The sequence below is a fragment of the Cyrtonyx montezumae genome, unplaced genomic scaffold (assembly GCF_038088225.1).
Source record: "Cyrtonyx montezumae isolate F1298 unplaced genomic scaffold, pur_monq_1.0 scaffold_8, whole genome shotgun sequence".
Lineage (NCBI taxonomy): Eukaryota > Metazoa > Chordata > Aves > Galliformes > Odontophoridae > Cyrtonyx > Cyrtonyx montezumae.
In genome coordinates, this window is record NW_027072089.1 from 40,526,603 (window position 1) to 40,670,781 (window position 144,179).

At 41.6% G+C, this 144,179-nt stretch overlaps 2 protein-coding genes across 4 annotated transcripts; one reads left to right on the top strand and one right to left on the bottom strand.

Annotated features, from left to right (window-relative positions):
* The first annotated feature begins 3,022 nt into the window (after positions 1-3,022).
* Positions 3,023-91,387, top strand: GAREM1 (GRB2 associated regulator of MAPK1 subtype 1). 3 transcript variants are annotated; one of them, XM_065753440.1, is made up of 6 exons: positions 3,023-3,163; positions 22,859-22,999; positions 70,371-70,501; positions 79,501-80,679; positions 86,145-86,311; positions 89,208-91,387. In XM_065753440.1, the coding sequence occupies exons 1-6, from the start codon at positions 3,043-3,045 to the stop codon at positions 90,118-90,120; spliced, it is 2,652 nt and encodes an 883-aa protein (XP_065609512.1). In that variant the 5' UTR covers positions 3,023-3,042; the 3' UTR covers positions 90,121-91,387. The 3 variants fall into 3 exon arrangements, with proteins under 3 accessions (XP_065609512.1, XP_065609513.1, XP_065609514.1); XM_065753441.1 differs by having other exon boundaries at positions 89,211-91,387; XM_065753442.1 differs by lacking the exons at positions 3,023-3,163; positions 70,371-70,501 and having other exon boundaries at positions 22,925-22,999.
* An 18,556-nt stretch (positions 91,388-109,943) lies between these two features.
* MEP1B (meprin A subunit beta) lies at positions 109,944-136,275 on the bottom strand. Its single transcript, XM_065753458.1, has 16 exons — positions 136,208-136,275; position 135,478; positions 132,652-132,669; positions 132,421-132,471; positions 132,273-132,316; positions 131,178-131,256; positions 129,719-129,836; positions 126,647-126,825; positions 125,016-125,234; positions 121,484-121,636; positions 120,212-120,427; positions 117,320-117,787; positions 114,326-114,508; positions 113,444-113,837; positions 111,025-111,229; positions 109,944-110,116 (listed from the first exon to the last, which is right to left on the bottom strand). The coding sequence occupies exons 1-16, from the start codon at positions 136,265-136,267 to the stop codon at positions 110,099-110,101; spliced, it is 2,406 nt and encodes an 801-aa protein (XP_065609530.1). The 5' UTR covers positions 136,268-136,275; the 3' UTR covers positions 109,944-110,098.
* Between the last annotated feature and the right edge of the window lie 7,904 nt (positions 136,276-144,179).

The window sequence follows — 144,179 nt, forward strand, 5'->3', positions numbered from 1 at the left end:
GATTCTGAAATGACCACTGTATCTCCTATTGTTTTCCACTATACTTGTGAATTCTGCTAATCATGCCTTTGATAAAGGGGCAAGTCATGTAGGAAGAAGGAATGCCACTTCATGGGTGGGTAAATAAATGCTGACAAAAATGGCTTCACACGAAGCTTACAGTATGAGGCCTGGAGTAACATTTAGTGTATGCTTTCTATAGTATAAAGCAAGTTAGCAAACGCAGACTAAAATTACTGTTTCATACAGTTCCATTTCCATAGCTGGCATAGATATGAACTGATGATCACCCTGAGTGCTTTAAAAATCATTTTATTGGCAATTGAATAAATATAGGGTTGGTTTTTTTGTTTGTTTGTTTGTTTGTTTTCTGCCTTCCACGTAAATATGCTGAGAAATCAACATGAGACACAGTCAATTCAAAATGCACTGAAGAATAGGTTTTGGAGTTATTGAGTCCCCCTACCATTCCGTGTGGCATTATGGCTACAATTTTCTGAACATACATAGGAAAAAATGTCTCTGATTGCTGCTTGAAGGGCACATGAACAAAAACTGTGGTACAGCACAACTGAGGCCCCGGTCCTGGAGCAGATCTGCTGACATTCGTTTCTCTAAAGATTTGGTGGCTTTGTTAGTATTTGCTGCAGCAGCAGGAGACTTGGGTAAGAGATCACTGTATGACTGAAGCATTGCTAAACATCAGAGAAATGATTATATCTGATGTGTTAATTATGCATAAGGTACAGTTAAACAAGAAAGAGTTGTGAGATTCTTATGTTCTGGTGATTTGAATACTTTGCATGCAGTAGTAAAATGTACTTCAAGAAGGTTCAGCTGCAATACAGGTAGGACACATTACAAAGTCAATTTAAGAGCTCCAGTAAGACATTTAAATAATAATAGGCTTTATGATTTCTTTTTGCCTGGAAATAACTAAATGAAATTTAATTGGTATCTCTAAGTTGCATTTAAAAATATGCATCTTGTTCCAATGGAATGGGTAAGAAGGGGTCAAGTTTCTACTGGTGAGAGGTAACACGGGCATGGCTATATTTGAAGAGAGGCTTAATAGATGTATGACTCCCAAAAACTGAAGGAGAAAGTAATGTTTAAAGAAAAATAAGCAGTAACTGAGGGGCAATCTATTGTAGGAAACCTGTTTTAGCGGGAGATTGGACTTGATGATCACCAGAGGTCCCATACAACCCATACAACTCTGTGGGAGAAATGCTTCTGCCCAGGCAGAGCTGTGTGATACTTGAGAGAAGTCTGTGAGGTGAGGCTGCATCTGTCCTGAAATTAACGCAGGTTGGGATTGCTTTTAAAGCCACTTCTTGACAGACCCGTGCTCCTAGTCCTAGTGAATCCCAGTCTGACCTGATCTGCTTCACCTTACACACAAAAACCTTGGCAAACCTAAACAAGTTAAAACCATACTTTGGCTTTCCGTATTTCAACAGCAATGCTTTAAGCTATTATATCACTTTGCACTTCAATAGCTCAATTCACTGAAGTAGTTCAAAGCATTCTGCAAACTTCATAAAAAGGAAGCGACTTTGAAAAAAAAAAATAATCCAGTGTCTCATATTTGCGAAGCTGGCAATTCCAGTAAGTGGAATTTAACAGCACCAAGGACCGAGTTCAGAGAATGAAGGACTTTCATAGGGGTGGGAAATCCCTACCCAGACCCCTTTAAAGCAAGTTAACTTGGGTTTGTGTCACCCTCTATGGCTTCCATAGCTGTTGTTTCATCTTTGAGCATGGACAGAGGTTGTCTGCGGCCAAGCAGAACAAGAACAGATCTGTCTCAGCTCTCCTTGTTCTCATGGTTGTGGTTGGCAGCAGCCACATAGCACACAGCTACAGCTGGGCCTGATACAGGACAGGAGGAGCAAGTGGCAGAGGGCTGCCGGAAGATAAGGAGCTGTGGGGGGCACAAAAACATCTTGTTTTAAAAATATCCAGAATTGGAAGATATACACATGGATCACCAGGTTCAACTCTTGGTTCCACACAGGTCCACCCGAGTCCAAACTCTTTTCCTGAGTGGTGTTGTCCAACATTGCTTGAACTCTTGCATCTTGGTGCCATGACCCTGGGGAACCTGTCCCAGGGCCTGACTACTCTCTGCTGAAGAACTCAGCCTGCCCTCATGGAGATAAGACTTCACAGAATAACAGAATCATTAAGGTTGTAAAAGACCACTAACATCATCTACTCCAGCCTTCAGCTCATCCCCACCATGCCCACTAACCACATCCCTGTGTCAATCTGTACTGTTTGTGAACACCTCCAGGGACTGTGACTCCACCACCTCCCTGGGCAGCCTGTGCTGGTGCTTCAGCACTCTTCTGAAGAGGAAATTTTTCCAATATCCAACTTGAATCTCCACTTGTGTGATTTAAAGCCATCACCTCTCGTCCTATCACTGTTAACCTGGGAGAAGAACCTCACTACGCTAAACATGCAGACTGCTAACTCTGAGCATAAACGCACACAAAGACTCTCAGCGCGGTGTCAGCTCCGTGCCTGCAGCGAGCCTCGAACCCGGGTCCTCAGCGCCGCACGGCTCCGGGCGGCAGCTCCAGGTGCGGGGTCGCGCAGCGCCCGCTCCCACCTGCATCCCTCCGCCCCGCCCCTGCACGTCGGGCGAGCGGTCGGAGGGTGGAGTGAGAGGGCCGGGCCGGGCCGGGCGGGCAGCCCGGCACTTTCCTTTTCGGAGCGGGGAGGAGCGGCAGCTGCGCAGGCGTTGCTCGCACCCTGTTGATTAGTCAGTGCCGGGATGGCGCTTCCTGGGCCAGGCGCGGCGGCGGGCGGCCCCAGCCGGTGCCGGGGGGCGGCGGGAGCGGCGTTGTCCGCCCGACGGGCCTCCCCCTCCGCCTAGCCCGGCATGTCCCGCGGCGGCAGCCGGCGCTGAGCTGCCTTCCCCGCTTCCCTCCCTTCCGCCGCCGTCCCGCCGGGTGGGAGCCGCTCCGCCGGCGCTGCCCGCCCGGCTCCTCTCCCCTCCGCGCCGCTGCCCTGCCCGGGCCGGGCGGGAAGATGGACCCCGGCCCCTCGCTGGGTTTCAGCCTGAAGGACGTGAAGTGGAGCGCAGTGGCCGTCCCCCTGGACCTGCTCGTCAGCACCTACCGCCTGCCGCAGATCGCCCGGCTGGACAGCGGTGCGTGAGGCGGGCGGCGGGGCCGCGCGGGGCTCGGGCCGCTCTCACCCCACCCGCTCCGGGGTCTGCCGCGGGGCTCCGGTAGCGGCCAGCGAAACGCGACGGGCTGCGGGGGCTGCTCGGCCCCGGTTACAGCGGTGCGGCAGCGCGATGCTGCAGCAGGGCCGAGGGAGGGGGAGTATGGCACGGCAGTGCCGGGCACGTCGCGTGTCACCCTGTCACCGCTCGCTGGGAAAGCTGCGGGGCTGTGACAGCGACGGGAGACGCGAAGGAGGCGGCGCGGACCCCGGGTAACTTTTTGCGGCTGTTCCCTTGCGCGCCCACCTGCGCGGGTCGCGGGGTGCGTGTGCCTCCGAGCGGGGCAAGCAGAGCCGGCCCGGCGGGCGGCGGTGCCCGCAGCAGCATCAGCACGGCCGCTTCTGCGGAGCGCACGCTGATGCTCCGCGACAGCGTTGCACCGTGGCTGTCTGAAGCGGTCTTGCTTTCCCATCCCTGAAGGAGCGGGATAACTCCGAATTCGGAGAAGACGTCTGGGCTCCGCACTTCGTTAGAAGCGGCCCCGCGGTCGCTCGGTGGAACGGATCGGAGCTCTCTGAAAGTTTTCTGTTCGTTTGAAAAGCGGGCAGCGTGTGCCGGGCAGGACTCGGGGCTGGGTTATTGCTTAACTGCAGTTCCCAGAACCCGACGGCAATCCCAGCCACGGCTTTTTGACTTTGTCCCTTGGTTGTGCGGCACGCTTCCCCAGCCTTTGCCCGGAGCTGCCGTGCAGGAGCCGGCTACGGAAAGCTGCTCTGCCATTTTAGCTGCAGCTGGCTGTTCTTCGTGCTGCCAGACCTACGTTGTCCTGCGATAGTGGCAAAGCTGCTGCGTGGAGGAGATCCTCCTGTGGTAGTAGCTCCTGTCCCTGAAGCAGCCAAGATGGCCTCCACTCACTGCACTTCAGGCTATCAATTCACTTGCGATTCCTGGCAGCGGTTCAGGCTCTAACAGGGCACATGTATTGATGACTTACTGATTTCCCTCTCTCGTCTGTCAGGCTGCTTCTCAGCCTCTCTGCTCCCTCTTGAATCGCTCCCTCTGGAGGGAGCTGGGAGTGCTCTTTGGATGCTCTGAGGTGAGCAGTCTTTTCCCCTCCACCTCCTTTCTGGATGTGTCTCTGGAGGGTGTCATGTGACAGACCTTGTGAGAAGAATGTCCCGTAAGTGTTGCAGAGGCAGAGATGTTGCTGGTTTTGTGCAAGGGCTGCTTGTCCCCTGTGCACACCCGAAGCACAGGTACTATGTAGGTGGGTGCAGGCAGTCCTGGGCTCGGTGACCATGTCCTGGGATGCCCAGACAGAGGCGGCTGCTGCAGGGAACCGGCAAAGGCTTTCAGGCCTGCTTTCCCTCCTTGCACAGATGCACCTTGTAGCTTAAGGGACTGCAGATGGCAGACAGATCAATATTTTATAAAGATCTCAGACGCCGTGGTCTCAGTGGTACGAAGACTACGCTTTCCCTATTTTCAAGGGAAGATGTCTTGCAACAAGAGGAAGTAGGCATGAATCAGCACGTGGAGTCCTGAGGAGATGAGCTGGGAATGTTCAGTGTGTTGGCAGGTGACCGGAGCAGCTCCTGTCCTGGGTGCCTGCCCTGTGTACCTGTCTTTGTCCTGCAAAACTTCCAAGTAGATCTCTGTCAGACTTTCTTGATGTGATACCGAAGGAAGTGCAAAATCTGTTTCAAATATGTGTAATCCTATGCCTCAGGCAGGTTAGGGTACAGCTCTCATCTCCACACTGCTGAAGGTACAGCTTGCAGGTAGTCACAAGCACATCAGAGCTGTACTGGTGTGGAGGTGGCCTGGTCTGTTCCTGAAGTGCTGAGATCCTGTTGAGGTTGGTGTTAGCACCATCACGTGTGGTGATGTCTGTCTTCAGGCACAGTCAGACTTTAAAAGGACAAGGGGAGACAGCTTTAAACTAAAAGAAGGACAGTTATGCTAGATGTTAGGGGGAAATTCTTTACTCAAAGGGTAGTTAGGTACTGACACAGGCTGCCCAGAGAAACTGTGGGTGCCCCATCCCTGGAGGTGTTAAGGCTGGACTGAATGGAGCCCTGGGCAGCTTCATCTGGTGGGAGGCAGCCCTGCCCAGTGTGGGTGTTGGGACGGTATTATCTTTGAGGTCCCTGCCAAATGAAGGTGTTCAGTGATTGTGTCTTCATGGCTGGCTGCTCTGTCCTAGCAGCTGATTGTTTTTCAGCCTGGTTGTCTGATCATTGTGAGGTGCTGGGATGGAGTTCATTTCTTGCATAGGACCAGAAAGTAGAGGGGAGCCAAGAAGCTGGAGGTGTATTTTCATCACAAGTGACATGCTTGCTGCATTGTTTCTGTATTTTTTAATGGAGTTTAGTGCTCCGTGGATAATGCTTTTAGATGATAAACACACAAGATCTCCAATTTTTCCACTGGTGCCTTACCTTCAGGCCTTGCAGTTGGAAGGGGGGAGAAGAGCTATGATGAATGTGGTTTCATGCTTGGAGTTAAGATGTGCATCTCCTGGAAGAGTGCCCTTAAGTAGTTCAGTTTGATTTCTTGACAGGATGAAGTTATGAAATATTGATGTGCACTAAATTTGGTCCTCTGTAAGAAGGGAGAATTTTTCTGGATGGTGTGGGATAAAGGAGGAGTGGAAGGAAGTGATCTCTTGCTGCATCAAGGTGCAGGTGGGAGCAGTTAGGCAGAGCTGCCTACCCTATCTATCCTGAAATGGTAAATTTGTCAGTGTCTGGTTCTCAGGTGGGGTTCTAGGACTCTTTAGTTGGGTTCCAATTAACCTTTCAGGCACAATGTTAAGTTTTTGAGATGACCTTTTTGAAGAGGGTCAATGCCTGTGTGTTTGAGTCAGCTTTGTGTCTTAATGTTTTTTCTGGTGAATGTGTTAACACCAACTGAACGAGTAGAGCAAATGGTGTCGCCCCTGAGAGGAATGTTTTTCCAACATATATAACAGCTTAAATGTTTCCAGAGGGCAACTCAAATACAGAGCTTCTAAACGAGTACTTAGCACCATCCCGAAGAAAATGAAAGAGCTGTATATGCTGCTGTAGTGTGGAGTGGGCTGTTTCAGAAGAAGCAAGAGCCAGAGAGCTGTCAGCGAGCACACTTTGTGCTGTGCGTTTCCTGCCCCTCTCCTCCCTGTGCTCAGGGTTGTGTTGTCATAGCACGTCCCAGCTCAGTGACACTAAGACCTTTGTGTGGGGTCAGCTGGGGAAGATGACCCCTGGGAACATGCAGCAGACAGGGCTCATGTCTGGGCCTGGCTCTGTCGTTATGGCTGGAGGTGTGTGTGTAGCTGGTCTGAGAACAAGCAGGTGGATGCACGGGGTGGCTTGGGATGGCTGTTTTTGATAATAAATAGCAAAGGCAAAAAGTGAAAACATGACTGTTTTCTGCTAATTTGTAATGCTGAAGTGAAGGTGAGTGTGATTATTTCTACACACTACATTTTTTGGTGATTATTTTTCTAGGGTAACTTTGGAGGGTAAAGGAGAAGTGCTATCAAGGTTAAGATCTGGAAAATGTTGTTTTGCATAGAGCTGACCTTCAGGCCGAGTGTTTCCCTGTAAGCTCACTGCTTGCTCTTGTGCTTGGTGGGACTCCCTTTCACTCTGCCACTGCTGCTGTGTAGCCAAAAACCAGACTGCCAGCAGAGAGCTGTGACCCATGGATCAGCTGCTAAGAAATCGGGGGTCTCATGTATGAAGTTTCTCAGATTAAGAGGGCATGTGTTCCTCTGATGCAACTTCATTTTTTTTTCCACAAGGAATGAAATTATTTGTACGTGCTCTAATAATGTGTTAGGGAAACACACTGGAGAGATCAGATGTGGTGACACTTGGCTGGGCTGGGGAAGCCCTCAGCTGGTGAAGTGATTCCCTGCTGTGTGCTATGAAAAAAACAGCAGTGAGTTTTTCTGGAGGATCACTACAAGCCATTAGGACTAGAAGGAAATTATTTTCCATAAATATGTGGTTACTTTAAGGTGAAATGACAGAAATAGTGGCCATAAAGAAGGAAAAATCTATGTAATAGGCAGCAACCTTTTTATAAAAGTGATTCTGTAGTCCTGACAGAACTCCTGTGAAGAGCAGAGCTGGGGTGAATAGTGAGCTTGTGCTGCTCCTGCTCCTGGGGATAAAGAGATTTTATTTATTGTAAGCATTCAGGTTCCCTTTTTCTCTCGCCTTTTTACAACCTTTCCCTGTGATGTCCTTGTGTTCCAGCACTCTCAGTGTTCTGTTGTTTCCTGTTGCACATTATTGTGGGGTTTATTCCAGTTCTAAATACATTGAAACTGATCACCCTCACAGCTTATCAAAGAAGGTCGTGGTGAAGAGAGCATTGTGGCTGTGTACATAATGAAAATTTTATAATGTCAGTCCACAAATGCGGGTTATCTGTGCAGCCAATGCTTGGAAACTACAAAGAATCTTATTCTTTTTATTCTGGGTGCTGCTGCCCCTGCTTTGATTATCCTGAATGACCTCCTCCTCTCAAGAAGCCCCTGCAGTGCACCTCAGTAGCATGCTGTTGCTGCGAGTTATGTGGGGGTAGGACGTGGCTTTCAAATAGAGCAAAAGAGGGACTTCAAATGTGCCAGATGCTGTGATCTGACCTCCTGCTCATGGTGTGTCTCACTGCTGTGTGCTGTGTTGGTAGGTGTGCACATAGACTAAATTTTGATTTTATGTAACTTACCCATCCTGAAATATGTTATAGCCACATGGCTTGATTTCTTCTTGAGGTGCTGAGCAGCTTGGAAATTCCAGTTGCCTGTAGTATGTGTTCTGCCACTGTAGTAAAATCTCAGAACCATCTCCTTGCTTCCTCCTTATGGTCTGCTGTATTTCCACCAAGACAATCAAATGATTTTTTTCTTTGTCGTTGCTTTCTTTTTCTTTTCCCCTGTTGCTGGAGATATGTTCCAGGAACATTTTAGTGAAAAAGCTTTTAATTCATTTAAAATCTGCAGCTACCGAATGATGTCTGTGAAGATTATAGTGCCCTGCTGGAGAATGGAGTCCAGTAGCTTGGCAACACCTGCTCCCAGGAGTACCACTGGCTTCAAATGAGGCAAATAATTGTTCAGCAGCTTACCTTCTTTACACCTGAAATCTATTTTTTTTTTTTTTTGGAGCTACTTTCGTATTTGGCAGTGGCTTCAATGACATATAGCTTTTAGATATGGCACAAGATGTAGAGAAAAGAGTTAAGGTGTCCTAAACAGTTGGTAGAACCCTCAGTCTTAGAACAGATGAGGTGCAATGAATCATATGCTGTTGCAAAATGTGGTAGTGAGGAATGGTACATGTGTAGGAAAGAAGGGCTTTGTTTCTTAAGCTTTGTCTGTAAGTGCTGTTCTGGGACTAGGTGTTCCTGCTACAGTGACTGTACGGGTTGGTGCTCCCTGAAGCAGCACTACAAAGACAACCCAAGGAAGCATGCCAGGAAGCAGCACAGGAGGAGTTGGACAACATGGTGCGTGGTGCCCCAGGATCCTGTGCACGTTGTGAGCTGCGTGTTCCCATTGTTCCTGCAGTGGTTTGTCAGCAGCACGGGGCATGGGTGTTGCTGTGTTTCCTCTTGGCATTAGGAGTAACAAGTCGTCTGGATTAGGGAAGCTTAAGTTCCTCCCCTATAGGAAAATATGCATCATCTTAGTGTGCGTTGTGTATGACTCAATGAACAACCTGCTGAAAACTCAGCCAATGAGTCTGAAATTTGTGCTCTGAGTTGTGTTCTCCTTCGCAATTAATTTCATGTAGCGTTTGTTGTCTGCTTTCTTCATGCCAGTTGCAGTATGAGAAGCTTGTGGAGCCAACTTCACTGTGGCTTCTCATCTGTGAGGTACATCTACTAATTTGAGCAACTGACACCATAATTTAAAGGCATGGCTCAATTCTATATTTCTCTTCTGTGTGAGCACGTTGAAGGGTCGTCTCTGCTGAGCACAGGGCCGTGTCTACCTTGGGGTTGTTGTGTTGGTGTGCACATCAGCATAAAAATCCTAACACTGTGGCTTTGCCAGTATGCCAGCATACCTGGCTGAGGCCTAGCACCAGCCAGCAGAGCTGCTCTGCGCTAGTAAGTGCCTCTGGCATGGCCCCATTGGGACTGGGGCAGGCAGAGTGTGGAGTCCTGCCACCTCCTGTGCTCTGCCTTGGTTTTCAGTTTGTGTTAAGGAGGAATGAGAAGCCTGACATCTGGTTCCCAGACCAGGTCCCTCATGTGGAGAGTGATGAGTCTGAGCCTTGCGTGAGCAGCAGTGGCCCAAGTGTGGTGCTGTGCAGGGGCACGTTGTGTGAGGCTGTGGCTCCATGCTGTGTCCTAGGGCATCTAGGGCAGTTGGAGGAGGATGTAACTAATTGGACAGCCTAGGGAGCACCAGCCCTAAGCTGTTTATTCACAAGATGTTTTCTGCACTGCTGGTAAAGGGAAAAAAATGAATACATGATTTCTCCTGCTGGATAGTGTAGAGAATTGTTGTGAGGCCTTGAGAATCCCAAGAAGATAAAATAATGTTCTCTCATGGTTGATTTTGTTTCTTTTCTTGGGTTTTAGGTTGCTGTTTGAGCTGCACACAATAGGTGCCTCTCAGGGATAGGATGTTTCAAGGGTTATCAGACAGACTCAGCAGGTGAGGAAGCTGCTTGTGATCTTTTGGCAAGTGCTGTTAACCACAAGGAGTGACCCATAACTGCATAATAGTTCTCATCCTTAAGGGCAGTTCAAGAACATATTCTCAACTCTGTAGCAGGTAGATCTACTGAATTATAAATTCAGGGCTCCATGGTGCAACAAAGACAAGGATCTCCTCAGAAGAGTCCAGCAGAGGGCTACAAAGATGATAAAGGCCGTGGAACACCTCCCTTATGAGGGAAGGCTGAGAGACCTGGGTATGTCCAGCCTTGAAAAAAGACTCAGAGGGGATCTGATCCATATCTATAAATATCTAAGGAGCAGGAGGCAAAGGGACGAGGCTGGACTCAGCAGTGTGTGGTGATAAGATGAGGGGAAATGGCCACAAACTGAAGCAAAAGAAGCTCCACACAAATGTGTGTGGAAACCTCTTCCCAGTGCAGTGACGGAGCAGTGGCACAGCTGCACAGAGAAGTGGTGGAGTCTCCTTCTCTGGAGTCATTCAAGACCCGCCTGGACGCCTACCTGTGCAACCTGGGCTAGGGAGCTGCTTTGGCAGGGGGGCTGGACTTGATTTCTAGAGGTCCCTTCCAGCCCCTACAATTCTGTGATACTGTGACAGTAAATTAAACTACTAATGTTGTGGGTTATTGTGGTCTTGGGTCAGGTGTTTGTGGTGATGCTGTAGAGTTGCATGTTACTGGCCTCTTTACAGGAAGATTTCTTCAGAGCTCCCTAGGAAAAGATAGAAGTGATCAGCCTCTGAGACTTAGAAAATCTTGCAGTACGAATTTGCCTTTTAAAAATGTTTGCTTTAAAACTTAATTGTCCCCTTTCCTGAAAAAAAAAAAAAAAGAGGGACTCCATGTCCAAGATTGACCTGAGAGTACAAGTGGAGAAAGGTAGCTGTGTGTATCTTAGGCAGTCATTTCCAAGCTGTTCCTCCTGGCCTTGTTGAGTCTGTGCCTTTTGTTTGGCTGCTGAGCCTCGTACTGTTTTGTTGGACCTGAACAGTTATCCAGTGATATTTCCAGGGGTGCTCTAAAGTAAAACACTCAGTACTGCGTAGAAATAACACATAGAGTGCTGCATGAACCTCCTCCACGTTTTCTTTTATCCTCTCTTGCTTTGAGATAGTACAGTCCTCCCTTTCACCTCTTCCAGTGTTCCTGGTATACTGTTGGCTTGTAGTAATCCTTGCCCACTTGTTATGGGATGTGACTAGCTGGGAGGAGAATTCAATGTGTGTAAACCAGTTTCTCTCTTTGCTGAGGGATTAGTTACTAGAACATTAAATTGTTCTCCTTTTATCTTAACAGCCCTGTTCAGGCTTCTATTTAAGAGGTCAAAATGCCCCTTTTCTTCTCTGAAGGAAGCTATAAAAATGTGTATTGGCTAATTTATGTGATCATATCTGAGGTGTTTGTCATTCTGTTATGGCCAGGCTTTTTTTTCTGCTCTTATCTCCAGAAGTGAAATCTACATTATACTTACAGTTAAAAAATATTGAAAGCATCGGTGTGCATGTGAATCAGGGAAATATTGGGATTGTATATGAATGTACAAAATGTGACTTGTTCCATCTGTGTGTTATTGCCATCGCTGAACCCAGGATGTGGCTGGAGACAAGTAGCAAAGCTGCCATACCATTGCAACTGAATGTAGGGCAGTCCAGAGATTAGATCATCCCTGTTGTGCGTTTTATGGGTTGTATTGTCAAATATCGTTTGTGTTCCTGTCAATATAGGACAAAATATCTTGAGACTGAATAGCCTGCGGGCAAGGATAAATTATTCCTCAAGGGGAAAGTGGGGCATGATGGGTTCTCATTCACTGTTATTTCTGTATGCAGCTCAGCGAAAGTAGCTTTTCCTCTTCACAGGAGGTACTTTCTTCTTTTTGTGCATTCATAAGATGATTAAAGCTATTATCAAAGCAACATTACTCTCTTATCCCATATGTTTTACTAAAAACAAAGCTTTTGTTATGTACCTTCCCATTTGTGCAGATTTTTCTGAAACAATGAGAATTAATTACACTCGGCATTGGGACTGTTCTTGGTCACGAAAGAACAGGGTGCAGCCCTGCTTGCATCTGTAATGCTGGTATTCCCATTCTGCTCAGATACTCTTACTGTACAGAACGTAACCGGAATGAGCACGTGCCTAATTACTGTTGAACACCTGCAATTTCTATGCATGTATGTGGTCAGCCTGTCGTGGAGGAGGCATCACCCTGTCGTTAGTGGCGCTTGAATTTTACAAGCTGAAGCAGGAGGGGTTGCGCTGCTGGAGCTGCCATACAGAGAGCAGCCCCCCAGCACCAATTAGTGCGCATCAATTAGCGCCTGCGCTGTATCTGACAGCATGGGGACCGGGGCCAGGCAGCTCGGAGAGCAGCCAGCGGGCATCCCGGCTGCAGAGCGGAGCTGAACTTCTGCTTGCTCCCAGCTGTTTTTATTACATCCCTACCCTGCTGCAGAAATCGCAGGCAAATTAAAGTGCAATGATGAGCTCTTGCAGAGCCAAAGAAAACTATCCTTGAGGAGCTCCTGCATTTTTGGCTACTTTATTTTTAATTGGGAGTTTGTCCAAGATGCCCTAAGTTCAAACAGGGATCACTGCCATGCAGCACAAAGGAGCATAGTGTCTCTTTAGGACTTCGGCTGTATAATGAGAGGGCTGAGCATGCTTGCTTGGCTACTGTTTAAAAAAGATCATCTAATTATAAATCATTGACAATAGGCAGTTCCCCAGCTCTCATGCTGTGCCCAGGAAAAGTCTGAATGAATAGGCAGCTTTTCTGTCTGCCAGGGCGATCTAGAATCACGTTCTGGATCTCACAGCCATGGTGTTGGCAGGGTCAGTGGTTGTTTTTTTTTTTTTTTTTTTGCGGGCATCCTGAACAGGGAGCACCAGCCAGACCTCCCTGAGTGGACTCCAACCATCTCATCTGGGAAGAGGGGCTCCTTGGAGCAGCTAAAATTTGGCGTGTCAATAAGAGCAACCATTTTGTTGCTGTGCTTGGAAATAAACAGGAGGCCAGTAGAAGCACACAGTGCAATACTAACTGCTGACCTCCCACCTTTTAAGTATTAAGTTTGTCCAGCTAGGCAGCTGATGTTAAACAGGCTCTTGGAAGTGCATCCTCTGGTGGCCTTCACAGTATTTATGGATGCTTCTTAGAAGGAGCTTTCTAGCATAAGGAATGCTTGCCTCTGGTAAGGGAAAACTTCAGCTCTCTTAATGAGGTATTTAAAGGAGCTGGTTTGGATGGCAGCACGCTGCTCAGAAATCCCATTAGTGCTATGGTTTTCTTTTGGTCAGGTAGTTTTGTCATTCCCTTTATTGCTAATGATCAGTTACTGGTCTTAATTTCTGGACTTGGTGCTCTGACTGGACAAATAAATGCTTTAATTCTCTTTTCCTCGAGTTTTGCAATGAGAATTCAAAATGGAAAATAAACTGAATCTATACATAAATTCCTGTCTCACTTTCTCTACAGTAGCACTAAAGTAGGCTGGAACCTGTGTTGCATGCAGTGAAAAGTTATTAAGCTTTCTTGTTCACAATGCTTCTGATCTGTAATTGTTCTATGCATCTTTAACATGACTATACATCTTTAACGTGAGATTCCTTGCTCTTAGAGCTTCAGATTTGTGTTCTTAGGTAACTCCAGAATGGATTTATTTTCCATGAGAATCTCAGGGTTTTGGTTTTTTTTTTAATTAATTGGGTGATTCACTGATCAAATATCTTCGTTTTTTCCCTTCAAGTCTGAGATACCATGAGAAATGATAGGCCCTGTTTTACATGCTGTGGGGTACTGGGGTAGTTGAAAGAATTGTTGGGCCTTTCTGCAGTGGTTTGTAAGTAACTGGGGTGATGGATTGATTTGTTGGACCAATCTTACAACCAAATCTATAACGTGGATAAATCTGTAGTTACATCTGATAACGTTCAGCATTAATAAGAGTAATTACAACAGTGACAGAAAATCACTGTGTTTTGGAATGCAAATGTACTGCTGTTTTTTTTCCCCAGTGTGGGAGTGGAGAGCAGGCTGTGTTGAAAGATGTGCTTTGACTTGCTTGGCTTGAGTTCATAAAAAGTAAGGTTTCTCATTCTGGGTTGTTTGTTCTGAAAGCCTGAAATGAATGCAAACAAAACTCAGTGAAGTCTGAGTTGTTAGCCTTATTCTTTTTTTCCCTACTAACTTTCACACGAACATGTGTCACGGTGCCAAGGTTGCTGAAGTCAGTAGAGCATTCCTCACTGGAGGCATTGGCACCAATGTTCCACTCGGCATTGGTATTAGGTATTTGTGCTCCTCCTCCCTGCAGTGGGTTGAACAGGTTTTTTGGGACTTGCTGAGATGATGTCTGTGTATTGGCAGCTAGAGTAAAGCTTGTATTGGAACAAACCGGATTTTTCAGTGGATTAATCTGTCCCATAGCTTTATAACAAGATTATGGTTTATGCTGATTTGTTGCAACAGTACTGGTATATCCAGTTGTTCCAATAGCAAAATGTTAATCCTGAAGAAATAAGCCTGACTTCTCGCTGTCAAGCAGGGAAAGAACAGGGGGATGGGAGGCTGTTTCTCTCTTGCTGGGTATTAGTGGATGGTAGCTTGAATTCAGCATCAGTTGTATTGAAGCTGTTTGATTCTATCTGGCTCTTGCAGAAGGATTGGAGATTGTGGAAGTGGAGTCTTGTCTGCTTTCACTTGATTGTGAAATATTTAATGGTCACCCAAAGCGGTGTTTGATCACAGTGCTGTGAGGCTGAGGGATTGCAGAGATGCACAGACATACACAGAGCGCAGCGAGGAGCGATTCCAGTCTGTGGGTTAGGCTGTCATTGCCTCTTGTTTGCAGATGTGGTCAGTGAAACAAAACGGAAGTCCTGCTGCTCAGTCACCACTGAATACTGTCACGGTGTGGTCAGCTGCAGCCAGCAACAGTTGTTTCGTCATGAGAAAACTTTCTGGGGTGGCTCATAAGGTGGAAGGGCCCAATGTCGTGGGCTGGGCTGATCCCATTGCCCATGGCCTCTGGAGACCAACAGGCTGAATCATAGCTTGACCAATGGCACATGTTTTTCTACTAATTTCACATGATTAACCCTACTTCAGTTGCTATTTTTACCTTAATTTTGCAAAGAAATATGTTTGTTTTAAAATAAAAAGTTTTATACTGTCAGGAAACCTTTCATCTACTGAAAAATGTGAGTCTGTTCAGTTAGTGGCACTTCAAATCAATATTACATTGTATTTCTTTAAAAAAAAGAAAAGAAAGGTTATTTGGGAATTTCAGTCATGCCAAATACTGGCTGACCCAGGTAATAGGAACCAACACAAACGAATGTGCTGCTGGAATGAAACAGTTAGACAGAAACATATTTAAAACTGCTCAGCAGATGGAGAAGTAAAGCTAAAAAGTGAGATGGATTATCAGTACCCTCAGATGTAACTGTAATTTTTATTCCCCAATCTTTGTGTCACTATTCATAAGGTTATGGAGCTGAGGACAGAGTCTTCTACTGTCATCCTCTATGCTCATACACAGATGAGACCACTGTCAGGCTTTCTGAATGAATTGGCTCACTTTAAATTAAAAATTTAGTATACTATTCTGTATAGCCTAGAGATGATTAAATGTTAATGCTTTTTTTTTTTTTTTTCCCCCACATTGATGCTAGAGATTACAATGTTTACCCTTCTAAGTCGCTGGCTGCCTGAATTTAGGTTTTGTGTGATCCACCTCCATGCAAGTTTTGCTTTTCTTTAACCAAAGAAATGTATCTGATCAGCTAAATAATTTTTGTTGTTTTTTTTTTTTTTTTTGGGGTGCCCAGGTGGAATAACAGGGCTGATAATGTGGAAGGGCTTTCAAGGAAGGGTTTTTGTTTGCTTTCCTGGCAGTAGCAGTATTTTCTACAATTCAGTGCTCTCTTTACTTCTCTTCCATTGCACATTTTATGCAACAGTAACTCTTCAAGTATCTGTTCAGTCCTAGTGAGGGGAAAAAAAAAACAATTTTCAACCCTTATAGATCCGTAGTGTTGCTGTCAGTGGGATACTTCACGTACTAAATTTCTTGTGAGATTTTTTTTTCATTTGTTACAGTGGTCTGATTTTTTTCATACGAAATCATACTGCAGCTTCAAAATGGAAAATTTGGATGTTGTTCTCATCCTATTGAACTTCTTTTTGACCTACGTTTAGACCAGTGCAAGTTTTACTTTTGTTGAAGCAATAGCACTAGCAGGCTGAAGAGCTCACTGAGATTTGACTCAGTAACCAAGCACACCACCAAAGGTTAAGTAAGCAGATGACCCTAGCAACACTTACTCTTTGACATTTGCTGAGATATATCTCTATAGGTGTATACCCAGCAGATATTCTGGAGTGTAATGCAGCGTGCATGGTAAAAGAAAAACAAAACAAGTTGTTTCTTCTCTCACCTTCCTTCACGGTTTGGGTGGAAGTTACTTGCCATGAGGAGGAGTACTTTGGTGAGCAGGCTGTATGATCTGATAATTAAAAATAAAGTTCATATTCAGAGTTAACAAGAAGCTTGTGTTTTATTTCCTGAAATATGAATTCCACACTCAGTGTTATAAGAGAAGAAAGCTTTAAGTATGGGAGGAGAGGCAACTGTTCTGCTAGGGTAACACAACTGTGAGCTGGAGATGAAAGACTAGATGCTGCTAGTGTTGGGGTAGATTGTGGGTCAGGTGGATCTGTCCTGTATGCTGGTGCAGCTTCAGTCTGTCTGAAACAAAATGACCATGAGGTTATTTCAGGGAAGCTGACACTTCTAAAGGAAAAAGGACATTTGCTCATCTGTTCCTTTCCTGGCCTCAATGACAGCTGTCTTTGGATGGTCATGTGTAACGGTGCTGCAGGTATCTGATTAACTAATAGAATGCAGTGAGCTCGTTTTTAAGTTGTTATGGTCTCACTTCCTTTGCTTCTCCTCCATTGCATGTTTTAAAGCCAGGGAAGAATGTTTAGGAGTGAAGGCTTGTGTCCTGTGTGAAATAATTCACACTACTCTTAATTTAAACTCTTATTTTAAATAGGTGCTAAGCCTCAAAGGTACTAGAAAATGGGCTGCCTGGAGTTTCAGTAGCTCACTGTCATCTCAAAGGCCAAAGGATGCTGTAGTACTTACCTTGGCCCTAAGCCCTGCTGATGCCTTGGAGGCTGCCTTTGGAAGGCTGCAGTTACCTGTGGAGCTCACAGATCCTCTTTTTGCCAAGCAAGGTGAAGGCTGTGTGCGTAGTGCCAAAGTTAATGGGAGTACTGGGGTCTGTTGGATGTTCCTGTCCTGCCCTTGTCTCTTCAGGTGTGCTGTCTCATCCGAGCTGAGCCCTCTCCTTCCCACCTTTATAAGGGAAACTCTGTGCTTGTGTTATGAGAGGAGCTTCAGCTTATAGCTGCTGTGAATCTTCCAGCAAGCGAAAAAGGAAGTTTACCCTAGGATGCTACCCCTGTAGGAACTGTGTGGCTAGCAAATGTTTGTAGAGACACAAGTTGGCCTTTTCAAAAACAAGACAACTCTTACTAGTTGACTGGTGTACAGTGTTGTAGATTCTTTCTTTTAACATGGCAAAGCATTGTTGGCATTTATTTGTGTTATCAGTATGAACTCCCTCTGACCTGAAACATCTCTCTGCACAGAGCCAGGAAGGTCATAATACTGTCTTTTTTTTTTTTTGTGAACAGTGGATTATAATTTCATTTCATCCTGGCTGGAGCTGTGCTTACCATAGAATGATATTGAGGTGTATCTTAATGCATGGCTTGTTTGGCCCTCAGCCAGGAAATGAGTCTCTGCTGCTTGACCAGTGCAGCAGATACTGCATTAGTGAGGAAGGCTCCTCAGTGCTATGATATCATGTTAAATAAATAAGAACCTCACTTCTCTCTTTCCCAGTTTTTCTCATTACTTTGTTTTCTGTTAGTTTCTGGTCATTGCAAAGCAAACCTTGTTTGTTAGTTTTCCATTGTAACACCAGCCACATGCTGACAGATCTTCCTGCTCCTTCCACAGAGCTCACCTGCCTGGGCAGCTGCCTCTCCTGCTCCTTGAATTAACCCTTCAGTCTCAGCAAGTGTTAGTTACAAGCTTGAGTGGGAGAAAAGTTGGAGTTACTCATTTGTGTGGAGCTTTTGTAGTTACCTGTCTGAGTGCCTACTGAAAGGATTTCTAATGTTCCTGAGGTTTTCCTCTATAATGATTTGTTATGTGACTGCAGAACATTAGGTGGGATAATTAAAGCCCGCCACCTACTTAACTCATCAAGGAAGCTTGGGTGATGCACTTAATTGTACAGCAGCTGTTACCTGGCTGCAGACAGAGTTCAGACTTGACAAAAACACATGGTACAAAGTCTTGATGAATTGTCTCTGGGGTTTAGCACTTATCTTCTTCACTAGCTATTTCACAGCAACAATCTTATTTTTGTCATGAGTTCTTAGTTATTTTTTGTATTTTCTTTTTGTTCCAGGAAGAGCAAATTCTGCTTGCTTGAACTAAAGTGCAAAGGAAAGTGTTTAGCTCTATTTACAATCCTCCCTGATGAATGAGATGAGAGGAATGTCTTCCTAACCATCTTCCTGGCAGGAGAAGATGGTATCCAGTTCATGTACAAACGGTATCTGTTAACATTGCTGGTACCTTGTGTGGACTTCCTCTTTCTATTCTAATGTCCCTAGACGCGATGCTTATGCTTTAAGGGACTGATACAAACTCTTAGCCAGGATGACAAAGTGTGTGGCATTTTAAAATGTTTATATTCTTGTAGGTGGACACTTATTTTTAGCAGTGTAGTTTCTGTGAGTGAATGAGTCATGTTGGTCTACATGTTTTGCAGTAACTTGAACGTCAGCTTCTCAAAACTAGAGTGAGAATCCTGGAAGTTTTTCTTGTTTGTTTTTTCCCCATTTGTTTCATTATTTTTCTTTAGTGGTTGATGTTGAAAAGTCACTGCTATCTTTGGTATATGAGAATACGTGGAACCATCGCAAATTCTCTTGTACGGAAATGAATGGGCCAAGTATTAATTGTTGATCCAGGAGGTGAATAGGAGACAGGAGAGCTCAGGCCCTTCAGAACTGGAAGGTCTGCTGTTCTAATGGAGTTTTACCTTAAATGTTTGGAAATTGAGAAAGTCCAGATGAACGACAAGTACACATTCTCAGAAAGTGGTGGTGACAGCTCATGGGAAGGTCAGTGCTTGCTTTAAAAAATGTATGCCATTTTTTAATGCTTGTATGCCATGGCTTTGCCATGGATAAACTCAGGCCCGGCACATAGCCAGCCACTGTTTTCTCATCTGGTTCTGTAAAGTGGCAGGTGGAGCAGAATCTCATCTCTGAACTTGTGGATTGAGGTATCCTGCTCCTGGCCTTGCTGCCATTTTTAACTGTTCATCTGAAGTTGGAGTGTGTATGATGACTGAGCCAAGATTCAGCAAACACTGGATTATACAGTTCTAGTACTGGAAAGAATTGTGAAAGGAGTATTGGCATTTAATGTAGGTGGTATTTAATAAGCATAAGAGTCTTGATTAAGTGATTATCTTTTTTTCTTGTTAGTTAACTGTACCAATGTTTGAAGAATTTTCCTTTCGAGGTCAGCATTCCCTCTCCAGTTGCTCTTTAACAACGGCAGGCTTTTATTTGCAGTTCTTAGGAGCTGCATGGATATGAAGTCTTGCTAGTCATGCAGCTAAAGAGCAGTGGTGTCTGATGTGAAAGAATACACAAGTAGCTGTATGTAGATGTAGCACTGCATCAGCGGTGGGTGGTGAAGTAGCTTGCAACTTGTTCCTGGTCACAGTGCTCACAGGATGACAGCTTGCTTAGGAACACATTGACTGACTTCTCAGTTCAGAGGTGTGAGGCTTTTATTGTAAGGATGGGTGTCAGTGCTTTATTAGGTTTTACATGCTGTTAGCAAATCATGGGCTTCTTAGTCTTGGGCATTATTATGAATAAAGTTGACTCATGCTTTGGAAAGGTAGTGACCTTGGGGAGGTGTGGGGAAACGTGATAATTCCTTGCTTCTGACTTTTATTTAGGGGAAAGAACGAACTCAAGTATTTGCCTGTAGATTCTTTGTAGTGGTATAATTACACTGCAGGCATTTGGGGTGGGGAGGAGAGGGCGAGATACAGCTAATCCATATTTGATCATAAGAGACAAAACTGTTGGTGAAGATGAGTGACCTGTATTCTGATTTCTCATGGAGTCTGATTTTATGTAAGCAGCAGTGTAGGAGTATGTTGAATAGGTGAGAGACGAGTTGCATAGTTTGTGGATGTAAGGACTGCTGACTTCTCTCCCGTGTGTTAAAATGTGATTAATGAAAGGCTTGCATAACCTGTGTTACTAAGATGGGGGAAAATCAGATTGGATGCATGTGACTGTGTTGCAAGGTATGGTTTGCTGGGAAAAGTATGAAGGGCTACACCTGGGTGTGCTTGGGCCAGAACCTGAGAAGTGTAGCCTGGTATGGAGGTGCCGCCAGCCTGAAGAGAGGAAGCTGGTCTAAAGTCACTGGCAAGTAGTAGAAGGAATTAGAAAGAAGAACATGCATCACCATGTTCTGTTCTCACTCATATTTGATGCTTCCTTGTATTTCCCCATAGTGTGGAGGCCATCATTAGCCAGATATTTTGGCTAATCCATTAATCCCTACAAGGAGCAACTTCCTCCAAAGCAACCCCAGCAACTCGGCTCACCCTTGGCTACAGAATCACAAGGCATGCTGGTGCCAGGCCTGCCTGCTGTGCACGTCCACCTTTCTGCTCTGTTCCAGCTTCCACGGTGAAATACAGAATTTGTTTCCAATTTAATCTCTTCAAGTGAATGGTTGTTCTAACAAGAGTTGTGGTTTCCAAGATTCTGCTTAAAAAATACTACTTCCATCTGCGGAGTTAATTAAGTAGTCACTCTTGGGCCTGCCTTCAAAATACCTTTTTATACTCACCTGTCCCACCCAGTTTTAGGAATAACCACTTAAACAGATTGTGGCTTGTGAGCCGTGTCTGGAAGCTCCTTTTTGTAATGCGTGTATATGTTATTTATTTATTTTTACTGAAAACACCTTTCTCAGACTCCTCAAGGACAACCTATACTGTAATTATTTCCCTGCAAATCCTGGATGTAGAAATCGGGCTTTCTCTAGGTAATGGTCTGAAATTATAACTACAAATTGTAAGGCACAGTAAAGTGTACCAGAGGAGCTTTGTCTTTTCTTCAAAATCTGATTACTATTGTCAATGAAACCAGTAAAATACTAGTTCTTCCCTTAGGTGTCATTGTTTTTATTTTTGTTGTGGGATGGAATAATTGCTTGTTACCATGGGTTATAGAAAACGTGAGTTTAAGACTCTGAATTGAAACTGAGTTTCAAATAGACCATATATTATCATCATGTTTCCCCCCAGAATTATAACTGTTTGCTGGAGTAAGCTGAGGAGTATTTTTGTGCCTATTGTGAGTTGCCTTGTGAGCAGAGAACAGAAGATGCTCAAAGTCAGTGAGCAGGAGCTGGCACTCAGCAGATGGCCTGCCAGGCTGCACTGCCTTGGGACTTGGAAACCAATTCCTGAAATGATATGCCTACTTGCAGTCCAAGTACTTTTTTTTTTAATAGAATTTAACAGCCCGTGGAACAGTGGACTCCGTGAGGTCCATCTCTTGGGCTCATCACACTGGGTTGGAGTGGACCACTGGAGATCCAGTCCAACCTCCCGTTAAAGCAGGTTCCCTGCTGTAGGTGTCATAGGAAAGTGTCCAGGTAGGTTTTGAATATCTGCAGAGGAGGCTCCACAGCCACCCTGGGTAACCTGCTCCTGTGTTCCATTGCTCTCACAATAAAAAAGTTCTTACTCGTGTTCAGATGGGTGCAGACTGCAACTCAGGAAGTGTCGTTGCCCCTGGAGCGTGCAGTAATCATTGCACATGTTGGAAAAGCTTGCCTAGTGTGGGCAAGAAAAACCTCAAATTTCTCTCATTTGCAGGGCCTGAATAGGGAGTTGTCTCCTGCTTGAGACCAAGTCTTATTTTTCCTCTGAGTTAAGAACGTGGGATGGCAGTGCAGGAATGCTGTTATGAGCTGTAGTATGTAAAGGAAATGGGTTTTCTCCATACTTGATTCCACGGGTGAACTACTAGCTTGAAATTTGACTGCAACAGCAGAGAGTAGGTGGGAGAGGGCAAAAGGCAAATGTAAGGCTTGGTTATTTTTTGACTTGTTTTGTGTCTGCTCGGTGTTCCTTAAAATTCATTTGACTGCTTTCAAGACACTTTGAGGAAAGCTGTTTTCTCTGTGTCTGCAAACAGGACTGTATGAGTGAAAGAGCAATCTTCACTGAGGGATGATTGTTGTGTGTCTTAACTTTTTTTCTTCCTCTCAAGCAATGGGGTTAAATTTACACATAGAGGAATAGCTAGTGGCTTGCAAAGGGGTAGAAGGACAGAGCTGCAAGTGAGGTACCCAGGTGCTTAAATAGTGATGAAGAGAGTTTGGTTTCTGGTGGCTATTGGTTAGGGTAGTGCTGATCTTTTAGCCTATGGAAATGTGCTTTTCTCCTCCAAAATCTAGTAACGGATAGGTTTTTGTGTGAATTTCCTTAATTTAAAGATTGAATTCTCACATATATGTTACTAAGTGAGATAGGCAGACATAAACAGGAATATGAAAAATCTGTTTAAGCAGAAAGCTGACAAAGTAGTCTGAGAGCCATTGCTGAGTAATCAAGAGTACATCTCTGTGGTACTTTGTATTCAGGCACAGGGTTGTTCTATATTTATTTTCTTTAAGATAAAGTGCTTACCTTGCAAAATGAATACCGTTTAGAATTGCAACTTAGTTAACTGGATTTCTTTAATGTCTGAAAAATAAATAGTAACGCGAATACAATGCCTGTTTTGAAGTCTTCCTTATTCTATAGGCAATAGGTGTAATTTTAAAATCATATATCTGTTTTTCAGGAGAAACTGTAGAAGGCCTTCGTGAGAGTGATTACCTCCTGATTCATTCGTGTCGGCAGTGGACAACGATTACAGCTCACAGTCTGGAGGAGGGCCACTACGTCATAGGGCCAAAGATAGAAATCCCTGTACATTATGCAGGTAAAGCTGTTGTTAACCTGGAATACAAATTCTTCAGAAATATAGTTTCCAGAAAGTTCTCTGACATTAAACTCCTCGCTTTTGTGAACTTGCCTGCATTTTTTGTCTCATATTGATGTGTAGTGAAGGTACTTAGTAACTACATGGTGGACTCTGATGCTGCCAAAGGAATGTCACAGAACTGAAGAGTGCTAACTCTTCAACAAGAAGTACTTCAAACTAGTGCTTGAATGCTAACATCTGAATGCATTTAGAAAGATCTTTTGTATATAAAAACAAATTTATTCTGACATGGCATATGGTACAGCTGTGTAAGGTGGTGTTGAGTGAGCACTCAGTGCTGCATTGTGCAGTGCCTCATGGCATGCTTTTGGAATCCAGAACCACATGTGAAAGTGACAGTCTTCAGTATTAGGCTTGTGCTCCCAAATGCAGTTACACTTCCAGCTCAGGAACTATCTTGGGCATCTGCTCTACTGTAAGCAGTTAAAAGTCTCTGTGATGGGAGCACTCCAGAATCATTAGCTTCTCAGAGGAGGATGTGCTGCTTCCAAAAGGTAGGACGTTCAGCTGGCCAGGGCCCTAGGAACTTGCTGGCACAGCTCTCCGTTTGCATCCAAGAACTTTCCATCTTTGTAGAAAACACAAATAGAACAATTGACATACATACTGTGTTTATGGATTTCAGCTGTAAGTATTTAGTTCTAGAGGTGGGATTTTATGTCCGCAGACAGCAGTGCAGTTAACAAATATTTACTGCCAAGTTTTGGATTCTATCACTGCTGCTTTTTTTCCAGGCTGCAGCTTCAAACTTCTGTCAAGACGTTATTGTGAACATGCAATTGGCATTGCTTCTTGTACTGTCAACCAGAAACGTCCTTAGACTTCGAACATAACTGTTAAAAATGATCTTTTCAGCTTTAATGAAATAAATTTTCCTTTCCCCACAGTGAAATCTTAAAGTAGCAAATTGCAGTGTGATTTTGGTCGTTCTTGTTGAGTCAAAAGGGAATTGGAAACTGATTTCATTCTCCTGAGGTTTTGAGTTTACATACTGCAAAGTCATCACTCACATATATAAATACTAGTATAGCATAAATCCGATTTTGCTACTTGATAAAATCAGATTTTGGTACACTTATTAAACCTAAATACAATAAAGCCTAGTTAAAGAAGGAAAAGGCTGCATTTTACATTTATGTGAAATCTCATTACTGCAACCTCTGTTCCACAGTACTGCTAGCAGTTGTTTCTGTACAGTGGGAAGTCTGACGTGGTTAATTTTTGCTGTTCCTGTAAAACAGCAGTCATATATGACAGCTGTTACTTTAAGCATTCCCTCTTGAATACTCTTTCCAGTCTGCTTGTCTTTAGCTAAAGTTAATGTAGCATTGTGTTCAGTTTTCATGTAATTAAAAACAAATGGCTAACGTATTTCTGATTCCTACAACAGAAAAGGTCTTCATGTATTTAGAATGAAGAATAGATCAAAATTATTGTCCTGATAGTGTCCTGTCTTAGTGTAAGAGAGCAGATGCCTCCCAGGTAAACCATTGCTGCTTACAGGTTTGGGTGTCCTTTCCTTTTGTCAAGACCTGTCATTCACATTTGGTACTTCTAACGAGTCCTTACCTGCTCTCTGTTTTGTTATGTCTCTGGTACTATGTTCCTAATGTTAAATTTCTGTTCTAGAAAAGAGTGGGTACTGAAGGCCATTGCTAGTGTTGGTGAGCAGATGCAGTGAAAGAAAAAATGCTTTGGGATGAGTTGGCGGCATTGAAGTTACTTTGCCCCAGATATTTGCTCCCATTTTTCATCACATTGTAACAGGACCTTATTATTGCACTTTATCTCTGTTTTGCGACTTGTGGTTCATTTCCACTCAAGTCTGTTAGAGGCTTCTTCCCTCCTGAGAGCAAAGCTGTTCCCTCTAGGTGATTTTTATTAGTGTTGTTGCTTGCTAGGATTGTCTGAATAAAGTTGACACGCTATCTACCATTATTTTTTTTTTTCTAATCAGCTTTGTCGAGGGTTTGGAGAGAAACAGCTCTTGCATCAGTGCTGCTGTCGGTGTGTCCATGTGAGGCAACCAATAAAGAAAATACTTCTATTAAGACACTAGAAAGTAACACCCTACTGCAGAGTGTACCCTGTTGTAACACATCCGGGGTGTTGGAAATACTCTTCCCGTGACCTCATGCCTCCCAGCCACAAAGTGAAGGTGTTTGATTACTAATACAATGCAATCACTTGTGCCCTGTCTGGTTGCTTACCTAAGTATACCGATAGCTTTCTTAATGCCTTTGAAATGAAGAAATACAACACCTTGTCATGTGAGCCTTCCCCAGGTGGGGCAGCTGGTGAGAATGAGTCAGACATCTCTTCTCTGCTTTTAGAACCAGTGTAAATGAACATCCTACCGAAACCTGTTTCTACTAGTTGGATTTGTTAATCACAGAGCACTGCCTGATAGGCCTGTTCCTCACTGCATCCTGTTAACGAGGAGGAAGACACTCTGCAGATCTTCTCAAGAGTGAACTTGCCTTTGCAGCTGAGGAGCAGGAGACATTAACATTCAGCAGCAGCAGCAGTTTCCATCTCCTGTCTCTAACACAACTGTGCAGTACTGCCTATCCCACTGTTGCCTGCTCTGGGGTACTCACAAGTTGGATACAGGGAAAAGAGTGTTCTGAAGTGTGGTGCCAGTATGTCATCTCCCATCTGTCTTTAGATGTTGGCAACAGCTGCTTGTTGATCACCCTTGGATCTCTTCTATCTGAGATGTGGAGGAGTGCGGCGATGCAGAACACTGTTAGATGTTTAGCAGCATGTTAGTGCTTCTCAGAGTATGCTTACCGTGTGGCCTTGGAGAGAGGAGCAGACGTTATGTGGGCAAACAAATGCTCACTGCTCAGTGACTTTATGGTAGCTGTTGCCAACTTGTATTACTTTGGCAACGGGGTGTTTTACTGTCTTCCACTGAGTTTAGTATTTTCTGTAAGGATAGTTCAGTACTGTCTGCTGGTTAGGGAAGGCAGAGGTAGATGAAGAGCCCTTTTGCTTGGCTTTGTCACACTACAAATAGAATATGGTTTTGGGAAGAGCTGAGTTTGATCTTTTGTGTGTGTGTGGAGGAACACAGCTCTGATGGAGTAACTTTTAAGTTCAAAGAGGTGGGTGAGATCTGAAGCAGGGAGGGACAGTGCTTTGGAGCAGAGAACTTATTTAGGTGAGTCCTCTCGAGCAAACAGGTACACCACTCCCTGATATGAAATATGTTTTGCATTTTAATTTGTGTTTTGCTTTGAACTTAACCTGGCACCCAACTATCACATAGTTCTCCTGGGGCTTTTATGACTGCACAAAACAGGGCCTGAATTCAGTGTTTCTGGAAGAGGCAGACTGTCATGTGTACGGGCTGGTAAATGATTAATGAGTGTATGTCCTCAGAAGAAACCCAAGACAGAAAACAACCCCCATATTTAGCCCCAGGTACTCTAATTTTGTTTTTGTTTCGCTTTCTTTAAGAAGTTTTTTTTTTGTAATGTTAAAAGCAGTCAGATGTGTGAAAGCTTTACTTCACGTGTACTGCTAATAAAAGTGCTGCCACCAGCATATGACCTTCATGGTTTTAATACAGAACTACAGCATTTATAGCACTAAACATTTGATTCTGCCGAGTTTCCTAAGAATTGCAAGCCTTTTCTCCCTGTAAAAGAATAGAAGAATATATCTTCAGTATTCGTTTAAAAGTGTTGTTGTATGCCTGGGTGTTGCAGTTTGCCTCTGTTCAGAAGTCTGAGAACAGTAATCTCTGAATCAATTTAAATTGTCCATGGAGTATCATTCCATGCTTTTTCTACTGGGGACATGACTGTGTCTTAATCCTTATTTGACTATTTCCTGGACTGCATGGAAAGGGAAGAGGCCAGCAGGGCAGAAGAAGGGTAGAAAGCTGTTGGAGTGCCTCCACAGGAGGACCACGAAGATGATCAAAGGGCTGGAGCACCTCTTCTATAAAGAAAGATTGAGGGAGCTAGGCTTGTTCAGTATGAAGAGAAGACTCTGGGGCAACCTCGTTGCAGCCTTCTAGTACTTTAAGGGAGCTAATAAGTGGGACAGAAACTGATTTTTACATGGTATAACAACAGTAGAACAAGGGGGAATGGTTTTAAGATAAAAAAGGGGAGACTTAAATTAGATGTTAGGAAGAAATTCTTTTCTCAGAGGGCAGTGAGGCATTGAAACAAGTTCCCCAGAGAAGTTGCTGATGTCTCATGCTTTGTGGCATTCAAGGCCAGGTCGGCTTGGGGCCCTGGGCAGCTCATCTGGTGCTTTGCAACCCTGCTTATGGCAGGGGTGTTGGAACTGGGTGTGCTTTAAGGTCTCATCTAACCCAAACTGTTTAATGGTACTTTTTTTTTTTTTTTCCCCTCTGCTAGCTCTAACTGTTTTTCTGTTCTCAGGAATCAAGGATTTGTAGTCTGGCAACTATCTTCATATTTTTGGATTTTAAAACCTGCTAACTAGCGGATGAATGATTCTTCCATACGTGGACAAATCTCTATATTCTTAACTTGTGTGGTGTTTTTGTCTTGCATAAACTTACCAAAGTTTAGCTGATGTCAGACTTCCCATGGTTCCCCATGGCCCTATCTGTTATTCCAATTTCCGTGTCTGTTTAAACTTTGGCAGATGCATCTCTGCTGGCCTACAGCGCAATATCAAATCATAAGATAAAAATGCAGGCACTGAAAAAGCTGGCAAAAATTGCTTATTCCTTTTGCACCTTGGGATCATATTCTTCCTGTTCCTTCATCTTCTCATCTTCCCCTGCCCACCATGGTGTAGCAGCATTTTACGTAAGTTTTAATTAAATATTCCCCTTCTGTCTTTTCATCTTTATTGGAGATTCTCTTCTGCTATTTTTTTAACTTATTAAGGAGTATATGCATGTGTTCCAATTATTGTTGCTTGCTGACCAGAATTTGTTTTAGCTCCAGTAGTATGTCCTGAGCCCCAGAAGTTTGTTCTGAGCATGTGCTTACTTCCTAGGATTGTCTGCTGGCAGCTTCCTAGGATGCAGGCTGTGGATCAGAAATACCTTTCTGTGTGGAGAGATGGCTGAAGTCTAGCTAGATTCTAGTGGAAAACAAATGTGCAATTCTTATCAGGATGAGCCACTGGGAGTCTTCTCAAGTATTAACAACTTCATAGCTCTCAGGTTGGCCAGATTTTTTGCAGTATACGGTTTCCTTAAAGTTACCATCCTCATGAAGTAAAATCAGCAAACTGAGACAGACTGCTTCTCTCTTTGTATGTTTTACAGTCTTAAGTTTGTGAGAGTCTTCTGGAGTCTCCTGTCTACAGAATTTATTGATTTCGTTTGAGAGTGTCCAAATTTTGTATCAGTGTTCTGGTGATACCCTATTCAACCATTTAAGCTCCCCTCCACATTCAGTCGTGCTGCCTGATATGTTTCAGTGCTGTCTCAGTTATGTACTTGGCAGAAAAGTGTATGATTTTAGACAGAGTCACTTTTCTCTGCTTTGACTTCCATGTCAGTGCAACCATACCCGTGTTAAAAAGGCTGAGATTTTCTTCAGCACACAACTTTGTTTTAGTGGTGAGGAAGGATAGCAAATGGGAGGAGAGAGGAAAATTAGCAGTTTTACAACTTCTGATTTGAAGTATCATATGTTCTCAGACTTCCACGGTTCTTGGCTGTTACTCCAAGTCTGCAAACGTGCAGCCTGCTGAAATTCAGCTGTGACCTTATATGCATTCACTATAATGTTTTTTTGTTGTTGTTGGTTTTTTGTTTGCAAAGAAGCTGATAGCATTTGCATCAATTAAGATAGTGCTCTAGAGGCTTGTACAAAATAAATTAACTGGGAAGGAAGACTTTTTAAAAGATTGCAATTGAGGGAAGTTTGAATAGCAGCCAGAAAACTCTTTCCCAGAAGAGGTGGGCTAAATCATGAAGGATTTGCTCAGTATGGCTTGAATTATTTTGCGTTAGCTCTTGGCTGGTATGATGGAGCACTGGGCTCATTTGCATGATAGTGGAAGCGGGGAAGTGCTTGGTAGGAGGCTCTTGAAAGCTGCCTAATGTAACTGCTAGGAAGCTCAAGGGATAAGTCCAATCCATGCTGGGAGCTGCACGTGTATTTAGGGCTACATTCAAGGCTCTGGTCTGCTCCCACATTTCCAACCACTTGAGACTGTCCTAACTACTAACTACGAGGAAGTGGGGAATATGGCTTCTGAGTTCCCAAGAGGACACTATTATCTTTTTTCATGAGATGTAACCTAAGACCTTAAAAGAGATGATGTACATGAGTGCTTTGCCGTTGAAAACTCCTGCCAGTGAAGCTGGGGCAGGAATGAGCATTTCTGTACTTGCATGAGTTTCTAGATAGAACAACCGGAGATGGAGACACACCTGCAAAGCAGGACCCTAAGTTGAAGCTTGAAGAGGATCTATTAGCCTGTAGTCTGTAATTGCAAGTCTGGAACTTCATATCTGTTTTCATAAGGACATGTGTGCATAAACACACCTAATTCTGACAGGTCTGATATCACCCATCAGGCCTCAGAGTTGACCCTTGATGGGAGAAGAGAATGAAGAGAAGTCAGTTGTAAAGGCATACTCGTTGTTGAATCAGCAAAACGTGCACCCCTTCTCTTCTGTACCAAACTTAAATTTTTATAGTTGACTGTTCCAGCTGAAAACTGGTATGTTTCAAATTCATAGTTCACAATGGTAATGGTTTTCTTGAACTCCAATGTGTGAAGTAGGGTCTTGTGTTTTTGTATAACAGAGTATTAGGTGTAGAATGAATAAAGAGAACACAAGTGACTACTATAAAACCCTCAAGAATGATGCAGTCCCCACTTTGACTATCTCATGACTTTTAATTAATGGTACCTGGATTGTAGCAGATGAAAATTCTCGAGAAGAGTTCTTAGTATTTAGGGGATTTTGATATGGCTTACTGCATACCCTTAAAAAAAAAAACAACAACCTTTTTTTGACTGTCTCTAAATCTGCATGGGAATTTGGGAGGGGAAGAAATTGCCATGAGGCTTTTTGATTAGTCTAGGAAATCTTTTAAGCTGAGTGTCCCTTTCACTTCCCAAAGTTGGAGAGGGCACTTGTAACTAAGCAAAGTGGCAGACAAGCAAGGCAGAAATCACCAGTGTCTTTCACTTCCCTGAATACGCAGCCCAGCTGACAGGAGTCTGCAGCAGGGTTCCATATAGGTTGTGTTTCTCTGTGGGGATAGCTGCAGAGAAGTGTGCTGCATGGGTTGCTGTCATCTTGTGAATGTTTGGATGCCTGAGCAGACTTTTTTTTTTAATTTTTTTTCCCCTGGAGCTGGTATTTGGTGACCAAAACAACCGATGGGAAGTGTGGTAGGAATTCTTCAGGCTGCATCCTCCCCATGGAAACCAGCGTACTTCACGTCTGGGAACGAAAGCTGGTCACGTCAGTGCTGCCTATTAAAGCGACTGACATCACAGACATCTTAAGCTTCAGCTGAGCTACCGAACCCATTGGTGCCAACAGGAAAATAAAACCATGCTATTTAAGCCATGCATAAGTCTGTTTAAATGGAGAATGTAATTTGTGTGTTTAATTTAGCCTGTGATCCAATAAGATAATTTTGCTGTGTCAGGCTGGGGATGGTACTTCTGTGGGCTTTGGAACTTTGAGGAGCAGGAAAAATGGCTTTTTTGTGTGTCCAGAATGATTGTGCGGAGACTTTCTGTTCTCAGGTGGAAGGGATCAACTTGTTTCTGTGTGTGTGTGTGTGGAGGGGGCAGAAGCTATTTAATAGTAATGTGGCCATTTTTACCTGTCTGGGGGAAACATGGGTATTTTGCTTTAGGTCCTTCAAAATTAGAAGTAATAGATGGAAACAGAAGCCTGTGCCTTATTTGCATGAGTTGCGGCCATGAAGCTCTGTTTCTTTTACCTGTGTGGATGAGACCCAGCATTCCCTGTGAAGCAGAGTGCCTGGGTTGATCCTGAAGTCAGGCAAAGCTGGGACAGAGAGACATACAGTGTCCCCAGATGAGGAATGGCTGGCTGGTGAGCTTCCATACCATATGTAGATCAAGACCTTTTAAGTCTAGCTGCCAGGAAGATTGTTTTTCAGAGGAGTTACCTTCATGGCACTCTCTTTAAGTATTTGTCACTGATTTAACCTTTTCTGGTTCATCTCACATGAATTCCATGTTGTGGCAGACTGGGAATAGCTAGCTGGAGCTGGCTTTGTTTGGGTGTCTTTGGTGCTCACCTGATCCCTCTCCCAGTGTGCCTGAGGACCCAGCTCCTCATGTGCAAGGTCCTGTTTTTGTCACAGTGACTGCACATGTCCAGGGGAAAGGAAGAAGAGAAGAGCAATTACGATGCATGATCACACCTGAAGGTTTCTGAAGGTCTTTATCAAAATGGTGGGAGCCACATTTGTCATCTTCTGCCAGAGGGAAAATAATAGTTGGTGGTTTTGTTTGTTTGTTGTTTGTGGTGGGTCTTTTTTTTTTTTTTACATTATTAGATTTCTAAACATAAATGTGAGATGTGTATCTGTAGAGAAGAAAGGGAGTGCAGGAGGAAGTAGCAACTGGGAAAGGCCGTCTGATAAAATACATCATGGCCCTCTGCTGTGTAAATAAGGGCTGTGTAGGGCAAGGGGGACTTCTTTGAAGCTGATTGGAAAAAGGGCGAGATGGTGCAAAGGATGGCTTGCGTAATCCAGTTCTTCAGCAGCTGTAGCCCTGTTGATGACTGGGGCTTAAAGGGGAGACGTCGTGACACTTGCTATACACGTGGCACTGGCCACAGTAATATAGTGCTGTGTTTGACCAGAGTGTCTGAGTTGAGAAATTCTCATGAGGATGTCTTGGAAACCCAGAACCGACTGCTGTGAGGGATGTGTTTCTCACAAAGCTGAGGGCAAGGACTGCAGCCTCTCTGTTGTGCTGTAAGTTAGATCTGCAATGGGATAGTAAATCAGCTCCCATCCCCCCCAAACACTACTGATACGTTAGGTGGGTGAGAGGGCCGTTCCTTGTGACTGGTGGTGGTATCGAGTTTTTCTGTGAAACACTTTCACATCTCCAGGAGGACCGTTGCTATAGAAACAACATAAATTGAGACAAACTTGCTAACTAAGAACTGATGGAGAGCCTGAATTTGACTTCAGACTGGCAATGTCTTAAAACAGGATGTAAATAGAAGGGACTGACATTTATAATAAGATCTTGTGTGCATATGTTCCTATCTGAAAAACTACTTCATTCTAAAAAAGAGGCTTAGAACTGCACTTGAAATCCTAGGATGCATTTTTTCATGGTGGTGGTGTGGTCACGCTTTTGTTTTTTTCCTTTTTGGTAACTGACCATTGTGGCATTACAGGAGCACTACATCTGCCTGTGTTACCTGTGTTCCTGTACTGGTGTGGTGCCCACACTGCTGAAGACACTGTTGTGGGGCTGGAGGTGTTAACAGGGCTGCTCTGGGTTTAGGGTCGGGAGCAGATAGTTTTGTGTTGCTTTCCCAGGCTGAAGCAGCAGGCAGGCTTCTCAGTCAGCTTGCCCTCCTGCAGTCACTGCCCTGGGTGTGGGAATGAGAGGAGAAATGCTATGACGGTGCTTGGGAGGGAGGACAAAAGGCAGGTGATGATGGAAGAGGAGGCAACAGCAGCAGTCCGGGTGGGGCTGGAGGACAGAAGGAGGTGTTGGGGCTGAGGGTTCTTTCTTGGTACATATTTCTGTTTGAATGTTTAATGACTAGAATTAGTCTTGTCCAGAAGAAAGAGGCATATGGCAAGCAAATGGCCCTTCTAATGAGCCTCCCACTCAGCAGTTGGCTGCTCATCCAGTTTGTGTGTGGCACAGTGTCACAGCAGCAGCATCTTACTTCCAGAAAAAATAACCAACAAAAAAAACCAAACAACTGCAATCTTTTGGTGGGTTTTCTTTGGAGAAGTGGAGGAACACATCATAATGAAGTTTTGCAGGAGAGCAAATTTTCACTTTGCCTTTCTCCATGCTTTCTTATCCAAACTACAAGGAAGTGTTCCAGAATGTAGTTTAGGGAGCTGGAATGCACCTGATCTTTACATCTTGCTGGTGATTTGTTACCATGTTTACCTTTTCACAACATTCAGTCTTCTAATGATAAATAAGTGACATAATGTCTGTTTTTTGAACGTCACAGCAGTCCAAAGGCCATAGTGTGTGATGGCAGCTGGTGTATGAAATCTTATTAAAACTAATTCATGATATGTTCAGTGGAAAATACTGTTTTGAGTAGACAGTAGTGGATGTGGAAGATTGAGGGGGAGCACTGTTTCTAAGCTGTGGGTACCAGTAGTCCGGGAGCATGAGATTTACCGTGACCAGTCTTTGTTGCTGGTGACAGCTGTGTGACTGATCCAGGAGGGGTCCAGTGCCAAGGTGTAGCTGTGCAAGGAGTCACGCGAATAACGACATCTCCAGTTATTTATGCCCAGTTTCCACCTTAGGTGAACTTGTAGGAAAGTCACTCTGTCCTTCAACACTTAACCTTGCCTGGTGATTAATACTCTGTACTGTGGAAATAACATTTGGTATTGAAGTTTGTTCTCAGAGTGCTGTTTGTGTGTAGCACATGAGAAATGCACTCTGCCACTGTGCTGCTCTTCCCAGGTGCAACAGTGCCACTTCTTCCTGCTGTGATTCCTGGGATTTTTCCCTGCCATTCTGGATCTGTATTGAAAAGGCTAAGTGCTTTGCTACCTTCTGCACGCAGTTACCCAACCTGTAGCTGCAGAGAGAAGGCTTCTTCGGCAGGCTACAGCTTTAAGCAGTGCTGCCACACCAGGCTCCACTGACTCCTTTGTCACTGTAAGGAAGAGGCTGTTTAAGTGTCTCTGCAAGTGAAAGAGAAGCAGGGTTCAAACCTGTCCAAGTGGGACCACTTGCAAGAGGAGCAGGAAGTGTTAGAGTTCACTGGCACCAGTGCTGCAGCAGATCGCTCACAGTGCTATTTGCACTGATTCCTGATGCCACGAATAAAATTACTTCTGCTCTTTCAGAAGAGGATGGGAAGCAATTAACGGCAACGATTGTGCACATCAAGCCCGTTTGATAAGATATGAACTAGCTATTGTAGCTTAAAATAAGCTCTCTGAGTCCACTGTTATCTAAGCAGTGTGGAAGAGGAGTGGCACAGCTCTGCTTGGATGCTGCCAGGTCTGGTGGCTGGCAGACCAGGCTGAAATCTGAGTACAGTGTCTGGGTGTTTTTTTTCTTGGAGCTGTTAATCTGCAGCCCTGCAGGCTTTCTCCCAGCCATGACTATTGCACGCTGCCCAGCTCTGCCTTCCTAACCTGGCCTGGGCATGGGCCAGCTGTGTGTGCTCACAGCCCATTTTGTTTTAATGACTGGTGCCCAATTATAGCCCTGCAACATGGGGCGAGGAGGGAGAAGGCATTTGGTTCTCTCCGTTTGCCAAGCCATATTATTGTAGTAAGGTGTGAGTAATACCCACTATATGTATGTATATGCGTGCAAATGCCAGGTCTCACTTTGATTTGATTTCCTAGGAATCTGTGTGCCAGAAAGCAGTCTACTTCCAGATACCTTTTCTTCATGCACAAGCATTAAAAACCATTCAGTGCCAGTGGGTTGATTTATTTTGGGGGGAGGGGAGGTGGAGAAAATTTATTCCTAAGGAAGTTGCACTCTTCCTTTGCAGGGCAAGTAACTGAAAAAAACAATACCTGATTTTGCCAATGAGCTGAACAGTGTTCTTTGCTGGGGTGCATGCACAGATTACTATTTTTGTTATTTTAAAAGTGCTCGTTATTTCACTGTAAAGTGAACGCACGCTGTGATAGAAAGATGGGTTAAGCTCAAAGAGGTGTTGCTGCATCCTACTGGCTGTTCACTAAGCAGTAGAAAGTTGTAATAGTGACTGATTCTTTCCTTTCTGGGAATAAGCTGGTCAGGAGTCTAGTTTATTTCCACTGTCCTAAATTCATCCAAAAAAGGGTAGGATAAACGTAATGCAACATAAAAGTAGGCTTTTAATTTTTCTGTGTCTGTGGTTACTCAAAAATAGACAAAAGAAGGTTCTTTTTTCAAAAACAGCAACAACAAAAACTACAGTTCTTTGAACTCCTTGAGTTAAATGAAATCCTGAAATATATTAATAGCAAATGTTTCTAAGAACTTAAAGTTAACTGCTACGGTTTTGGGAGGTGGGCATCATAGAAACTCATAGTCAGTATTGTATCTATTCTTGAATAGCACTGATTGTTTTTTTTTAAATACTTCAACTTAGTGGTCCAGTCACAGCCATCTTTAGTCTCATTTATAAAACAGTGTAGAGGAGAACATAAGGATTATTGATTGCAGTCTTATCTTGAACAGTAGTAAGTCTGGCTCTTCAAAATATGAATTTAGTTTCAATTACAGCATTTGGAAAGGCAGCCCTTGAGTAATACTTGATCATGGTCATAGCTCAGTTGGATCAGTTTAAAGCAAACTGTTGAAAGGCTGATTTAGATGTTTATAAAGCCCAAAATCATGCATGGATAGCTATTTGAAAAAACTACAGGGTGGAATCTGATTGGTTAATGTTTGCCCTAGGCTGCAGTATCATCGACTTCAAAAGAAATCAACAATAGAAATGACTTTGGCTGGTTTTGGCGGATGAGCTTTTTGTTTGTTGTTCTCCTTGGTTGGACGGTTGATCTTGGGAACTAAGAACACTTTGACTAATGTTGCTATAAATGTTGGCCTCCCATCCAGGAATTCTTTGTGCTAAACAAACAAAAATGTTTTCAAAGATGTTTCCTTTTATGTGAGGAACCATTAAAATGAATATAAACAGGCGTACTTACGTTCTCAACCATGTTCTTTCTGAAACTGATATAAATAACCTTGTGTGGTGCTTTCTTATATGTGGGGCCTGTTCCCTGTACGTAGCTACAGCCCTGCATTGCGTGATTGTGCGTGCTGTACCATGTCATGGCTTCTAGACCAGACAAGTCTCGCACATGAATTCTGCTTATTATTAACAAATGCTGCAATTCAGAAATTTGTCTTGAATAATCACTTCTGTAGTTTCAGGGCTTTCTAGCTCTCATTAGGTAATGCATCATGTAAAAAGCTCATTAGTCTTTCATCTTGGTAATTCCTCCCTGGAAGAGAAAATTCTTTTCCTTCCATGGGAGGAGAGTAGTTATGCCTCATCCTTTACGTCAGAACTTCTGGGTAATATTTGAAGTAAGTGAAGAAACAAGCAGCATCAGGGAATGATTAGACCAAGCTTTTAACTGGCATTTTGGGTCAGAAGAATGCTCTCTCTATTCTCTCTCTCTCTCTCTCCTAAGTAGTTTTGCAGAAGTATGTAATATTTCTTGAGCTGAGCCATGGGTTGGATTTTATTTATTTTTATAAATGTACTACTGATTTCCCTGGGAGCAGAGCTAGGTTACTGGTAAGGGCTCTTCAGAAGAGTCTACTTCTGTTCATTTGAAAATACTTGTATTCTCTGGCATTCTGCTGCTACTACTGTGGCTCAAAACATGAGAAATGTATGTAAGCGATGTGAATGGGTATCTTGTAGCTATTTGAACTGCTGTGGACCTGGGGGCTCATTGCCATGAGAGGAGGTAGAGGTTATTAGTGGGAAAGTTTCTGAAGAAAGAGTTAAAAGGGTACTGCCTTAAACTCTGAGACTTAAACTGATCTGAAGGATACAAAAGATTGTTTATCCATGTAGAAATAAATGACAGTTAAATCAATTTAATACATAAAGGTGCATGAAGTTAATGTGGATGAGAAAATATGCAGCTATTTGTTTATTAAATTCCGTGACAAATAAAATTTGAATATAAATAGCAACAACAATAAAAAATGTATACCTACAAACTCAGAGTGTGTAAGTAATATTATTCATTTAAAGTACACCAAATCAATCATTCCCCACCACCCACAGCCATGGTTTGGTGGATACTTTCTTCTGGAGCACCAAATCTAGGTTCCTTACTCACAGCTCCGATGTCTATGAAATGTGGCATGAGTGAAGAACCGTATGAATGTGTGTTCTTTTTTTACCAAAAAGAGGAGGTGCAACAGCACCTACAAATGACTTCTATTATTTATTAATAATACCTCTTCTCATAAGTACTGGGCTGCAGAATAAAAACTACATCCAGTCAAATGTGTAGAAGCAGATGTACTCGCCTGCTGTTTCTCCTCTCTTCCATTCCAGTAGACACAACTGCACATATAAAAGCTAGTTGATAAATTCTCTATATCTTTTTTACTTTAGGGAAAAAAGGAAAAAAAAGAAAAAAAAAACCCTACTCCCAAACTGTTGCTTTACATAGGTAGCTTGTTTTGATGGCCATGTAAATTCTATGAATTTTTCATCATGACTGGAATGTATTTGATATATAAGTCATTGAGACAGTAAATGTAAAATCCCACTAAAGGCTTCAGTAGACTTTTTTCAGTCTGTTGGTAGAACTTTTCATGGAGATTTTGGTATTGTATTTTCAGTTTCATGTACAAAATTTTCTACATTGGAGTTATTTTTCAGAATTACTGTTTGAGGATACTTAACAAATGGAGTGCTTGACTATTCCAGAATGTCCAACTAATAGAGATGATAAAATTTTGTGTGCAAACAGTTGCAGATGTGACATGGAAATCAAATCTGTGTGTCAACATTGGTATTCTTTTAAGTAGTGTAAACAACCAGACTGATTTACAAAACTATCAGAAATGAGGCTGCATCTGGATTATAGTGTAACATCTCACTTGGAGCTGCAAAGTCAGAGCTTGGTTGTCAGAAGAGGTTATTAGTTTAGTTTACCACTTTTTTTTATCATTTTATATATGCATGTGGTATCACCTGAATGTTTTAACTACGCAGCAGCTTCATGCTAACTGACACAAAACTGAAGTGAACACATGAAAAATAGTGAAGACGTTGCTAAGGTTACATAGAAATTGGGTGAAATCCCCCCAAAGAATTTCATGTTTGGAAAAATTCCAATTAAAAAGATTTGCCACTTTTATACTATCAGATTGAATTTATTTATTTTCTCCTGCATATGTATTGGCTTCAGGCATTGGCAACTGACCTGAGTTATATTTTTGGAGTTGATGTCTGTATTGTATTGATTGTGCCATTCCTAAATATAGCAAAGTCACTTTTAGACTGTTCTCTCCCTTTTGTTTCAAAATTACTCAGATTGTCCTGCAAGTTCAATACCTTAGTGTTTACCTTTTAAGTAAAGGCTCTCTGATTGTGATAACTGTGAAAAGCAATAGTTTAAAAAATTTCTTTATGCTTTTGTGAATTAGTAGAATTTTTTAATGATCTTATTGAATAGCTGCTGAATGTGAATAGCTTTTTGGCCAGTTTGGATGCTTAAATGCTTCCCTCTTTCATTGTGCAATTAAAGCAACTTGTACGTTATTTAGGCAAAGGTTGTTATTACTTCTCTAAAACACTTACAGGGATATGGTGTTAAAGGTTTCTTTGAATAAAGCCTGTTCATGTCCAGACTGTTGGCAGGTTTCCTATGGTTTGTTAGTTCTGCAGGGCTTTCCAGGAAGAAGCTATTTGTGGCTGCAGCTGCAGGTAAGGCAGCGGGTTGTTCTGGTTGCCTTTTGCTAGATTTAAAAGCGCCCCATTATCTAAGTAGAGGGCAGTATTCTTGAGACCAGTTGCAGTTTGGTGCTGAGTTGCAGAGTGTTCGTGGGCACAGTTGCAAAACCAGGACGGCATCATGTAGCTGCAGTGGGAAACGTCTGCCCAGCCACTGACATCTCACAAGGCTTTTGGAAGCAGTGGATCTGAGCTCCAGCTGTGCCTCATCTGCACAGCCATCCTGGGCTGGAGCAGCTGGTGTGTGGCACTGCCCCTGTGGCACAGGGACACAGCTGCCAGAGGGCGAGGGCGGAGGACACCTGTCACAGAGCCCTCATGTGCCGCTTCTGTTGGGTAAATGGGACCTAAATCACTGCAGGAAGTAGTAAAGGCGGTAATTTATAATCCTAACTTCGTGATGTAGTCGAGACGCTCACAAGAGGGGATGTTGTAACCGTCGTTTCCTGTTTTGTTAGTATTATCTTGTGTTGCAAAACTGTTCCTATTGCAGCATCTGTTTGTAGATGTGTTTACTCGTAAGGGTTGGAACTTTTCATTCATCCGCAAATTACTATTAATGTCTGGTGTGTTTCAGTTACACCCATTTGCCGTTTTTGAGTTCTTGGAGGATTGCAGTCTGCATTTTAACATCGTCTGCTGACCATATTGTATCAGAATAGGTTTGAGTCTGATATATGACATTCTTTCATCCAGACTGTCAGTTTCCTCTAAAAACACTGAATTCCATACCCTTTTCCATCCCTTTCTTTGTTCTGTTGAACCTAACCAGTGAGAAGCCTTTGGTCTAAACGTTATTGCTTACACAAAATGTAGATTTGACATAGGAGCTTGTTACAGCATGCCTTACACCAAACGTACCAAGGTTTCAAGAAGTGCTAAAATCTAGCCAATGAGGGCTTAAATAATACAGCTCAAGTGTATGAATGCAAAATGTGTTAAGTTGTACTCATAAGTTCTTAATGGTCCTTTGAAAAAAATCAGTTGTGGATTTGCTAGGAAGTTTTTCTTAGGGAGCTTTTTACTTCTCTTTCTTCAGCAGAAAATACAAAGTTTCTTCACAGGTGAGGTGTTCAGACACATTTTTTTCCTCCCAACTTAGAAGCTAATATGCTCAGAAGTTTCAAAAGGAAAAAAAAAGTTTAATGCCCAGCAACTGGTCTTTAGCAACAGTGCCTGAAAAACTTTAGCCTTGTGCAGAACGAAATTCAGGACACCTGGGGAAAAAATGGTTATCTAACTTCAGAAACTCCTTGCTTATGGCTTAAGACCAGTTGCAGTTTCATTAAAGTATTAAGTGTCAGCTTCCGAATTAAAATAATACTTGCACAGGTGGGGTAGGTAGTTTCATAGAGCTATGAAACCATTTTTAATTGTGTGTATGAGCCCTTTGTGTTGTAATACATAGTGTCTAGGTTATGCATGACCTGCTAGGTTTGCAAGACACATGCTCACACGTGTTAGTATGCGTGAGCTTGGTGCTGTCTGTGATCAGTTGTCAGGCTGCAGATCACTTTCTTAACAGCTCTCCTTTTTAAGGAAGAGTGAGCATCTGTATGAAATGCTTGATTTCAAACTGGATTTAAGTCATTAGAGTTGGGCGGTGCTTTGTTGTTTGTGGGGCAGCTGTAGCATCTCAAGGACCATATGGTTACATAGGCAAGTTGTCCTTGTAGAGCAACCTCATCTAAAACCCCACTCGGATACACAGGCAAACAGCCCTGTAGGTTGGAAACTTCCACCCTCCCAAAGGCACGTGGCAGGTGAGGGGAAGAGACAGGCAGCAGAATGTGCAAGTTCAGTACATTCTCTGGGTACTGCACAGATCTTACTTGAATGGCTATATAATTTGATTTGATTATTTTTTTTTAAGCTGGCAGTTTTTTCAACGACTGAGTGATGCTTCCTGCCTCCGTTTCTTGGTAGGGAATCTGTGTGTTCTGCCAGAAAGCAGCTGTCATTTGACACAATCTGTTCTGTGCTCTGGCGTAGGCTGGGTGCTCAAAGGAGAGCTCTGTTGATTCTTACACATTGGGAGATTAGGGAGTGACTTCAGTCTCCCTCGGTTATTAGGGCTTAACGACCAGCTGCAAAGCGAAATACTTGCAGCCTGTCTCACTAGCTTTCCACGGTGAAGTGGGTCAGGGTAATGTGTTGAAGGAGGGAGGGATCTACTGTTTTGACATCTAGGCATGCTTTGAGTGTATCGTTGTGGGTGAGGAGATGGGAAAATTGGGGGATTTTTTTTTTTTTTTTGAGGAGTGGGATTTTTGGTTGAAAGATGAGGACCATGCTTTTTTTTTAAACATACATATGCATATATATATTATATATAAAAACATATATATGGAAGAGTGTGAGTATATATATTTGTAACTGTGTTTACTAATTACTGCCATCTCTTTTAGTGACTCCTAGCAGTTTGGTTACGTGCTGCTGCTGAAGACCAAATCTCTTTTACAGAGAACTGAAAAATAAGTGTGACAGTACTAAGCTTCCTTAATGATAACAATGGAACGGAATAAGTATTTCTGTAGAATTAAACCTGTTTGGGAGGTACTCACCACCAGAATCACATGCTAACACCTAGTTGCAAGTTACAAAATAGATTTGTGTGTAAGATTATTTCTTGAAGTAAGCCTCGTTTAATAATTGGCAGTACACAGCCTTTTCCTATCTACTGGAACTTTCTAAGAGTTCTATCTAATGTGTTTCTTCAGAATGATTTTGAGAGAGTTATTAGTGCTCATCCTAATTGTACATAATTAGCTAAAGGCACTGTTTCAGTGACTCTGCTACAGACTTTCCAGGCTGATATAGCAGCTTTTGGGTGTATTAGCTAAACTTAACTGAAAGGCAGCATGTCTGAACTGGTAATCCTTTGACACTTTTTTTTATTCCTATAGCTGAATGAAGAACCACTTCTTGTAATCCTCAGGTACCCTTCTATTTGTGGTATTTATGGTCTCAATTTAAGGCAAACTTGTTATGAAGACACCTTTTTATGTTTGACATTTACTTATCTGTGCGGAGAGGACATAATTTAAGCCTACTAGTTAAACTAAGGTAATTTGAGGAAGTTATGTGAAAAATCAAATGTTAATTTATATTTGAGGTTCTCTACTGGTTATATGGGAAATATGACTGTGTAAAATGTGATCTGTTTTTTTTTTCCATTAGGAAAGTTGATATGGATGGACAGTACATGAATGTATTCCAGCTTTGAGAAAGATGGAAAATTTACCAAAGAATGTAACAGCTTAATAAAAGACAAGTGTTATCTTCATTGGCAGCCTCACACTTACGTGACAAACTGTGGCACTTCTTTGGCTTCTTTAAAGAGAAAAAAAATAGAGAAGAAACTTTGAACTTAGTGATGTCTTCATCTCTAACTTGTAAACTAGAAGTTCATTATAGTAATTCAGAAAACTCACGAGTTCCACAGACATTGTCTGTGAATGGTTCAGCTGTTCTTCTTTGTTAGAGATCACGAGATCAGATCCTTCTTGCCTCTCTCCCACCCCCTTCTTTCTCCTCTGTCTGTAAAGGCTGTTTTGTTTGTATAGTTTCTTGGAACAAAATCCACTGACAGCAGTCTGTGCAGTAGATTTATTAAGCAAATACAGTAGCTCCTTCTGTAGCTTCCTTTCCTGTACCATGCCTGTGACCCTTGGAGATTTTCCAAGATAATGTCAGTCATAAGCATGATAGTTGGATACATTAATTATGCTTATGTGGAGAACTAGCTGTCTTAGACTTCCTTGATTCATTGCTGCACCTCACAAATCTTGCTAAGTTAACTGATTCTGAAAGATATCATTTCCAAAGCAGAAGACTTTTAAGTTAGAGCCCATAGGACCCCTTACTTGTTGGTCTGTGTATAACCATCTGCGTAGTGACTCAGTGCTGCTCCTCATTTCCTTATTGGTTTTAAAGCTAAAAGTAAAACCTGTACCCTTATTCTTGTAATTAGCAGCCGTGCTTGCTGTGTTCTGCAGGGGCTACTCCAAAAGTAATGCTTCTTATTATATTGACCCACAATGTCAGAGTTGAATGTTGGTGGTATGGCAGTAGAGGCTGAACCTTCCCGCCAGTATTTTGTTCCGTGTTGTTGCCGTGAGACAGATGGCAGCAGAGGGGCAGTCTGACACAGTGGTGTCAGACATGGGGGTGTGCACGAAGCCAAGGTGTGTCACTGAATTCCTTCATGTGGAAAAAACTGTACCCATTGACATTCATCCGTGCTTTCTGAACTTTCAGGGAGACCAAACAGTGGATGTGAGCACAGCTGAGGCAGTGTGTGGTGTATTTCAGCAATGGCAAGAGCAGAGTGACAAGCCGCATTCCAGATGACCATTCAGACTTCTATGGCCGTGACATGCAGGCACTTGTTCATCACTGGTGCAAGTGCATAGCTAAGAGTGGTGCCTATACTGAAAAATGTGTTCTGAGGCTGAAAATTTGCTCTATCAGGTAGTGTTATTGTGCTCTTTGCATCTGTTGTAATTTCTGTGGAAATAAATAGGAGGCATTGCTTTTGGAGTGACCTACATACGTAGCGGTGATATGGAAATGGTCTGGTAATTTTTTTAATTCAACAATTCTCTGTATTATGCCTGTTTTACTATTGTAAGACTTTTTTACGCTATTCCCCAATGTAACTAATTAATTGTTTGAGTTTTCCCTGTAGAAAATTTTATTCCTGTTAATGGTAGTGCCTTCTTAGATGTCCTCTTTTCCCTGCTGAGGAAAAGCATCCTTCATCACTCCTATTGCTGCTCCCCAGGAGACTGTCTTGGTACAGCATACTTGTGTTGGTTGGTAGACTAGTGAAGTTAGATGTTGATAAGATTTTGCTTTTAATTTTGTTCTTTGTTGACCCACCTGAATATTTTTTCCAGTGCAACTCTTCAAATTTCTGTGTCCAGTATAGACCCTAATGGCACAAAAAACCTCTTCAAAAGTTTTTTAAATGCAGTCAGTGAACCATTTAAAGCCTTTATTGTGAATGGAACAAACTTGGAAATCTTCCCTTTCTTTTAGATCTCACCTGTGTACTGAATTGTTCATTACTCTTATCAGGTGTACCTTCTTTATAACTCTGTAGGAGAATATAACACAGTTGTTATGAAATTAAATACGGAGCAAAAATTGAGGGTCACTCATGTTGCTTTTTAAGCCTTCTTGAACCAAGTACTTCAAGTGAAGCGATACCCATCAATCTGTCTTGCTGGTTAAAAGACATAAGTTACTTCTCTTCCTATTGCAGGTGCAAGCTAGTTTGTTAGACAGTACTGAAAATCTTTCCCAGATGTGTCCATTAGTTATATTCTTGCTAAGGTGTTATATTGAAGAAATGAAGTGAAAATCAAGTTGAAATAGTGATAGAGATGGAGCAAACTTGGCAATAGGAAATACTGACATCTGTCATGTGATGTTGAAAATAGAAAATCTGGCAGAGTAGGAGGAAGGAACCAGGCTTCAGCCACTAAACGTTTGCTGTCACGTTCTCCAGTAGTCTGGTTCTTCTCTAGTGTGCAAGTAGGATGTAGAGAGTTCACTCTTCTTCAGGTTGCTTTATGTATAAAAACTGTAGCTACTATGCAGACTGCAGTGTGCTTACGTCAGGAAAAAGAGGAGTATGCTAGACTCAGATCGTGAAACTTTTGTTTATGAGCATTCTTGATTGCATATTGACTCAGTTACGCTAGCTGATTGAGATGGCACTATCCCAAATTAATGCATATTACTTCCACAGTAATCAGGAATACCTTTAACTACCAAGGCCGTGATTTTTGTCATCAGTGCTTTGCAGAGTAAATTTTTGTAGCATGTATTAGTTCTTGTTTAACAAGAATGGAGAAAGGTTACATTTCCTAGCTCATAGTTGTCCTGTAAACTTCATTTGAGTGGTACTTCTGGCTCCTGGATTGGCCTTATGACCTTCAAAGGCAGTCTGTGGTGGATGTTGGTTGCTTCCAGTAAAAGTAATTTTTGGGAGCCAGTGAAAACACCATTTTCTAGCTTTTTCCAGATGTGTTTTTGTTTCTGAGTTCTCTTACTTTACTTAATACTTGCTTAGAGCTTTCCTGCAGATTCAGATGGTATCTGCAGTCTTGTAAGTCATTTTATAAACATGTTTAATTAAATTCTCTTTAAGGAGCTTGGTTTAGAGGTAATTACCATTTTTTTTTTTTTTGCAGCAACTAAGAAAGATCCCTGTCAATTTTGCATGGGTGGATAAATGTTAGTAGTGTTGTTGGAGCCATCCAAAATAAGCTACAATTGGTTGATTGTCCTCAGTCTGAACTTAAGCTGGCAGCTCATGGCTTATGTGTGAAGCAGCTGTTCATGTATGTAGGCTGGAAATCCCATCCAGGTGGACTAAATCGAGGAGTATGTCTCACCAAGTATATTATTCAAAGGAAAACTGGCTTTCCATGGGTGGCCAATGCCACATTAGAAGAGGTGGGGTGGCCTTATGTGTAGGGCCCTAACTTCCAATTGGTGGCATATTACTGTTGAGTTCATGGGTGTCTGACCTTTCGGCTTGCCTGGGCTGCGCTGAGTGAAGAGGAATTGTCTTGGACCACATATGAAATATATGATATAGTAAATGTATGTATCAGAGCTGCTTCTTTAATATCTATCGTTTAGTAAAACATGAAAAGAGTGCGACAAAACATGAACCTCGTGGGATATGTGACCCTGGTTTTGTGAAACTAACGCATCACTCTTGTTTGATGGCAGTGGCTGCAGTTCTTAGTGAGCTCTCAAGGTGTTTGTCAGAATTGTGATGAAGCTTTTCCTATACTTCATCCTTGAAAACTGTTGTTCACAAATGTACATACTGCAAAAAGCAGTGACATGAGTAAGGCTTGACTGTGGAGCAAGGGATGTTTCTCACTGCTAAGAAGGGGCTTATTGAAGTCTGGTAAAGAGATGTGATCAGACTTTTGAGTTGAATATCTGGTTTCAACTCTTTACATTCCATTTGAAATTTCACAGGTTTTATTTATCTTGACTGAAAATGGAGTCACACATATACATTAAAATAAAAAAGGATTCTTTTTTTTTTTTTTTGAATATTGAAACCTGTTCTCAAATTTCTTTATCAAACTGGAAAGCATGGCAGCATAGTGTTCTGTTCACAGGACTGTGTTAGTTGGTGTATCAAAATGCACAGAGTGCCTTGAGTTGGCACTGCTCCACGCTCTCCCCGTGTCCCAGTTTCAGCCCAGACAGTGCCAGTTTCAGTGCCAGTGTGGGCTGGAGAACTTGGAAATCCCAGTGGACTGCAGAGCTGATGCTGCAATGCTCTTGTGGTCTTTTAAAGATCTGAACTTAATGGCTCAGGTGACCCCTATGAGTTCTATATTTCTGCAGGTGCTACATCTAGCAGATGGCAAAATGCCATGGGATGCTGAGGAATGAGCAGGGAGAAGGCCGTTGGATAGCACGCTGAGCAGTCTGAGTGCTTTCTGTCTAAGTCAAACAACTGACAGCTTTTTGCATAGCAGTCAAAGCCACGACAGATTTAAAACGTGGTTAACCTGGAATGACTTATTTTTTGCTTCTCCATGGAAAAAGTGAGAAATAAGGAAAAAAATCAAGTGCAGAGGGCTGGTAGCTGGAGTGTTTGTAGGCATGTTGTTTTTCTGCAGCAATTGACATAGTGAGGCATAATATTTTGGTTAGACCAGTTGGAATTTCAGATATAGTTGGAAAAGGCAGGCAGACTTTTGGGCTCACAGTCATTAGGGAGGAGCAGCTATTTTTGCTCTGCATGGGTGGGATGAGGCATGCAGAGTACTTGATGAAAGGAAGAGATGGAGGATGTGTGTAGTCAAGTAGGAGGTCAAAACATAGTTTGATGCACAGCAGAAAATGAAGAGATTTGTGAGAAAGGATGTTGTAGGCCTGGAATCAGTGGCTAGAGTAGAAAAATACAGTGAAGATTTCTTAGAAATAACCACATTCTTTTTTTTGCAGTTAGAGGTGTCTCTTAAATACTAATTCTAAGTGTTTTTGTTTTTTTTTGGGGGGGGGGAAGGAAGTAGCAATATGTGCCTATCAGACTGGATGTACTTTATTAAACTAATCTCTATTTGTCCTGTAGAAGATTGAGGATGGTTGTTCTCAATGTTGTTTCACACGTAACTGATTGAGAATGGGTGTAAGATGACTTACGCTCTGCAAGGACTTCTCAAAAATGTTCACTTACTAGCTACCACTAAAAGAAGGGTTCAGAGAGCAAACTCGGCGGTGCATGATCTTACACTGCATATATGAATCGTTCGTTGATTAATCTGAATTACGGAGTTTAAGCAGTTTAACCATGTTCAAAGTCCTATTGTTGTCTTCTAGTAGATCTGAATTCAAGTCTACTGTAAAAAAATTTTTGTTCTCTAACTAGAACTTGACCACAGCTTTCATTCTTGTTTAATTCAGATTCTGAACACTGTAGTCACAATAAACATCAGATGGGAGGGGAGTAAAATAAAATATGATATGTTGGATTGTGTGAAGATGCCATGCAGGGATATAGAGCTACTTAACAACCATGTAAAGAAAAGCACAGCAGTACAGCAGCACCAACCTGTGCTGATGCATTCCTCCACAGGTTCTGGACTCTGCTTTGCCCTTGATGAACTTCATAAGGTTCCTCTCTGCCCTCTCCTCTTTGACTCTTCAGCTCACTGCACGTCTTGCACTGTCCTTTATTTGTGTTTCAGCAATCCATTTGGAAAACTATTGTAGCTGTAATTCAGCAAAGATGTCATCTATTCCATCAAATGCTCTAAACTGAGCGCAGTTCAAGAGTGAATTTTATGAGCATTTAAAAAAGAATATCTGTACAATGAAGACAGTTGTTTTTATACAAAAAAAAAGTTGTCTAAACTCAGGGATGTTTTAGAGTTGCAATCTGAGTGTTCTCTTGCTGGGTTTTCCTAGTCTATTTTTGTATCGCTACAGAGAAAGAAATCCGTGTGTGAAACTGAGCCCTTTGCTTGTTTACCTGAGTGATCATTGCAAGGGACTCTTTCCCAGATATGGTACAGTTCTCCAAGATGTTCTATCTCTCTGTAACTTCAAAGAACATGTTTCTTTCTTCCGTGTTTTCTTTTGGTGTTGTTTTTTTTTTGTGTGTGTTCTAGTCTTACAGTCACTTTTTTTCATCCCATCTTCATTGGTCGTTGTCTTTTAATGGTATATTTTCCTGTAAATATGGCAGAGACATTGTCCTGCTATGCTGGAAGGTGGCAGTCAGTAACCAAAATGAAAGCCTTCCTTTCACCCGTGCAGAGAATTTGGTTTCAAGCAAGTAGTAATCATGGTCTATGTCTACCACTCTGTTATGTCTGTATTTATTTAGAAAATGACCTTCTGATATGTCTGAAAATCAGCTATCCCATTTGCTGATGGTTGCAGTTGGAAAACTGTTGACAGCTGGAAGCGAATCCACTTTAAAACCAGAGTGTGAAAAAAGGTTGAAAGGCAGGCTTCAAGCATGTTGCTGGCAACAGGCACCAAAGACCTTATTTTAAGCTGAAAATTTAAGTAATTCTCTAATAGTTTATTTCTGTTTATAAATCTGAATATGAGTCATCAGTGTCATGATGTTGCCTCAAGGAAAGGGGAGGAGTGAAGTGTCTGAGATAAAGATTTTGGTTTGTAGGATGATATCATTCTGCTCTCTTTTTTGTTGTTAAGGCATCAGTCAGCTTAGTAGCATCTTCACTGTTCACACTGAGCCTTAGCATCCAGATCACAGCAGCAGAAATAATCACAGCCTAGGAAGTGCAACACTTGAAGGAAACATTGATTTGCACCTTCCAGAGAAGGAGAAGGCATTTAAGAGGCACCAAGTATTCCTTCACCCAGTCCGCTGTGTATAGAACAAAACAAAGGACTTAAATTCTAGCAAGGCAGATGGAAACAAGTTATTCCAGATATTCCAGAAGCTTTACCACATTTGAGGATGTGACATACTGGCAAAAATTGCCGAGGCACATCATAGAATCATAGGAGTTGGAAGGGACCTCAGGAGATCATCGAGTCCAACCCCCCTGCCAAAGCAGGTTCCCTACACCAGGTAGAGAATGATAGTTTGGATGTTTTTTAGAAGAGTCCAACATTTGGCAAAATTGGTGTACACAGTAAGTTCTTTACTGGAAGTGAGAAAAGGGAAGGAAGAGAAGGGGTTTAAGAGTGAACCTCTGGTCTTGTTTTCTGTTGTTTAAGAACTGAAGCTGTATTAAAGCTGCATTTGTATCTGTTCTTTTTTCGTCTTTGTGCTTTTTGTATTTTTATGAATGAATGAAATGTCTGGCAAACAGGACATAAGGAAGAAGTGAAACCAGGCTACAAATCGATCTGCTGTAAAACGGTATTTATTTCAAAGCAGGCAGAAATAAAAACTGCATGTCCAGGAACAAAGAAATACAAATTGTGCTTGTAGTGGAATGTTATTTTAAGAAACACTAGCTCTGAAAATGTCTGGTTTACCCGCTGTGAGATTGTCTGATTTCTGTGGGAAGTGGTCCTAATGCAATCAGTGGGTGTATAAAACAGAGACGTACAAATCTCCTTCTCTTCGTGACTGATATAACTGTAGCTGGAATACAATTTATGGTTGGTTTTCAGTGGTAGTAAAGCAGAACAGGCATAAACATGATGGGCTCAAAAATAATACATCGCTTGCAAACTCCAGGGGTTTGGAAGAGAAGTTAGTTTTATTCATCTGAGGTCTCCAAGAGCTTTACCTTATCAAAATTGTGGAATTAAGCTGTGTAATGTAACAGCTTGACCAAGTCATGACAGAGCTAGCGGTGAAAGTGAACAAAATGTTAGTGGTGAATATGAGGAAAAAAATGACTATTTGTGGCTAGAACTTCCTTCCCTGGAAATATTTCAAGATTGAAGGTGGAAATTTTTCTTCCTTTTGGAAAAAACAAAAATCCATAAGCATTAACAGAAAAGAAATAATTCATTGCAATTCTATGGCTTCTACTATCAAAGAGATTAGGCTTAGATGATTACATTGGCTCCTTCTGGTTTCATGATTTATGTTGCAAAATGTTGGGGAAGTTAAATCAGAGATTAGGAGCTCTCGTGGGAGTGGAATGAGGGTTTTCCCATGGCTGGCATTTTGTAATATCTCTTTGAAAGTGTCTGTTCTGGTCTTTCTGCCTGTTCTTTAAGGCAGTTAATCTTATTATTGATTGTGATGTCGGAGGAACATCTTTTAGCTCTTTTTCTTCTTGGAGCAAAGAGGGTGTAGTAAGTTACCATCAGAGGGATTCCTACCAACTCTTACTATTATTATTTTATTTCAATAATTGTTTATTTTATTAATAATAGCCTAACACCACAGTTTCTGGAGCTAATACAATTGTATTTCATTCTTACTAAAGAAAAATGTTCAAACTTTGATGAAACAAGGTGCTGGAATTCACCTTTGAGGTTAGTCCTGCTTTGAACAAAAGATAAGACTTCATGACTTCCAAAGGTCCCTTCCAAATTGAATTGTACAATTCATTAAGGACATCATGCAACGATCATCACCCGTCATGCATCATCACCACAAAAATCCCTTGTCTAAGTGTAGGAATTCTTCCCCTGCTTAGGATTAAAAGCTGATCCTGTAGTACTGAAACCTTAGTTTAAAACTGGAAGTTTTATTCCAATTTTTGTGAGAATTATTTTATGGGAAGCTATTAGGAATTAAACATCAAGGTGAGAAAAGGAGTGAACCTTCTCTTATCATATATACATGGGTGAAATTGTATTTTTTGCCTTTTCCTTGTAAAGGAAGCTCTGTGAGATGCTTCAAGGTGTCATGTTAAAGACAGAAGTCATTAATGTTCTCATATTTCTGTTCCATTACCTTCTGAATTACAGAATGAGAGAAGGGATCTTTAAAGGTCATCTAGTCCAACTTCCCTGCAATAGACAGGGACCTCCACTGCTAGATCAGGTTGCTCAGAGCCTGGTCCGGCCTGGCCTTGAATGTCTCCAGGAATGGGGCTTGTTGTTAAGTTCACTTTGTTCTCCATTTATGTTCAGAGCTGGGAATTTGTGTGGGAGTTTTTTTCTCCCCCTCCCTGTTCGTCCTTGCATCCTTGTGTAATGCTTTCTAAAGTTTACAAATGCTGCCAGGAGAAAATTTGGTATTCCCATGTAATTTAACTGTTCACTTATTCTTAAACTGATGAGAGTATGCTTTCAAAAATACTAAGAATGTTCTCATTTTGCAGTTTGTTGTGAGGTCTATTTTGTACATAATTTGTGCAATATCCAATCAGTCGCATAGTAAAATTATTTTAAAATATTAGTTCAATTTTTAGTCAATTCTGATGAAGTAAAGGAATTTTTCTCCATTAGCTGTTGGTGTTTCTGGGACATCTTATTAATTTTTGAGCCTAGTATGGGCAGGTCTTGAGTTCATAGCCAAAGTTCACTTAACAGATGGCCTTCCTTGGCTAACTTGCTTGTTCTCCTCCCCCTCTTTTCCCTTCTCTCTCAAAGGTCTCAGTGCTCATGGCTGTTAACTTGTGAAAGCTGGATCCTGCTGGTTCAAGTCCTCAGGCGCCCAAGTTGAGATTAATCACACACATCTGAGTGTTTGTTCTGGTGTACATAATTTTCTTCCTCCTTCAACCTTCTTGTTTTCTCCCATACAGGAAATTTTTGCCACTCCTCTGCTGGTTGCCTCTTAGGCTAGTCAGACATCCACTCAGTTTTCCAAGAGGTAAAAAGAAAAACTAAGCTCTGTAGTCTATGGCTTTATACAAATTATTGCCCTTCTGCTGATTTTTCATATATCCCCCTTCAATGCAAGTTGGTAGACTGGGGCTTCAGCCTTCAATGAGAAGGCTGCCTGGGAGTGACTGCCTGGGAGAGATGCCAAGTGGCTTCCTCTGGATCCTCACCTTTCTCTTAGCCCTCTTCCTTGGGATATGATAGATGTACTGCTGCTGCAGTGTAGACTTGCCTTTTTCTAGCTAGAGGACCACGATTTCTAAGCTTCACAGTAAGGGTTTTAGTTTGTGAATTTAATTCCTTGTGAGATAGATATTACAATGTGATCAATCTTGATTATTTTTTTGCCTTCTTTACATTCCACAATATTAGTTATTGTGCTGGTAACAACACTTGACCAAAAAAAAAAAAAGTTAAAAATAATCCCTGTTAGTGCAGAATTTTTCACAGAAGTCCTGACTCACGTCCCATAGGTGTTCTTGAGGGACAGGTCACTCATACGTTCCCCTTGGAGGAGATTGTGAAGTGCCAAGTCTGGACACTGAAGCTCCCAAGTACCACTTAAGAAGACAGACTTCTTGCATGGAAACATTTGCAGGATGTGCTTGCTTTAGGATGCTTAAACAACTCTTCACTGCATCACACCTGCTTCTGGCACTGAAATCCAGCTTTGCAGCAGGTGGCAAAAATGCAACATCATGAACTTTTTTTTTTAACTGAGCAATAAGCTCCATTCTGTTAAATGACCAGAAATCTCATGCTGATGATCTTCTTTGCTTGAAGTTAAGAGGGGATTTTTTCTATTCATTGTACAGTGTTAGGAAGTGTTATTTTAGTGAGCCAGCAGACTTCCAACTTTTATCCTTTACCAGCTAGTATTCTGAACTATTTAATACTAACTGAACTGTTTTACTAAAAATCCTCTCTAAAAACAAATTCACCCAGGAAAGCCATGGAAGCACATTTATTTTGTTGTTCTTTAGCTGAAAACAAACGTTCTGTTCTCATACCGTGTGAAACTGGATTAGGTTCAGGTCAGGGAATGCATTTTCATTCTTGGAGGCTCCTTGGCAATTTTAAGTACAGACACTTCCCTCTTCAGCCCACTCCTTTCGCTTCTGAGAACAAGAATTCCTCCATCATTTGGGAATTGCACTTGCATTTCTCTGGGCCCTGATGATTACGAGTATGTTAAAACTTTAAGTGGAACGCATCTAGTATATGAGTTGCATTCTTGGGTGTTGTGATGTAAATAGACTGACATCCACCAGAAATGGATTTTGGTGGGAATATTTTTTTTCTGGAACACTGTAGGTGCTTTTATATTTCTTTCTGCATTACTAAATTTGTATAGGGGAATATTAATCTGGGTGAGTCATCACAGATCAACAAGCTTTCCTCAGCTGTGATCAGAATGTCACTGAAACCCTAAAACTTTGTGATTATATGAACACAGCTGCCCCCTACACTGCAGTGGGTGCTAATGAGCAGTGTTAAGCAGAAACTTTGTGCCTTCATCCCCAACCTTCACCCAACATACAACTAGGGGTATGGTCCCTGTTTGAGTAACTGTTTCCTGAAGAGCTATGAAATCCCCAGGAGTGGAAAACACTGCGAACAGAGTTGTACCGGCACTTAGCAGGGGTGCAGCATTGTACCCTAGCAGGACTAAAACCAGTTATTTGCTTTATTTGTTTCAAAATTGTCCTTCTATTGCCTGTATACAACTTGATAGTTCAAGTGGCAGCAGAGGCTTTAGAAGGCTGTATTGTGCTGAACAAAATGAGGGCTGTTCTCCAAAGCCTGTTCCCTGCTACACAGGGTCCATCTATACTGAGCAAAAAAAGAATAAGTAACAACAGATCAGTTGTGCAGGGAACCATTAAATACGTTGTCTATATGGAAGATTTGGGCCTTTTCTCAACATTGCATTCATCTTCTTCTGAAAAGACCTCCCTTCCCCCTCCAGTGTTCGTGATCCACACCTTATTTTTCCTCTTTGTGATGTTTTTTTGTTTTGTTTTTTTAACAGTGGTTTAATGTGCTGGAGGTGGCTGGATATTTTTCTCATTAAAATTTATGCTTTGCATAGTTACCAGGTCAGCAAACTGGCTAAATAAAAGCAAGAAGGATTTAGCAGAGTCTGAGCCAGCCATTTACAAATAAATCTCTTAGGGCCTCTAATCGCTAGCAAATCATTTTGATTTGAAGGGAGATTAAGGATTATAAATATTCTATAAATCTATTTTTAGCTTCAACACCATTACACAAAAGCAAAGGATTCAGTGCAGCTTCTTGATCCTTTCCTACCTCTTACAGCAGCTCCCCTCCCCCCCAAAAAAAAAGGTTTTTGTGGAGATTTTTATAGGTTTTATTTTATTTTATTTCTTTTTGAGGAATGACATTATCAGACAGATCTGGGCTATAGACGTTAGACTAATGCAAGTGAAAAAGTGTCTATAATTAAGGATAGGAAGAACGTAAATGCATTTCTATGCTATCTGTACCTAGTGCATGAGAAAACCTGTCAGTACTGTAGCATGTAATGCAGTGGTTCAGAAGTGAAGAAAACAAAAAAATGAAGTAGTGGAAACAGTTTGCCTGGTAAACTCTTTAATTTGTACAAATTCTGGATGGATATTTCAAGCTTTCATGGCTGTTTGTCTTAGAATAAGTTTGAATAGTTGTGATTCCCACTGAGGAGAGAGCAGTGCCCACAGTCTACTGAAAATCCTTTACTCATCTTTCTGACTTGGTCTTGCACCTGGTAAGATTACATGCTTTCCTGTTGTTTGTCATCATTCTCCCAGGCACAAGGCTCTCAAATGACGGTGGAAATTGCAAGGGTGAATTTATGTAGGAAGAATTAAATGATAGGATAAAAGGCAATGGGCTTCATGGATGGATTTGCTTTCCCCTGCTATGTCTGCATGTAGCCTGTTCCTGACAGTGAGAAACTGTGCAGGACCCCTATGGAACGCAGATCCTTTAGATCTACCTTTTACTCTCTTCCCATCTGTCTGTATTCCTGAGTTGCTGCTTTTTCCCCTGCGTTTGTGACTGCAGTTGGCTTGCTCTCTGAACATTTTTTTTTTCACAACGTTTAAAAAGTACAGTGTGCTAGGTCAGTGTAATTGTCATAAAGCAAAGCTAACGTGGAGGGAGTGGGGCAGTCAGTCCCAATGATTTGCATTTCCCTGAAACATTCACAGTTTGTTGGTACTTAAATATTTGAAGTAAAATCCTGAAGAGGTATGTAAATGTTAGCAAAATTTAGTTGGGGTAAAGGTGTCAAGGTTTCCCTACAAATGCCATCTAGATACCTGTCAGTGTAATGTTTGCTCTTTGTATTACTCTTTCAGCCTTCTTTAAGCTATTTCAGTGGCTTCTGACTTTTGCTCTTGATATACAAATAAATCTCCGACACTGATCCTCCTTTTGATTCTTCCCATCAGTTCTGATGCCAAATGAAACAAAACTTTGTGCACGTAACAACATAACCACATCTCTGCTCCTGCTTTGGTGAGTTGCAGCCGTAGCCCTCGCCTTGCCATCAGCATTTAGGAGATCATGTCATTAAGTTAGAAGAGCCCGGAAAACAAAAAACAAACTCCTTGAGACCTGTCTCCAAGGCATCAGCTTTGGCACCCAGGGCAAGGAGAAAAGCAGGGCAGGGGATGAATTGTGGCTTGCCCCTTGCACAGCTTTGTGTAAGGCTTTGAACCTTGCCCTAAGGGCAGGCAGCGTGCCCCTGCAAGGCAGGGGGCTCCAACAATGCCCCCGCTTGTGCTGGCTGCCCTCCCCACAACTGCAGAATCGAGGCTTATCCTGTAAATCGCCTGGTGAGAAGGAACCCCCCCTTCTGGTGTAAGAATGGTTTCCTACTCTGCATGATGAATGACGCTGAAATAAAGTAGTTTAATTTTTAGGAAACTGTCGACCCTGAAAGGATTGGGCTATTATTTTAATTACCATAATGAGCAAACACTACTTGGAAGTCATTAAAAGAACATATACATAGCTCTAGTTCCCGCTGCCTGACGTGTACTGATGAAACATTTCTTTAACCAGAGGGATGCAGGTTAATTTTTCTCTGCTGCATCGACAGCAGTGTGCATAAGACATTTTGCTGTTGCTTTGCATTGCGTTTCCATCACCAGGAAATTTGTTGTCAGATACAGGTTAATTAGTGTGAGCATGGCTGAATGTTGGGAGCGAGGATACATAACCTCTCTTCGTACCAGTCTGAAATCAGTTGGCTGAGTTAACTTTTTGATATAGCATTTTATCATGGAAATGCTAACCTGTTGAAACTCAAAGGGCCATACTGAAGTGTTTTGTTGGTTTGGTTTTGGTTGGTTGGTTTTTGATGTTGATTTTTTTTTTGTTAATTTGTTTTGGTTTTTTAGTTGAAAGACTTCTCCAACCCACAGTGAAAATAGAAAATTTTACCAACAATAACTAGTGACTGCAAGCACGTGCATGTCCTGCCCTGCTGGATTTGAAATAGTGACTTGAAATTTGCTTCCTGTCTTCATGGTTCCTTGACCATAACATTGTGCAATCAGTTGCTCTGCTCCAAGGATTGCTTGGAGCAGTTCTCTCCCTTTATGTATATATGATTCTGGCTGAGGCAGAAAGATTGGTTCTGTAGCTGGGAGTGACTGGATTTAAATCGTCAGCCAAAATGAACAGTAGATGTGTGTAGTGTGAATGCAAGTTGCTTACCAGTTTGTTAGTTCATCTGGACCTGCTTAGGGCTACTGGTCTTTATGCCCACGTCTTTTCTGTGGGTGGCAAAGCACTGAGAAGGCATCTCAGAATAGTTCTGCTGCAGAAAAGAAGTAACTCCCATGCTCCAGATCTGCGCAAGGGTCAGAAAAGTTTAATCAGATGGCTGAAAACAGAACTAGATTGTGCAGTCAGCAAAATAGATTTCATAGGAAGTTTAAGATCCTTTGGAAAGAGTCTGCTGAAAAAAAATGAACAAAGAAATTGCCAGCATTAAGTGAAAAGTAGATGAGGTATGCAGGCTTGTGTTCTTCCTTCACAAAATTAAACGGTTGGTGCAAAGAATCTGCTTTTTAAAAAATAAGGATCCCTACTTGTGTTATTCTTCTTAGTGTATCTATTGTTCAGCTGATGGGAGCTGGAGTTCTGTGTGTTGCCCAGATCTTTCTGATAGGCAGCTCCAGAGGATGATGGATGAGCTGATCCAGCAGAAATGCCATCCCTTCTTTAAATTGCATATGTGCAGTACTTCTACGTGTTTTTCTCAAGGAGACAGCCAAAACTGGTGAGCTCACGCTATAGGTTTGGAGGAACTGCTCAATGAGGAATGAGATCTCAACTGTGGACCTTAAAGAAGAAGCTGAAGTACAGTACTGGGGGAGAAAATAAATTGATTATTATCATCCTAGTGCCTCCATCAGTATGGAAAGAGTTGTCATTCTAACAAGTTCTTACTATTCAGAGATTGAACTGTGCTGTAAAGATAGATCAGACGTCCCAGTACTTGCTTATTTTCCCTCACATAATTTCCATCAACACTGCTTAAGTTCAGCCACAGAGGAGGAATCGGATTTCAAAAGGGAAGTGAAAATCTCATTTTCAGACAGAGTTTGGGTATCAAAAGCAGAAACATGTTAGAAAGCTTGATAATATGAGCTCTATGTGTGGTTTAATTTTTCAGTAGAAAGTGTCATTACGTTATTTGGAGTTGCTGAGTTAGCCCCTAATGCTTTGTGCTATAATCTTGCATAAAGACGTTAATTGAATGGGCTTGGCATTTCTGTTACATGTAAACTGCTAATTACGTAGTTTTTCTGTTTCTGAAGGTAATATTTGGTTTGATTTACTTTTGTTGATCATTATAGAATAATGTGCTATATTATTATTACGCTGGGGAAAATACCTGTAAATTTTTGTAAAGCTTTTTTAATACTAGAAGAAAAAACAAATTTTTGGTGGCGTATATTTCTTCATTGTACTTTTTATACTTCAGTAGGAAATTTGGGTCATACTGATTTCCAGGTGTACTACTAGGGGAGAGTCACAGGTGGTATTTTCAACACATTCGTTGCTTTCTTTTCATTTTCTTCATAGTAATATATTTCTTTGTCAGGGGAAGGGATATTGGCACATCTCATGATGTTTGACAGGGAAGAAGTAGGTAACATAAAGGGCAGTGCTAAACCTTCAGCTCTGCAAAAAGATGAGTAGGCTTCACTGATCAGCTCTCTGACATGGCCATAGACTTAGCTCTGGTAAAGCCTGAAAATGAGACACTTCAGGTCTGCCCACACAGCACAATGGATGTTTAAGCTCACAGCGTGTACTAACTTGACTGTTTAACAATAACAGGGAAGCACTGGCAGCTCAGTGTGTGGCAGCATCAAAGGTTTGCTTCCCTGGAGTCCCTGGAAGGCTGACTGCAGTGCTGAGAATTAAACCCTGTGCTGCCCTATCTGCATGACTGCTGTCAGGCCTGCTAGTTCAAGGAAGCAGATGTCTGTGATAGGGTACATGATGCTTGTACACCTTCAGCCTGCTCAGATATACCAGTCATCTTCTCTGCTGTGGAAAATAGCCACCTTCCTATCATACTGCAGATCTTTGTTGCTTCTGTGGTGTTGGGCTATTGTAAGGCTCATTTAATGTGAGTTGGATGGAAAGTGCACCGAGTGGTTTCCTGACTGCTGTCCAAGAAAAATCTTGAGTCAGCTGGCATACAGTTTTTTGAAAGTTGGCTCAGCTGCATCTTTCTGGAGCTGGCAGCTGAGATATATGATCAGCCATGAAGCACCTGTAGCAAGCAGGAGTACAGCACTTAGGGTATGATGAAGAATAACCCATAGACGCTCCGATGTTCATCAACTTGAACAATTCAGGATTAAGAGTCATTTGGGAAGCTTGCATATTGTCCTCAAAGAGCAAACAATTGCAAGGAAGAAAAGTGAGGATGCTGAAATTAAACATTTTTACATCCCTCAGTCCAGACCTGCTAATAAGGTGACAGAGGGATCTGGCTGTATCCGACTTAGCTGAGCTGATCGCTGGCTTTCAGGGACTGAACTAAATGTGTCTATTAGACATAGTGTAATTAATGACCAGTGAAACTGTATGTTGATAAGCCTGTTAACTATGGCACCATGTGTCCAGGCAAAGGAAGCCGTTTCCTGTGAACACAACAATTATTATTGGACAGGTTTTCTGGTGGGTTGGCATAGATGACCATTAAAGATTTCTTCCCACCCAGAGCATTCTGCGTTTCTGTGGAGGTGTGAGAAAAGTGCTGGTGTACTTCCTTCCAGCAGGTGATCCTTCTCCAAATGGTCTGCTGCAGCATGGTAATCAGTGTGCTTCTCTCGATGTGTGGAGAAGGCTCATAAGTGAGCCACTTACACTGTTGGGCTTTGCTCTTGCTGCCTATGCACTAGTGTAGTTGAAAAGGGAAGAAAAGGATGCTTTTATTAAGTTACTGATTCAAGAAGTGCAATGTGTGTCATTTTAAAGGGAGGGTTTCTTTTTGCAACTCCGCGGTTCTACTCTTTGTGTTCAAAAAACTCAGCTGAAATAGTTGTTTTCCTGAAAGATAACATTAGGCTGGCAAGGAAACTATTTCAGTACTCTGCAATAACACTAGCAGAGACTGGTCTTTTCACAGTTTTGTATTTTAAATTGCTTCCAGCTTGATGTACCATTCTTTCTGGTCTCTAAGCATAACGTGGTCTCTCTTTCTCTCTCACAATTTCTCTAGTAAACCAACTCCAGGTGTCTGAAACACTGTCTTTTTTGTTGTGTGTGGGTTTTTTTTTTCCCATCCATGACTTCTTCACCAACTTAAATCTTTGTGCTCACACCAACTGCCTAGTATTGATTTAGTTCTGTTTTTCAATGAATAACGTTTTTTTTTTGATCCAGAGATATTAACAGCATTTTTCTTAGGCTCCGAGACTGCACTGATATGACCTTGTTTAAAAGGATATGTTCTTTCATGAAAATCTAGTGCATAGCATTTCTGTAGAGCAGTTGCAGCTGATGTTAGCTTCTGTACTTAAAAATAGTGTGTAATATCATATCTAGTGATAGTCTTGCATCTTTGAAAGCATGTGTGCATTCAGAGGTGAAAGGGGACCAGACACTTTGATAATTACCACTTTGCAGCCCTTCCCATGCAAGGCTACAAAATTGAATTGGTACAAAAATGGCTTTTAGCCAGAGATGCCACAAGCCGATATTAGAAAAAAAGATTTCACTTGAAAAACAGATAAGATATTCACTGTATCATTTCAGGAAGCATTACCATGGCACAGTATAACTTCTTAGATCATGAATGACCATTTACGTGGAGAAAACAAGATCAACTGTGTTGTCTTTTAGAAACAGAAAAATTAAAGCACAAGATGTGTAGTCTGTAGTATTTACTTTCTGTCGGGCAGTTTTAGGCCAGGCTGACTATTAATGGGTTTCATTTACACTCAGCAAGCTGACAGACATCTGAGGGAAAAATTGGCCGGGCGTTCTGTTTCTTTTCACTGCTTGGATTCAACTATAACTATTTGAACTGCCAAAGAGGGCTTTAGATGGTAACCAACTTATTTAAGGTACTTTATTGAACCAAGTAATGAAACAGTGTATGCATTCAGAAGAGCTAGGGACGATGTGTATCTTACTTAGATCTGAGTTTTTGGTTTATTTTCTTTGTTGGCTTTTTATGGAGACATGAAAAATTAGACCAGGTGATAATGCTAAAGCAGTATGCTCTTATCCACCAACTTTATTCACTCATCTTTCAGCTCATCTGATTTGTGGCACTTCCAGATATGTTGTGAAAGTATGCCAAAATGTTCATTCTTAAAAGCTGCCTTCATTCATTTTGTACTGGTATTGAGAGCTCTCTTGACTTCGTAGATAAATTGCACAACCCCAGATCAGTGTTGGCTTATACTGGAAACCAGATGAATGATTCTAACAGACTACTGCTTTTATACACAGTGATTGAAAAGATGGCTTACCACATGCAGAATACAGGTAGTGAAACACCTTCTCAGCTGAGGTGATGATGTAAATGTGTCTGTTGGCTGTAAATAAATGTTAGAAATGTTTGCTGCAAATTACTTTGCGTGCTTGTTGGATATTCCAGTGTTATGGAGAACATTTTGAGAGTGTGACTTATTACATGTATTTAATTAGTCATTTTTCAGATTGTCCGTCATTTTGGCTTGAAATTCTCTATAATATAGTTTTAGCTGTAGCATAAGTAGATTTAACTCTTTGGCAGGAGATCTTAGCTGAATGAGCTGGATCTACTGTGTAAATAAGGAGTTTCTTTGGAAATTGGCTTTATTTCAGATTGAAATACGTTGTCTAATTTGCTCCAGAAGTAAAGTGAACTTTTTTCCAGAGTTTGCTCATAATTGCTGGTGGTCAGAGCTATAATAAATTGCATTTACACCCAATTTAAACATTTTATAAATACGTAAGCTAAAATGCAGCCTGTGCCAGGCTTTGAGGGGGTGAGGGAGAGGAAAAAATCAGAACCTTTCCTAACAAAATACTTTTCATTTCCTTAAAAAAACAACAGTCTCTCCCTTCTGTTGTTGATATGCAAGTACTGGGAGCTATTAGAGCAACAGGTCTTCTAGTAATTTACATGAAGTATTTCAATAGATTTAAGTTGAGAGGCAGGGCGGGGAAATGCAGCATTTCTCCTAGAGATTGTGAATCGTGTATTCAGTGAGTGAATGAGATACAAGCTATGAAACAATGAGATGGTCTATAATGCACAGACGTTCTTTCAGGCTAACCAAGCCCAGGCTCTGAAGTCTCTCTCCACATTGATAAAAATGCCTAGCTCTGAACGAAATATGCATATTCTGCCTCATATAAAGCCCTGTGAGTTACCAAGAGCTGGAACTGCTGACTCAGTCATTGTTCCTGGTTTTTAAAACTCTTCCCATTCAGTTAATTATAAAACCTGTTCCTGAACATGAAACAAAAGCACTTTGTATACAGTATTGGGCTGCATACATTTAAGGATTTCTGCTCTGTGAATGCTGTTTTTCTTTAGCTGTGTTTATTGCACCGAACGTGCCTGCCAGCAGCAGTGCTGCATACATGGCTGTCCTTGTCAGCTGGGCTGTTCTACCACACACCGGCCTACACTCGTACCACGGCCTGCGTAACGGGAGAGGGGTCAGAACCTGAAGGGCACAAAAGACTACTCAAGCAGCATGACAGCAATGAATGCAGTTTAAGTCAGGCCGTGGATATGGAGATTCTGATGTGGGAGTAGTCAGATGAAAAGGTTCTGTCAGAAAAAGAGCAGAAAGAGAAGGTGGTGGGTCTGTGAGTGCAGACCGTGTCTTTACAGTGGGGCAGGAGCACTCATAGCTTGAGTTTTGGTGGGCATTATGTTTATGAAATAAATAAAAGCTGTTGCTGAGTTAGACAAAGTTAATGATTAAGCTTAGCAGCCATTGCTGCTACTTTAGCAAAAGCTTTGACTTAACAAGATGTAAAAGAATGTGTGTGATGTCATTTGGAAAAGCCACTTCAGTTGTCAAAATAAATGTTCTGAAAGATGGCTTCTGAATGTGTCAGATATACATTCAGAAGTTGCTTGATTAGAATCTTTGAAATCCATGTTGTTACCAAAACTATGTTCCTCCATTTCTGCGCATCTTCATTTCTTTCCTGAAGCGGCAATTCTCTGTCCCAATTTTTAATCAAGAATATGAAGTGATACAGTTCAGAGCAGGCCTGGCACAGAGACTAGGACCTGGTGGTTTCCTAATTGCAAAAGTTTCCTTTCTTCAATGCAGTAAACTTTTGGTCCACTAAAAATATTAACTTCTTTCCAAACTGAGTTATTCTTCTAGGAATGACATCTCTTCCATCTGTCCATGTAGGATTTCTCCATTGCCGCTGGTAGACAAAATTCTTTTTGAAGGTTGTCTGGTTTTTATTTTAACCTGAAATAAACATCCTCATTTACTTGTGGCCGTTAGTAATAAGGATGTATATTGACCTACTGTTTGTAAGTACAGTCTGTGTTTAAAATACTTCAACTCACTGTCAGTACACAATCCCTCTTTACCTTTTTCAGTATACTGAGACATCAAAAGTAGAAGAACACTATTCAAACTGAGCTTGTATTGTGAAATACTGCTGCTCTTAAAAAACACTTTTTCATTGATAACTTCAGTTGTGCAAGAAACTTAAATCTGCTGTGCCAACCAAGATGTAAAGAGTGAAAAGGAAGAAATGCTTTTTCCTTTGTGGATTTCCCATGAGATGGCATCTTCTTGAGGGAGGGACTGATCTTGGGTTTGGAACCTTGAAGTCACATTATGAACTATAGCTGCACCATTGGTGGTAGCAACATCAACCTAAATAGATGTTAATGAGGAAATCCATGATAAAGGCAAAAATTTTTAATGCAGCTGCAGAACAAAATCTTCAGCCTGTCTAGTTAATCTGTAACAGGTATTCTAATATGGCCTGTTTGAGCCTGCTTGAATCTAGAATTAATTTCAGATGTTAACGAGGGGTTTATTCTTTTACTCTCATCATAACTTTCTTTGTGCCTTAATTAAATGTTAATCTATTGTAGACAGCCCTGTTCTTGTAATGACTTGAGACTGGTGTATACTGATGATCTGAGAGGAGATCGCCTAGATAAGGATAAGTTTAAAGGCAGACTAAGCCTGTACTGCCTCTTAACTTTCAATGTATGTAATGTCTTTTGCTAAAATAAAAATCTGCCTGGATAGAACAATGCAAAAAACAGAATTTACTATTTAAAAAAAAAACATATCCTTATCAATGAATATTAATACTGTTCAATTTCCTGGGCTAAATAAAATTCTCTTGAGGGGTTTGTATGCCATTCAAGGCAAAGTTTGATCTGGAACTTGGATTCACGTAGCTAAGCTGAGTCACTACTCCTCAGGTGTGATTTTTAGCTCTGAATCAGCTTTGGTGTATCAAGTATAAATGAAAGTGATATATTTGCTCAGAAAGACGAGTGATTGAAAGTACAGTAGTACTAATTGTAGTCACATACTTTTCACATTTGGTTCTGTATTTTTCCAGCCTTTCATTGGGAGGACAGTTTCTGGTGGAGGCTTCTGTTAGGTGGGGGACACACTGGCTTTACCTTCATTTCAGTTCATTGCTGGTGACAAGCGTTTCCAGCAGAGCTTCTCATGAGGATTCTGGTTGCCACTGCAGTAATGAGAGTTGTGAGCTCTTAGTGTCCTAGCAGTTTTCTTACCTGAGAGGTAAGTAGCCCTCACCACAACTTGAAAAGAATAGCAAGCACGTAAGGAAAGTTTCTTATAAGACATCTACTCGTAAACAAAGTCATCTCAACACTGTCATGCCAGCTCTGGATTATTTTAGGTGCGTTCTCTGTAACTTTACCCTCTTGCTCTTACTGCCTTGTGCTACAGTCTGAATTAGCTCTGCTGTTCACCAGGAGAGCATGCCATCTTTTTGTGTGTATATGATCTTAGTGTTCAACGGGAAAACAGCAATGACTTTTCTTGGTAGTAATTAAGAAATTCAGACAGTGCAGTAGTCACCAGACTGCTCTGCATGAGCACTGGAGTGTGTGAACTTGAATGCTGACAGAAAACGGTGGATGTAGTGTTCATGGTGTCTGCTGGTAGCACGTGGGAAAGGAATGAAATGATGTTAATTACAAGTTAGATTGATGTCAACTCAGTGAGTAAGTTGAATCTAGTTAACTTCTTACTAGTCCAACAAGACGCTCCAACGTGACCTCATAAAATGGAACATTTCATTGTGGTAATCTAGCATTTGTGTTGATAATAACTTATGAAAGAAGGGGTAGAGGTTAGACTTGTTTCCTCTCTGCCATTTTACGTAATCAGTAACCTAAATTTCCCTCTCATACATAATCTATTACTTGAATCTGCTTTAAACTATAGTCAGTCACCCTTTGAACTGATTTGTCTGCCTAATGCTGCAAATAGTATCAGATACTTTGCTACACTATTTAAGAATCAGAAGAGTAAGATTTGGAAAATAGAATGCTAAACTTTTATCGTCTCCATTGCTCTAGCAGCTCAGGATTAGGGGTTTAGTGCAGTCATTGTGTTGCTGTGTGGGGAAACTTGGTTGGATTCCCACCCTTGATCTCTCCAACGGTATGCTTATGAGCAGGTGGTGCGTCAGCGTGCTGATGCTCTGCTTCAACATGTCTCACTAGGGTTCTGATGCTTGACTCATTCAGCTGTGGTTGAATGGGTATTTGTACAGCAGACATAACATGGAGAGGAATAAAGGCATTTAAGGCTTCAGAATCTTGATAATACTTCTGAGAAGTAATGCCATTCATCTGAAGGGCTCCTTCCCCATTAAACGTTGCACAATCTCTGACTGAATGTGCCATTGTGCCTTGCCCTCTGCTTCACAGGGCCGTAAGTTTAGCTCCAGTACACTTGATGAATTCTAATTGTATTATGTTTACTTAGATATGTCCCTAGTTCATCTTTCATCTTTTGTTGTTTTTTTTTTATTATTCATTCCCAACATTTCCAAATGTCTGGGGACAGATGGGGACACGGGAAGTCCTCTTCTATCCCTTTCCCCTCAAGGAAGAAGTATAGACAGGCAGCTCTTAAAAAACAGAGACAGTATTTCAAAGCTGTTTCATGGTGATTACAATGTAAGATTCAATTGTAGCTTTTCTTGTTTGTGGGCCAGTCCTTACCCTTTGGAAGCTGTCACTCTTGTGTTTTCCTGCTATATTCTCTACCCTTTTATAAATTCCTGTAGTTTTCAGCAGGCTGAAAAAAAAAGTGTGCCATTTGTATTTGCCATTTTCCTCCATAATGAGTCTTTCTTCCCTCATCTGTCCCCTCTACAGTGAAGACCCAGCAACACTTCTCCTCCAAAACACCTAACTCCAGGGTAAACTGTCCCATGCAGAGCTGGGAACAAGCTCTGGATTTCTGCAAGCTAGAAGATGACAAAAGCAAAGGAAGACATTAATTTCCTGCTCACTGTTGCATCTGCATGTCTGCCAAACCATTTGTTACTGTTTTAGTGATACATTCCCTTGTTCAAAGTGTTCTTGGGGCTTTCTCCCTTCTCTCAGGTCTAGGCATCTTCAACCAACGTCCTTGGAACACTGAAATGTCACATGTAGGCTCTATGCAGTGACATTTTGGCAATGTCAATTCAAATACAAGACTGATTTTAAAAAATAACACGTAGGTCAGAGAGGCAGAAATTAGGATTGTTTTAATCTATTCTTTTAGTCTCTTTGGTTTGCCATGGTTGTTCTTGACCAGTTGTATTATCTGAAAATTAGGAAGGAAAGAAATAACTCTTGCATATGACTTAGTTGATGGAGTTGAAAAGTGAGGCAATAAACTGACGTTCTCCTAGCATCTAGCAAGCTACCTCTTTTTGCTCTCTTTGCTGTTTCTTATTTCCTCTTTAGATTTCTGTTATTCAACTCTGCTCAGTTATATCAAGGATCACCGTTTTGGAATGGAAGACAAAGTTGTCTCCTGCCATCCTGATGCATGGGAATGCAAAAAAAAAAAAAGACAAAAACAAACCTGCAGACAGAAGTTGTCTTTTTCTTAAACTGTGGTGATCTAGAAGGCAGAAAGCCTTTTCTCCTTGGCTCAAGTCTGTTAGTCTTTGAAATACTGAAGTGCAGTCAGCAGTCAACAAATAATAAGAAACATAAACCTCTGCAGTACTTTGGCTACCCTGCTGTGCTGTCTGCACATTCTGGAGAGGCACAGGGCTTTGCATGTAGTCTCACATAGAGATGTGAGACTTGCTAAGTAATCAAAGCTGCTGAAAGACAATACAACTCCTGCCTCCTTAGGGAAACATCTAACAGGGAACGCAATTGAGCAGATGTTTTGAAGATCTTCCATGTTTTCTATTGATGACATACAGCTACTTTTTTCTTATTATTTACAGAACAGTCTGATTTTTGTTTTGGATATACAGATCAGAGCATTTATAACAGCTAGGCTGTTTGGATGTGAAGGGGAGGTTGCTTCTAAGACCAGCAGACCTTACACTGCAGAAATACCTGAATGAGGTGCACTGCAGTTCTGTACATCCATAAACTTGCAAGAGCCTGAGCAGTGGAAGTGGCAGAAGCAAGCAAAAAGCTAGAACAGAAAGGGCTAGTTAATGACCTAGGGCAGGTCCTGCTCACAAGTGTTCAGCTTCTGGCAAGAAGGAAGATGGACTGATCTTCCTACTCATTTTTAATAAATGCCTCAATAAACTGGGGGATAAGCCCTGGTTTAATTCTTTTCCTGCATTTTATCTTTCCAGATTCATTTCCTTCAGTAGTGGATTTACAGTCTCTGCTGTAAGTGCCTTCACACGGAAATAAGATTTCATAATCTGTGTAGATAATATATACTAGAATGAAATTGTTCCAATACTCTGTCTGCCAAAGGCCAGACCTAGAGATAAAGAGATATAAGGCTTGCAGTAGTTGTTCATTACTCCCTTACACTTGGCTGCAAAGAAGTAACCACACCTGCTCAGTGGACCATGCAAATATAACAGGTCTCTGATCTTTCTAGACCTGTGCTGATTTACTGGAGGAATATTTCATTATCCTTTCTGTAGCAGCACAAGAAAAGGGGGTTAGTTTTGTAAAGGTATCGCTTTAGATTTTCTTCAGTTTTTTGTCATATTCCTAATTAGCACAGTTAAATTGTGCAATAATTGAAGCTTGTTGTCTATTTCGTAAAGTCTTTTAATGGAATCTTGTCTGTTGTGAGGGATAAAAAAAAATCCTTTTCAGATTGTAGTCAAGACTTATGTCCATTTGACTTGTATGTCAGCTATGTTCTCTTTTTTTATGGCAATTTGAGAGACTGGGGAGGAACATAATAAGTAATTGTCTCCTTCCTCACTGTTACTTACTTGACATCTGGCTCAAAAGTGTACTGCAAGCCCCTCTTCTGCCCTTTTTCTATCCTTCCAATAGAAAAGTCTGCCTTTTTTAATGAAGAAATAAATTAAAAAAAAAAAAAGATCTATAGAAAATCCAGAGAATTTTCCAAAGGAAAAGCATTTTAACATCCAGTCCTGACTGCTTCCATGCACAGAATACTTGATTTTGTAACAAGAGAAGATTAATGCTGCCCTTATATTATGCGCTTTTGGATCTGTATGTACTTCTCTGTAGTCAGCCTCCTCGTGAACTGCTGTATATTAGCAATGAAGGCACAGACAGCTTTGTGTTTGTGCAGCTCAGCTGAAGGAAGGGAAGATGACACAGCTACATAGATGGATCTGAGCATCTCTTTGTACCGAGGCAATTCTCCAGCTGATACAAGAACATGTGCAAGCCTGCCATAGCTAGCAGACCCTTCTCCTAGTTGCTGAGGAGCCTAAAGCTTTTGTTCTTTTGTGAGGAATTTTGGACTCTTGTAGAATTTTGAGTTGTAATGGATGACAGGCTTTTTGTTGCCACCAAGCCAATGCACTGTTAAATGCATTGTAGTCATAATAAAATAATACTAGCATACTTCCAGACAGAGTAACTGGAGGACCTGGAATTAAAGACCTCGCTCAAAGTGCTAGGTGTGTATGATTTGGATAATGTTATTGTTCAAGATGGTGTTCTTCTCCATTATTCATATGAATTCATACACTGTTACTGTGCTCAACTCAATTCCTACTCTTGAGCATGAGTTCCTGATTTATTTCTGAACTAGCAAAATGCTATCTCTGCAATATCTCACAATTTCCAACAATTGTGTAGCTTCCATGCAGTACTGTATTCAACTCCATTCTGTACATAGGAGTATTAAATCAGAGGTAACCCCACTAGGTTTTGCAGATCTGTCTGAGGTTTCTAGAACTTGCAGTATTTTTGTTTGTTTATTCCTCTGGGGACTTCAAGTTTAAAATACCATTATAAATTGTAATCACTGTTTGCCTCAAATAAAAGCTGCAGCTGGGAATCTTGCATATCAAACCCCTAGATCCCACATTGGGCAGTCAGACAGGTGGCTGTGCCATTGGCTGAAGAGGGTGCTTCTTGTAGAGCAACTCCTGAGCAAGCAGGAGCAAGCTTCAGCCAGTAGTTAACCCACAGAGAACACAGTGACAACTTCTGTCAAATTTAAAAACATCTCATCCCTAGTGAACATACAAGGAATACTGTCATTGGCTCCAGAGTGCTTGTTTCTCTGTGCTATCAGGCACTCCCTGGTGCCACACATAATACCTGCTGCTATATGATGTCTTGGCACATACAGGTGAAGGTCTGCCTTCACTCGGTTTGTGCACTCTGCTGAAATTCCTGAAACATAGATCTGTGTGCCTGGAGGGAGGAGGACCTGCAGACCTGGAGAGTGCATCGTTAGGATTGGATGACAGGGAGTTCCCAAAGCCACAACTACCAACTACACTGTGTGTGGTGACCTGGGGATTAAAAAGCCTAGTTCTCCTCCTTTCATCTCTCCCCCTGCAACCCTCGTCAGCAGCACAACTTCCAACTTCTCTTGCCAGAGCTCTTCCGTGCTTTTTTTCCAGAGGTGCAGTCTGCATGACTTCTCCTCGATTGCTTTGCACCAGAATGGGCTGCACAATGCTGGTACATTTCTGCTACTACGTAAGATGTTCTTCTCAAATGCTCACCTGCTGTAGATTTCTTATGGCTATCTGTAGTGTCTGGCAGGCATAGCTTTGTCACTCCTAAAATTTTCTGCTCTTAATGTATATTCACCTATTCTATATAGGTGAATCCTCTGAACGTGTCTGACGGGGATATGTAGGAGAAACAGTGTGTGGTGCATGAAAATGCTGAAGGAGTGGGAATATTTCTGAATGTGGCTGACATCCTGATGCACTGGATGAATTTTCATGAAGTTGAGCACTGTGAGCAATAAGCCAGTGCCTGAGTGCACTGCTAATTTTAAAATATGATTTATAGGAGGTGCACAAACCTCAGATTTTAGTCAGACTTGTACTCATTGTCATGAGCTGCTCCTTACAAGGAGGCCTGCTATGCTGTTCTCTCACTGAGATCATCCTTTAACTTGGTAGTAGTAGTTAATGTTTCTAAATTTGGGGAGATTGCTCTGCAGATTTGTCACACAAACAGCAACATATCTGTCTTGAGTTTTCATTATGGCTGTATTTATAAAGCAAACTTCTAAACTTGGTGTTTGTTACGCACAAGAGCAATTGCTCCTTGATGCTGGTCCTTGCCTCCCACCACACTGAAAACACGGAATAAAGTCAGCAAGAAATGCTTCTTCCTAATGTTTGTCTCTAGCAGACCCCCTTCAGAAAAGGATTTATATCTGTATGGTTTCATTTCTCGCAGCGTTGAAGTTCTCAGAGGGCTTAGCTTGTAATTAAGAAAAGCTAGGTGCTGTCCCACACTTTTCCACTGCTAGGAAAGCCTACGGGAAAAGGATTGAAGCCTCACATTCTCTCATAGCTGTTTGATGACACTAAAATACATACTTCAAAAAAACACGTGTATTGTTTTGGGTTTTATGGTACTGGGTGTGTCTTCTCTCTCTAATGCTTCTATTATTAGAGGCCAAAAAATGTTATCTGTGCAGATACTATTACAGTGAATTAAGTATATAAACACAGAAGCCTCAATAGTTACTTACTGTTTCTAGACAGCATGTGATGAAAGGATCTTTTACATTTTGCAGCTCCCACACATTCTTTTTGTTCTACCCTGGTGAAAACTGCGTGTCCTCCGTGGCAGGTTCAGAAGGCTCTTTGCAATCTTTCATTTCGTATTTTGGCTGCTAATAACCGGAAAAACTGACCGAGGGAAATAGTGAAGAAGTTGAGCCAGCAGTTGCCACAGTGACAGTTGTCCAATGTAAATATCTTACAACTCTTCTGTTTATCATCTGTTTTCAGGGCAGTTTAAGCTGCTGGAACAAGACCGAGATATTAAGGAGCCAGTGCAGTATTTTAACAGTGTGGAGGAGGTGGCTAAAGCATTTCCTGAACGAGTTTACGTCATGGAGGAAATAACATTCAACGTTAAGGTAGTCCCTGAATAAATATTTATCTCTGTCTCAATGATTAACTGTTACAACCTTTATATACATGGCAAGCGAGCAACAGGGCTGTGTGGGAAGTGTGATTTTTGAGACAAATGGGTCTTTAGTTCTGCCTTCAGTGGTGGTGCTCTTCAGGATTGTTTTTGCAGTGCTAAATCAACACATCCTAGAAGGGCTGTCCTATCCTATGACACTTTAGGGAGCAGTTTTGATGATGTATCCCGTAATTCATCTAATTGGGATGTTGCTGCCAGATTTTAAACAAATGTTGTTTGTTGCCCCCTTTGTCCTCCCACTTCCAGCAGTTTGAATTTTATTTTCTGGTAAGCAGCAGCTGCTCAGATCCCTGTCCAGAAAGCCATATTCACAGAGAGCGTGCAGAGTGAAACGATAGTGCTGCTTCTCTCCAAATGACTGCAGAAGTGTCACTGTGAATGAAAGAAAAAAAATAGAAAAGATGGGCTTGTTCTATGTGTGTGTATTTGGGCATGCACACTTCTTGGTCTCATCTTTGGATCAGCAATGCCTTGTGTCACCAGACTACAGTGCTATGGCATGAAACAGTGGTAACAGAACATGTTCATCTCCCTTGTCTTACCTATATTTTCTGGAAGGCACCTACAAAAAGTAGATCAGTTCTGGTGAAAGAGCTGAACAGCATCTTAGAGCTGGGATGCAGTGGTGCATATTTGCATTGCGTACTCTACAGAGGAGACTGGCTGATGCTGCTAGTGTAAAACCAGAATAGAGTTTCCCACTCCCAGGTGTAGTAATGTGGGTTTTACTTATAACCCACATATCTTTTAATGGCTTCTCCTCTTTCTTGCACTACTAGAGTTGAGGGACATCAGCTAGACTGCAGTTTTTATAGGTTTGAAACGAGATTGCTGAAGACTGCTGTAAGTACTCATTAGCTAATTCACTTAGAGACACCAATTCTTGCCTTTCAGGACAGTAAGTTTTTTTTACCTTTATGCTACTAATTAACCTGAAACCATGCAACAGAGTCTTTCATGAATGAAAGGTGCAGCAGAAAGATAAAACACTTGAATTTTTAGGGTATACTTAGCCAAATGAAGGAAACAAGAGGATTCTGTTTCTACCCAGGAAGATCATTATCTTGGAACTGCCAGCCTTATCCACCACTGTGCCAATACTCCTCAGTATGTCTGTGTCCAAATCAAGAGCATGGCACAGTGAAATGTGCAGCTATGATTTTGGAAGAAGGCTTTTCAAAACGTAAAACGTTTTAGCACCGGTATTCTCAAATCTCTTCATCATATTTAGCAAACTCAGAATTGAATATATCTTACTGTTATATGTCAGATCCATTTTAAATGATATTTGAGTCATAATCTTTAATGTAAATAACAGTAATAATAATCCAGGTTTAACCTAGTTAAACAGTTATCTTGGCAGTATTTCTCTTGGCAGTTTTTCTGTTTTTGTAGAAGTCTATTCCAAAGTTGTCATCTTCTAAAAAATGAATTAGCAGGACGTGTAAAAGTGTTTAATAACTCTACGCAACTGAATGACGTATGCTACAATTTTAGTGTGATACAGATAGGTGCCAAACTGGTTAGAGGAAAGGGAAGAATGCAGTTGATTTCTGTCCAAAGCAGTGTATTCACTTATATAAGAGTTTCAGAAGTTAGCTAATTGATACGTAAAGGAAAAATGTCTAAAATATTTAAGGAAGCACATAAAACGAGGGGGAATTGTGATATCTAGGAGTTTTTTCTTATTCTAAAAAATCCACTGCTGTGGATAAGTTTTGAAGAAAGAGCCAGTAGAGTTACAGAATGCCACTGGATAGATAGTTCCTGAACGACTGTGTCTGTGTTGAGGTCGGTCTGAGCATGACAGTGTGCCACTGCTGTGGTTGTCTCCATGCAAACCTTGCTTCTCCAAGTAATTCCTTTGCTGCTTAGGCAGTATTTTGCTCTGTAGTTTAGAGAGCTTCTGCTTTCTCCTTCTGAGGAGCTGTGACATCTTTTCCAAGAAAAAGGTTTATTTTACTTTGTGTGCGTTTAGTTGTTAAAGAGGAAAATGAGCCACCTTACCCTAGGATAGGTGGAGGAGACATGTCTTCTTTCCCTCCTTACTGTTTCCCAGCTAGGCAGGCTTTCTGGAAAGTGTGCAGAGGGAGAATGTTCAGGGCCTGTGGTGTATTTGAAAGATTGCTGTAAGGCATACCATCAAGTGGAGCTGGGAGTAGAAGGTAGAAGTCATGAGTACTTTTCACAGAACAGCAGGAATTCGAGATTAAACCAAATTTTTGTAATGGTTAGAACTACTTACATTAATTTCTTTGGATGTGTGTAGGTACCACTACTGTGCTTGTATACCTAGATGTTTGCCTAATGTATCACGGAATTACAGAACTGTAGGGGTTGGAAGGGACCTCTAGAGACCATCTAGTCCAACCCCCTGCCAAAGCAGCTCCCTAGCCCAGGTTGCACAGGTAGGCGTCCAGGTGGGTCTTGAACGTCTCCAGAGAAGGAGACTCCACCACCTCTCTGTGCAGCTGTGCCACTGCTCCGTCACTGCACTGGGAAGAAGTTCTTATGCATATTTGTGCATAACTTCCTATGCATGTTTGTGGCCATTTCCCCTTGTCCTTTCATCACACACTGCTAACAAGAGTCCAGCCTCGTCCCTTTGCCTCCCGCTCATTAGATATTTATAGACGTGGATCAGATCCACTCTGAGTCTTCTTTTTTCAAGGCTGAACAGACCCAGGTCTCTCAGCCTTTCCTCATAAGGGAGGTATTCCACGCCCTTCACCATCTTTGTGGCCCTCCACTGGACTCTCTACAGGAGATCCTTGTCTTTTTTGTACTGGGGAGCCCAGAACTGGACACAGTACTCCAGATGAGGCCTCACCAGGGCAGAGTAGAGGGGGAGGATCACCTCGCTCAACCTGCTGGCCACACTCTTTTTAATGCACCCCAGGATCCCATTGGCCTTGGCCACGAGGGCACACTGCTGGCTCATGGCCAGCCTGTCATCCACCAGGACACCCAGGTCACTCTTCTCAGAGCTCCTCTCCAGCAGCTCATCCCCCAACCTGAACCAGTACATGCAGTTATTCCTCTCTAGGAGCAAGACTACACTTGCTCTTGTTAAACCTCATCTGATTCCTTTCCACCCAACTCTCCAGCCTGTCCAGGTCACAATAGCCAGCAACATCTACAGGCACAGTAAATCCAAATGATCTGGGGATAAACTAATTCCCCTCAGTCAAAATTTAATCAATTCCTAGTTGAAAATTAGGGACATTCTGTCTATTCTTCAGTGAATAGATATCTTAGCCTTTTCTATGTTAATATTCAATGCATAATTGCACATAATTTTGTTTATATAACAGTGTTACAGCACTGTGATGCAGATTTTCTGACCCTCTATGCTTCGAAGAAAAATCTTCAAGTTTTGCTACTCTGGGATCTGAGCTTTTGCTGAACCAGCAGTAGGTTTCTGCAGTTGGATGCTGCAGATAGCAGTTTATGCTAATACCAAGGAAGATATTTGCATTAAAGCTGGGGAGAGAAGGAAAAGAAAAAGAAAAAAAAAAAACTACGAAAAACACAAATTATACTGAAAGTAATTCACAATAAAGTTCCTGTTAAAATGAATGATATGTCTGATAGACCATTGCACAAGCCATGAATTCTTGCTCTCCAAACATCACCGCAGTCAGCATTACAAGACCAATTAAATGTTCTGGGATATCATTTTTGCCCTGAAGGTACCACCTCATCTCCTTAGAGAGGCTGTGAAACTGTTTGCAGAAGATTTCCAGGGATGAAAATGTGCTCTAGTTAGCTAATCCTGTAATGATTCTTCGCTACTGAAGGCTTTGTTTGACTGTTGTGAACTTCTGATAGCTGATTTGTTTGATGTATTCCTTTGACTTGAGTGAAGTAAAATTGATCTCCTGATTTGGTTGCAGTTCTGTTGGCTCTGGTAAACTTGCCCCAAGTTTCCGAAAAGCACATACGTAGAAGTTTGTAATTCTGACATTAAGTGCTACAACAAAAACTTGGCTGAAATCAGTCTGTGTACAGGTTTGCAGCTAATTCATACTACTTCTTCTTGAGATTGTGCGCTTCAGTCCCTTCTTCACCCTGTGCCTTTATGCTGGCCTCATGAGGCAGCCCTCCTGTCCAGGGAGGTTTTTCTTCTCTTTCCCCTCTGTTCCCAGCACACAGGTGGCACCTTGGTGACTCAGTGGTACTGCAGTGCTGTGACTGCCTCCTTCCTCCAGAGGTAGCTGACTTGTGGTAGCTTCACATGCTGGCCTTCCTGACATGCCAGCTTTTAATCAGGGCAAAGAAGCTGAGAGGGAAGCATGTGTAGACTATCACCAAGAATTATAACTGTTTATTCTGTCTTGTGAGGCAAGCATTTATAAAAGAAAAAATAGTTAACTTCCTTGGAAAAGTTTGATTATTTTTTCTGCTTAAAATTTTTCTGGACAGTCTGTTTTATATTTAATAAAATTTTTGTCCACTTTCTATACCCTATAAAAAAAAAAGGTTCCATTTGGTCTCTTAGCTTTAAAATCTGCATGTGGTAACTATGCATCAGAGGCCTCGCAGCTTAAAAAAAAAAGATGAGTTCTACGAGAAGTCCTGAGTATGAATTTTTACTGGCAGTGTGATGCTTGCATTGCTCTACTAAGATCTAGCAGGTATAACAAGTTGTATGAAGCCACAAATCATTTTTGTAAGGAGTTCCTACATGCCCAAGTGATTAAGGACTTTCGCCTCTTAACTATAACAAATTAGAGCAATTGGAGCTCGAGACAGAATATTGACTCAGGTGTTATCAGAATCTATTTTGCTGAGTTAACCTTTCCTTAAGCAAAAGAAACAATATGTTTGAGCTTTCCCAAAAGAACATGATGCCTAAATCACCATTTATCACTTTCCTGATGCCTGTCTTCTGCAGTACATACAATTGGCTTCTGAATGGTTATTGAATTGCAAGTTTAAAACATTGGAGTGACTGAAGTCCCCATGTTTGACAAGATGTCTGCAAGCCTGCATCTGGTCAGCAGCGTGGCATCAGTATGCTAGGATGGATCAGTATGTGTAAAGGTGAAGAGCAGATACAGTGTGGAGTAGGCTGCTCCTGATTATGTGTATCTTCCCTTATTCAGACTTGTTCAGTTTGAACATCTAGTGGTTTCTTTGCAGGATAGTGTGGCAAACACTGCTTCTTCCACAGGGCTGGAAGCGCTGGTTATTCTCACCTATTATATTATGAGAAAGTGAAGATTGGCAAGGGCAGAAGGGTGAGGGTGGATGAAAGCTACACGATTGATTGTTTTAATGTGCAAAGCAGCACTTTAAGAAAGAACAAACAAGAAGAGAAATGTGTTTGGGGAAGGAGTTGTTTCAGGATGCTCCCAAGGCTAATAATTAAATAAAACTTTGTGTTTATCATGGCATTGAGAGATGTGGCTGTTGCTGCAGGTTGTTCCAGTGAAGAGCATTTGTTCTAAACAGAAGATGTAAAGAGAAAGCATACACAAAATAATTAAAATGAGAGCACTGTCCCACTGAGGAGAGGTTTGAAGTAAATGTGTTCACCTTCCCTCTTTCTCTCCCCATTCCTTCAGCTGGTCTCCATTTCTGCCACAGGGTTTTCTGTTTCATAGCTGAAGGTTTACAGCAGACCTGGTGAAGCCACTGAGGAGATGAGAGCATGGCTCCAATATGAGCAGAGCAGAAAGGGGAGATGAGCTGAGAGCACAGGGCAGGCTGGAATCACAGTGGGACCAGTTGGCCCTCCTGGTGTGCTGTACAGCTGTAAGAAGGCTTTTTTGGGGTGCCTTCTACATATTTTCCAAAATTAAGAGGAGAATCCAGCGGTTTGCCAGAAAAGCAGATCATTATGTCTGTATCCATCTATAGTCTGGGCTGCCTTAACTGCTGTTCTGAAATAGGGCACTACTGTCATCTCTCTTTTGTGTCTTTCTTACAGGAATTGTATGTTGTGGGATGTTCTGCCAGCAGTTCAAAGTGTCTGAAATAATCTAGAGTTCTGTTACATCCCTGCAGTGATTTCCCAGCAGGCAGTGCATGTTAAGTGCTTCAGGTGGTAGTATAAAGATGTGCAGGGGTGCTTGAAGGTGTGGATCCCGTTGAGTTGGTGGTTTAGAGGATAGAGGGCTTGGTCTTATCTATGTCACCTTTTGGAAATAATTTGTGATGTACTTTCTCTCAGATCAGTTTGTCTTAAAACATACTTCTTGGTGTAAATCGGATCTGCTTCTAGGAGCTTCTGACCACCAGGCAGCTGTGTCTGACTGCTTCACTTTGAGAACAGAGAACCTGCCATGGAATTAGCCCTGCAGCAGACAGACTGGCCAGGAAGCTGCTTGCAGAAAAGATGTGGCAGGCAGATGTGGAGGTGTGGCAAGGGCAGACAGCAGCATGTGGAGCTATAGTAGAGCCAACAGAGTAGAGCCAACAAACAGGTCAAGGATGTGTTTGTTGCTAATGTTCTGCACCAAATACTTACCTGCCATGTACTTGCTATAAATGCTAACTAGTCAGTGGTAAATAAATAACTGAATTAACCTCACACAAGAAGAGAGGAGTTAGCTACCTGGACTTTAAGAACTTAAAAATTCAAAATATACTTTGACCTGCTGAGGTGTACCTGCAGCCTTAATTTCACCAGAGTAAGGTTTTGTGAGTAGAAATTAAACCAGTTGTGCAGTCTTAGTCTCTTGGTTTCACTTTCTTGATTCTTCGTTACCATTTTAGACAGCAGCTGGTACCTTACAGATGTTACTTAAGAAGGAAGGGCACGCATTATTTTTCTCAATGTCAAATTAGAACAGCAGTGTAGTTTTCTTTTGATTCAGGCATATTTTATCTGTTACTACGATGTTACTATATTCCAAGGAAAGGAAAGAGTATTTTCCAAGTTTATGTAAATTTAGAGTGGTTTTGTCTTTAAATGTGGTTGTCTGATATCACAATCCCCGTGCAATTGGTTGAAGTGGGTGCCACTAATGATCATCTGCTTTTGTGACTGGCTCACTGCGTTGCTGTGCTGGCTCAGTACCTCCTGTGGTTGCATATCTGAGTAGCCATGTCCTTCAGAATGGACTCTTCACAGATTGCTCAGAAGTTGCAGGTTGTCAAAGCAGCAGTTCCTCCAGTCCCTACTGGAGCAGCAGCTCCCTTGCTTCTGTCCCTACTGTGCAGAAAGCAAGAAGAAATTGTAACGTCTGTCTCACGTTAAAATGTCTGACTGTGTTGCCCAAAGAAATCCTTTATGTGGATTTGTACTTACTAGAAATCCACATTTTTATAGAATGTGCCCTTTCAAGAAGAGATGCAGTAGACTGAAGGAGATGAGCACAGAGGCCTATGTTTTCAGCCCCATCAGTCCGCTGAGATCAGGGCTGCCTCACTCACCAGCAGCAGCACGAATGCAGCACTCAGAGGTTCTGAAGAGAAAATGGCAGTAAGCATCATTCTGGTGTTATCAGCAGAAAAATCTGTGTGCTTTCCTTTCGTGTTGCAGCTTTTCATTATATTGTCTGGCCAGTGGCGTAAACTGTGACTACTGTGTACAATAAAATCCCAGTGGTTTCCTGGATTAGGCCAATTAGTGTTTGTTTGGATAATTCAGGGCTTGAATGGCTTCCTGTCAGGAAGTGCTGAGCTGAAACACTCGGAAGGCACGCCTCTTCTGAGCTGCCTGGCCGTTGTGCTCCTGGAGGTTTCCAGAATATAATAATGACTTCACAAATACGAGTGAATTGCGGATCACATCTTACAAGAGGAAGCATTATTTACAGCACTCCTCAATTACCAACTAATTGGAATCACAGCTCTGATTTCATGCAGTGGCTGTCCTGTGATGATGGCCAAGTCTGAAGTCTGGAATGTGAACTTCATGTAGCTATGTGAAATCGTTAGGAGTCATGTAGATGAGGGAGGGATATATTATTCTAGCTAAATTTTGCATTGGCAATTTTTTAAAATATGTTCAGTGTTCCTGAATAAAGTAGTCTGTAGCAGGCCTTTGGTAGTTAGCTGATGCGCCTTCCTTTACAAATAAGTATCTGCTGCTGCCGAAGAAGAGCTTGTTATGTTCTGGTCAGTCCCTGAAAAAGGCCTTTCACATTAAGCCACTCAAATAGAAAGCAGAGCAGTCTTGTGCGTGAAGAGTTATTCCAGTCTTAGGAAATAACTTCAGGAATAAATGAGCCTTGGACATCTGTTTTGCTTTGTTTTTTTTTTTCATTTCCAGTACAATTTCTATAGTAGAAAAGCACACACATGGCTTTGCATATGTTGTTTAATCTCTTAAATTGCAATTATGATCAAAAAATGAGGAAGGAAGTCTAAAGACAGAGGGGGAGTTGAGTGTATAGGACAGAGCCAATATTCTTGACTTTTCCTTCAGGGAATAGATGTCATCTGTCATTCACTCTAGCTGTGAAGAGGTTATATCAAAGGGATATGTTTCTTTCGTAGCGATGAGATCACCTTTTCAACTCCTCAGGGAGATGAAGTTTTGGAAGAAGAATGTTTGCTTCCCTCAAGAGCCTGGCCAATAAGTTACAGCAAAAACAAGATGTGAAGAAAAGATACCCAAGTAAATCCAGATAGGCTCTGTCGTAGCTGTGTGACACAACTGGCTGTTTGAATTGCTGGTAGTTATCCTTTATTTTAGAGTTTGTTATATTTGTTCTCATTCTTTGGCATTTCTAAATTGGCTGCTTCCCCTCTAGTAAGATGAAAGAATACACAGAACAGTAAAAACGATTACTTGACCAAGGTTTGCATTAAACTTATTGCATGTGTCTGACTTCTTGGCAGTTCAAATGAAAATAGTTTAGCTTCTCCCAGAGCACCACCTTTAAGTACCAAACCTCATTAGGTTTGATACGATTTGTGATGTTGTTTCCAGCAAGGTAAAAAAAACCAATTTCTTTCATTGTTGTTTTGCAGGTAGCTTCAGGTGAATGCAACGAAGACACTGAGGTTTACAACATTACCCTTAGTACTGGGGACGAGCTCACTTTAATGGGGCAAGCAGAAATCCTTTATGCAAAATCTTCTAAGGAGAAGTCACGACTCAACACCATCTTCAAAAAAATTGGTAAACTTAATTCAATTAGCAAACTTGGCAGAGGCAAAATGCCTTGTCTCATCTGCATGAACCACAGGACCAACGAAAGCATCAGTCTCCCATTCCAGTGTAAAGGCAAGTTTAGCACCCGCAGCCCATTGGAGGTGCAGATGCAAGAAGGTGAGCACACCATTCGTAATATAGTAGAAAAAACCCGTCTGCCTGTTAACGTGACTGTGCCAAGTCCTACGCCGAGGAACCCCTATGACCTGCATTTTATCCGCGAAGGGCACAGGTACAAGTTCGTCAACATTCAGACCAAAACTGTGGTGGTTTGTTGCGTGCTTCGTGGCAACAAAATTATCCCCATGCATTTTCCCTTGCACTTAACACTTCCAAAATTTACTCTACCTGACAGTCTTGTGAAGGGCGAGCTATGGCACGAATCCCTCATCCAGCACTGGTTTAATATATGTCAGGAACAGTTTGACATAGACGAGTATTCCCGTGCTGTGCGCGATGTGAAAACAGACTGGAATGAAGACTGCAAAAGCCCGAAGAAGAGCTGGTGCAGCGGGCACACTCACGTGCCAAACTCCCTCAGCTATGCACGGGACGAGCTCACACAGTCCTTCCACCGGCTGTCGGTGTGCGTCTATGGCAACAATTTGCATGGCAATAGCGAAGTGAACCTCCACGGCTGCAGGGACCTGTGTAATGAATGGGCTCTCTTTTCTCACGATGCACTTCAGTACCAGGATTCTGGTGACAGCAGCAGCGATTATCTTTTTCCTGAGGTTGGTGAAGAGTCAATGTTTCTGCCTACGAAACCAGAACTTCCTTACGAGGAGCTGTGGTTGGACCAAGGGTCTGGAAAGCCTGGAGAGCAGGCACTCACTCGCTCGCTAAGTGAGAAGAACAAATGTGACAATTACAGAGGGTCTTTCCGATCAAAGTGTGGTAGTGCATCTCTTCCTGTACCTGGGGCAGTCGATGCGGCAGCGAAGTCTTCGGATGTTTCCCTACCTCCACCTCCAGTGCCTCCCAAATCAGAAGCAGTAAGTCAGGGTTGTTCGTGTTGGTTTGTTTCTTTTTCAGCAGATGAAGAGTTTCCTTGGGAATTCTTCTGGGGGGAGACTTTGGAAGAGGTAGGGGGCATATGCAGTGAAATAGAAGAGGTGTGCAACTTCAGCTGTCCTCTAACGTGCCAACTCTGAGTGACATCATAAAAATCATCCAAGTGTATTTAAAATCGATTCTGTTACTTTAGGTGATGTTTCATGTGCTTTTTGCTCCCACCAGCAAAGTCCAGGAATTTTTAGGCCGTGTACTTTCCTTGCATTTGGCATCATCTGTGTTTTGGTGTGCCCACACAAACACATCACATGTGCTCTGTGTTTTCTCATATTATCTGTGGCTGAAGTGTGGATGCAACTCTCTTGAAACTGCCACAGCTCACCGTAGTGTGTGTGTCTTCCATTAGCAGGCCCTAGTACTGAGGGCAGCTAGAATTTTTACATGTTTGAAATATTTTTTCAGGAGAGATCATCTTCTCTGATGCAGCTCCGTAGCAAATTTTGGGGAATATTAGGTTCATCACCCTCACCCATGCTTTATGGAGTGATGACTTAGCCCTGTTTTGTACTGTTTGTTGAAAGAATTTATGCTTAAATGTAAACTCTGCAGCAGAATTTAGGAATGAGCCTTTTAGGAGACTTAGTTTTAAACAGAGTGAACTCTATGTGAGAGTTTCTCTTGAAAACTCTTGGGAGAAATCACTTTTCCAAAACTGGTCTGTCAAGAAGACTTCAGAGACAAAATTACAAATGTGTTTTATCTACAGGAGCTTATGTGGGTTGGTGGAAAGTCCACCCACTACACGGTCCCTTGATGTAGTCCTACACGTTATTATAAAAAATAAAAGAGGGAGGAAAACTTGCCCAGGGAAGAGTGCCTAGGGAACTGTAGCAAGATTAAATAATATGTAATTGATCATGTTATTATTTAACAAATCAATTAATCATTTTTTTAATGCAGGTATTTTTTAATGAAATTTATTTAAGGAAAAGGTCCTTCTTCTAAGTAGAGCAATGTTTTCAAAACTGGCTGCACAGTAAGCTGGGGCTCATCCGGGCCAAACTGCAGCACGTGGTGGTGATCCCCCTGCCACTGCCATCTTCTTGTCTCAGCAGCGTTGGCAGGAGCTTTTCTATCATGAGTCAGATGACAGCCTGGTTGAAAACTGACCTGGTTGAATACTGTGATTTATTTCTTTGTGCTGGGTCAGCTTTCGGTGGATGAATGTGCTGCTATGCAGCCACTAGGGAATTGCTGGGAGGAGAGGGGAGGCATATGCCAGCACAGGTGTGAAGAGCACCACTGCAGCCCTTCAAAACTTCCCCAAAAAGCAGCCACAGCAGCTTCAGCAAAGACAGGAAAGTCAAGACATTACGTCGTCTTAGCACAAGGAGTGTTTACGTGTTATGTCTGAGTGCTGGAACCCAGGAGCACTTGCTTGCTTTCAGGGTCAGGTATGCACCAAAGCTTTGTCCAAAGCGTTTTGGAGAAGCTCCCACTGCACTGTATCGGGATGAGCTGCACTAATGTAAACTGGCACAGAGCTGCTCCCACCCTTCTCTCCCAGCCACGTGGGCTTGGCTTTCCTTTTGTGCTGGCTCTGGCACTCCTGTGCCTGGGCAGGGAGCCAGGTCTGGATGTGGAAAACGATTAGTTTCCTGCTGATTTCTGTGAGCCAGACCGCTTCAGCACAGGGCTGGAGCCGAGGCAGGGGGAGGGTGAGGAGGAAGGCTGCTGCCACAGTGGCCAAGGGGGAAGGGAATGCCATGTCCTTGAGGCTCACTTGGCCTGGTGCTGAGAGGAGTGGGCACACCAGCCCTCCGCATCATACCTTGGGGACCCTCATGGAACAGAGTCCCTTCTGTTTACCAGCATGGCCTATGGGTACATGTGTGTGTTTTGCCTTTTAATATCAGCTCGAGAAGTTTTTGTTATGTCCATCGTGCCAGGACTGAAGCAATGCACCCGCGTGCTGTCAGCGATTTCAGCATGGGTTCCTAGCCACGCACGGGAACTCATTTCTGCTAAAGCTATTAGGCTGCATTTAGAGGTGGGCAGGGTGTAACCTCATGAAAAATAAAAATAAAAAATTGCCTCTCTGTAGATGGCATAATGATTTAGAATCAGTTTTGTGGCTTCCTGGAACAGCTTTGGAATGAGCCTCAGTGACCGGCCGAGCTCATCAGTGGGCTGGGGCTGGCCGAGATGCTTGCATGCTTTCCATGTAGGGTATTTATAGAATAAGTGGATCTCGGTAGCTGCTGGTGAACATGAGGTTTAGTCATCACATCCTCTGGAATGATATTCCATAGTGTTTCTGTATAAAGGTTGGCAGGCAATTGTATTTTTGCATGCACTAAATTTAAAAGTGTGTGTAGGAGCTGGTTGTAGGAGAAAAGGACGTTCAGGTGTTCCAGCTCTTCTGTCTTCTCACCCACAGGGCAAAACGTTCTGATGTAATGTGTATTTTCTGAAAACCTTTCAGAAAATCAAAGTATCATGAAGGGAAAAGAGAAAGAAAATGACCTCTGAAATTAAGGCCTGCCAATCAGAAATTGCTTTTCTCCCGGAATGCTAATTTGCATAATATCAGGGGCTGTTTTCCTGATTGATTTACAGTGTGCCCAGATGGAGTGTGCTGGAGGCTGGCTCTCCTGCAGGCTGGGTTACGCTTCTGGCAGTGCTGGTAGCAAGGGGGGCTGGCACCAGGGCGAGGGGGACTTGCATGGGTGATATCACTCGAGGAGAGATGAGATGCAGTGCTACTAAAATCCTTGCAGCACCTCATGCCGTCAGGAAGGGGTCACCGTTACTAGGCTCACCATGGGAAGGAGCATTTGAGTGTGGGAGGAGATGTCCCGGGGCTCTCATTGCAAGTGCACTTTATCTCTCCCTGGCAGCTGCGTGGCATCTAGTGCTGCTGGGTGAAAGTGTTTCTGCGTAACAGCAGCAGTCACCAAGGCAGACACTGTGTCACGCTGCTGCTGTTCCCCCCCCCCCCTCTCCCACACTGTTTCATTGCTGTTCTCCCCATGAGCACAGATCTCCTGCGAAGTTTCCCCTTTGCTCTTGTCGGTTTAATGTGCAAAATCTCCTTTTCATTCCTCTGCTGCGTTTCCCAAGAGCTGTGCCTGGCAGCTGTAATCACAGTCTTGTGACAGGGACCAACTGGGACTGCAAACTGGTATTATTTACGGCCCACTTCTGATCCACAATCTAGGTCAGCAGAGTTGCTGGGTGTAGTTAGCTCTGCCAGTACCTTTGAATGCTGGTATTCTTCCCAGGAAATAATTTCTTTAACCCCTTGACCATCTGCTGTGCCCCAGGAGCTCCCCTGAATGGTCTCTGACCCTCATGGGTGTGTGTTCCGTGGCATGCAGTATTAACTTCGCTTAGTATGACTTGGGGGGGAAAGAAAAATAAAAAATTATGAAGTCCTTATGCATCCTTAGGGCACAGCACTTAAATGGTTGAAGAGTTTTATGTCTGAATTCAATAACAAACATGAATAAAATTGATTCCTATTTTTTTCCTGAAAGAGCAAATAAGAACCCTTAGAGCAAGATTTATTTCAGTGTTTTATGCTGTCAGGCATTTCCTGTAATTTTGTCGTGTTCTGAATTAGGGAAAAATGTACTATGATGTCCCAGTCCCCAGTTTTCCATTTCACTTTAGTGCTAAATGGGTTGTTGCATTCTGAATGCGCTGAAGTGGATTGCAAAAGGTTCCACATTTATTTTGTTTGTAAATAAATTAAATCACTTTAATTGCTAATTATGTGTTGCAAAACTGCTAAGATAACTTTCAGTTCTGCAGTGTTGGTAAATTTAAAAATAAGCTAAGTTTCAAATGTGAAGAATTTTCTTTTTTGGTGCATCTGAGATGGTTTCAAATGAGGGGAAGATGGGGATCTGCTGCTGCCTTCGGGAAGTGGTGAGTCCTCAAAAAGCTTGCCTGGCAGCCTCACTCTCAGCAGCCTCACACACCTCTAGCCCTACTAAGTTGTTCTCCCTGATAATGTCCTGATGAGATTAAGGCCTTTGCTCCATTTTTCCCATGGAGCTGTGTCGTGGTATTTCTCACTTCCCTAGGCAGGACCAAACTAAATTTTACATAAACAGAGCGCTGTGGTCATGTGTTTTAAGCTGCAAAGTTGGCTGACTGCAATGAGTGGACCTGTTGGCTTTGTTCCTAGTGTTCAATATCAAAGTCATCCCTGAGGAAACAGCCTAAAGAAGACATGCTGTATTTTTTTAATGCAACTCATAAGTGGTTTTTGCTTTATGCAGCTTTTCAGCAAAAGCCCAGATCTATCCTTGTAGTCCCCACGCATGTCATTTGCGTTACCAAAACTGTCTGCTGCTACCCTGATCCTAGAGGCAAGATTTGTGTGGCTGCTAACGAGAGGTCCTTCTGCTTGATGTCCATATGGACGCATTGTTTGAACAGCCTTTTCTGCTCAGCACCTTTTACCTTCTACGTTTTGTAGTTAGCTGCATCCTGGACTACTTTGACATAAGGACCGAAGCTCCATATTTGGATTCCAGCATCCAGATTGCTGGAGCATTCCAGTCTCCAAGACTGAACTCAGGGTGTGGTCCATTTATAGTTTGTACATACAGGATGGGGAGAAAGAAAAGGGTGAAGGGGACTTTTTGTTTATAATTTACCTATTGAAAAACAGCCTTGTCAGTACTGGCGTTAGAAGTATACCGTGAAATATATGGAGGAGGAAGACCACGCCTGTGGTGCTGTGGCCTCTGCTGAGCAGCCCACAGGAAGGGTTGGAGCAGCCCCAAACTATACCAGGAGCAAAGGGCATACAGCAGTAGCAAGGAGTGAGAGTGGCCACTGAGGTCCATTCTGTTCAGTGCTTTCCTGCAGATAGTTATGTCCTGGGTGCATCTGGTAAATCTGCAATGTGTAGACTGTTGCTGGGGGAGGAAAGCAGGGAATTATCCTGGAGCTGCATGGTGAGTATCACTGGTAAAGTAAGTCAGGAAACGTCGAAGTCTGTTGAGATCTTTTCATTACGTAAGCTTGGCTTATTACATCTAAATAGACAACACTAATAGAGTTTGAGCCTAATGAATTGCTTCTTACAGAATATAAAATATCTGGAACAGCCTGTCTGGTTTTGTATGTTACTGGAAGGTTCTATATGAGTTTCATTGCTCCCGCTTTTTAAATGAGTGGATCTCAAACTACTTCAAAGCACCCTGAAAAGACTGGTAGTAGCTCTGCTGGTAGTAAGGCATTCTTTTGGTCTTTCTCATGACAGCCACATACTGTTACAAATGTATATACTTAGCATAATTTCTCTCTTCTCCTCCCTTTTTAATTATTTCCTTTCACAGAATAAGCCTGAACCAGATGTATTTCATCTGTTGGATAACGCTTTTGCCCAGATTTTCTGGCTGCTTACTTTTATGCTCCTTTTTTACAGGTAAAGGAAGAGTGCAGGCTCCTGAACGCTCCCCCCGTCCCACCACGGAGTTCAAAACCATCCTCCAGCAGTCCTTCCATCCCTCCTCGCACAGTCAAACCTGCACGACAGCAAACACGCTCTCCTAGCCCCACTCTATCCTACTATTCTTCAGGACTGCACAACATGTATGTTATTACATAGGACATAGCAATTTGTATTAAATACCTGCTTATACTGCTGTGGGTAATCTCACCATCTTGTTTGAATGGAACATTGTACACAGTTCTGTATAATTCTTAATTGTCTTGAACCTTCAAATAATCTCGAAGTTAGTTTTCAGGTGGAAGTTGAGTCTTGCATGCATGTAGTGTTACCTGTTTCCAAAAACTGGGGGCACAGAAGGGTGTGGTACTCCAGAAATATTTTGTGGGTACGCTGGAAAGTAGTGAAGTTGGCAGGCACCACTGGATGTGAAGTGATGAAAAGGCAAAATAGATCCAGGCAGCTTGTGGATCAAACCCACTTCAGCACAAACTTAAACCACAGACTGGAAAATCCATTTATGCTAGTTAGAAGTTGATGCTGGATTTTGAACTACCTGGCTGCATACTTTTTCTTTGCCATGCAGTGTTCTTCCTTTGCCTTTAGAAGCTGTATGTCTTTTGAAATCTTACCTCCTTTTTGACTTGGATGTCTTGTTGCCATTATTTTTTTTTGTTGTCTTCAATTTTGTTGCTAAGAAAGTTCCAAGATACTGCCTGGGTGTTAGAATTGATTAGAAACGCCACTGAGATTGTTTATGCATAGATGTAGTTGGTACGATAACTCCTGGAGTTGCCTTTCTAAGCCATGCTGCATTTTTGCAGCTTAGTGTTATGTATCTGCTAATGAGCACACTAGATCAAGGCTACTCATTTATTTTTATGGAAGCCTGTTGGATAGGTTTGTCAGGGTCTACTCGGTAGGAGGTTAAGCACAAGACCTCCCAGAATTTGGGGCCCACCAAATGCTGTTTTCTCTCTTGATAGCTAACAGTGCATGTCTCCCAAGAAAACAATGAGTAGTTTCTCATGCGGGTGACTTACTTGTCTGAGACTTCACAAAATTCACATGCAAATGATCTACAGCTTGGGTGTGTACCAGGTATCTCCTTTTTGGTGTCATTGATCAGGAGCTGCTGAGGAAGATGATGGAAAATAGACATCGTGTGAAGTAACCAGATAACTGATGAAGTTACTTTTCATCTTTTGACATTTTCATCTTATTTTTTGGGTCATGAAGGGTTGCAAAGAGTTTTTCAGCAAACAAGAACAGTATCATTTCTCCTTATTGGCCTATTAAAGGCTGTAAATTGGAGGTTTTTCATGCATCCTTTAGCTCTGAGTCTCAGCAGGTTAATTTTAGTTTGGTACAAATAAGGAAACAGTTTGCAAATATTTTATCAGCTTTCGTTAATTCTGTTAATCTTTTAAACTTTTTAAATGTTAATCTTTTAAATGTTCCCATTTCTAATACTGGATTAGAGAACAGAAGCGGGATCAGTCAGTTAAATTCTTCTGTATGGTTAGTTGTTCATAACACCTCATTGACTGTCTACTCTGAATCAGACAGCCCAGTGGCTAGATTTTTGGAAAAATGTTTTTTATTAGGATGACCAGTTGAAGGTATATCCTTGATGAGTGTTTTTGTTCTATTTTTTGAAGTGTGGCATTGTTGTAATCCAGTTGCTTTTACTGGCAGCTTTGTGCAGGAAAAAAAAAGTGATCTCCCACTCAGTGCTCTCCAAACAAGTTGTTAGAGAGGGAAACTGTGATGGAGCTAAGTTTGATAACTAATTTTTCAGTGAAATAGATTAGAACTGCTTTTATGCGGCTGTCCCTTGCTGAGCAAGACCAGGTTGGCTTCCTCTTTAACTCACTGAAAATGTATGGGAAGTATTTTTTGTGTCAATCTATTCAAAACTATGTCCTATTGAAAGCTGCCTCCCTCCTCAAACAGTTTTCATTGAGCTGCTACGAAATTATTGCCTAGTTTCTTTCTTGAGTAATTAGTTTCTAAGAGAGAGGTGACTAATTAAAACAATTATTTCAATTGTTGTTTTCCCTCTGCTGTATTAGGTAAAGATTTTATAAGTCTTTTAATTGTTTTTGCAGTGTTCTGGTTTAATTGGCCAGAATTCCAAACATCAGCCAAATCCTTCAGACTCTCTTTTAGAAAGTGGAATAAAAGCAGAGAACACTGGCTTCTAGTAACAGATTGGATGCATTTGTTAGCATCTCAGTCTTTTGGAAAAGCCTGGATATAAACAGTCAGTTTCCTTGGGCAGGCTGAGTTTGATTCACTGCTTGGAAAGCAGGTCAGGGTAACTTTCTTTAGGTGCCTTTGAAAAGCAAGGGTTTTATATCGTGACTTCTTAAAGTTATGGACAAACAAGTTACTGTGGCTTAAGTTTAAAACCTGGTATGTCAGCGAATACAACTCTGTCTACTTACCCTTCCAGGTAAAATCTTCCCTTGGCAGTAAGCAGTAATTTATTCTGTGTTGTTATACTGTACACTGGTGCAATGCCATAGTGAATGAAGATCCTTGCCCCAGAAAGACTTCTGATTATCTCTTATGTCAATCAAGCTTGTATCTACAGCATTGGTGACTGGCCCCTATTATGAGTTTTCACATACTGCGATGCATCTGTGGTGTTTAAAAATAAAATACAGGGTTATAAAATCTTTTAGTACACATGAAGCTATTCGTTTTCCGCGATGATGTCCCTCAGGAATTCAACAGTGAAAATCTGAGTATTTGGGAGATGACACAAAACTGAATTGCTGTTGTTTTTTTTCTTCTGAGCTTAAAGAATCAAAACATGAATCTTCCTTGTGAGGTTTTTGGTTATGTCAGCATTTCATCAGGCTTGTAGAAAAAGAACTTTCACATTTGTATTGTTAACTCAAATCTGAAACATTCTGACAACAGAAGAAAGATTTTTTCTTACAACTACTTTCTGATTATGTGAAATGATTTCTGAATTTATTCACACTTTTCTTTGTTGCTAACCAAATCCTTTCTGCTTTGTTCTGTAAGCAGCGTCGCAGAGAGCGACAGCACGAACCCAGCTGAGAGTAGCACACCTGTTTCATGCTACCCTTGTACCATGATGAAAACCGAATCCAAAGAGCCTGAGAACACAATGCCTTTTGGAAGCCCCTCAGTTGAAGCTCTGCCTTCCAGGTTGTCTTGGCCAAACCATTTTTCAGGAACAACAGAAGGCCAGAATAGGAGTGATTTCCTGCTTGATCCAAGCAGGAGCTACAGTTATCCCAGGCAGAAGACTCCAGGCACGCCAAAGAGAAACTGTCCAGCACCTTTGACTTTTGACTTTGATGGGTGTGAGCTCCCTGTGGGGTACTCCCAGCTGTCCCCAGCAGAGTTCAGCAACATCTCCAGCTGTCCAAAGTCAGCAAGTTACTCTCTAGACTGCACTGATGAGAAAACTCTGGGAGACAGCAATGCAAAGCAGAGTCATTCGTGTCCTGCCTTACCTCCTCGGGCACCAAAGTCGAGTGAAGAGAAACAAATCACAGACATGTGTCCTTTGCCACTAAAAATAGACGGTGCCGAGGAGGAAACAAAAACTGATTCTCCAGACCTCCTGGAAGATCAATATCTGGTTAAAAAGGGCATGCAGGACACGTTCTGTGCATCCTATTCCTTCTCATCTCCCCTCCACCTCCAGTTAGCGCCAAGGTCTTGTGGGGATGGCTCTCCCTGGCAGCCACCCACAGACCTTTCTGGACTCTCGATAGAGGAAGTGTCAAAATCGCTGAGGTTTATTGGTCTGTCAGAAGATGTCATATCATTTTTTGTTACAGAGAAGATTGATGGCAATCTACTGGTTCAGCTAACAGAAGAAATCCTGTCGGAAGACTTTAAGCTAAGCAAATTGCAGGTTAAGAAAATACTACAGTTCATTAATGGCTGGCGGCCCAAGATGTGATGCTGACAAGTTTTTAGTGGAACTGTATGAGATGTGCTAGAAGCACTTCAGCTAATACATCACTTCCTGTTTTTTGCACTAAGAGCCCTTCCTGTAAATAGTAGTAGAAAAATTCTTAACTATGCAGATAAAAGTTTTGAGTGGTGAGCGGTTTTTGGGGTTTTTTGGTTTTGTATCTGTAATAATGGTAGAGAATCTGCAGAGGTGTGCCTTGTGCATCCCTGAATGTTCAACAGCTGCTAAAAACTGGACACTAAGGGAACTTTCACTCCATACTCTATTAAGACTTAGTCATATTTATTACTGAACAATTTGATGCTGAAAGACACACACCAATCCAGTTTACAGTTTTGTGTTAACTGAAAAAAAAAATTTCTTATGGGAGTATTTCTGTTCAAATAATATTTGACAACCTGCTGTGACTTTTTTTTTTCCTTTTCTGCTAACAGAAAGCATGGTCAGAGACACAAAAACATGGTTTTGACACTACATCTGAAAATGTTACGAATTGCTGTGATGTGCCACTAACACACTACTCGTGCAGCATGTTTTTATTAACAGTGTCTTCATGACTAGCTGTAATGTGGATGTGTTTTCCACCTTATGTTGAGGGAAAAGAGTTAAATGTTTCAAAACAAAAGTTTGCTGAGCTCGGTGCCCAAAGGGGAGGGAGAAGGGGAATTTTCCTACTGAGCCACTCTGCCCCGGCTAATTATAAGTTTATGACCTGTGGATTTCAAAAGTTGCTTTTGTAGTCAGATAGCTGCAGTCAGTGGCATGACTTGGGGTTGTGTAGCTTTCTCGTGTGAAAGACAGCTCTCTGAACAAACCTTGCCCTCAGCAGCTTTGGCCCCTCACAGCCACCAGCACTTCTGTCTGAGCAGCCCAGTAGCACAGCCCTTCCATTTGCCTTGCTCTGCCCAAAGGAAACCCATTACTTTTCCTCTGTTGTTGTTACCACCATCTGAAAATGTGCTGTGCTGTTCTTGGAGTCAGATCTGTGTGGAAAGGTGATAGTACTCCTGCAGGATGCCTTTGAAATAAAACATCGGTGAGGTGCAAAGGAACAGGAGCAGTACCTGCCACGCAGATAAGAAAGGGCCAAGTGAGAGTTTGGGCCATGCCTCAGGAAATGCTTGCGATGCTTACGTTCACCTGTTTCATGTTCAGAGGGCTAGGAAGACATGAATGTCAAAGTGGAAGGGATTGCAGCCTCACCGAGATCTGCTAACTCAATTGCCCAGTCACAAAAGCTTGCTGCAATAGATGCAGCCAGAAGTGAGCACATATGTGGGAAGGGGGCACGAAGCTGCCCCTGGAGGCCTTTTGAATGGAAGTGTGGAATTGGGATTGACTGTTGATAGTCCATTGCTGAACTCTGTTGTTGGTAGAGCTCTCAGAAACGTTTAAATAACTTTAAGGTCCCTAAATACCCTGCCTTCGTGGTCATGAAGGGAAGGATTTGTGGAGGTCCTCAGGAAAGCCTGTAGAGCCCATCCTCAACACTGTGTGCCCAGAACCCTCAGCAGTCAGAGCCAGAGATACTGGAGCAGCATCACCAGCTGCAGAGCAGAGATCTGCCTGGGGGGACCATCACCTGCCTCTGTCCTTTCTGAAGGACAAAGACATCTCTTCAAGACTCGTAGTGGGAGCATCAGGAGAAAATACAGAACAAGGATGGGAGGCTTGTTTTGCCTTTTTTCCCCTCAACAAAATAGGCTCATTAAAATGAATGTATTTGCAAAGGGAGCTTTCTCTTGCCTGTGCAAACTACATGTCATGTGTCCATGCTGGAGCCAAGAGGCATAATTTGTCCTTCAATAATGCAAACATTCATTTGTTAAAGGGACAGCCTTTAAATATCATGTACCCATCTTTGTTTTTGCTTGGCTTATTAATTTTGGGTGAAAAAGTGAATTCTCTCTCCCTCTCTCTCTCTCCTTCTCTCTGGAATTGCAATCTTGATGTTAAATATTTCCAGAAACTGCTATCCCTGAGGAAATAGTGTTTTTTGTCTATGGATACCTACCATGTTTCTGTCCTTACCTGCTTGGAATATGTTTTTTTGTTGTTTTTTTTTTTTCTTGCAAAAGAAGCCTGATGGAATCTGCATACATAAGTTTGCTGCATTAACATCACGTATGCATAGACCAGAATAGATCTGGCCCGTAGAAAGGCAAAGAAACGTGCAGTGATTTCAGAAGCAGATCCTACGTACAAAAGTACAGCTAAAACCTCTTAATTGCAAACTTGCTTCTGATGTCCTACCAGTTGTCTTGTTCTGGCTTAGCACTGCTTACTTATTTAATTTATGCATAATATGTTAGCATTTGACCTTTACTGTAGTCCAGAGCAGCCCATCGCCTTCACTTTCCAAACGTTTTATAGCAATTCATGCATGCATTTACACCTTTGTGTAAATTAAGGGACTTCAGCATCGAGCCACTGTGCTCATACCCAAGCAGGGCAGAAGCATCTGTGCTGGTGAAATCAGGGGAGCAGAGAGCAAACCATTCAGCTGAGGTGTCATGATTCGCTTGGGCTTAGGTGTAGGCAGTCAGGAGAGGGCAGTACTGATGCCCACAGCATCTCATTTCCTCCTGAGCTGAAAGTTGGTCTCCTTGTGCTGTTTGTAGCAGGTATGCTTTGTGTGTTTAAGGGTGTGGTATGATTTAGAAAACATTTAATGGCACATGCACAAGTGCATGTTGCTGACGTGTTTTCGATCTTAAATGGGATGTGAACTGTGTCCTCGTTAATATTAGCCAGATTTGTTGAATACCAGAGTTGATAATGGTACTAAAGACTCCAGTTTGTCATTGGCAGGAGGTAGTAGCTCCTTTCCTCACAACCCACTGCTTTGTAACTGGCCCCAAGGCCTAACTGTGCTTCTTTTTACTGGGAACCTGAGCAGGACCAGGGCTGGGCCGCTTGAGGTGCCCCTCACTGCTGAGCTGTTATTTTGGCTCTGGTGCAGGCCTAGCTCTGAGAAAGCAGTGACTGTTCCCAGGGAGCAAGGTGGGTGAAACCAAGCCGTGGTATGGGAGGCACTGAAGTTGGTGTCTTGGTCTGGAGTTTGACCAGGCCAGCGTGAGGTGTGCTGAGTGCCCTTGGGATCCAGGAGTGAGTTCTGACCCATCCTATCTGCTAATAGAGAGGGAGCTATTGAGTTCAGGGGATGCATGTCGTATCGGAGTAGGCCTAAAATCTTAACTTTTTGGAGATGCTTTGCTGGTATAGGCCAGTCCTAACTTCGGGTTTCCTTCTTCCTGTTATATAAGTGCAAGGCCTCTGATGCTAATTTTGTTAGCGGAGTCTAAAGTAGTGTGTTACCATTGAGGATCTAGTGGGGATTTTGGCAGCAAAAATGCTGGCCTGACATTACATATGGAATTGTCCCTTGACACTGCACCAGGAAATACATTCTTTCTGTGCAGGTGCATGTGGCGCAAGCACTGATGCTGCCTTCTGCTGTAAAAACGTCATTTTAGCACAGGGGCTTCTCCAGAGTGGGAACAGAATGAGCAGGAGGAGGGATGAGAGAAAATTTGAGGGGCAATACTGGCTTCCTTTAAACACTCATTGTGGTTAGGATTAAAAATCTTTGCCATAGAATCAAAGAATGGATTAGGTTGGAGTGGAACCTTAAAGATCACCTGGTTCCAACTCTGCTGCCATGGGCAGGGCTGCCACCTAGCAGCTCAGCTGCCCAGGGCCCCATTCAACCTGACAGTGAGTGCCTCCTGGGATGGGGCACCGCAGTTTCTCTGGGCAACGTGTTCCAGCGTCCCTCTGAGTAAAGAATTTCTTCCCAACATCTAACCTAAATCTCCTGTCTTATTTTAAAGACATCCCCTCCTGTCCTGTCACTATCAGACCGTGTAAAATTTTGGTCCCCTTCTTGCTTGTAAGCACCCATGAGGTACTGGAAGATCACGAGGTCTTCTCAAAGCCTTCTCCAAGCTCAGCAAGCCCAGTTCTCTCAACCCTTGTTCGTAGGAGAGATGGTTCCAGCCTTCTGATCATCTTAGTGGCCCTCCTCTGGACCCACTCCAACAGTTTTGCATTCTTTTGTACTGGGGACCCCAGACCTGGACATACTACTCCAGCCAGGGCCTCATGAAGGTGGAGCAGAGGGCACGATCCCATCTGTTTCCTTGCTGGCCACCCTTTTTTTGATGTAGCCCAGGATACTGTTGTTCTTCTGGGCTGCAAAAGCACGCTGCTGCCTCATGTCTAGCTTTTGATGCACCATGATTCCCAAGTCCTTCTCTGCAGAGCTTCTCTGCGGCTTTGTATTGCTTCCTGGCTGGCTAACTGGAGTTGCATTGAAATCAACTCAAAATATATATTTGCATTTGTGCTATATTGTAAAAATTGCCTACAACGTTTGGCCCCTCCAAAATTCCAAAGAAAAAGTGCTTTGAAGTGTTCTTGCATCTAGAAGCATGGGTTTGGAGTAAATCTGCATCACACTTTTTTTTTTTCCAATACAACAGTTTTGTTTTTCACTTTGTGCACAACTGACTTCATTCCACAGCAGCTTCAAGAAAAGCAGTGTAAATAGCAATACTGTTTCAAAAAACAGCGTACTTCCAATCTATCTGTAAATACTTGAAGTGTTTTCTCCTGTTTTCTTCTTGAACCGACTCCTCAAGTTGCCTTCCTGCTCCACAAAGCGTGCTGCCACCAACTGCTTGCGTGCAGGGGCTGGGCTGCCTCAAACCAGGTCAGGGCCAGGGCTGAGCACGCTCCCCTGCCTCATCTCCTCGATGTCCAAATGCTGCAGCATGCCCACGTGCAGAGTGGAAGGTATGAATGAAATCCATATTCCAACTGACTCTTTTAGTTGCAGTGTCAGGGACATCACTGAGAGCTAGCAATAACTGATTGTTACGTCTTACACTCTCGTTAACCCAGGCTGCTCGGACTTTAGCAGTGCTGTGTGTAACAACCAGATTTTCAGAGCAGAAATCTACAGAGTGATTCTCCCGCCTTGGACAATCTGCTGAAGTATGTCAAAAGTAACTGTTAGTTCTTAGCTCTTTAGATTCACTTTGGGTAGGTGTATGGGAACTGCTGAGTCAGCCTGAACCACTGAATGAGCACCTGAGGGAAAGATCTGGTCAGCCCTGGGAGCACAGCTGAAGGTGATTCACCTGTGTGACCAGAAGGGGTGGAGCCAGGCTGCACCCCTCTCAGACCTCATTTATGGGCTGACTGCCACTGAGGAGGGATCTCTTGCTGGAGATCCCTCCTTTGTGGAGTTCCTTTCCCGTGAGCCTAGATCCTCGGAGATGGGTGAGCATTCATTTTTCCTTCTTTTGTAACGCCTCCTCGTTTGCGCTGGTCCCTTTGCTTTTACAACCTTTACGGTAGGTCAAAAAAGTAAAATTAGAGGGGGAAAAGCAAAAAGAGGAAAAAAAGAGCCCCCAAACTTCAGTTCGGTGCATTTCCGTTAGGAAGCGAAGCGTGGTTTTTGTGAAAATTCCGTGCTCTTCTGGGCATCTGTGTACAAGGCTGAAGGCAGATTGTTATTTAAACCAGGTGCAAACAAATTTCCTTTTAATGTACATGAACAAATCTAAACTGCATATTGTAAGTATATAGACTGTATATTAAAGACACTATTTTCATGATACTTCCAGTGTGCGAGGAATCTCTTGTGCCAGATTGGTTGGGTTGCACGTGCCTTGTAAAACTGTGGCTTTCCATTAGGTAATTTCATTGATTGAACCCTATGCTCATCTCAGTGTAAATGAGAAATAACCACTTCCCAAACAACAAATTCACAGTGTTAGAAGGGAGGAGATGAGGAGAGCCATCAGGATTCTGCCTTCGACCTCTCACGATACATCACTGGATTTCCCTGTCCTGTAACTTCATCTGGTGCCCTTCAGCAAAGAGTACTGAGCTGTGCGTTCCCCAAAGGATTTGTTGCCAGACAGCCTTCCTGTTTCCAGCAGAAATTCACCTAAAATGTTGTTTTCCCAAGCCCTCAGCCTCTTGTGTCTGCTTTAGAGAAATCTATTCAATGGTCATTTGGTTGTATTTTTAAGCACAAGACCACACGTAAGTATTTCTGATGGGCAAGAAGTCCCTGAAGTGGGAAGAAAATGAGAGTGAACTGTGTTCTCTTCTAGGCTGTCTGTTTACGTTTTATCTAACGACAGCAACAGGGGGAAGTGTCACTTTGATAACCATCCACATGTCATGCAGACAAGATGCTTTTGTGCCAGAGTTATCTTCAGAAAGCTCTGCTTGCTGATGCTGGGCCAGAAGAAAGTTCTCTCTAGCACAGCAGGAAGGGTTCCTTCTTAGGACTCCGATACGTGTTTGGGAGAAATGAAGTGGAGTAGAATCTCTCACAGCAGTTACCATTGGATGCGAGGTGGATGGGGCTTACTCCAGCTTTCCCACCTAGGGCAGGTGAGCAGCAGGATGAGCGTGGGGTGGGAAGCAGGGCTGCTTTTGGATGTCAAGAAAAGCCCCAGTCCCCAGCAGCAAAGTGATCTAGGACACATCCTTGAAGAAGGGAAAGGAAACTCCTTATTTAACGTTGCAGTTGGTTTGCTCTAGGCTGTGTGGAAGGGTCTGGTGGGAAGTGTTCAGTGCATGAAGTGGAAGAGAGGCTCTACTCCACAACAGGAAGGCACTTCTGATGTATGTGTGTTAGGGTACTCGTCAGGCCTGACATGTCTCCCATCTGCCTATCGTCACTGTGGCTATCTGTAAATACAGATGAGGATTACAGAAGGGGAGCAGCCTGAAAATGCAGCTCCCTTCTTTTTGAGAAGTGCAAGCTCAGTGCTTGTCCTCGTGGCACCCTCCAGGCATAGCTTACTAATTCAGCCTCCTCTGAAACTTCACGTGCGCACATACCTGTTCTGCCCTGCTGGGGCTCCCTTCTTGGGGTCAGTTGCTGCAGCATTCAGGCTTGAGCCATCCTACAGGTGCAGTGACTCATTGCTGGAGCACTGGCTGCAGCTGTGTCAGCCCAGGTCACCAGCAGCCTGGGGCACTCTTGTTGTGCTCTGCTGCCCAGGTATAGGGTGTTGCCAGGTTCACATATTGTGCACGTCTGCTTTCTCTATGCCACCAGAACCTGTAAACCTGGGTGAATGCTCTGCTCTGCTTGCTCTGTGCCGTGAGCGGATCACAGAATCGTTGAACCATGTTGCTTGCAAATAATCTTCAAGGTCATCAAGTCCAACCATGAACTTGACCTACCAAGTCCCAGCACTAAGCCAGGTCCCTTAGGGCCGTGCCCACACATCTCTTAAACACCTTCAGGGATGGGGATTCCAATGCTTCCCTGATTTTTAGGGGAGCCACTGGGGTTGCTTGCAACCATGGTCTCTGCCCCGATGGTGGGCATTGGAATGCCAACTCTAGTGGTTACTGAAAAAATCAAACTGCATTCTGCATATACATTTCTTCTTATTTAACCCTCCGCTTTGGTCGTCTTGCTCAAACATGGCAAGTTTTTTTTATTATTATTCTTTTTTATCTATTTACATTTTTATTTGGTTGCTTGGAAGCAGAACAAAGCATTGCTGCCAATTTCCACTCACTGAAGTGAAGTGGCATTGACAGAGGGGTGTCTCCTCCTCATTCCCACCACAAAATACCAAAGGTGGAAAGCTCAAGCTGGGCAGTCAGGTCACTACAATATGATCAACAGAAATATGCTTCAGATCTTGATGTATTGCTCAACGAGACCCCAACGTGCCCTTGACTCTTGGGTGGGACAAAAGAAATCTGTTGCCAAACATGCTTGGATTAAATGAAAACCATTCCTCGGAGGGAGTGCAGGGGAGTAGGAAGAAGAATAAAAGAAAAGGGAAATGGAGAGGAAGGGGAATACATGTAAGGTGCCAAGTTCAGAGGTGGTAAAGAAGAGGAGTCCTTGCTTTGTGTAGTACTTGGATGTGCCACACCGGGTCAGGCTGGCATCCAGCTGCTGGGATAGGAGACATGCTGCAGGGACTGATGGGGTTGGGAGCTCGTTTGGACTTGTTGCCAATCCCATAAAGCAGTGCCGCAAGAAGGATCTACTTTGTGCTGCTGCCATTCCATTATCCAGCATCAGCAATTACTCCTAGTGAATATGAGGTTGGTGAGGTAGGCCACCAGGGCTGGGATTCAGGGGTTCCTGCAGGAGGAAACTCTGATGGGTCAACTCTGCCAGGAGGGCTGGAAGAGCTCTGGAGAACTTTGCATATCTTGGCTGATCTTATTTGTTAAACTGCAGCACAGCAAGCAGCAGAAGCATCTGACAGCCCCTTCTTTCCCCTCAAAGATGGGTATTCTTATTCCTCAAACAGTCTGGAAAGTTGTCCTGAGTTAGTGCTCCTTCCTTTGGTGGGAATGCAGTAGAGAAGAGTGTGGCCCTCTGTCTACATAGATCTCACGGATGTCCGTGGGTCCTTTGCATTAATGTTGATTTCTTGGACGTTCTTCTGAGAGACAAAAAGCTTCCAGTTGACAGTTTCCCGATTGTTCTATTCTTCTTTCCCAGCTGTTCATGTGAAAATCAACCCATCCCTGAGCCCAGCACACGGCCTGCTATTTCTGCTCCTTCTGCCCCTGAAAGCAGTTTGCCTTTTTTCCCACTCTGTGGAACACTGAGTCATCTTCAACTACTGTCTGTCTGCATATACTGCTTCATTTATTCATGACAGTGAGCAGATGGCAATTGTTTTTTGTAACTTGGCCAAATATCTTGTGTTCCTATTAAAGTGTTGTTTTGACAAGAAAAAGTATCTACCTGAAGTAAAACTATCTAGATGATCCTTGAAAATGAGTATCGCTCCTATTGATAGACCCAGAAGTTGGGTTTTATCTAGAAGCACTAAGCTGAGCTGGAGATGTAAATGACAGATGCATTTGAAGACCCCAGAGAGTGGCATCAGCATGTTGTGTCCGTAAATTATACGTGACTGCCTCCGATGTTTCTGTTCATGAAACCTTTTCAAGGATTTTAGAGCTTTCTGTAGGTCCTTGCAGAGTTTGGGATCCATGCAGTAACATATGGAGCATGTTCAGTTAGGAGGTGCTTGTTTCTGACTCAAGGATTGGAAAGGACTGCCCAGGGAGGTGGTGGAGTCCCCATCCTCAGGGGTATTCAAGAGGCGTGTGGATGATAGACATGGGTAAGTAATGGCACTCAGGTTGACAACCGGACTTGGTGATCTTGGAAGTCTTTTCCAACCCAGAGATGTCCATAACTGGGTACAAAAAAAAAGCATCCCAGTTCTCAAGAGAATGCTTCTCTTGAGAATGAGCATTCACTCATTCACGTGGTTCTAAAGGAAATGTCCTGAATACCAAGGAATAACTTACTTGTTGCCTTGGATTCCAATCCTCAGCATTTCTCAAGCTCTTTGTGAAACCAACCTTACTACAGGAGCTTCTGCATTTCTTTCTCTGACCAAACTTACTCTGAAATGAAATAGGATCTTTTGAAGCTAAAGGGAATTCCAGCTAAGAATCCGAGACAATGTCCATCAGCAAAATCTGACCAAATGCATTATTGAGCCTCTTAGACCTATGTCATATATCACAACAGTTGTTTCCAGACAGCCTTTCTCCATGGCAGCCACTCTTTATCGCTCTCAGTTTTGCTGCAAGGCAAGTTCATAAATGCATTGTGAATTGATGGAATAGAAAATGTGGAATTTTTTTGAAAAGATGGTTTATAATTCCTTCAGTTTTACTAAAATACTATTTCTGAGGGACTTTTAAATAGGTTTCTTCTAGAAGACTTTGCTATTCCTTCGTCCTAATCCTCACCAGAAGCCACCTAAGGTGAGAGCTCTTTAAAAGTCAGCGTATCAGTAAGGCCTGCTGAAAGCCACTGGCCCTGCTTGGCCAAGGCTGCATTACACTGCTGCGTGCAGGTGTGCGTGTGCACATCGCTGAGCAAAATGCCTGGGTAAATAAACCTGCTGCATAATTACTGTGCAGCCCTCGTGCTGCCGCGATACTGAAAACGCATGTTCTTCCCTCAGGTGAGGGTGAAGCAGTGGACCTGCCTGACAGACAGGTAGCACCGTCTGCGCCAGGGGACAGACTGACAGCTCCAGCTCAGGGGAATGGGGCAGGGCTGCCCCAGCCTCCCTTCCAAGCCTGCTTAATAACAAGGTTCTCTTCTAACGAAATCAAAGATTTTATTCGCACAGGTAAAGGGCTTTTTAATTCAATTCTTTTAACTGAGCATCTTTATGCAATTTTCCATTTGATTTAATTCTGTTTAGTATGATAAATGCTGTTTAATCTGAAATTTTCTCTATTTTTTTTTTCATCTTTGTGTATGAAAAACAGAGATGAAAGATTAGCTCCTGGCGACCTGCATCAGAATATAATTTGGCTGGGAACTGAACGCATTTGGGTTTAGCTGTATCTCCTAGATAGTTGTGCCGCAACCACAAATCTTCATAGAGTTAAGCTGTCTCTGCTCAGGGAGCGCAGGAGGCACGTGAGGCTGAGCTGGGAGACGCTGGCTGCCTGCGCCTGGCTGTGCTCGGTGCCATCAGATCCTCCACATGTAAAGGAATTTAGGATTTCAAAGTCAGATTACGGCGGCAGCTTTTCACGCTTTAATTATTTGACATTGGAGGCTGTTGAACGATGCGTTCGGTGAGCTGATTGCTTTTCAGAGAGCATTAAGAGATTTAGTCGCTCCCCGTTTCAGACATTTGGAACTGGTCGTGTTGGGATTGAAGGAGGCTGCGGAGCAGATCGTGTCTCCCCTCCTACACCAGCGGCTCGCTTCCTTGGTAGCTTGGGCCGTGTGGAAGGAGTTGTGACAAAATGTAATTATTTTGGATTTAAGCTTTGTTGTAGCTCCGTCTGTGTTTTTCCCCTCAGCTGTGTAAAGCAATGCGTGCTGCTTGGCGGGGTTTAGTTATCGGTGTTGGCGCCGTGCCTCCCCCTGCTCTGCCGGGGACGCGGGTCCTGGTGCAGAGCCAGCGCGCATCCCTACTGGAGGACAGCTCTTCACATTTGGGGTCTTCCTGTTCCTTGGGAGCGAGCCACGGCTCAGGGGAGTGCAGGAATGGAAGTAATCATACAGCAACGTAAACACTGCTGCAGGCTGCGTGCTCCCTTCCTCACCCTGCGGTTGGGCAACCACCATTGAATCCACCCTTGTTGATGGAAGGATGGAGGCCCGCAGATATGGCCTGTCCCAAGAGCAACCGGTTCCTCTTGGTACACTGCAAAGACTGCGTGGAAGGCACTTACAGGAAAATCAATTCATTTTGGAAGATGTGTGGGAGGAATGTACGCTCAGAAACATCTCCCGGTGTCCGTGTGCCTGTGCCCAAGCAGCCCTTTGCAGGGCACTGCTGGCTGGCAGCAAAGCAGCATCGAATAGGTGGGACTGAGGTTCTTACCAACAGTTGGGAAATTATTGCTAGCTTGGCTGCAAGTACTCCTAATTCCATTGTAACTTTCTCTTGCCGTTATTACCAAAACCTCTTGAGAGCTTTTCCTTAAGGACCCGCACAGAAAGACCCTGTGTATTCTGGAGCTTGGTTCCTATCTGAAGAGGTTATGCACCGGGTCCTGCTGGGCGAGCCCTGTGAGCAGTGCCCTGCCTGGCCACCCCTCCCCAGGCAGCTCTGCAGCCTGCACACCGTCAGAGACCAATGGTTCCCCAAACAGAAGGTTAGCCTTAGCTCCGAAACACATCCTTTGGCAGGATATATTTGGCTTCACCAAATGTAGACAGCCGAGCCGCCAGCCTTTAGTGGTAAGGAAGGAATGAAATCCCTGGTGCTATGGAGCTGCACTGCATCACTCTGCTTCTTTTGAATTCTGACGTTGAAACTTCGTTAAATCCTTTCTTAGTGTGGATTTCACTAGCTAAGCCATAATAGAATGGATAAACCTAATAATTTCTTTGAATTTGACTTCACTTGCACGTTCTCCTTCCTAAGCAGCTTTTGGTGTCGTGAAGACAATGGTCCAGTTTGTATTTAATAGTTAACCTTTTTGATAGTTAATCTCGTGACATCCCTCTTAATATGAAGGAAAATACCCGGGACAACAATGCTGGCTGATATCAAACTGATGAGCAAAGAAATAGCACCCACGTTCTCAGCTGATGATGTGGCAAAGATCAAGAAATTCTGCAACGCTCAAACTAAAGTAAGTTATAAATTGCACTAATACCGGCTAATGGATAATGAGATTCCATTCTAATGTTGGTAATGTGCAATGTAAGTGTTTGCTGTTTCTTAAATAGGATATCTTTGACCATTTAAGCAAGTCTTTAGCACCAAACATTCATGGCCGTGAGTATATTAAAAAAGCCATTTTGTGTATGCCACTTTAGGGTAATGAGAAAGTTCTCAACAATGGGACACGCATTAAAGGAGACATCCATATCTTATTATTAGGTAAGAGCGTGTAGAGTTAATAGCGCATTGATAAGTTATTTTATTATCCCCCCTCCTCATTGTGCCAGCGTGGTTCTGTTATGCAATATTAGCAAGAAAATAAAAGCCAAACCAGTACGAAGACTCATTGACTCATTTTGTCTCATACAAGAATGTTTGTTAGTGTCTTAGGATCAATTTATTTTATCCTTGGGCACATTTTTACAATTATTTCTGTTTTGTCCCACACTTCCCTATTTGCTTGACATCTGTTCTATGTTTCTAACTAGTGTTGGCACGAAGTGCAATAGGCTCTAATCCTGCACTGTTTACCCGGGCGAGACACTCGCTGCTCTCAAGAATGGGCTTTAGCTTATCGCTCAAGTTGATGGAACTATTCTGCTTCTGTCACTGGTAGGCACGTCGGCTCTTCAGTTGTTGCTTCACTTCTAAATGCTTTGTTTTCAGAGCACATAATGAAGTTACATTAAGCTGACAATGATGCAGAAAGGCTCCTGGAAGAGGTATTGTCTTTCTTACACACATCAAGCTCACTGAGTCTCTGCAGAGATTCAATCAAATGTTGAGGAGGTACTTTAAGAAGGGACTAACTAAAACAATAATCCTCTTCTCTTTGCATAAACACTCCCTTTCTCACAGAGAATGGCTTGCACCCTTGCTTGGTTGGCAGTCGTGGGACAATGCTTTGTCCACACGGCTCTCCTGGTGTTTTAGCCACATCAGTACGGAGGGAGTGGTCATGATCTGTCATGATCCAAAGATTCAGTGTCAAAGGAGCTTGCCCAAGAACTGAGTTACCTCATAGAGTATCCAAATATAGAGTGTGCAGAGCCACAGAAACTCACCTTGGTCATATAATGGCACTCAATGACATGCAGATTTGCCAGGATGTGTAAACAAAAGGTTTATCTGCTAAAACTTGTTAATGCCAAAAGCTGGTCTGGTAATAAAATGGAATTTTGAATGGGATCCCAAAGAAAAAAGATAAAGAAGAAGAAGAGGGCGAAATTAGCTTATTCTGGAAGGATTCTGAAGCAAGAACTTGAGAATGTATATCTTGAGCATTTTTGTCTGATCAGTGAAACAGGAGGAGTTCTGGGGATGTCTGTAGTATACCTCTGTTGCTGTAATGTCTGGAGCCATGGTAGGTATGTGTAAAAATAGTGTAATAATATGGTTTTTCCTTAAGAAAGCAGTTGAGTTTCTTTTATATATATTTTTAGACTTTTGGCTTTAGAAGTGCCAGCTTCCCTTTTTCTTTTCTCAGTTTGAGGCTGAAATGAGCAAATGCAATACTTAAAAGAAAATAATAATAATAATTTGTCGTGCAAGATTTTCAAGTTTGCTAAGAATCAGGAGTAATTAATTGCAGAAATACTGAATTTCTGAGCAGGACCTCAGCTGCTCCTCACACTCCTTGCCCTCCAGACCCTTCCCCATCTTCGTAGCCCTCCTTTGGAGGCTCTCCAGTTGATTATCCCTGACTCTGAGATGAGAGGTCTGTACCCACACCCCACATTGTTCCCTTCCCATGAAAGCTTTGTGTGTTTGCATGGGACATGCTGGGGTGTTAAACGTGGCTGGGGAACAAATAGCCCTGCTGCAGTTGGGATATGACCTGTGGCAACGAGAGTCCTGCTGATGGGTAGCTCCTACTAGGACGATCCCCTGAGCTCCACAGGCCCTTGTACACAGTGACTTTTTGTTGAGGGGGATACACATAAAGAACATTCTGACCCCAGGAAAACCAGTTCCAACTCAAATACCCACAGCACACCTTGAGATAATAGCCAGGGGTGGTAGGGAGGGAAGGAGGGAGGAGGTGTTTGCTGTGTTCCTATTTAACATGTCATAGGAAGCCGTGCATCACAGTCACCTCACAGCTGTTCAGCAGGAATTAATCACAGGAAGGAAAAGATGTGATTTAGTTCATGCTAAGTAAAATGGCAGCGGTGAAAGGACAGGGTTTCTCTACTGCTTGTTAGGCTGCTTGTTTTTTGCAGTGTTCTCAACCCAGCGTGCACAAGGCTGTAGCTGAAGGGCGGTGGAGGGCTCTGCGTTCCCCTTTAAGAAGTGATCTCTGCATTGCAGAATATCCCCCCAAATCACTTCCACCGGCAGCAGGGGGTCTCAGGGAAGGCAGCAGACAGCAGCTGTAACTGCTGATTACAAGACTGATGCTCAGCCGTGCGTTTCCAAAGCCAGCAAACTTTCCATCTTCTGAGCCCTGCAGCCCTCATGTGGTGCTTGGCCCCACTGGCACTGATCCCTTCCCATGGTGGTGCTGCCTGGGGACAAGTCGGGGTGCCACAGAGGTGGTTTTGCTGGCCCTGCTTTGCTGTTTGTGCCCCAGAGGAGGGAAGCACGGATGAACTGCCTCCACCCAGGACACCAGCCTCGGCTGTCACTCAGATCACTGAGACGCTGTGGGGAGCAAGACAGAGAGCAGAGATGTGTGCAAGTCCACGAGCAGCCATCCTGAGAGGGAGCTGACAGGCCTGAGGAGTGGTTCGTGTGAGTGGGTACACAGCGAGGCAGGCGGAGGACAGGACACTGTGCACTTGGAAAAGCGAGTGGCATCACCTCAGCTGGGCAACCGAGTATGACTATGGCTGAACTGGGAGCACTTGTGCAGCTCTATCAGCACAAAGGGATGGGTGTCTTGTCGGTCCTCGTCCCTGCTCTTGTGCTCATCCCAACCACTTTATGGAGAAAATGGTAAATCGGCCTCCATTCCTCTCTTCTTCACCCTTCAGTTCAGAAGCGCCTCGGAGGTTGCTGCGACCGCATTCAAAACGAACGTGCCTGTGGCTGTTCGTATTTCTCAGAAATTCAAATCTGTTCCAGGGTTAAGGATTCGTTCTTGGGTGGAGAGGCAGCACAGCGTAGTTCTGCTGCCTTCTGTGGCAGGGCTGCGGCTGGGGCACAGTGCTGGTGTTGGCCAGGATGGCTTTGAGAGCAGGCAGGCCTGGCCCAAGAGGCCGGCTGGTTGGGGGCCTGAGAAAGCTGGAGCAAATGGGTGGGTTCTGGAGCAGCAGGAGCTGCTCCTGTCTCATGTTCCAACAGAGCACTGCTGGGGAGAGTTGGTCATAGACTGCCGTGCGGGGGTTCGTAGTGGGGGATTTCTTTCTTCATTTTATTCTCTTTTTGTGGTTTTTATTTATTTATTTACTTTTCTCATGGCTCTTTGCCACTTAAGGACAGACAAGTTTCTGACCCAGTGGTTTTTCTCTTTTCACCACTGTGCAATCACAGTTGTTAAGGCTGAGGCATGATCGTTGTTCTTTTGGCCAAGGCAAACCTGCAGTTGTCCTAAGTGCCTGCAGAGATGATTCCTTCACCAGCTGAGATGATTGATGCTCTTAGCTCCTGCCCCTCTCCTTACCTCCACCTCACCCTGACACATATCTGCCAGGGAAGGAGGTGTGCAGCAGCAGCAGCATGACTCTTCTGAGTGGCAACAGCGACTCCTAGCACTGTTGATAAGCAGAAGTTTACTGAATGACTTCATAACTTGATAAACCAATAGCTTACTGAGCAAACTAAACCAAAGTCCCAATGTTATTTCACAGAACTCACAACTCTCTGTTCTGAACGAGCCAGCATTGTTTGCATGAGTGAAAGCTGCCTCCAAGCTCAGGTGTTCACAATGTGATGAGAAGTATGGAAAAAAAAAAAAGCAAAATCAGAGGTGAAGAGGGAGACGTGCTGCTGACAGGACTTGGTCTGTTTTTCTGTAGCACAGACTGCCTGCGTCCAGATGGTGGTCAAAGAAAAACATGAAGGGGAAGCGCACATGCACGTAGCTGTAGCAGAGCAGGATGGCAGGGTCTAGTTGCATGGTAGGAACCTTGCAGAAGAAATGCTATCGTTAAGATGATATTAATCTAAATGTTCCATCAAAATGCTCAGAGATAAGATTCAAATCTGATAAAGAGTGCAGAACTGTGTTTTTTCCCGTGAGTATTTCACTGCAGGAGCAATGATGTTTATGTATTGGATGATTAAGCACAGCGACCTTGGGAAATGATGAAGTTTGGTTTTGTTCTTTTAAGCTCCAGACATTCGAGTTCAACTTCTTTGATGCTATTTTGTCTTCACAGGAGGAGAAGTCAAAGGCAGAGATCAAGCTCTGGATTTGAGAAACAGCAGTTGACTGCTTCTCAGAAGAGGCAGTTTGTTCAGCAGTTGGCTTCTCCTGCTGACACTTGCCTACCTGCACTCTCTGCAATGGCAGACAGACTGAAAATGCAGTCTGAGCACACAGGAGAATTAAGATTGTGTTTAAGAAAATCACAGATATTTTAACATGGCTTCTGTGCCTTAAGAAAAAAGTCTCCAAACAGAGGAAAAAAAATAGAGAAATGCTACTGCTCTGTTCTGATCTGGAAGGCTGTCTGCACTGAAAAAGTGACCCTTCCAGACTCAGTCACAATGGAACATGCCCACCTGGGATCAGTCCCCTCTTTGCATTTAGAAAATGCCATTTCAGCTGGAGCATTATGATTCATTTATTCGCTACCTGTGCAAAAGCCAGGCTGAGCAAGTTAATCCATCTGCGAGATGCAAATAGCAATGAAATTGGTCTGGTTTGCCTCGAACAGGAGTGGGAGGCTGTGTGTACTGTTTAGCATAGATATTAGGTGGCATGCCGAAAAGATTTTCTGCAGTGCTGAGATTCTTGAAGAGAGACAGAGAAGGAGATAGGATAACCTACTTTTGAGTTTCTTTTGTGTGTGTGTGTGTATGTCTTTTCTTCTTCAAACCTGAACCGCTGGCTTGAAATTTATTTATTTACCTATTTATCTATTTTTAAGCCCATGCAGTAACTCCCGATAGAGTGAGGGATGAGTCACGCACACAGCTCTCAGTGTAGCATGCATGTGCTGTGCTGGCTCCAGCTGCATGGACAGACCAGAGCCCAGGAAAGGAGGAGCAGAGAAGACCACCATCACTAAAGCAGGGATTTCTGTCAGGGGTTCATCACTGCGTATCAGATGAGGTTCACACTCAGATAAAGGACAGGAGCAAGGGAGTTGGCCTGCGGAGTCAATGTCATCAGCTCGAGCCCTTCTTCCACCTATGAATATCCTCTTTACACAAATCCTGATGAGTAGAGACTGCAGGGATGAAGGCAGAGCAATTCCTTGTGCAAATTTTAACGTGAATCATTAGAATGGGTGAAAAGGATGGGAAAAAAAGTCAAATTTTGTGATGATTTAATGCTGATGGAGTTTCGTACCATGTCAGTATTTATCTGGCTATCATCTCATCATCCCATTGATTTTGCACAGAGATGCTTACATTAAAAATTCTGTGAATAAATAAATTTGCTTTAGGAAAAAGACACCCAGTCTTCTTCTGAAGGACTGCTTCCTCATGTACAGCTCTCCAGCTGACCAACACAGTATCTGTAAATGCATCATATGTTTGTCTCCTAACTGAAACTGTTCAATTAAAAGTCGCAGGTGCAGCCCTAGTAACCACGTAGGAAAAGTCTTGGTGGAGCACAGAAGAGGGCCAAGTCACCTGAACTGGCAAATGCTCCTTGCTGTTTTTACAAGAGGTGACCATTACTGAGCGTTGCAAGGTCAGCCAGTTAAAGAAATGTGAGTAAAGTGTTGACTTGTAAAAGAAACTCCAGCTGAACCACTTAATTCCCAAACCATGCATGTATTTTAAATATCTCACCTCTTCACAGAAAAATACCATCACTCTAAGTCAGTCCTGCTCCAGCTTTTGACAGGGACACTGGTGTTCAGGAGCTTGAGCTAGTGGGAGAGCTTTTGCAATATACTATGAAGTGCAATATTGAATCTGATGCACAATTTCCCAAGTGATCTTTCTGCACTGATACTTTCCTCGTGCACCTGTCCTTCTCTCCTAGGTATTCTCAGACTTATTTATTTTTCACACAAAAACCAGGGGCTGATCAAACCCTTAGGTCAGTTAATGGCACTAATAAAATCAAAAAGCCCTTTTTGGCTCTATGAGATCTGCATACCACTTAAAAGTGAGTTGTTATTTGAACTGTTATTTGAACAGTTTTAAAGCATGCTCTTCACTGGTTCCTGTTTGAAAGAAGCTTACAGTTTTTTTTCCATGTATGTTTGCCATTTCAGCATATACTCTATAGAATTACTGTCTTAGACAATGTGTTGTAATGTATTATTCCATGTATTAGGTGGGGTTTTTTTGTTTTTTGTTTTTTTCTAATGAAAGCACATTTACAATCCAGGTAATATTTACACCATTTCATATCATCTGGATTTCAAAAACCACAGACAATCTCTGTAGTCACGAACCCAGCACCTCATATTTGAAATGATTAAATGCTTACTCTTTGTAACATGGAGTATTTTAGCCAGGGTTGAATTTATGAACAGTCTCATTTGTGTCTTCTTAACTCCATGTAAATCTATGTGCATATATTAGTTGAAGGCACATTTGGGGATTTATTTGCATGAAAACTGCTGATGAAGGCATGTCAAAATAAGAAAGTTATTTTAAGACAGCTATAGTAGGGTATCTCCCTATCCAGAATGTTTGTTAGCTCTGACAATTCTTAGTTAATTTTGTCTGGCTGTTTTCATGAATCTTTGGATTCCAACAAAAGCTAATAAAACCAGCTATGAAAGCTTTAAATATAACTACATTTCAGTGAATATTAATCAGAGGAAGGTTACATGTGTAATGCCAGTACAGAACCATACACATTCGTTGCTTTGTGTTGTGCATTCAGTGGAAGATTGGTTCCCTTATCAAACCTCTATGTATTTGAACTGTTCTTGTCCAGAGAGACTGAGGTGTACAGGTGCCCTAAGACCTCTGAGCTTGTCTCTTCTGTATGCCAGCCTCTGCAGTTTCTGGCACCATTTTCCAACACTCATTTCCCCTCTGATCCATCATGACCATCCTTTTTCCTTTGGACCATTTGGCTCTTCCCCTACATGTCCCATAGTAATTTGTAGTTCAGGTTGACACCCTTCAGTGCTATACCTTAGCAGTCCCTTCATCACCATCAATCATCAATGGGTCCCCATTACCATCTCTGTTGTGCTTGTGTGTCTGTACGGTTAATTAAGCACCTTCCTCACTACTTGTTATTTATATTTACTAGATCAGATCCAAATGAAACACATGTTCACACACTCTTAAGCTACTGACTGACAACTGCTGCAGAACTCGGAACAGCTGGATGCCCCTGGATTACAGAGTCCAGTTCCCTTTTGTGATGGGCAGCTCCATGGTAAGATGGCAAACCTAGACTTCTCTGTGTTGGCTGAAAGTCAGGATGCAGTTTTACATATTTTCTTCACGTTCAGATGGACTCAAAGCACGGGACAGGTGCATCAAACAACACATTTCTAACTTTCTCCATTGCACGGCAATACACAACACTGCCAGAAACTTCACTGATGTTAGCACAGTATTTTATCCAGATGAGGAATTATTTTCCAGACTTTACAAACCTTTATCGTGACAGCTGAGATAAAAGTATCAGAAAGAACGATGATGTAGTTCTGGTTTTCCAGTGATGTTCATTTCTTTGATGCTTGATTGCATTATCTTCAGAAGGATGTTTTATTCTAAACGAGGAGAAAAAAAAAAAAGAATGAAAGAAAGAAATCCACATCTTAAAATACTAGCGTGGAGGGAAAAGAAAAACATGTATAATGTAAAAGAATTAGTTCCAAATAAACCAAAATAATGTATTGGGAGGACATAAAGTAACAGTGACAGTATCTGGCACTGGAAAGAAGCACTGCACTTCAACAGGACATCACACAAAGGATATTAGGACGACATTCAAATTGCTCTCTGGAAGGCTATTCCTTGTCAGTTTGCTTACAGATTTTCTCCTGGCCCTTGTAAGTCCTTTTAATCTATGCCATTCTTGCTCTTTCCAGGATTCAGTTGTTGTGTAAGAAGAGTCTAGATGCCAAAGATCTTATGGAAGTTCCCATCAAAATTAGCCTGATATCCTTTGTATCAATTCTAGTCCCCTCATTCAAATGGTTTCAATCTGCTGCTGCCTTTTACCTTCCCTAACCCTCAAATTCCATGGCTGCTTCATTCCTTGAATAAAGAATGGCCATTGAAGAGGAAAACTGATTTTTAATTTGCTTTTTGTTTTGATATTTGGGATTGCTGTTTCTACTGCTATACCAGGTGTTAAGGGGAGAAAATGCAATAACAGATGAAATGCAAATCCACAGAGCGAAAGACATAATTGAGTTACAAACTGCAAATGAGAGCAAATGACTGTACACAATCTCCCACTCAGTAAGAGTTGTGGGGGCAGAGGAGGAGAACAAGTTTGAATGAAGTGGTTTTTTGGTGTTTGAAAAATTGATAGTACTTAATATAACTCCTTCTAAGCTGGAGTCTTCTGACTTAAAAGACATAATATCCTCTGATTTACTTATTACTGAATTTGACTGCTTACTTTTAACAAACATGTATATCGTCCTCAACGAAAAGGGAAAATACTTACTTCTTCAAGAGTCAGGCTCTCCACTTTTTTTCCTTCTCCTTTGCTGTATTTCTTTTTAAGGCACACCACAGTTGTGACAGTGACAATAAGCATAACAACAAATACTGATATGGTTGAAGAAACAGCTATTATAGTGTTTTCTTGGGTTGTACCTTTCCTTTCACACTTTTCCCCCATGTACCACCAGTTATTCCCTGCTGGACATCTGGAAAGTAAAAGAACATGAGGTATCACTTAAAAACAAAAGGTATAAAAAGAACTACTTAAAATATTTCATTTCTGATGCTTAAACAGTTATCTATGGGTGGCCCGCTCTTCTGACATATCTGGCTATACTGTACCCTTCTTCAGCTTTCCACTGTTTTATGGGTCATCCCTGCTCTGAAAGAAACAGAGAGCCATTGCTAGAAAACCTGAGCTCAAACCTGATCCTTCTGGCTGCTTCAGGTTTGGCCGCAGCTGCTGCTTCAAAATGGTCTTATTTTGCTACTAATACACAAGCCCTCTGGGTAACTCAGTTCATTTGCCTGCTTCCTTTTCCTTTATGTTTACAGCACTTTGGTTGATAGAAAACTCACTTTCTGCTCCACGAAACTGACATCTGTCCCAAGGGCTGCTATCATGTAATATTTGCTTCCACTATACTAATTGCCCTCATATCCTGATGCAAATTTGCCTTTTGACATGCTCAGCTTTTAAACAAAGCTCTTCTATCTTCATTCATTCAGTCAGTTTAAAAAAGCTTTTATAGGAAGGAGTTGAATAAAGTCCATGGGGAGCTAGTCCAGAAGCTTTATGCTGCTTTTATCCCATCAAGCCACATTTATCACCCTCCAGGAAACTTTACTCTCCTGATTCCTCTTGTGTTCTTTGCCTTCTTAATTCTCACCTTATGCAGCAATTTGAACTTGCAAGATAAATAGGGTAGAGAGCACAGGGCGGACACTCAAGGTATCGCTGACATGATTGCACCTGAACCATTCTAGGACAGAGCTAGCTGAAGAGGTTCCCATCACATTGCCTTTTCCAAGCTCAGTAATTCTCCATCAGTAGGCGTGGTAGATTCAGAGCAGACCTTCTTTCAAGTTTTAAGAACTTGTGTGGGCAGCCTCTGCCTTCCTCCAAAAGAAGGCAAGATTCAGCATTAATACTAGCTCCAACAATTTACTGTGAATGATCTGACACAAAAGAAACCTCTTATGGGCAACACTGCTGAGTTCAGGTCTGCACCTATCTTTCTATACCCTCCTTGTAATTCCTTATGTTATTGTTTTTATGGCTTCTTTCTATATCATTTATTCAGAACTGTATGTTTGGCCTTGAAAATGAATCCATTGGCAGTGCACTGCAAGGCTGTTTGGGGATTTAATGTGGTCAAGCTTAAATAGAGTTATATATCACATCCTCTCTGGGTTTCCGATAGAAAATCAGAGTGGAAACTGACTGCTGGTCACACATTTCTCCAGGATAGAAAGTAGGTCACATAAGCACTTGAGCTACAAATAGTCCAGAGATGTCAGAAAATAAATCTTTTCATAATTCCAAAAATGAGAATAACATTCAGCATGACTCTTTGTTTTTTCCTTCTTCTTGGAACAGCTTCTTGACATTTTCACATATTTGTGACCTGTTTCTGATGTGCTGCACAAGCCCCTTTGCAGAATTGTTTTTTAAAAGGTTTCTAAATGGGGAGATAGGACACTCAGTGAGTCATACTGGCTCTCATTGCTCTCGGCCTTTAGACATTTACCTCTCAGCACTCCCCCAGTCTACCTGCCTTGGCACAGCTTCACAGCACGTTGTTACTATCTTCAGCCTCAGAGTTTGTTTGAGAGCTGGAACAAAGCTAATCAGCCAGGTGGGCTGCACAAGTGAATCTAGAGAGGATTAAATTAAAGTTGTTATTCATCTTCCTGCAGGGTAAACAATCACTTCGGTCCTCAGCCTTCATCAGTGGTTTCAAAGACGAGCAACTACACTTTGTTAATTCATGGTCATAATTTGCACTACACTACACTTCTACATCAAGTTTTAGAACAAAGTTATCCTACTTACACTGCCTAGGAACTTTTAACATATTTTCTTCTGATATCAATGCTATTTTATTTCAACTACATTTATATTTAACTATTTTGCTATAGATATCTGTGGAGATGCACAGCACATTTTATAACATTGGACTAATATATTACTGAAAATAAGAAGTACATTTTATCTATAATTTACAGACAAGTCAGAATTCAAGTGCTGAGGACAGGAAAGACCCTAACCAGTCCCATGTCACTTGCAGTAAGTGGCTGGAAATATTTGCCTTAATTAGTTATAGACTCTTCTTTTCATTAGAAACAGAAACTTATTCTACCAGAATCTTTCATTACTCAAACTAAAGTTGTGTTTGAGAGAGATTAAATACAGTTACCTGCACACCGCTTTTCTATCTACAATAATGCAGATACCATCATTTTCACAAGGGTTGTCTGAACAGGACTCTGGTGTGTCTGTGTCTGGCTCTTCAGTCAGGGTGACGAGGGTTGTTGGGATGGGTGTTTTGGTAGCAGTAGGTCTATCTGTGGGGCTGGTTGTAGCAATGGGCCTGGTGGTAGCAATAGGCCTGGTGGTAGCAATGGGCCTGGTGGTAGCAGTAGGCCTGGTGGTAGCAGTAGGCCTGGTGGTAGCAGTAGGCCTGGTGGTAGCAGTAGGCCTGGTGGTCATGGTGGTGGCAGTAGAGGTAGTTCTGATGGTACTGCCAGTGGAAGTACTCATAACAACAGTGGGTGAAATGCTTGGCTGAGCTGATACTAGATGTGATATATCTGCATGAGAAAAACACAGGAAATGAGGCTTTTACTCTCTCTCTCTCTTTTGATGTTATTCTAATAAGTTCTAATAGTAAAGATCAGAGAACTTGTGAACTGTCTTCCATTCCTCCAGCATAATGGATAGTCTTTTCATTTACCTTTCAGGAACATTATGTGTTTTCGAAAGGTTCTTGTAATTTAAACAAATTTTTAAGCACACCATATTATTCAAAGTACTCTGTTCAAAATAATTTGCACAGGAGTAGCGTCATTTTATACACTTACATTTTAACCCAGATATGAATTAATGGATTTAAAGAAGCATGTATCTACCCACACATTTATTTAAATACATTATTTGACTTTAGATATATGAGTAGTACCAAAATTGCTCATAATGTACATAACGTATATTCATATCTACGATACTGGTGACTTACTATGTGACACTAAGTACCTTTCTGTATTATAAAGTATATCAGCTGCAGTCAATGTTTACATACCTTCCGTTGTTAAAAGAATATAAACACCATCTTCTTTAATAAAGTTGCGGCTTCTAAGTCTCTGATGAGTTAAGAATGCACTTGTTCCACGTCCTGGACCTCTCATGAATGCAGTTCCATTGGGGAAAGAAGCTGGTGATCCCACTTTATCTGGCCTATCCCAGTAAAGATTTGATGAGGAATCTGAAAACATGAACTGAATGTGAGTGTGGGACTACTTCAGATTTTTTTCTCAATAGGGCCCCTTTGTTCTCAGCTACTCCTTGCTGCAAAGTAGTACTAAGCTCTCTCAACAATCAAGACAGATTGTGTCTGACCTTCCTTGTTTCTGCGTATGGATATAATGGAGATGGGAATAAATTACCTGAAACTCATGGAGCAGAAACAGTGCTGAAGCTGCCTAAAATTGATTTTTTTTGGCCTGAGATTCCACACTAATGAGACACACGACAAAAAAGGTCTATGTGGGTTGGTCTGAGGTACTGAGCATATGCTGATATGGATGGAGGACAGAGGGTACCTTGAACAACCCAACAGGTCAGAGGCTGCTGATATCCCCTCCATCAAACCCTGTTTTAAATCTCAGCGCTGAGTCTGACTCTATATTGAAATATGTGTATGGGAGAAGAAACTGCTTCCTCCAACACCTCTGCTGATCAGAGAAAGATTAAGAGTTACAAGGCTTATCTTGGGAATCAGGGGCTACAAGCAATACATGAACAAGGGAGAAGGGGTTGAGCACAAACAGACTGCAAGTCCACAGCATCAGAGAACGAACCAAGTTGAGTGCTGTGGCCACAACAGCAGAGGGCACAGGGTAAATGCCATCCATCTATGGAGAAACAGGCATAATCATACTTCATATACAGAGGTGGTCTTTCTAGATGACCTACTTTTTTTTTCATGTAGAAACTGTCACTGAGAAAATGAATGCATGAGGGCTGCTCTGAAAGTAATGCTTCCTGTTTCATTGTGTTGGCCCATGACATCAGAGGCAGACATTGGTGGTATGGCAGTAGAGGTTGAACCTTTCTGCCAATACTCCATTACATGTTGTTGCTGTGTGACAGATGGCAGCAGGAGGGCAGTCTGACAGAATGGCATCTCACATGGAAGTGTGATTAAAGCAAAGGTGTGGAGCTGAATTCCTCCAGGCAGAAAAAACTGCATCCATTGACATTCATTGTCGCTTGATGAATGTTTATGGAGATCAAACCGTGGATGTGAGCACAGTGAAGTAATAGTCAGTGCTTTTCAGCAGTGTCAATGGTGACACATTGACAATCCATTCCAGGCAGCCATACTTAGCTGTCACACCACAAAATGAAGAGCATCTCCATCAGCTTATCCATGTGAATCAGCAGATTATGACCAGGGAATTGTGTACAGAGCTGAATGTCAGCTTCAGCGTGCTGGAAACAATGGTGGCAATGTTGGAATATTGCAAAGGCTGCAACAAGTGGGTCCCACAAATGCTCACAAGGAACAGAAGAATGCTATACGTAAGTTTGTCAGGACCTATTCAGCCAACACAAGGCTGAAGGTGACTGTTTCCTGAATTGCATGATTACTGGTGCGGAGTCGTGGTGTAACCACTACAAGCCAGAATCAAAACAGCAGTCCATGGAGTGGCAGTGACACATGAATTCCCCATTAAAAAAAAAAGTTCAAGATGCAGCACTCAGCAGGTAAAGTGATGTGCATTCATTTGGGATAGGAAAGGGGCAATCCTTCTGGATTTCTTGGAACCCAGACAAACCATCAGCTCTAATGGCTACATCACAATGCTGACTAAGCTGAAGGCTCCAACTTCCAGAGTCAGGCCAGAGAAAAAGATATATTTTCTCCATCAGGCCCCATACCAATCTGAAGACCATGGAACACATTGCCAGCCTTGGCTGAACCGTCCTACCACACTAACCCTATAGTTCAGATTTGGTCTGACTTCATCTGTTCAGGCTGATGAAAGATAAGACTGCATGGGCAACTTTTTCCTAGCAGCTGTGAAACAATGCATAACCTCCACTGGAATAAATTCTTATAAGCATGGTATGCAGGCTCTTGTTCATAGCTGGCACATGGCTAATGGTGGTGACTATGCTGAAAAATACTATTTTGTAGCTGAGGATTTGCTGTATCTAATAGTGTTACTGTGGCTCTTTGTTGTAGTTTCCATGGAAATAAATTGGAGGCATTACTTTTGGAGTAACTTATGTATATCATGTTGGTTTTTTAATATATATCAATAAATAGACATTTTAGTGCCTTTGTTCCTGCATTAATGTTATAGCCTGGAAGCCCACAAAACAAATTCAGTAGTAGAGGTGGTTTCTTTTGTCAAAATCCATTGATGCAGAAAGTAATCTTGGCTTAAATTCAACCTTTATCAAATAGTGAATATGGAATTCTACTTTAATATCTCTTACTGAGATTCCTATCGTTTCTCCAAGTTACACCTTTACCTAAACTGCCTCCTTTCCAAAGTATTGTGGACAATTGCTCCTTATCTTGTCACACCTTGAACAAGTACAGATTATGTAACACAACTCAGTACTTTGTCCATCTGGTGATTTGTGCTGACACCACCGTTCGTTTTGCAAGGAAGGAGACCATGCACTTAATAACTGCACTTTCAGCTGGTATCAACTGTGTGCATTTTTAATTTAGTATTTTCTGTTTCAAGCCTTCTGGAAGAATTGCATTCGCATTAAAGCAGGTATACATGCATCATCATGATCCAATGTAAGAAATGCTAGGCATGGATGATCCACCTGTTTCTCATGCAAATCAACTTTGAAATCAAAGGTTCCAGTTTAACTTTCTTATATGTTCAAATCTGAGGATCAATCATCATGATGCTACAAGGAAATCACTCATTCTAGAAGTTAAAAAAAGCTGCACTCGTTTACACAATAAGAAAATCTGACTATCTTAATTTTGATTTTGTTTGTTTGTTTTTAAGCATACTGGATAGCACATCTGGTTTTAACTAACCTGATAATTCCTGAGGGTCTGTTGTTATGCTTCTTTGGTTTGACATTCGTTGACGAATATCAGGATGCTGGTCAAGAAGAATCATGGTAACTTGCTGCCATGCACAGGGCCACTGCAGCTGATCATCGTTTGCTCCAGAAATCAAGTGCAAGTATATTGCTAAATTAGATGGGTTATCAGCGGTACCATTTACATACAAGCCAACTTGAAATGCATATCCTTCACTAGAGTAAAAAGGTGGACTGTATATTTTTCCTGCTGTCCCTGCAGGGCTTGTGTTGAGGAGATCCGTGAAGTTTCTGATGTGCCAGACATGGTGAGGACACTGTGTTTCTGACAAGTTGATGTCATCAATAGAGAGACCTCCATTTGATAAGCCAGTTCCTTTCACACCTCGAAACACAACTCGGAATTTACTTGTGACATTCAATGAAACGTGGTGGAGCTGCCAGTAATTCACAGATGAACCTGAAAAACATTGGTATGGGTTTTTTAAATAAGCAGTAAGTCAAACACTGTTCATGTCCACAGTCTATTCCAATGCTATGAAAGATTCCACTGGCTCAGAAGTGATGGAACATTTCTCTTGTAGACATTACTTTTTCAGTGTATTATCATATTTTTTCAGTTGGATTTTTCAACAGATTTAATACACATAGAAGATCTTTAGAGTGAAAACAGTGCTAATGTTTCTAAGACTGCTTTTGCTTTTATATTTTAAAGAACACTGCATTAAAATAATCCAAATGTTGTGATAATTAAATGCACAAAGATGGAGGCCACCTGTGGTATTATTAAAAAAAACACAGGTACCAAGTATCTACAACTGAATAACAACATATCTCAAAGAGAAAAAAAAAGAAGACATATCTACAACTGAATAACAACATATCTCAAAGAAAAAAAAAAACATGCAGGGGATTCTGGGACCCTAGTGTTGCAAGATATGGCTTGCTGGAAGTTTGTCTCATTGGAGGCACTATTCATTCACCAAATAAATGATACTAACTTCAAATTAAAGCCAGAGATTTGCAAGACCTACTAGATGTGGCAAAACCGCAGTGCAAATCTGATGCTGCCTCCAGAAGTTCCTGTACTAGTAAATCCCAGTTGACTCCAAGAGCAGTTTGTACAAAAACAAAGACTTCTGCACAAAGGCCTTTTAAGGCAAGTGAAAGTAGGACATTCTTTGTTTATAGTACAAGCAGCAAAACAATTTCTTTAACTGTCTGAATAGAAGGCCACACTTTCAGCTATATTTCTGGACTAGCCAGAGCCAATCCCAAGCACAGAACTCATGCTCCCATTTCCTAACTGTTCTAAACACAACACAATAAATTTCAGATAAAAATCTTTATTTCTCGCTGTTTTTCATTATTGTTATAACTGAGAGGAGAAAAATAAATTCAGAATCAAAAACAGGAGCACCCCACTATCTTCTATTAAATTGATTTCAGCATTAACTAATATCTATTTGAATAGCAAACATAATACACTAGACTGGTGTTTCTGAATCGTGTTCAATGAGCAGATCAGTTACTGTGGTGTAAAATGTCCTGCTCCCACTGCCTCCCCTGCTCCTGGCTGAAAGCAGCCACAGCTGCTACAGACAAGTAGAAATGGTCTGGGGTTTGTTCCTCCATCTCTCAAGCATGGTAGTGCTCATGGTGTGAACCCACAATCAATGCCAATCACGGATAAAAAGGGTTGTGGTGTCTGCACTTCCTCTCCTCTGTTGACTCTATGTTGGTGAGGGTAACTTCTCACAAGAGAGAAGTGAGACAGTTTAGGAATCAATATCTTAACCATTCTTGGAAGTTTTATCAGATCTTGTTTGTCAAAGTAGTGTGCTCACTTGGACACATTCAGCAGATCAGAGACTTAAAGGAAATCAATAGATTCAAGAAGAAGGGAATGGGAGATGGGACGTAATACATATGAAAGAATATTTAAGACTGAAGTGTGGAGAAATTAATTAATCTCTGACTAATCTGAAATCTACATCTTCCTCAGCATCCCTGACATTTATACTGAGGATTCCTGATGGTACACAGGGATGATGAAAGTATCAAAGTGAAGAAATGAGAGGAAGAAAGAAAAGGTTAACAGGCATGAGTAGTAGTTGAGCCTTAAGGAGCAAAGGGAGGTAAAAGAAGCAGACTTGATATTGACTGTGCAAAAGAACTTTCTCAGACTTTTATGAAACCAACAGACTGAATTAGCTGTAGCTGTAATGGAGATCAACTGATAATTAAATATTTGAGAGTATAGGTTAATCTTAAGGTGACTTCAGGAATTATAGTTTAAGGAGCTCTTGTCCATCAGTGGACCTCCACTGCTCATTTTGTAGGCTCCCAAAGGCACAAGAACCTAATGTTCTTCAAAGTTCAATACCAGTTGTGATCCACTGCCCATATATCTCAGTTCAGTCACTCCAAACTTGACTTAAAAATTAAGCTGAATTTTGTTCATCTTCTTTTTCTCTTTATTTCTAATTGAAAATCTTGGATATTCCAGGGCACTTATATTTTCCATTTCTTTATTACTTTTTTCTTTTTGGAATTTATTCTAACGGTCAACTTCCTCTCTTGCTGTTGAAACCAACAATCCTAGAACACTTAAAATGACTGCTCATGGAATTTCACCTATTTTGGTAAGAGAACTATTGTGATAGTGCAAGAGTTTAATTTGCTGTAATTTAGTATGTTATAAGAAAATAGCTGACTGAGGATTCATTAGTATAGTATCACCAGCAGAGATTAAATTATTTAGTTGGAGAAGAAGCCAAAGAGTAAAACTAGGAGATGAGTCACTTTGCTACAATATTTTCCCTCAGTACATTGAAATGGATACTTAGTAGAGATTAAACCAAAATGCAGTTTAATTCCATACCTTTTATCTCTTCAATTAGTCTCAAAGTACCATTTGGATGGGCATCAGAATACTCCCTGACCAACACATCTAGCTGGTCACTTTCACTTCCACTGTTATAGAAATAGAATTGCAAGCACTGAAAGCCTCTTTTGGGATATAGGATTCTGCTCTCCAGGATAGCTGTGCTTTCTCCTGCTACATCACTGGTGTTGAAATGCATGAAATAGCCAGAATCTGTCAAAAGTGAATGAGAAATGAGTGGCAGAGTTAAAACAAAAATCCTGAAACACATGTATTCTTAACATCATATGGTAACAATGCTAGAAGCATTCTTCAGAGGCAGAATTGCTGTTCTCCTTGGAAAATTTTTTCCCCCTTGGTTGTCTCTAGCAATTTATACTCAACGAGTGCTCTCTTGTAACTGTTCATACAGTGCTGGTAACTCACAGTTGACATTCTCTTCTGAGCACTGGTTTAAGCTCCTGAACTCACAAATTACTTGGCAGCTTCATAAATAACTGGCTACATTCTCTTCAGCCCAGAGCTGAGGGGAGGTTCATGGGAGCTGCAGTTCCTCAAAAGGGGAGTGGAGGGCAAGTGCTGATTTCTGCTCTCTGATGACTGAGACAGGGCCCAAGGGAATGGTGTCAGGAACTGCCAGGGGAGAGGCAGCTGGGGGTTAGGGACAGGTTCTGCACCAGAGGGCAGTGGGCATGGACGGGCTGCCCAGGGCAGTGAGCATGGCCCCAAACTGCTGGAGTTCAAGGGACCTTTGGACAGCACTCTCAGACATAGGGTTTGAATTTTGGTGGCCTTGTGTGGAGCCAGGAGTTGGACCCGATGATCCTTGTGGGTCCCCTCCAACTCAGGGTACGTTATGGTTCTAAGACTCTCAACAAATTGTTCAGCTGAGCTCTGGTAAGTGTGTAACTTCCAAACATCAGTCTTTTCTTAAGTCTTACAGTGCAATTATTCAGAAAGTCAGCATTATCTCTGATGTACCTGATATTTCTGATGTGTAGCTTGAACTTTTTACATAATCCTCTTGTGAGGATGTGACATTAAGACTAGAGAAGATCAAAACAGTCAAGAACATTCAATCTTCTCAAATAAGCAGAAAACAGAATGTGTCGCATGGTTTTCCCAAGTATACAGCTTTATATTGCTTGGTTCAAAAGTTAACTGTAGTTTGCCAACAAATAAACATAGAACAAGGCCAAGAGCAAAGTCAATTGACTTGCCTTTGCAGAAAACACTTCCCAGAGAGATAAGGAGAATGTTTTCTCATACCTTCACATTCTCCCATGTTAGTGTGATCAGTATTTGGCCCAGTAGGAACGTGAGACAAATGTTGCCAATCACTGTTATCATCTGAACTTTGAATCATGCCACAAATATTTTCAAGTTCAAAACTGCATGTGTCCATGAAGCTTAGGGAGGAGGCTACAATATGAAAAAAAAAAGTTCTGAATTGAATCTCTGTTACACAGCACACATTTAATACAAAATATTCAAAGTCAAGAGCAGAGACTCTAAGAAATGCAAATACAAAATAATCAGTGACTTCAAACACCATCAATGTTTATAACATTCAGGAACTCAAAGCATTTGGCAATTAACACTGATGTTAATGAGTTGTCAACAGGATAACTCTACACTTAAAAAGCACAAGGAGAGAGGCCTCCAGCACAAGAAAGATGCAAAATGGCTTCAGTGGGTCTAGAGGAGGCTACATAGACGATCAGTGGGCTGGAGTACCTCTCCTGTGAAGACAGGTTGGGGGAGTTGGTCTTGTTTAGTCTGGAGAAGCAAAGGCTCTGGGAAAGCATTACTGCAGCCATCTGGTACCTGAAGGGAGCTTACAACCAGAAGTAAGGCCAAATTTTTACATGTTCTGATACTGACAGGACAAGGAGGAATGGCTTTAAACTAAAAAGGAGGATATATAGATTAGATTTTAGGAAGAAATTCTTTACTCGTAGGCTGATGAGGTGCTGGCACAGGCTGCCCAGAGAAGGTGTGGACGTCCCATCCCTGGAGGTGCTCAAGACCAGGTTGGATGGTGCCCTGGGCAGCCAAGCTAGTGGCTGGCAGCCCTGCCCATGGCAGGGGGGAATTAGAGCCAAATGATCTTTATGATCTCTTCCAAAACAACCCATTCTATGGTTCTATTATATTTTACTTATTAAAAGATCACTGATACCAGTTCTGACCTACCAAACTTCACACAGCCAAAAGGTCTGAGGATTTCCCATTCATACCTCTGTTTTCTTTAGGCTAGTACACATAGTCAGAGCTCTTGAAAAGTTTCATCAGATTATCTACTGGAGCACTACCTTTGAAATGCAGTATAGCTGCAGCTATTTGACTGCAGTATTTGCTCATTCTGCTTGATTTTCAAAATGCTGAATTGAAAATACATTTGGCAATGATACGTTTGAAACCAGTGGGTATCTCATCTCATACAAACTCTGACTAGTCAGAAGTTAACAAAAAAAGTAAAAAAATCCAGGCTTAGGCCTATTCTTAGATTTACTTCCTATTGTACTTCATCTGAGCTCTCTTTAACACCAACCACCATTTGAAAACAACTGCTAACAAAATGCTTTGTGATTATTGCTTCTCACCCTATGTATCAAATATCGTGACAGTTTTAAAGGTTTCATTGCACCAATAACAAGAACCTTGAGTATCACAAAAATCAACCTCAGTGGCACGCTAAGTGCTTCATTGAGTCTGGTTCAGGAAAGGGTTGTATAACATACCTTTTAAGAGATGGTATTTGTATGATGTTGTAAAAAACAAAAAATATTTTCACAGTAATTGTTATAGTGACAGTTAGAGAAAAAGTAAAAAAACAAAAAACAAAAACAGAATGTTAGCAAGAAAGTAAGCAAAAAAAAAAAAAAAAAAAAGGGTGGGTGGGTGGGAGGAATTATTAGATGAAAGAACTCTTTGAAATCAAAGCTTAAAAACTAAATATGAAATCAATTTGCCCATACAGGAAAGCTTTAGCCTATCAAATTAAAAAGTGCTGGCATATAGAACTGAAAGACAAGAAGAAAGAAAAGCAAGACCCAATAGCATACAATCTGTTTCTTAGATTAAATGGTGAGATGGGAGTTGGGGGGTTTTGTACTCCATCTGCACCAAATACCAGTTACTTTCTCACTGCTTAGTGAAAGGCTAGTGGATGACAGTATGTGTAGCATGACTGCTGAATCCTAACTTTCAGTGGATGAGAAAATTCATGGCTGGTTATATTAGGTAAAAAATGCCAGAAAAGAAGGAAAAATATACTGAAATCTACCTTTATCATATGGCCTGGAAGACAGCACTGAAGAAGAAACCAGAGCAGAACCAAAGTAGCAGTCAGAAATTCTTATGCTGTTATTTGCTTGTTTTGTTTTGGGGATTTTTTTTTTCAGTTTAAGAACAAAGTTTCCCATTTTAATAGTCAATTTCTAACCCAAAGATTTTCAGCAGGAATTCAGGTTAAAGCTTTCCTTAAGTCCTGCTCAGCAATAAAATCAATCTTTTGATACATCTTTGAGGACATCTGCAGCCCAAAGCATGTTTGACATTCTAGGTCTTTCCTCTAACCTGAAAGGATCATTCAGCAGCTGAGCATATGAGGGCTGGGACCTGTGAAGCACGTGTCCTCCCTGGCACCGGAGCAACTTGGGCAAACAGTGAATCATCTGAAGACCACTTATGGCTCTGCAAATATCACACACTCCATACTATGCCTGGACAGAGCAGGGAGTAGGGGAAATTTTGATTGCCCTGAAAGTGGTGGGAGTTTTGTCACATATTTCAGCATGAATGGGGCTTATTTTGCTGAGCAAACGTGACTGTTGTGTAAGAAAAAAGTTACAAAATCAAGAAGTGTTTATATACTGCTCAAGAATGATGGAATATATATAAGATAATGGAGAGTAAGGAGGACCCTGTCTGCTGTTAGAGACATCCTTAGCTTCATGCACTTACATAAGAGCTAATTGACTGTGTGTCTAATGCTGGAAGCTAAGGCTGCATGTGTGTTCATTTTAGATCCACGTGAAGATAAGTATCTTTATCAGGATCATATACTCATAAAAAGATACAGTTTCAATAAATGGGTTTGATTATTATTTAAAGTATATGTAGAATGAGATTTACAATGTGATGTAAGATCTTATGCCCCACTTAGTATACTGAGGCAGTAAAGCAAAAGTATCATCTGAGTGCCAGGACACATTTGATAGTCACAATTACATAATAATATTCCCCAGTCTCCTATTCTCACTCTACTTTGTAGAATGAATTCCATGTGAGCAAAGCAGCCATTTTGATCACTTTGCTAATAGGCTGGGCTTGAAACTAAAACCAAGAATTTGAAAGGCTCACATTTTCTTTGTAACTTCATCCATCACCTGTCTGCATGAACAAGCTCTGTCTGACAGACTCTCATGAGTACAGAGCAGGTATGAGAGCCACAGCAAAGACTCTCATTTCTGTAGAGAAGCAGCTGTGGAATAATGGGGAGAAGAAGCAAAAAGCTTTGTGCAGAAGCACACATTTTAAACAGCCACCCAAGGGACAAACAAAAATCATCTACTGAGCGAAGCTGATTTTTAACTAAAGGTCAAATGAGACTGCACAGAAAGCTGTACTACACAGCAGCGTTCCTGCAGGAGGGCTATGCTATTTCTAGCTCTACCATTATTTCCAGTGTTCTTGACACAACCCATTTCTCCAAACATATTCACATATATTTTTTAACTTGTGGCTGGATGATAAGATAAGAAGCAAAGAATTTAAAATAAATTGACAAACTTACAGCAATTGTACAGCCGATTCAGTTTCTGGAGATCATAATCACTGAGGTCCATCCGCTGTCCTATGACATCCATGAAGTATGGTATGTTTGTTACGATGGTTGGTTCAGTTCCATTCATGAAAGCAGTTTTGCTGTAGTGCATCACAGATGTATAATCATAGGGAACATTCAGAGAGTCTGATGTTTTATCATCATATTTATTGAAATTGTGTTCTCTACCTGAAAAGGAAAAAATAAAAAATTGTTTATTGCCAAAGACGACCAATTTTTGAGATACAGGCTTAAGGTAAAAGAAAATCCTTTGGAAACTTAAGTATTTTTTGGTAATCATTTTTGTGTAATTATTCTATAAAAGTATTTTATTTCTAGCCTAAAATTATTTAGCTTCCTCTTTCAGCCATTGGAATGTAACATGATGACTTCTGCTGCATGAAGGAAGACTTTTTCCTATCAGAAATCTTTTTGCCATGTGTCTACTCATAAACTGCCATAGTCCTGCAATATGACGAAGTGGACATAGAATTTCAGTGCTCAAGTTATGCACCTGCAGGAATGCCTCTATCTCTAATCCATTTTCTCTGATGTTTAATTGGTAAAAAGTTAGAACTGGAATCATGTAAACTTTCAAAAGTTAATTTTATATGTATTTTCTGAAAAATGAGTGAAAAGGCATCATTAATTCTAAAGGAAGGCAAAGTTATACATATTTTAAATGAAAATTAGCCAAAATACAGGAAATATGCTCTGGTCAGTGTAACAAAGCTTCTGCAGTTTCAAGTGTCTAACAATAGCATAACTTGTTGTTAAGTCAGCTAAGTGTAATGGAAATCGAATAACAGACACTAAGTCATTTTCTGCAATATATACTTGTGTATGCCCCTGGCTATTGATCACAACTAAATATAAATGTATATGGTTTAATTACTGTCTGGTGCTCGGTGTGTACCTGTGCCAGGCCAGTACCATGTCTGGGCACACAGCCTTGTTTTCAAACTGACTATGGAGAATTGCAGTATGCTGAAGAAGCCGATACCAATCCCAACCCTGAGGAACCCTATGCCACAGTCAGGCTTGTGACAAATATGCCAGCATTTGCACTTGGAAGCCACCTTGCCAAAATAATGGCTTGTATGATGAAGACCCCAGAAGAGGTCTCTCTGGCCTGCGAGCCCTCGCTTACCTTTGGATTTCCTGCTGGCTTTGGCTGTACTGGGTTTTGTAGGGCAGGATTATTTTTAATTAATTTACAGACTCCCATAGTAATTAGTGACTTTATTGTATTCATTAAAACAAACCACATCACTCTCTTCTGTTGCTGGGCTGTACAGCATTTAGCACAACAGGAGTCAGATCTCCAGTTAGGCCTCTGGGAACTGCTGTGACACGAGAAGAATGACAGCAAATAATGCTGCCTATCCAAAACAGATGTCACTCGATGTTTAATTTATTGATCTGGTGGACTTGAAATTAATTCAAGGTAAGCTAATCACAGAAGCACCAAGGTTGGAAAAGACCTGTAAGATCATCCAGTCCAACCATCTTTGAGTCATGGGAGGATGTCCAAAAGTGACATTCCCTACCCAAAACACATCATACCAGAGCCTGAGTGAGATGTCAGAAGAGTGACTGACCGGTTTGAATCCTGTCCCAGACAATGGACACGTAGTCATCCCGATCAGACCGTGACTGCTCGTGCCAGAAGCCCAGCGCGTGGAGGAATTCATGCTCAATTGTTGCAATCCTGTCACAGTTGGTTCCGATCGAGAGCTGCTGCAAGCCCTGCTGCTGGTTTCCCACTGAGGACCAGCAACTAATATGGAAATAAGATTGGAAGACAAATCTGTGAAGGACAATGCCACCCCCACGCCATGAGAAATACAGAATGAGTCTGTTCGACAGGCTTTTTTTTTGAGCACTAGAGTTACGTTTTGCTATGAGTGTTTTTTCAATGATCCATTCATTATTGGATCCTTTCCTCCCATTTGAAACTCTGCTTCAATGAGTAAGCAGTTCTTCCACTCTGGATGGATTGTTTTTAATGGGTTTTCTTTAGCAGAAGAAAGTTGAACTATTTATGACTGAAAAAATACAATGAGGGCAAACATTAAAGATTATGGGCACATGATTTAAGACATAAGATTTACTGCAAATTAACAAGTAGATGCACCTTGGCTAGATCACCGTAACTATCTGTGGGCACATTTTGGACCTGTCTTAGTGCCAGGCAAACCATGGCCATGCCACTTCTCACCTCCACCATCACAGCTGCCTCCCCATTCTGGTTTGTTCTTTTGCTTTGATAACAGGTTGTGACTTTCAGATCAGGTCCACTCCTGGGGATCATACTTATTCTCTGAAAGGCTAGCACATCTGAGAGGGCTTTTCTTTATCTCTTTTCTTTCCAGCTATTTGTGGAGGTAGTGTTATGGCGATTGCTACTGACAAACGCTCACAAGGTATTGCCAAACTACAGCTATACTTGAAGTTTTTACTAAAGAATTAAAAAATTCTGTGAGCTATCTGTACTATCCAATAAAATGGCACCCCGTGTCCACAAACTAGCAAGCGCATTTAAATTTGTATTTTATGCAGCAAATAAATCAACACTTACCCAATGAAATCCATAGAATTAATCAGGCACAAAATACTCCATAGGATTTGCAGTTCCATCACCCCAGAAATGTAAAAACCAAGCACACCAGGCATGATAGGACCCTGCAACTTATTAGTGAACCATATTCCACAGGATTTCTCTTTCTACAAAGCAGCACAAGCCTTAGCTATTGATTACTCATTAAAATCATAGCATGGGGCCTGGGAGGGAGCACATACGGCTTCCATAATTTCACTGGATTCCCTTGAGCAAGGCCTCATATTGATTATGCAGCTTTTTCTGGTTGTACAAAGTGCTGTAGTCTTTTGTGACTAACTTTTGAGTTCAAAAAGATAATTTATTATTTTGGCCTACTAGTCAGAAGGTTTTTCATTTTTTGAAAGAAATTCCCTCGCCTTCTTCAGTTTGTTTCATAGATGCAAATCAGACCAGAAATGCAAAGATGATTTGACTTTTTGTTGGTGCAATAAAATATTCTGAATCTGGTTGGGGTTGCCAGGATCTTTGTGCTTCTGTGTGCACTGTGCCCTGTAGACTGAGTTCTCCTGCCAGTATAGAAGTTCTAGATGCTATCTAGAAGTATCTAGGTAGTAAGGAGAAATCTAGACAGAGCTGAGTGGAAATGGGTTGCTTTATGCATTTTTCACCTTGACCCATTATATCAGACCATAGGAATGGAGCAAAACGAAAGGCAGTTAATGCAGGGTTGGTTCTGATAATTTCTTTGTACAGTCCAAAGCTAGCTCACTGAAACCAAACAGCCATTTTCAGGAGTCTGTAGTTTATCTCCAGGCTTTTTAAAAGTATGCTGACCACTGACAGTATTAGTGCTGTGTCAACTGTGATAAGGAAAACATTTCAGAGGAAGCACCACACTAGGCAATAAAGGCAAGATATGTTATCGAACTAGACTGACTTGTCTTCTCATTGACCATGACTCATCTATTTCTAATAGAAATTAAGTAACAAGCTAATAAATGAACCGCTGAGCAGAAGCTTTTTAATTGCCATAGGCTAAACAATTCGGTTCTCTTTTTTTTCAGGTACAATTATTTTTAAATTTGATGTACAACTTCATGTAACACAGAAATCCAAATTTTGGTTATGTGAGTTTTCCATTCAGTTCACAGACACTGGGAAAATGCATTACTTTCTACATCTCCACTTATACATCTTTTAGGGCTGAGTTTCAAAGTCATGTGCGCAGCATAAGGAGTAGAAAATAAAGAGTTGGTGAATGAAGAACTTTTGAAACAATTATTTGATATAAATATCTCAGAACAAGATAAAGAGACTAGGAAATGTTTCTTTTAACAGAAAATCTTTTTCCATTTATGAATGCATTTTCTCATATCAGGATATGATTTTCTGAAAGTCGATTTTCTCACCGTGCTATCAAGGTTTCCCTGGTCTTCTTTTCTAACAAGAGAGAAATGGACCAGAGTGGAGTGCAGAACATATTTGTTCTGTTACACTGTTTTGATAAAGTCTGCCTTGGAAAAGGAAGCAGCTGGTGCAATTCTGATTTCATTTCTTGAACATTATTCTGCAAAAACTAAGGTGAAATAGCATAACTATTGCTCAAAATAGATAAACAGAAACCTCTGTGTAATGTCTCAGTGCTAGGCAGCATTAAAAAATAATCTGAATGCTTACGTGACAATCTTCAAATGCAGTTCAAATTGTTACAGTAAAACAAATGCATTGTTTCATAGTTAAACCTATTACATTTCCTCTGCAATATTTTTTCTAAAACCTAAGGTATACTTACTATGACCACATGAAAGGGACATTCCATATAACCAAAGATCAGTGTAGAAAGCAATGAGCTTATTTCAGATCTCTACCTCTTCAGGTACTTGATTACTTATTATATTTAGCAACAAGTATCAGTGAAAAATTGTTAATTACTATGTTAAAAAAAAGACTGGAAATGGACACACAAAAATATAGAGAATTACAATTAGATAGATGAGTTTTAGAGTGAATGCTGGTCATTAATACAGTCTGTAGCAAAAAAAAAAAAAAAGAATGTTCTTTTTTATATTAAAAATATATTATTATTAAGAAAAAATATTATTCTTCTTACCCACTTCCTTTGAACACAGATATATAGTTCTCCTCTCCTTCCCAAGGTTTGAAGTCAATACATGTTTTGAGTCGATACTGTTCAAAAGCCTTGAGGATGACTCCCTTAGCATTAGTTTCTGAAACGTAAACCATGTTTTTTGTCAGTGTTGAGACACTAGGTTTGTACTGCTACCCGTAAGGAGCAAGTCCAAAGAGTCCATACCTGAAGGGTGGGTCTTACTCCAGCAATCTTTAATCAAAATACACAAACTTTTTTGCTGGATTAAGACCTACGTAGGGATCTAGAAACCATCAAATTAGGCTGTTGTGACATTTTATCTTCCCCTTGTTCTGTTTCTGTATAACTTCTATTTAGTTTTTAAGTATAAAATATGACATGATGAGTATGTAACACACAGTAGTACATGGTTCTTCATTTTCTAATTTTTCTCACTTACTTTGCTGAGATTTTCCTGAACAAGAATTAAATAAACAGTGAATGATGACATCAGGTTTCACCTAGGGCTAACTGTAGGCTACACACCTCTCACAGAAACTGTATGGGACTTGAATGTACTGACTGTATGTCTGACTTATCTACTCCAAGCAATTTACGTGGTTTCAAACCCTTGACTACCTTAGCTCCTAGCTTAAAGTGGGGGTGAATAATTTATTTTTTTTTTCATGCCATAGACCAGAAAAATGACCTCACACTGTGTGCTGAGGGCAATTTTTCTCATATACAGTGAGAAGTATGACTGTGAAAAAAACCTCTGTACTATGAGGGCAACACAGCAGTGGAACAGGGTGCCCAGAGAGGTTGTGATGTCTCTTTCTCTGGAGAGATTCACAAGCCACCTGGACACATTCCTATGCAATGTACTTGTTAGGGAACCTGCTTTAGCAGAGGGTTGGACTAGCTGATTTCCAGAGCTCTCTTCCAACCCTACAATTCTGTGATTCTGCAAGTTTGAATTCCCTATCTCACTACTCCCCTCTGCCATGCAAAGCCACAGCTGGGTGGACCTGAAGGAATGGAGAGCAGCCTGACCCCACAACTCAGCAATGTTCTACTGCAAACTGCTTTGCGACCCAGAATGTCAGTTTGCCCCCAGTGCTCTAGGTGGTGTAAATAGCCAAGTAAGCTGTCCAGCTTTAATAATATCTTTAGTGTCATTTTATTTCTTCTTCTCACTATGGTTTCACATCTTGAACTGATGATTTTCAAAGCAAACCAATGTGCTGGGTCATCACAATGTCAGGTTAAGAAGCATCCGGACAAGAGGTAGGACCCCAACACCCAGACAAAGATGAGACATCCTGCTAGTGTGTATCAGGACAAATCCTACTGGGGGAAATGGCCCGTTCTAAACTTACAGCATGGCAGTAGGAAGAGGAAAGGGCGACATGGATCTTTACTGATCTGTAATTAACATTTCAAAGTGACATATGGACATTGTCAGGGATAAATACTGTACCCAGGCTATCATCAAGGACATAGGGGATGACATGGGGCCAGCGATATTTGTCACCAATGATGGAGTTTCGTTCCTGCATCTGAGAGAGAAAGTAAGGATGCAGTTTTCAGTAAAAATTGATTCAGGGTCAAGGACTAAAATACTGTTAATGCAAAGCATGTGCTATGTTTCTTATGAGTTCATATAAGAAATATAAGAAATCAAAGAGTGCAAAAACTTTGGAAGATCACTGAAAAGTCTATGGCTCATTTCTACCCATGTCTCCAATATCTGCAGCATTTTCTCCCAACAGATTATTTGTGATTTGATACAAGTTTGAGGAGAGCTTCAGCTCCTGTGGAAAGCATTAAGTTCCAAAGTCCTGAAATGTGCACAGACATCAATAATTCTACATTTTTTCATAATGCAAGGGTTTTTTCCTATGCCACTAACAAGTGCTTTCTTTGCTTCCATCAATATGCCCAGGCATAAGCAGTTTACAAAAAAACAAAAAGGAAAACACTACTGACTTCCAGGAGCACAAGACAATTTTGTGGGCTTCTACTACGTATCTTTGAGATGTAACTGGCCATGAAAATATTTTTTGTATTATTATTAATTGAACGAGGGGACAGATGTTTTAACATGTGGAATTACTCACAGGTCTAATTTTCCATTGGTTTTGGTTAATCTATTTACACGATGAAAGTTTTGCAGCACTGGTCTATAAAGTTAATTGGCTCATAATTTACATAAATATTGTGCAGATAAATTAAGGATATTTTATATAAACCCTGTCTGGATGTGATCTGAGCTGCTGAGTATCCTAAAATACAAACATAAAAACCACAGCGAAGAAAACAAGATGCTAATGATATTGATCTAAGGGCTAAACTGACCTTATTCTGGATAATGTTTCTGCAAATGCACCCGAGTCCTTCATTGCCTAAGACATTTTGTAGAAATGCATCTCCAACATTTTCAGTTTATCGTAACATAAACAGCATTTATTGTTAGTATGAGCAGGATGCATCAGTCATATTTCACACCACTAATACTTTACATTGCATGAATCGGTGACAAAGTTCTGGTTTTATATTTTATATTTGAACTCACCCCATCAAGTTTGATGTCTCCCTCAAAGAGGTCCAGTCCTAGGGCTATAGAGAAGAGGAGATTAACATGCAGTTATTATACTGATCTATGGCTACTAACATGAAAAAAAAAAAAGAAAGAGAAACTGAATTTAAAAAAAAACAACAACCTTCATTGATGTCAAAGATGTCTTGATCAATTCCTCCATCTATGTCTATATCTGAAAAAAAAAGACAAGTGAGGTAGGACATTAGCCCTTGCTGTTATCTTTATGATGTGTAAAAATTAATGCAATAACAATAACAGTAATTATAAATCTGTCTGTCCTAGCAATGTTATGAGCAGCTGTTTTTGTTGACTGCCTCCCGTGCATACAAATTGATCTGTAAACAGAACTCACCAGTAGTTTCCAGAGAGGCTGGGACTGGAAAGAAAGAAAAAGATGTTATTAGAAAGGCATGCAATGAAATGCAGCTAGCATTATTCTCACTACAATACAAGAGATGTGTTATGCTCAAATAACAGCATTTTTCACATTGCTTGTTTTGGATTGATTGGACCCACTGTCTTCTCATTTGACTGGAAATGCTCATTTGCTTGTTTCAGCTTCCTGCCCACTCCACGCCAGGCTGGCCCAACAAGTAAGTCAAGCGGTACTGCTCCTGTAAAGTTTTTCACAACCATTACTCTATGAAAACAAATACTGCTATTAGTAAAATACTGTACAGACCCTATGGAAGGTATGGCTTGCTTTCAATCATTGAGCAGTATTTGGGAACAAATCTCCTATAAATCCAGAGTGTCAATAGTCTTGTCTTATGTTCTGTGATCTAATGCAGCTGTTTTATTGCATTCATGTCCTAGCATTACCTTCCTTTATTACAAGATACCCATAAAGCAGTCTCCAGTCCATGTATTCAAAATTTGAAATGAAAATGGAGCTTGTAAAATAAGCTGAAATTACTCAGTGTATAATACATGTTTTGAAGAATTTGCTTTTAAGAAAGAAAGAAGAAATAAGAGAAAAGAAGAAAAAGAAGAAGAAAGAAAGAAAGAAAGAAAGAAAAGAAAGAAAGAAAGAAAGAAAGAAAGAAAGAAAGAAAGAAAAGAAAGAAAGAAAGAAAGAAAGAAAAGAAGAAAGAAAGAGAGGAAAGAGAAAGAGAGAAAGAGAGAAAGAGAGAAAGAGAGAAAGAGAGAAAGAGAGAAAGAGAGAAAGAGAGAAAGAGAGAAAGAGAGAAAAGAGAGAAGAGAGAGAAAGAGAGAAAGAGAGAAAGAGAGAAAGATGAGAGAAAGAGAGAAAGAGAGAAAGAAGAGAGAAAGAGAGAAAGAGAGAAAGAAGAGAAGAGAAGAGAGAAAGAGACGAGAAAGAGAGAAAGAGAGAAAGAGAGAAAGAGAGAGAAGAGAGGAGAAAGAGAGAAAGATGAGAAAGAGAGAAAGAGAGGAAAGAAGAAAGAAAGAAAGAAAGAAGAAAGAAAGAAAGAAAGAAAGAAGAAGAAAGAAAGAAAGAAAGAAAGAAAGAAAGAAAGAAAGAAAGAAAGAAAGAAAGAAAGAAAGAAAGAAAGAAAGAAAGAAAAGAAGAAAGAAAGAAAGAAAGACAAAAAACAGAGAAGTAAGTCCTGCAATATTAAACAAAATTAAAATCACATTATTTTCTATTCTATTAAAAAATGTTAATGGAGCAGTGAGGCAGTGGCATAGCCGCCCAGAGAAGCTGTGGTGCCCCATCCCTGGAGGTGCTCAAGGCCAGGCTGGATGGAGCCCTGGGCAGCTGAGCTGGTGAGGAGCAGCCCCGCCCATGGCAGGAGGTTGGAACTGGATGAGCACTAAGGTCCCTTCCAACCCAAGCCATTCTATGACTCCATGATTCTATGCTGAACAGCTTTACAGCCATTAATGGAGGGCAAACACTTTTATAGTTTCATGAATTATAAACTTGAATGTTCTCTTGAATGCTATCTACTAATCAGAAAACATACTATTCTAAAGGTAAAAATTGCCTAGCTCATGAAAAAAAGCTTTTTAACTGCAGTCAAAGCTCATAAACTGAAATAGGTATACCTAAGCCAAGCAGTAGTAATGTGTTTTAAAACGAAGTATGAATCCATTACTGAAGAAAAGTAATCAATTAAAATCCAGGCTGGTTCTGGGTCTGAAAATTGTCACTGAATATTTTATATGGAAGGAATTATTTTCATCATTCCAAAATTAGCCCTTCAATCATGTGATCTCAACAGTAAATTACTCAGTTCCAAAGATATCTGTATGTTACTTGTTCAAGTAGCAACAGCTTCTGTCTTAGCACCAGCCTTATAATTGAGACACATCTCATGAATTTCTAGGCTCTGAAAATTTTGTGAACAAATAAGAGATTCCCAGTTCACAGGTACATACAGGAGAAGTACACCTATGAAGTGTTCCAACGAGGAAACTAATCTAACCAAAGCTACTTATAAATCTACACCAAACCTTTTTTTCTGGAACACTTATAATACTAGTCCCTAACTTTGGCAAGCAACATAATGCATGTAAATTAAGTTGCACTGGGGGTTGGTCAAACTGTGGCTTGTCAGCATATTTAACTGGCTTATAATTCAAGTGCATCTCAAATAGGTGGGAAAAGCATCTCATCCATTATAGTTGTAAAAACTAGGTACTGGTTGTAATCAGTGGAGAAATAAATGAGCTATTGCATACAAAATTCTTCTGTCTCTAAGGTAGGTATGGAACCATCATGATCATAGAATCATAGAATCACCAAGGTTGGAAAAGACCTACAAGATAATCCAGTCCAACTGTCCACTTATCACCAATAGCTCTCAACTAAACCATGTTCCTCAACACAGCTTCTAAACATTACTTGAATACCTCCAGGGTAATTGGCTCCACCACCTCCCTGGACAATGAACGTGGAAATCAAGTAAGTAGCCCTAGTATTCTGAAGACCTTCTCTCATTGGGGCTGACTCAATTGGGAGTCAGGTTGAAGAGAGACGGCCTGTAAATGTTGATACCAGTCTGCACCATTTGTTATATGCTTTACAAAAGCCCACAGAGGAATCTAAACAAAGCTGAGGATTGATTCCCCAAGAGTTTCAGAACAAGGGAAGAGGGGGTTGTGATGGACAGAGGAAATAGGAGTGGAGTGCAGGACATATGGGATACAAGAGAGCTACAGGAACGTTTAGGGCTTGGGGCTGAGCTCCTGACTTAGGGATGTATGAGCTAACGCTAATAAAGAGAGACAGATTATGACTCCACAGTAATATTTTGCACCTGGATTCACAGAATCAGACAGTAAAGTTGCATTAATTAAAACAGATAAGATTGTTTCACTTACAGTAATACCTTACTCCGTAAATCAGAGACATTATGAACTTAGAACAGAAGCAAGCTTGAACAACTCACTGGTTTTTGTTCTCCAAATTAATTATAATATGTATCACCCAAAAGTCTGGTCTCAACAATGAATTACAACAAGATCAGCAAAAAATTGCATTTCTCTAGAAAAGGCATGAAGTACAAAATCTCAAAGCTGTCACTGTTATTTTTTGACATTAAATAGTTAAGCTGGACTACATGAACAGAAAACAACTGTTAAAAGGCACGTCCAGTGGCTAAAAAGATACCAGTTTCAATGTAAAACACATCACATTATAGCAAATAAATAAATAAATTCCATTCAGATACGGAGTAGCAAAATACTTTTTATCTTGGTTCTATCTCTGGACTTATAACTCTGGTAATATTACTTTGAATACCAGTGGAAATTCTGCTTAGATGGAGAACATAAGGCAGGCTCTTCTGATGCATAGCCAAGCCTATTCAGAACAGCAGCTCAAGAGAAACAGAAATCTTATTTTGGAACAACCATCTACTTAAGTCTTTTCCTCCTAAACTCATACCAAGCTGCATTACTTATTTGAGCATACAAAGAATATGCATTATTTGCTTTCTTACCTGATTCCAGACTACCTGAAGAAGACAACTTAGGAGCACAAGCACAGAAAGCCAGTCCATGTTGTTATCCAGTCAGCACACAGCTACACTGACACAATTCAGACCAACTTGGTGTTTAAGACAGTAAATATCATAAACCAAAACCTTTGTCCTTTCATCAACGATTAACTTTGCTACCTCTACCTTGTCTTAAAAGTGAAGTTCATCATAACTCTACTAAGGCAACTAACATATTGTTCAATTGGTTTTGAGCACTGCTGTGAGAAAATGTACGAAACACAAGTTAAAATACGGGAAGAAATGAACAGAGGAAAATAGAAATTCAAAAGAAATGGACACAGATAAAAATATAAAAAACATCTAAGTAAATGTAAGAAAACCTTTTTACAATGAGCATGATTAAATACCAGAATAAGTTTCCCAGATACGTTGTAGAGTCCCCAACCTTGAAGATATTCAATACCCAGCTAGCCACAGCTTGAGGACCCTGCTTCGAGCACAGGGGTCACACCAGAGGGTCTTCAGAGCCACCTTCCCACCTCAACCTAAGCATACGTCTGTGAATAAAGCTGGCACTAAATCCCTTTGAAAAACTGAAAGCTAGTAAGGCACTTGGCGGGTAATTCTTTAATGTATTTATATGTACTTTTTGACAGAAAGGGAAGAGGGTAAACACATCACAGATCCACCCCCAACATAATTTCAGAATTTTGCTTTTAGAAAAAGCAAAGTAATTTATTTTGTTGATAAATGTGAAACAATGTGCTTGTCAGTAAATCAGGTGGTGGCATTCTTCTGGATTATTTTAAAAATCCATATAATTTAATTTTTAAAATGTCTCTTTGGCCCTTGTATTATCGTCATCATTACTGCTTGGAGTTTGAATTTCTTTCAACTTCAGTTGTCTATTTACTAACTGCCAGTGAGTGCTGAAATGGTCGGTTTCTTCTTATGCTTAAATTCAAAGTACTTGTGGTTATTCTATGATCAGACATGGCTAGCTATTTTACCAGATCCTCTATCAGGTTAGAATTTCAGAAAAACTAAAATGACATTTGGATTTTGCATGGTGATTACAAATAACAGATTTCCACATGATTATATTGAAATCAATAACGTTTTTCATAGGATTTAAAGTATCAGAGCTGGTAAGAAACAACTAGTCGTTCTTAAGCAACTGTCAAACTAATTGCTAGCTGTCTAATTTTACCATTTAATCACTGAGATGCAGTAGTTATGGATATCATTGCTCCTACCTTGTTACGTTTTCTACAAAAATTAATAGCAAATAGTGTAGTCCTCTATCCACCAACAATCACAATGCCAATTGTTACCAAATCAGTGATATCTGGAAGGCTGAAAAGACTTTTTATCAAAGCTTCTTCTGCAAGTTCAGAGGTCCTTGAATTCTTCCTAATGCTGTCTGCAGCTGCTGGGTGATGCCAGCAATTCTCCTTTCAGAGGTTCTCAAGGTTGGACTATGCCTATAGTAATAGTTACCAACTGGAACAGATTCGTAAATCAAAGTATTTGGTGCTAAGAACCTGGCATCGATGTTGTACACATTTCAAAGAGTTTTACTTCAGCCAAGCTCTGATCTGAGCACAGGAAGTTCCACATGAATGTGCACCAGAACTTCTTTACGGTGAGGGTGACGGAGCACTGGCACAGCTGCCCAGGGGGGTTGTGGGGTCTCCTTCTCTGGAGATATTCAAGACCCGCCTGGACGCCTACCTGTGCGACCTGGTGTAGGGAACCTGCTTTGGCAGGGGGTTGGACTCAATGATCTCTTGAGGTCTCTTCTAACCTCTATGATTCTATGACCCCAAGGTTTGCAAGTCAGCAGTGGCAACTGGACTGCACTAAGTAGGATCTGAAGCACATATTCTGCTTTAGCTTCATACCAAAAGCATTCTATATTCATAAGCACCAATGCTGCTTTGTGATGTGAACTAAAGCATGTTAAGTGAGGATGCTGATGATAATACTTGCTTAAAAAAACACACTGTTGATCCAAAGTAAAAGACTGCAACAGCTAAAAACATTATTCTGTGATTACAGTACCTGATAGGTACCTTACAAAGAACTCAAAAGAATCAACACTTTTTTTTTTTTTTTTTTTTGTCTGGACACTTGACATTGGAAAAGAGCTTAAAAGACTGTTTTTCTACGATTTTAGCCCCTTCTACATGCAACTGATAAGGAAAATCTCTCTGTCCCCACATCCTCACTTACAAGACACCCCAACCAACACGGACTGTTTTACAATAGAAGACACAAAGAAGGACTGAATAAACCTCTATATCATGACCATTAATGCTCAGATAATTGGCTAAAATGTGTCAATCAAATAAAACAGTATGAAGTGTTGGAATTGGTGTATAGTAGCACAAAAAAAGAGAAGGTTCAGATGAAGGCAACCGCTGTGCACAAAGTTCACCAATATACCTGATCCTGAACTGTTACACAGTCCATACACCTTTTTTTCTCCCTATTAATTCTGCTTTTTAACTAATTTAAGTTTCAACATCTCAGTAATCTGCTAATAAGAAAACATGACACAACAGATAATTAAGTGATATGTGAGGAACAATGTCAAAAATTCTTTGCAAGACAGCTGTCTCCCATGAAGTAGCAACTGGATTTTGAATATACAATTAGGCAATGGCAATAAATAATCAGGCAGTTCAGAGAAGATTTCTCAGTCATTTATATAGAGCTTATCTACTTTCGTGACCACGTCCTCTACAGCAACAAACACTTTGTTTTATCAGTACCTTACTGTATTCAGGTAATACAGCTATCCCTTAAGAGTTTACTCTGCATTTTACTTTACAGATAAAAAGCACTTTGTGCCACATCATACATTTAAGACCAAGGTGGACAGTAGGAAATAATGGAGGATTAATGGAAATTATGGAATAATGGGAATTAATGGAATTAATGAAGGATAGTGTAACCCATTTAAATAGATGGTGTGCATTTCCAGGTGAATAAAGAGTGGCAGTCTTAGATTATGCATTTACTCTACAATTACTAAGACCTATAACAGCCAAAAGTAACTCATGTTCTTTCTTGATACAGGCAAGGACCTGTGGATTACAAGAATTTTGTTTACATTTCCAGTTTAATCTGCAAGTAGAATCCACCAGTATCCTGACTAGAAGCTCTGTATTTGAGGAAAAAACATTTAACACAAAGCAGAAGGACAAGGTCATTAGCAGGTTGCCTCTTTTTCCTTTTTTACAGTTCTTTGCCTTCAAATGTTTTACAGTTTTTGTGGATGCTAAGCTACCTAATAAGCCCTGAGTAACTATAAGAGATACCTGCAAAACCTGGGCTAGTCAATTAGATTTCTTTCCTCACACACTCCCATGCTGATAGTACAAGCAATTACAAGGAAAGACATTAGAAATTGATGTGTAGGTTGCTGCAAATCTGCTGTGGTGACCAGGAGGATCTCCAGCACCAGACAGATGGGCAGTGTACAGAAAAGAATGCACATTCCCTTGAAAAAGCACTGCCTCTTTATGTCTGCAGCATCGAGGTGGGCACTACTGTAACATGGGTAGTAATAATCCTGCAGTTTGCATCTTGTAGCTTTATTGCAGTGTAAGGAACATTCATCAGGCATTTTCCAATGAAGACAGAAAGCTACACCTGCTTAGTAAAGCTATATCTAGGGATAATAGCCCAGGAATGAATAATGCTGGCAGAGATATTGGAAAAAAATTAAGTATGGTAAGGCATTAAAAAAAATTTTCTATGCTTGCACATGCTCTTTATGAAGTCAGAGGAACTTAAAATTCAAAATGCAGTGTTAGCAAACTATGAAGAACCAATTAAGAAGTAAGCAAATAAATAGTGGCTCTCTATGGACAGAGATTTTCTAGCATTTTTGGTGGGTACTTTTATACTTGTCTAGTTTTGTTGCTTCAGCATAGATGCTTTGATAATTTTGCTATCAGTATAAGACAGGGAGCAACTGAGACCCAGGGCTGCTTGTTGACATTTAGGTGAAACCTGGCTGACTGAGTTTCAATGTGAACTTAAATGAGATAAATTAATTAATCTTGAAAATAGCTGGCTTGCAGAGCATTATGCACCCCACTTAGAGGTGCATACAGACCTGCTTCTGAAAAGCAAGATGATATTCAAATGGTCCATCTCTCTCAGACAGCAGGTTGTTCCTTGCTCTGCCTCAGACTTCTTGTGTTATCTTGCACAAATTAGTTTCACTTTTTCAGTTAATCTCATAAGAGGGGATAACACTGCAAAATTATCATGTTGGCTGATGAGGCACAAGCACCAAGGAAGATAAGAGCTCTCAGATAAACCTACAAGATAAGAGAACCTCAATCAATTCTAAAACCTAAGTATGTCAAGTTAAGAAACTCCAACGTTTACAAATCTTGCAGGAGTCATGAGGAAATAACGTTAAGAAAGTGAAAATTACAGTACCTTCTTACAGAGGATCAGACATGACATGTTTGCTTTGACTGAGAGTTATCAAGAAAAGGAAATAAACCTTCCATTTCTTCCCACTACTTAGTAAAAGGTAAATAAAAAAGCGACATTAAAAAGCAACCAGAGGAAGTTTGCATGTATAATGTTCCATACTTTACTGCCCATTGCCACTTCAGGTGTACTTTAACCATTATCTTTTCACTTAGGTGAGAAAATTGTCTTTTGTAAACAAGGTTATTTCTTACACAAGACTACACCTCTTCCCCTCCACTGGAACCTGAACTACACCTGACGTTTTCTCACAATCACATTTTATGAGTGGGCTTACACTGGGAAACAAACTGTGACCAGTGTGCACCCCAAAGCAGCTGTAGCTGGCCATGATATCACACTGCAGCTCCAAGAGCACGCTGCAGGAATGAGAGACGTGGGAGCCTTGACTAGGGGAACCTCACTCTTCATTCCAGATGTCTGTGGCAACTTCAAAGCACCGAGCAGCTTACAAGGCCGCAGGAATGAGGCCTACCTGCACTGGGCACCTCATCACCGCAGCAGCTAACCTGTTAGCTGGGTCGTAGGGTGCGCAGCTCCACGAAGCCAAAATCAGCACCAGCCACACTGATGCAGCATGGACAGCAATAGTCCTCAGGTGCCACCTCGTGGTTTCCAGCTGCACTGCAACTCTTTCATTTTAAAGACCTCTGAAGAGGACGTCCGGGGGAGGAGGGGGATTGCAAGGAAAACGCTTGCGTGGGTATGTCACACTTCGTGTCCAGCTGAGAAGTGGGGAGCACTCGTTTCTCCCTCGGTGGACACAGTCCCGATGATAAAACACGCGGGTACAGCCATACATTTGAGATTTTAAAGCGTATTAGAAACTTTCCTGCTGGGCTAATTCCAATCTACAATAAAGTCTCTTAACCCCTAAAGCATTTAAGATTTATTACACTTAATGAAATAACAGAGTAGTAATATCCTATAACTAAAAGTGTCAAGGAGGACAAGTACTTCGTGAACTGGCATTCTTAAGCACCGTACTTAGAGACAACCCAAGAATATTTAGTGCCCTCTTGTGGCTTGCATTAAGAAAGAAAAATTCATAAAAGAAACTACTGAGGTTTACTTAATTGATGAATAAAAGACAGAAAGGACAATGGGAAAATACTTAGATGGGGGAATCCTATCGATTCAAGAGTTTGATTCAAGGAAAGATATGTAGCAGGGAAAAGGGAGAGAAAAAGAGAGAGAGAAATCCAAGAATATAAAAAGAGAATATAAAGTAATAGTGAAAACACTTTTCTCAGGCTAAGTATTCTCATCGGCTTAAGGAAGTTCAAGTTAGGCTCTGGGAAATGACCTGCAGCTCCACAGAACTGAAAAATACACCTTAAATGTGTACAAAATGTATAGAGGATTTCAAGTACAGATTTAAAGTGGAATTAGATGCTTTCTACTGAAGGCACTTGGCAGCGATGATTTTATTTTCTTTCAGCTCTTTCCTGTCTATGAAGACAGAGATATATGAAGAAGAAAAAAAAAAGCCTTCCAGACAGAACCAGGGAGGTTAAGGCTGGAAAATGAAAGGATGAACACTGGCGCTTCCCAAAGAGGATATACAGTTTAAGCACAATAACAGTCCAAGCCAACTGAAAAATTTTATATATATATATATGATAATCAGGCTGGTAATTCGCTGGAAAGTGGCATTTATAGCATGATTGCAAAAGCTTTTTACAGGAGTGGTCCTGAACTTTGTCTTCTACTACATACAAACACACATGTAACAGGACACAGAAGAGACCTGGTATCTAGAACTAGTTTAAATGCATTCTGCACTGAGAACCGAGTGGTGTTTGTGCCATTTAGTTGCTAGTTCCAACAATTATAAAATAACCTTGAAGGTGCTCCTCTCTTAATCACAGAAAACTTGAGATTATGAGGCACTTCTGGGTCCACCAGGCCCAACTCCCACTCCAGCAGGGACACCCCGAGCAGGGGGGCAGGAAGAAATCCCACACACGGCCTCTGGGCAACCTGTGCCAATGCTCCATCACCTGCACAACACAGAGACGCTGCCTGGTGCTCAGAGGGAGCCTACTGTGTTCCAGTTTGTGCCCAATTAAAAAAAAATACCCTAAAATATATGTTACATATTATAGTAGTTCTAAAAAAACCTCGTCTGCTCAAGTGCCACCGGTCTGAAAAATAACATCTCAAGAGGAGACCGAAAATGCTCCCCAATATGAATAGCTTCTAGCCCTGCCTCCAGACACAGAAATATCTCCGTCTCTCCCTGGGAATGAAGTCCTGTCCTGACTTAGGACTGAAGCAGGACAAAGGAGAGTTCTACAGAGCTCACTTACTGTATTATGAATATGCAGCCAATGAGAATTAAACACACTAAGTGCATTCTCTCTAAATAATGAAATACAATTCATTGCAGTATAAGGAAATTAAATGGAATCTCTAACAGAGGGCTTGTAACCAGATTTAGGTGGCACAGTAATCTATTTAGAGTTCACAAAACTACATTACAAAGAGAAAGAACACTAAACTAATAAAAAAAAGTAAATGTATACATTTTGCCAATTTCTATCACTCAAAATAAGACCTTAATTCAAATTTCATAACCATATTATTGTATGACCTGAGAAAATAAAACCACAAAAAATAATGAAAGGGCTTTTCAGCTCGGAAACACAGAGGAAGAAGGGCAAACCATCTGCATGCTAATAATGGTAATAATGCAACCAGCAATTCTTCTCACAGGAAAAACTAAGAAAAACAAAAACACACATTACTTCTTCTCACTAAATCTATCTAAATAACAAGGTTTGCTATTGCTGTCACGTGTTGTGTAAATACTTCTTTTAGGAGGCTATTTCCCTATTAACTTTGCATGGGACAGCAATACACTGACAGGACGGGGAGAAAAGATGCATTAGTAACAGTTTGGTCCAACTTCTCATCGTTTGTTTTTTTTTGTCTCTTTTTCTTCATGAAAAGATCTTAAGATATGATGTAAAGTATCTTCCTCAGCTCACAAGAGGACTGTCAACTAAGGCTACAAATCCTTAGTTTCAGTAACACGCACACTATTCTCAACTTAAAACTATGAAGGCATACAAGTGACCATGAACTGGAGTTTAAACAGATTCTGAAAAAGAAGTAGCAGCATCAAACAGACTGATCATCTTTATTATGCAACAAAGTAACAAACAGAAAATAAAATACTTTAATAGAAGGAAAAAATAAAGGAAAAATTTAAACGTAACGTAGCATATTTCAACTATACACAATGCAACATAAATATATTATTCAACAGCAATGTCCTAGTAAAGATTTTATGTTTCGAGTACAAGCATGGCTCATTACAAATACACAATGCATTTTGTGCATGTTTGAGTTCCAGTGAGAAAGATGATGACCAGAAGCAGCATATTTAAACAGATGTTTCATTTCCAAGAAATGCTTACCCAGTGAATGTGATGGATGCAATCTCTCC

What these genes read in the sequence shown, in the direction of transcription:
- GAREM1 (XM_065753440.1), top strand. Translation starts at nt 3,043, where the DNA reads ATGGACCCCGGCCCCTCGCTGGGTTTCAGCCTGAAGGACGTGAAGTGG. An exon ending in GATCGCCCGGCTGGACAGCG is followed by an intron (nt 3,164 to 22,858) that starts GTGCGTGAGGCG and finishes TCTGTTTTTCAG; the next exon opens with GAGAAACTGTAGAAGGCCTT. An exon ending in TGCCTCCCAAATCAGAAGCA is followed by an intron (nt 80,680 to 86,144) that starts GTAAGTCAGGGT and finishes CCTTTTTTACAG; the next exon opens with GTAAAGGAAGAGTGCAGGCT.
- MEP1B (XM_065753458.1), bottom strand. Translation starts at nt 136,267, where the DNA reads ATGGACTGGCTTTCTGTGCTTGTGCTCCTAAGTTGTCTTCTTCAGGTA. An exon ending in CTGGGACAGGATTCAAACCG is followed by an intron (nt 125,235 to 126,646) that starts GTCAGTCACTCT and finishes TTTCCTTTTCAG; the next exon opens with GTAGAGAACACAATTTCAAT. An exon ending in ACTAATTGAAGAGATAAAAG is followed by an intron (nt 117,788 to 120,211) that starts GTATGGAATTAA and finishes AATGTTTTTCAG; the next exon opens with GTTCATCTGTGAATTACTGG.